This window comes from Salmo trutta, unplaced genomic scaffold (genome assembly GCF_901001165.1).
Source record: "Salmo trutta unplaced genomic scaffold, fSalTru1.1, whole genome shotgun sequence".
Taxonomy (NCBI): domain Eukaryota; kingdom Metazoa; phylum Chordata; class Actinopteri; order Salmoniformes; family Salmonidae; genus Salmo; species Salmo trutta.
In genome coordinates this window covers 13,042-155,634 of record NW_021822211.1, presented here as the reverse complement: position 1 = coordinate 155,634, position 142,593 = coordinate 13,042, and the positions used below count along the sequence as shown (strand labels likewise).

The 142,593-nt window shown below is 42.9% G+C and overlaps 9 protein-coding genes and 2 pseudogenes across 23 annotated transcripts in view; 5 read left to right on the top strand and 6 right to left on the bottom strand.

The window, feature by feature from the left end:
• The window catches only part of LOC115181027 (tyrosine-protein phosphatase non-receptor type 3), a 47,994-nt gene extending 27,090 nt beyond the window's left edge, over positions 1-20,904 (bottom strand). For 4 of the 7 annotated variants that reach the window (XR_003873236.1, XR_003873237.1, XM_029743150.1 and 1 more), the window contains exons 1-29: positions 20,210-20,903; positions 16,108-17,390; positions 15,845-15,970; positions 15,355-15,397; positions 15,086-15,167; positions 14,666-14,710; positions 14,505-14,557; positions 14,211-14,328; positions 14,019-14,106; positions 13,845-13,933; positions 13,691-13,754; positions 13,404-13,606; positions 13,186-13,311; positions 12,913-13,074; positions 12,721-12,802; positions 12,572-12,649; positions 12,432-12,488; positions 12,176-12,332; positions 11,916-12,091; positions 11,671-11,761; positions 11,404-11,465; positions 11,166-11,312; positions 10,536-10,664; positions 8,747-8,892; positions 8,476-8,611; positions 3,388-3,492; positions 2,240-2,282; positions 1,739-1,817; positions 1,204-1,248 (exon numbers count right to left, since the gene is read on the bottom strand). Coding sequence is in view for 5 of the 7 variants with exons in the window: in XM_029743150.1 (XP_029599010.1) it covers positions 1,204-1,248; positions 1,739-1,817; positions 2,240-2,282; positions 3,388-3,492; positions 8,476-8,611; positions 8,747-8,892; positions 10,536-10,664; positions 11,166-11,312; positions 11,404-11,465; positions 11,671-11,761; positions 11,916-12,091; positions 12,176-12,332; positions 12,432-12,488; positions 12,572-12,649; positions 12,721-12,802; positions 12,913-13,074; positions 13,186-13,311; positions 13,404-13,606; positions 13,691-13,754; positions 13,845-13,933; positions 14,019-14,106; positions 14,211-14,328; positions 14,505-14,557; positions 14,666-14,710; positions 15,086-15,167; positions 15,355-15,397; positions 15,845-15,970; positions 16,108-16,176 (2,801 nt within the window). In the remaining 2 variants the exon portion in view is untranslated. Of the gene's footprint in view, positions 1-1,203; positions 1,249-1,738; positions 1,818-2,239; positions 2,283-3,387; positions 3,493-8,475; positions 8,612-8,746; positions 8,893-10,535; positions 10,665-11,165; positions 11,313-11,403; positions 11,466-11,670; positions 11,762-11,915; positions 12,092-12,175; positions 12,333-12,431; positions 12,489-12,571; positions 12,650-12,720; positions 12,803-12,912; positions 13,075-13,185; positions 13,312-13,403; positions 13,607-13,690; positions 13,755-13,844; positions 13,934-14,018; positions 14,107-14,210; positions 14,329-14,504; positions 14,558-14,665; positions 14,711-15,085; positions 15,168-15,354; positions 15,398-15,844; positions 15,971-16,107; positions 17,391-20,209 lie in introns of all 7 variants that reach the window. The other 3 variants (XM_029743149.1, XM_029743152.1, XM_029743153.1) reach the window with 3 other exon arrangements.
• Positions 20,905-39,021: 18,117 nt separating this feature from the next.
• LOC115180989 (serine/threonine-protein kinase Sgk1-like) lies at positions 39,022-40,616 on the top strand (annotated as a pseudogene).
• Positions 40,617-42,633: 2,017 nt separating this feature from the next.
• LOC115180999 (transmembrane protein 244-like) lies at positions 42,634-44,406 on the bottom strand. Its single transcript, XM_029743109.1, has 5 exons — positions 44,302-44,406; positions 43,715-43,800; positions 43,370-43,449; positions 43,119-43,244; positions 42,634-42,749 (listed from the first exon to the last, which is right to left on the bottom strand). The coding sequence occupies exons 1-5, from the start codon at positions 44,332-44,334 to the stop codon at positions 42,634-42,636; spliced, it is 441 nt and encodes a 146-aa protein (XP_029598969.1). The 5' UTR covers positions 44,335-44,406.
• A 424-nt stretch (positions 44,407-44,830) lies between these two features.
• LOC115181008 (lethal(3)malignant brain tumor-like protein 4) lies at positions 44,831-56,354 on the top strand. Of its 5 annotated transcripts, none has more exons than XM_029743117.1 (21): positions 44,836-45,231; positions 48,965-49,100; positions 49,169-49,346; positions 49,597-49,789; positions 49,919-50,045; positions 50,145-50,196; positions 50,389-50,483; positions 50,589-50,693; positions 50,841-50,976; positions 51,217-51,308; positions 51,438-51,666; positions 51,766-51,851; positions 52,082-52,192; positions 52,279-52,396; positions 52,802-52,901; positions 53,040-53,237; positions 53,362-53,472; positions 55,089-55,153; positions 55,268-55,431; positions 55,669-55,731; positions 55,924-56,354. In XM_029743117.1, exons 1-21 carry the CDS (start codon positions 45,179-45,181, stop codon positions 56,050-56,052), a joined length of 2,541 nt encoding a protein of 846 aa, XP_029598977.1. In that variant the 5' UTR covers positions 44,836-45,178; the 3' UTR covers positions 56,053-56,354. The 5 variants fall into 5 exon arrangements, with proteins under 5 accessions (XP_029598980.1, XP_029598977.1, XP_029598976.1 ...); XM_029743116.1 differs by having other exon boundaries at positions 49,570-49,789; XM_029743118.1 differs by having other exon boundaries at positions 44,837-45,231; positions 48,970-49,100; positions 49,570-49,789.
• Positions 56,355-63,721: 7,367 nt separating this feature from the next.
• LOC115180990 (uncharacterized) lies at positions 63,722-66,287 on the top strand. The gene is made up of 2 exons (XM_029743095.1): positions 63,722-63,960; positions 65,425-66,287. Exon 2 carries the CDS (start codon positions 65,438-65,440, stop codon positions 66,224-66,226), a length of 789 nt encoding a protein of 262 aa, XP_029598955.1. The 5' UTR covers positions 63,722-63,960; positions 65,425-65,437; the 3' UTR covers positions 66,227-66,287.
• Positions 66,288-72,516: 6,229 nt separating this feature from the next.
• On the top strand, positions 72,517-78,271 carry bncr (bouncer). Its single transcript, XM_029743101.1, has 3 exons — positions 72,517-72,754; positions 77,399-77,539; positions 77,746-78,271. The coding sequence occupies exons 1-3, from the start codon at positions 72,700-72,702 to the stop codon at positions 77,958-77,960; spliced, it is 411 nt and encodes a 136-aa protein (XP_029598961.1). The 5' UTR covers positions 72,517-72,699; the 3' UTR covers positions 77,961-78,271.
• A 1,724-nt stretch (positions 78,272-79,995) lies between these two features.
• Positions 79,996-85,209, bottom strand: LOC115180992 (mutS protein homolog 5-like). Of its 4 annotated transcripts, XM_029743099.1 has the most exons (9): positions 85,105-85,209; positions 84,959-84,994; positions 84,800-84,882; positions 84,619-84,664; positions 84,310-84,448; positions 84,139-84,199; positions 83,883-84,036; positions 83,739-83,811; positions 80,006-80,071 (listed from the first exon to the last, which is right to left on the bottom strand). In XM_029743099.1, the coding sequence occupies exons 1-6, from the start codon at positions 85,182-85,184 to the stop codon at positions 84,158-84,160; spliced, it is 426 nt and encodes a 141-aa protein (XP_029598959.1). In that variant the 5' UTR covers positions 85,185-85,209; the 3' UTR covers positions 80,006-80,071; positions 83,739-83,811; positions 83,883-84,036; positions 84,139-84,157. The 4 variants fall into 4 exon arrangements, with proteins under 4 accessions (XP_029598958.1, XP_029598959.1, XP_029598960.1 ...); XM_029743098.1 differs by having other exon boundaries at positions 79,996-80,071; positions 83,739-84,036; XM_029743100.1 differs by lacking the exon at positions 83,883-84,036.
• Positions 85,210-93,727: 8,518 nt separating this feature from the next.
• Positions 93,728-95,418, bottom strand: LOC115181030 (mutS protein homolog 5-like). Of its 2 annotated transcripts, none has more exons than XR_003873240.1 (3): positions 94,360-94,382; positions 94,051-94,104; positions 93,728-93,929 (listed from the first exon to the last, which is right to left on the bottom strand). XR_003873240.1 is itself a non-coding variant. In XM_029743159.1 (3 exons), exons 1-3 carry the CDS (start codon positions 95,352-95,354, stop codon positions 93,739-93,741), a joined length of 291 nt encoding a protein of 96 aa, XP_029599019.1. In that variant the 5' UTR covers positions 95,355-95,418; the 3' UTR covers positions 93,728-93,738. The 2 variants fall into 2 exon arrangements, 1 of the variants encoding a protein (XP_029599019.1); XM_029743159.1 differs by lacking the exon at positions 94,360-94,382 and adding an exon at positions 95,309-95,418.
• Positions 95,419-108,713: 13,295 nt separating this feature from the next.
• On the bottom strand, positions 108,714-110,026 carry LOC115180998 (SPRY domain-containing SOCS box protein 2). The gene is made up of 2 exons (XM_029743108.1): positions 109,109-110,026; positions 108,714-108,844 (listed from the first exon to the last, which is right to left on the bottom strand). The coding sequence occupies exons 1-2, from the start codon at positions 109,812-109,814 to the stop codon at positions 108,714-108,716; spliced, it is 837 nt and encodes a 278-aa protein (XP_029598968.1). The 5' UTR covers positions 109,815-110,026.
• Positions 110,027-118,534: 8,508 nt separating this feature from the next.
• On the bottom strand, positions 118,535-118,933 carry LOC115181009 (DLA class II histocompatibility antigen, DR-1 beta chain-like; the record flags this gene model as incomplete). The annotated part of the gene is made up of 1 exon (XM_029743121.1): positions 118,535-118,933. A coding segment is annotated over one exon (348 nt), but the record flags the coding sequence as incomplete, so codon positions are not given.
• Positions 118,934-129,856: 10,923 nt separating this feature from the next.
• On the top strand, positions 129,857-130,541 carry LOC115181031 (rano class II histocompatibility antigen, A beta chain-like; annotated as a pseudogene).
• The last annotated feature ends 12,052 nt before the right edge of the window (positions 130,542-142,593 follow it).

The following is a 142,593-nucleotide window of genomic DNA, read 5'->3' as shown; positions in this document are numbered from 1 at the left end:
CTCGATTCATATTTTCCTCGATCCTGACTAGTCTCCCAGTCCCTGTCAGTGAAAAACACCCTCACAGCATGATTCTGCCACCACCATGCTTCACTGTAGGGATGGTGCCAGGTTTCCTCCAGACGTGACGCTTGGCATTCAGGCCAAGAATTCAATCTTGGTTTCATCAGACCAGAAAATCTTGTTTCTCATGGTTTGAGAGTTCTTTAGGTGCCTTTTGGCAAACTCCAAGCAGGCGGTCATGTGACTTTTACTGAGGAGTGGCTTCTGTCTGGCCCTTCTGCCATAAATGACTGATTGGTGGAGTGCTGCAGAGATGGTTGTCCTTCTGGAAGGTTCCCCCATCTCCACAGAGGAACTGGAGCTCAGTCAGAGTGACCATCAGGTTCTTGGTCACCTCCTTGACAAAGGCCCTTCTCCCCCGATTGCTCAGTTTGGCAGTGCAGCCATCTCTCTGAAAAGAGATGCTGGTTCTTGGTGGTTCCAAACTTCTTCCATTTAAGAATGATTGAGGCCACTGTGTTCTTGGGGACCTTCAATGCTGCAGAAATGTTTTGGTACCCTTCCCCAGATCTGTGTCTCGACACAATCCTGTCTCAGAGCTCTATGGACAATTCCTTCGACCTCATGGTTTGGTTTTTGCTCTGACAACTGTGGGACCTTATATAGACAGGTGTGTGCCTTTCCAAATCGTGTCCAATCAATTGAATTTACCACAGGATGATCAATGGACACAGGATGCACCGGAGCTCAATTTCAAGGTCTCATAGCAAAGGGTCTGAATACTTACGTAAATAAGGCATTTGTTTTTTATACATTTGCAAACATTTCTAAAAACCTGTTTTTGCTTTGTAATTAAGAGGAATTTTGTGTAGATTGATGAGGGGAAAAAAATTTGTAATTAATTTTAGAATAAGGCTGTAACGTAACAAAATGTGGAAAAATGGAAGGGGCCTCAATACTTTCCGAATGCACTGTGTGTGTGTGTGTGTGTGTGTGTGTGTGTGTGTGTGTGTTGGGGAGGAGAGGTCCTTTTCTTCAAATTAGCAGCCCACTGATGTTCTGATCCTGTACTTTATTATAGAGCTACACACAGGAGACATGACCCAGATGGAGAGAGAGAATGAGAGAGAGAGAATGAGAGAGAGAGAATGAGAGTGAGAGTGAGGTTTAGTGTGTATGTGTGTGTTAGGAGCTGCTTACTTGCCGGACAGAATGTCTTGTCGAAGCTGCAGCACAAACAGGTATCTGGAACACAGACAAAAGGAGTGAGAATAAAACCACTGATGTAGAATCAATCTTCCTCCCTTTCACACTGACTGACTGGCACACAGACTGTCTTCCTCCCTTTCACACTGACTGACTGGCACACAGACTGTCTTCCTCCCTTTCACACTGACTGACTGGCACACAGACTGTCTTCCTCCCTTTCACACTGACTGACTGGCACACAGACTGTCTTCCTCCCTTTCACACTGACTGACTGGCACACAGACTGTCTTTCTCCCTTTCACACTGACTGACTGGCACACAGACTGTCTTCCTCCCTCTGAAGAGGCCTCAGTCCATTTTGCCTTAATTAGTCTCTTCACCACTGGACCAAATTAATTAGCTACACTGACCCCTTACACCTCTACACTACACCGAGGAGGGGGTGAGATTGTGTGAATGAGACAGTATGTATTCATGAGTGCTAGAGTGTGAGTGTGAGCGCACAGGCAGCCAGTGGTGGTGTTACCTGGTGAACTCCTCATGTAGGTTATTGGGCTCTGAGGAGTAGAACTTCACCCTGAAGAACAGTCTGTATGGAGGACCATCTGAAAGACAGACAGACACATTCAATTAGGGGAAAGAAGATAGTCAGGCCAATCTATCATTCTACCACATTGTATATAAATATATATAAATAAATAAAAAACCCTGGCGACACCAGGCACTTAATTTAAAAATTGTCTGGAAACTCGGGTAAGAACCAGGCAGCCCTCTCTGTGAGAGGGGCGTTTCCTGACAAAGTAAACATTGGCGTCACCCTGCACCACTCACCATGTCAACAGCTGGTAATGAACCACCTGCCTTCCCACTTACACCCCCCCCCCCCACCCCACACACACTGTATACAGTGCACACATTAAGTAGAGGACACTACCAACAGTCTGGCAAAAGTAGCTGGCTTTCGCATGTTATTAACTATACACCACACACACTAAGAATATTAGATAGTGGGAGTGAATGGACTCACCTCTGATCTGTTTCTTTATGGGCTTGGACACATCCAGCCAGTGCTGCAAGAGACACAAAGAAGTAGACAACAGAATGTTGTACATATGAGGGGTTACAACCTTCCCAGCTCTGCAGATTTAGCTGTGAAGAGAGAATCATTAGATCATTTGTTTTGGTGCTGTCCATATGGAGCTCGTTTTGGTCGCAGGCACAAGAACTGCAACATTTACCTGCAGCTAACGCTTCAAATTGCACTGCTGGGTGATCTGAAAAGTCATAGTCAATCAATTAATAATATAATACTTTTGTCAAACTTGTTTGTAAATTAAAAATAATCTGTAGAAACCATGAGAATAGAAAGGTTCAGAACTTTTGTGAAACATCACAGCACAGTTGAAAAATAAATGGCAAATAGAAATTAAAACATGATTGTGTTCAGAGAATGTATTTATTTATTAACCCTTATTTTACCAGGTAAGTTGACTGAGAACACATTCTCATTAACAGCAAGTACCTGGGGAATAGTTACAGGGGAGAGGAGGGGGGATGAATGAGCCAATTGTAAGCTGGGGATGATTAGATGGTCATGATGGTATGAGGGCCAGATTGGGAATTTATCCAGGACACCGGGGTTAACACCCCAAATCTTACAATAAGTGCCATGGGATCTTTAGTGACCACAGAGAGTCAGGACACTCGTTTAGGACACCCTACACAGAGCAATGTCCCCAATCACTGCCCTGGGGCATTGGGATATATATATTTATTTTTAGACCAGAAGAAAGGGTGTCTCCTACTGGCCCTCCAACACCACTTCCAGCAGCATCTGGTCTCCCATCCAGGGACCAACCCTGCTTAGCTACAGAAGCAGGCCAGCAGTGGGATGCAGGGTGGTATGCTGCTGGCCTGATGGGAGGGGTTCAGAGATAGATGGGAGGGGTTCAGAGATAGATGGGAGGGGTTCAGAGATAGATGGGCAGATAGATGGGCAGAGAGACCGCGTCAGGTAGAGAGAGAGAATATGACTGATAGCTGTAGCGTCAGATCAATCATTTTAACACCACATTGTGATTGATTTAACTAGTGTCATTACATCATAGGGAAGCCCCTCAGCAATGGCAGGTTGTGGTGTGTGTGTGTTCAGAGGCTGTATGTATATCTACTCACTGAGACTTGTTCTGGGTCCATGAACTGCAGTCCAAAGTAGTCAGCCTCCACCAGGTCCAGATGATACCTGATCTGGTCAAACAGCTCCTGGCCCTTTGACCTTTTCTGTTAAACACACACTTGTATTATAGTCACAATAGGGAGCAGGAGAATAAACAGCCTAGACAATGCGGGTGGATACGGAGCAGAATGACAGAGTGTGGGTCATTACTAGGGACTGCATCTGGGGCATAATCAGAGGGAGAAGACCTGAGGGAGAAGCCATAATTCAGGCCTTTGTCTTTGAAACACCCACCATCCATAGGGCTCTTGAGCTGAACACCCACCAAGATGCAATGCCCTAAACCACTAAAAAGCTGCACCCCTCAAAGTGTGTTTTTAAAAGAGAGAGGATAACCTTGTACTTTGTTCCCTGATAACAAGTATGAACCTGCCAACCTGTGTGTGTGTGGTTATGGAGTGGGAGGTCACACAAAAAAATAAACTCTTGCCCTTCCTGTTCCTCTCCTCAGCTCCCGTCAAAGCACAACACAACACACACTCCCAAACCAGCCCCTACCCAAAGCACTTTCCCTAGAGACACATTCCCCCTAGATATTATCCCCAAAGCTCCTGTGTAGATCTGGATTAGACAGCAGGTGCAAGTAAAAATGGGACAAAGTCCACCAAGCCTATGAGAAGGCAGAAAAGGTGAAGTTAACACCATAGTGTTAGTGCCCATCAAATCAACTCATATCTAGATGAGTGTTTAGGGGTAGTGGCTAGCTGAAAGTGCCTAGGGGCATAGCACTGGGGTGTTTAGGGGTAGTGGCTAGGTGAAAGTGCCTAGGGGCATAGCACTGGGGTGTTGAGGGGTAGTGGCTAGGTGAAAGTGCCTAGGGGCATAGCACTGGGGTGTTTAGGGGTAGTGGCTAGGTGAAAGTGCCTAGGGGCATAGCACTGGGGTGTTGAGGGGTAGTGGCTAGGTGAAAGTGCCTAGGGGCATAGCACTGGGGTGTTGAGGGGTAGTGGCCAGGTGAAAGTGCCTAGGGGCATAGCACTGGGGTGTTTAGGGGTAGTGGCTAGGTGAAAGTGCCTAGGGGCATAGCACTGGGGTGTTGAGGGGTAGTGGCTAGGTGAAAGTGCCTAGGGGCATAGCACTGGGGTGTTGAGGGGTAGTGGCTAGGTGAAAGTGCCTAGGGGCATAGCACTGGGGTGTTGAGGGGTAGTGGCTAGGTGAAAGTGCCTAGGGGCATAACACTGGGGTGTTGAGGGGTAGTGGCTAGGTGAAAGTGCCTAGGGGCATAGCGCTGGGGTGTTGAGGGGTAGTGGCTAGGTGAAAGTGCCTAGGGGCATAGCACTGGGGTGTTGAGGGGTAGTGGCTAGGTGAAAGTGCCTAGGGGCATAGCACTGGGGTGTTTAGGGGTAGTGGCTAGGTGAAAGTGCCTAGGGGCATAGCACTGGGGTGTTTAGGGGTAGTGGCTAGGTGAAAGTGCCTAGGGGCATAGCACTGGGGTGTTGAGGGGTGTTGAGGTGCTACAGCACCCCTTGATAAATCACAAGAAAAACATTTTAAATACCTAATATTTGTTCACCAAAGTAGTGCCCTTGCCCTTTACTACTCCTGTATGAGCAGCCCCCTGACAAATAAAAGTCAGCACCCCCACCCCTAAACATCTTCCCCTAGGGGACAGGCCCTAGCAGGTCGATATTGGATGAAGACAAGAGTTCAATTGAATTCATTTCAACTCAATACACTTGTAGATGAATCCCTGAGGGAGGATTCAGCAGTCATGTTCAGGCTTGTTCCTGTTAGAGCTCTATATCGACTCTGGTTTCAGTCAGCTGACGTCTGGTGGCCGTTAGCACGAGCTAGTTCTAATTAACAAGAGAAAACTAAGGAAATAGTCCTTACATACACAAGCCTGTATTCTCTAAGGCAAAGTTATAGCCTTCTGTTTGGAATAGATTTAATGTGATATTACTGAATTTACTGTTTAGTTCTTTAGAGAGGATGCTTTCCACACACTGCAAGAACTCATCTCTGGAGTCAAACTTCATGAAGCATTTTAACTACACCATATCCTGGCTCCACGCACCTGCAGCTCACTAATTTAACTTCCAACAATTTACGTCCTCACACGCAGTGAATTGCTCTCATGTTCTGATGTTTTGTCTATTTGCCAGAGAATGTCTTGCCTGATACAAATCAAACGTAACTAGTCGCGTCTCTACAGTAACATTAAATCATAGGTTCTCTAATAGAGAATCTCCATCCATGACCATTGATTCCCTCAGCAGTCTGACTTCCTGTATGTATTCAAAAAGTGACGCATGAGACGGCTTCATGGACCATGATGACACGCGCACCAACCCGACCTTTAAGATAAAACTCTCTCAAGACAACATGACGCACACATGTCTACGTCTCCCCTGGACACATTTCTCTTGTCACAGCGCCACGAGATAAATCACATCACTCCCTCCCTCCCTCACAGAGACAAGAGAGAGAGATAGAAAACTGAGGACGGCGGGAAGGAGGCCGAGAAGGGAAGGGAGATGGGCAGAGAGGTGGAGGTTTCTGAGGTAGGCAGCTTCCTGCCAACAGTCAGAATGGGGAAGTAATGTGGTGAATTGGCTGATCACAACGCCATCTGTAGCCCTACCCCTCACTGCACAGCACACACACACACTGACAGGTGGTAAAACTCCATGGTGCTGAATGACCTAAGCCATACAACCATAGAAGAACAGTCACTTTATATTCTGCTGAGAGAGAATTATGTCTGAAAATAATATGGAGACACCACACACACTCACTGGTATATCCACGTTAACGTCCGACCCATCCAGCAGCAGCACACGGCAGGTGATTGCATCCTTGTCGGTCCCAGCCGCCGGGATGTGCACCGCCGCTCCCCCGGTCACCACGGCGGGCGCGTGGACGACCTGCTGTTGGTGCGCGAGGAGCGCGGGGTTCGCGGTTCCTCCTCTTCCTTTCCCGTCCCGTTCGTCCGCTGTCTGAAACCGTCTGCGCGAGCGGTGGCTGAACGTCCGGCGTAGGAAGCCCATCATCTTTCCAATTGTTAATTCTACCCACAGCGCGAGCACCGTGTTCGGTGTCCACGGGGAGGCTTACTACACGGAAACAATGTGTGTGGCGTTTGTCCCACTGCCACCACCCCGGGGCGAAGAGTCCCTCACCGCAGGCACGGAGACATCAGGCTGCCGCTGAATCCTGAAATTCGGCAGCCGTGGGGATCACCAGCCGCATAATTGAGCAGGACCCGACAATTCGGCATTAAAAAAAACAACCAGTTGAATTTCCCAATCATGTATTATGTTTCAATAGTGAACTCACTCACGGAAGCACACCCCCCTCTTCGTCTCCTCTCACCGTTTGTCCCCGCTCGCACACCTGCTGTTGTACGGATTGTGAAATCCTGGAGAAATGTCGAGCAGCTCCGCAGCAGGCGTCCCTATAGTCTCACATACCGAGGAATGAGGTTACAGTCTCCCGGCACGCGTTTACCCAAACCCGTGCTCGGTATTATTTAATCCTCTCACGAAGAACCGAAACTACTCCACCTCACAGGTAAGTCAACCAGAGGAACTGGACAAACAGCATGCTTTGCGCCTGCGTAAAAACAACGCAGAACAAACTTTTTTTTTAATATACTGGGGCCAGGCTGTGTCAGCGAAGCAGCGCTCCCTGCCGGCCAGAGGCGACACCACAAGAGGGACAATGTAATGTTGAGGACAAGCAAAAAATAATGCAATTTCAGAACAAACCGGTAGGATTATGGTTTAGCCGAGGGATTCAAGCAGAAACAAACACACACACACACCAGTGAAAGTGCAGAGTTCACCTCTCCTAAAACAAATATATTCCTTTTACTAACTCCTGATATCTGCCTGCTATGGTTGTTTATTAGTAATGGCTACTATGCCCCTCAAATCTTTCTATGATATCAGTAGACTGTACAACATGGTCTGGGACTTATGTTGGCACTGAACTGGAGCATGCAGACATCTAGGGCAGGTAACTGGAATGTGTTTAAATGGCATCTAACTGCACTGCAGCCTGTAGGACTCAACTCCTACAATGTTTTGATATGTACAGGCGACTCTACAGACCACAAATATACATAAAAATGGACCTGGAACTGATATTACATATTATCTTTCATCTGTAAAATTCACTCTGAGAATGTAAGATCCGATCAACTGACTTTTACTACATCAACAAACAGACAAAGAGCTCCAAGTAGATGTCAGTGTGTTTATTCAGTGTCAATAATTTAGGGAAGGTGGGAGCGGGGGTAGTGTGTGGTGGCTCTGGCAGTGTTAGTCTCCACTGTGAATCCACCGAAAGCCTCAACACTCTCCCAACAAGAGACAGACCAGTCAATCCTATAGCCGCCACTCAGGAGGAACTGAGATAGTCTTCAGTCACTCATACAGTAGCACTTTGGTCCCAGAGAATAAAAAATAAATAAAAAGACCTTTACATACATGGTCCTTCCCTGCTAGCGGTGCTCTATGGCTAACATAAGGATAGGACTAGCTGAGCACATTCGGCACTATGGCTTGTTATGTGCTGTAGCAACAGAAGGCTAGCCGTTGCCGAGCACTTAAGGCTAGTGGAGTGCTCTGGCTCTCTATGGCTACAGCCTAGTGGTCCTCTTCTCCTGTTAGCCTAGCGCTGGGGCTAGCTGTCCTCTTCTCCTGTTAGCCTAGCGCTGGGGCTAGCAGTCCTCTTCTCCTGTTAGCCTAGCAGTCCTCTTCTCCTGTTAGCCTAGCGCTGGGGCTAGCTGTCTCCCCACCTCCTGTTAGCCTAGCATTGTGGCTAGCTGTCCCCCCCATCCTCCTGTTAATGGTCCGTTAGCAGTGCTGAAGGTGGTGCTGCGGAATGCTCTCCTCTCTCTCTCTGTAGACACGCAGGATGGCCTCACACATAAACCGGAACTGACACTTGAACACAAACATAAAAACAGTCCAGTCACACAACAAACATACCAAAGGAAGTTGCAGACATAGTCATTAGGGTTTCAATGCTGATCTTGGGAGGAGAGTAGCTAATGGTTAGACGTATAGGCGCGTGTGTACCGTGGTTTGGATCATCATGGCCCTCTGGTCTCGGAGCATCCTGATAATGTCCAGAGGGAACACAGGTCGACCGCTCTCCAACAGCGACAACGCCGTCTCCATGGTAATGAGAACACCTGTACGCCCAATCCCTGCGCTGCAATTACATCAACAACATACATGAGGTGTTATAAATCTTGTAACCCTAGTGTGAGTGTGAGTGTGTGTGTGTGTGTGTGTGTGTGTGTGTGTGTGTGTGTGTGTGTGTGTGTGTGTGTGTGTGTGTGTGTACCTGCAGTGCACCATAAGTGGTGTGTCTCCTGTCCTCCTCTCTCTAACAGAGGTGATGAACAGCAAGAAGTCTGAGGGGTCATCAGGTACACCATGGTCTGGCCATGCTACATACTGCAGGTGGGTCACCGAACGCTCCTCTCCCAGCTGGAAACAAACACACACACACACACACATACGTGTTTAGGAAAAACAGACAGAAAACAGCTGAGAGAACACCCCCCCCCATCCGTCTCTCAAAGATATTTTCATTAATTAAATTAACTTGGATATGTGATGATTGTAATGGGAGAGATGGATGAGATATGAGAGAGAAACTGAGAAATGTGTAGGGTATGGTAACTCATTAGTTTCTGTGATGAGGGAGAGATGGAGGAGAGTAGAGGGAGAGATGGAGGAGAGATGGAGGAGAGTAGAGGGAGAGATGGAGGAGAGATGGAGGAGAGTAGAGGGAGAGTAGAGGGAGAGTAGAGGGAGAGTAGAGGGAGAGATGGAGGAGAGATGGAGGAGAGATGGAGGAGAGTAGAGGGAGAGATGGAGGAGAGATGGAGGAGAGTAGAGGGAGAGATGGAGGAGAGATGGAGGAGAGTAGAGGGAGAGATGGAGGAGAGATGGAGGAGAGTAGAGGGAGAGATGGAGGAGAGATGGAGGAGAGTAGAGGGAGAGATGGAGGAGAGATGGAGGAGAGGAGAGGGAGAGATGGAGGAGAGATGGAGGAGAGTAGAGGGAGAGATGGAGGAGAGATGGAGGAGAGTAGAGGGAGAGATGGAGGAGAGATGGAGGAGAGTAGAGGGAGAGATGGAGGAGAGATGGAGGAGAGTAGAGGGAGAGATGAGAGATGGAGGAGAGTAGAGGGAGAGATGAGAGATGGAGGAGAGTAGAGGGAGAGATGAGAGATGGAGGAGAGTAGAGGGAGAGATGAGAGATGGAGGAGAGTAGAGGGAGAGATGAGAGATGGAGGAGAGTAGAGGGAGAGATGAGAGATGGAGGAGAGTAGAGGGAGAGATGAGAGATGGAGGAGAGTAGAGGGAGAGATGAGAGATGGAGGAGAGTAGAGGGAGAGATGAGAGATGGAGGAGAGTAGAGGGAGAGATGAGAGATGGAGGAGAGTAGAGGGAGAGATGAGAGATGGAGGAGAGTAGAGGGAGAGATGAGAGATGAGAGAGTAGAGGGAGATGAGAGATGGAGGAGAGTAGAGGGAGAGATGAGAGATGGAGGAGAGTAGAGGGAGAGATGAGAGATGGAGGAGAGTAGAGGGAGAAATGAGAGATGGAGGAGAGTAGAGGGAGAAATGAGAGATGGAGGAGAGTAGAGGGAGAGATGAGAGATGGAGGAGAGTAGAGGGAGAGATGAGAGATGGAGGAGAGTAGAGGGAGAGATGAGAGATGGAGGAGAGTAGAGGGAGAGATGAGAGATGGAGGAGTGTGTTGTCCAGCCTGTGGTCCATGCAGGGATTAACTGACAGCCAGAGGAACAGATGGGTCTGCACAGCAGTGTAGTGTTGTGTGTGTGTGTCTCTTTGGCAGGCTATTATTGTAAAGGAGAACATGTTCTATATTAACCTCTGTGGTGTAAAGGTAAATAAACACAATGCCAATGGAAGCAGAAACACGTGGAGCTGGATGGGGATAGTTTGGTCAATGTTTCCTGTGGAGAACACACACACACACACACACACACACACACACACACACACACACACATATATGGCACACACACACACACACACATATGGCACACACATATGGCACACCTCCTGTTATGTGAGCCAGGTCATGTTTGTGTGTTACCTGTGCGTGTGTTAAGGTGAATTGGCGTGTGACGTAGGCCAGGTTGCATTCCTCAGAGTGGCAGCTGACCCTCAGGTACCCATAATCCCTCACTTCAGGAGGGTGTGGCCAGTACTGGTGGCACTTAGTCTGAAACACACACACGATTGATTTTGACATTCATTAATATTGATTTACTATAGAGGCTGTAATCTTTAAGCTCTGAGAAATGTTATTTTACTGAGCTGTGTTCCATATTTCTGAGTCAGTGCTTCACTCACTGTGTTCTCCCAAACATCTCAGGACATTCTCAGGGCCAGTACGTATATTACATCAGGAGATGAGTGGAAACTGACTGTCAGTCTGAATGTGTGTGTGTGTGTGTGTGTGTGTGTGTGTGTGTGTGTGTGTGTGTGTGTGTGTGTGTGTGTGTGTGTGTGTGAGAAAAACCAGGGCACTTGTGGAATATCAGCAAGACAATCAATTAGTGAGAGCTTCAGGTTACCAAGCAACAGGCAGGCAAAGACGCAGACAGCGACTCACAATGAGCCTGGGACCTTGGTAAACCTGTGTGTGCTATACCCATTCTCATTCAGTAAATGTATGTTTCACTCTTTGAAAGAGAGAGACAGAGAGGGTCCGTGTGCATACCCGTCCTCTCTCGGTGAGTGTGGTGAGCATGATGATGGTGTGTGTGTGTTGCTCCCACACACTCTGCCAGAAGTGAGTGCAGGTCTGAGGCAGCGGTCCTTGAGCTGCAATGTAGCGCAGACACACACCAGACCCTGGGGGCACCACCTGAGACACACACACACACACACACACACACACACACAGCATGACTATACACAAACCAACAAGGACAACACCAAACACAGTGTGTACTGACCGTGATGTGGCTTGCATTGATGTAGTCCTCTTGGTCCTGAAGTACCACTCTGGAGACGTCATCTGACAGAACAAAGAGTTAGAGATGGAGTCAGAACCAGGGCCCTCCAGACCCACCCAAACCACCGTACCAGCTCAACAAACAAAGCACCAGTGTCCTGTCCTCCAGCTCCACAGATTCAGGACATTAGGGAAGATGGGTACACTGGCATGTCCAGTCACTCCTACTAGGACACACAACTGTGTGTGAGATGGTGTGTGTACTCACAGGGCAGCACATCCTTGTATCTGTTCTTGTCTGTGTTCTCAGGGAGACGAGCGCAGGCTACTGACAGGCCAGGCTTCCTCATGTACAGGTTCTACAACACACACATCACCACCATCACTCACCATGCTCTTCTGTCTGGATTGTCATCAGCAGGTCTTATTGACAAGTTATTCCAAAAGTGCATCTGTTACATTTAACACAGAAGCAAGTCCCTTTCATAGTGTTGTTGTCTAACTAAAACACACCTCGAAGTGGAAGGTGAGAGTGCCTGTCTGGATTCCCCTCTCCAGTTGTTTCATGGACTCTTCAAGTGTCTGGCCTTGTTCTGATTGGCCAGGCAGAAGCAGTGGTTCACCGTGTGATTGGCCAGTCAGAGACAGGGCAGAGGGAAACTGCAGCAGGGGTGCCACACGCCCTGGACCTAAACACACACACACACAGTGTGTTACCTGCATCAGTGTCTGGCTAGCAGGCCCATTCTCTTGCTCTCTCTAGTGTGTGTTACCTTTGCGTCGTATAAGCAGAGCCAGCTCTCTGGAGTGGGACTCTCTGCTGGCTCTTATAAACATGACCACCTGGTCATGCGTGTGTTCAGAGATGTCGCGACCGTTGATCAGCACGACCTGGTCACCTTCCAACAACCTGGGCTCAACCCGCCCCGCCTACAATCAATTCAACAAGTCAAATCACATTGGATTCATCTAAAGTACTGTTTACAAATGCATTATCTACACAGATAAACCAGAAGACATGTCACTTACAGGGGAGTCAGGGTTGACCTGGGATATGGCCAGGGACATCTTCTGGTCCACGCCACCCTGAGAAGAGGAACAGTCAGGGATACAGGAATGGTACTGCATGTAAGAGAGTAGGTGTGTGATTAATTGAAGGGGAGACTCACTTTGACATTGAAACCAAACTTTCCGTCGTGATCAGGAGCGAGACGCACCAATAGCAGGTCGCCATCCCCCAGAGCACGCTGCAACACACACAGATTAGATACTTTATCACAAACACATGATCACACCCTTGTCTGTCTGGGTAACTGACCTTGTCCCGGTAGTGAGAGGTGGCCTTAATGTCTTCCTCTCCTGTGCCGATGTCATCAACCTGCGACCATCCGCCTCCTTGGCTGTGAGTGCCAGAAACACAGAGATAGATACGGTGTTCAGAACTGACTCCAACATGAGAATGTACTTTACACTGATACACACACACGGTATGAAATTGTGTGTGTCTGACCTGTGTGTAGGCGTGCCCTCCTGGCTGCCCCTGCTGCTGCTGAGGGAGACCCTGTAGGTGTAAAATACATCCTCCCCCTCCGACACGTCTCGCAGGTCATTGTTCAGCTCCACTGAGGAGGGGCGGGGTTTACGGGCGCCATGACGCACACGAGGACTCCGCCTAACAGAGAGATACAGAGACAAGGTACGATGAAGTTACCCCTAGTCACAGCTACCCCTTACATGGTATCTCCTGCTGCAGCAGTGTGTGAGGCTGTGGTGTGGGTAGTACCAGTTGGGTGTGAGCGGGGGGGATCGGGACGGTAGGCTCTTGGTCTCCAGATGTTCTGACGAGGTGGATCCCCTCAGAGCTGGGTTCCACTCCATCCCACCCACCACTTTTTTACACACTGGACCACTGCAGAGGAGATGAGTGTGTGTGTGCAGATGAGTAAAATAAAGACAGAAAGATAGTGTGTATGATGGGGGTGTGTGTGTGTGCGCGCTTGCCTGTCTGTTTTAGTGTTGCCCAAGGCCCAGTGTTGTGAGAGCAGCTTGTTGTGTATCTGGGTTGCCAGGTTGGTGTGGTGTTGGCTACGGGTTGCCAGGTTGGTGTGGAAGAAGCAGTGATGGTCCACACATGACCTCCACAGGTTCTTACAGGCCCTGGGGCACGGCAGGACCAGGCTCAACACACAGTCCTGCGTCTCCCCCTGGAACACACACAGGTTATGAAGACAACACTAAAGTCAGCCAATAGGAGAGCAGGATACAATTTTGAGCCAATCAGGACTCACATGTTTGCGTTTGAGCTGCATAAGGAAGCGTTTCCTCTTGAAGGATATCTTGATGATGTTCACCCTGCAAGAGACAATACACACTCAGGGTGTGTATTTGCGTGCGGTGTGTGTGTGTGTGTGTGTGTGTCTGATCAGAAGTCCAGGTGCTCACCAGGGGAAGAAACTGGAGCAAATCATGTTACAGAAGATAGCCACGCCCCCTGAGGCCAATCCCACCAATAGAGGGGAACTGTTGGAGTCCTGAGAGAAAGAAAGAGATGGAAACATGAGAGGGAGAAGAGGGAAGACGAGGGCGAGTCAGAGGGAGACATATGGAGGTACTTACCATGGCAGTGTGTAGCTCCACTCCATACAGCTCCAGAGTTCTTGCTGTGTTGAGAAAACACAGCTCTGCCTCACTCTGCTTCAGCCCCCTGAAACAGCACATGAGTAGGATAGGTTGGTATCAGCTCCACCATGTCCTCTAGTAGGCTAGGGGGGTGCTGTACACGTGCCTGGCCTGGGTGTGGGTGTGTACCTGTGCCCTGGGTACAAAGCCTCCACTCTAGACAGGAAGTCATCATCCTGCTCTGGGAGGAAGTGGCTTTTGGACAGGTAACCAGGGAGAAGGTCTGGGGAGTAGTCGCCTAGCTCAGCTACAACACAGAGAGAGAGAAAGGGGAGAAAGAGAGAGAAGGGGAGAGAGAGGGGGGGTGAGAGAGAGAAAGCAAGAGAAGGGGTAAAACAGAGAGAGAGGGGGGGGGGGTGAAACAGATGATGTTATACACCCAGACAGACAACACACTAAAAAGACCAAAGAAGAGTAACTTACACTGCACAGCATAGGAGGCCAGTACTACAGCTGCACTCAGAGGACACTTCAACCTGCAGGACACACACACACACTTTCTCAATGTAACGTCACATTGTTTACACCACTAGGTGGAGTAAGAGGGAATGCATGTGAAGGTGGGAGCTCGTAATGTGTCTGACCTGCCCTCTCTGATGTCACTTCTGATCTGGAGGAAGTACAGATGTCTGAAGACACACAGGACAGTAGAGGAGACTTATTATCTGAATCACACATGTACAGTACAAGCTAATGTCACACAGACACTCTACATAGTCTACAGGCACACACACACACACTCTCTCTCTCAACAGTCTACAGGTACACACACACACTCTACATAGTCTACAGGTACACACACACACACACACACACACACACACACACACACACACACACACACACACACAGGGGCTCTGAAACCAGGTCTCCCATAGGAGAACCCAACCTCTTGACCATTAGACCAAGAGGAAATTCCCTATTGGGCCAAAGGTTCCAGTGAGTTTGAAGTGGCAGGCAGGGCTACCTCATCCCGAGACCATGATCTCTCCTCATGTCCATACCTAGTCTGGTCATGCTGTAGAGAGTTGGGGTCTGAGATGAAGAATCGGACTCGGAGGGTCAGGTAGAATGGAGAGACAACTCCTGTAGGACAGAGACTCTGTTAGACACAGCCCAATGACCTCACCTCTGACCTTAACCCGACCGTCACCCCTGACCGTAATAAACCGTCACCCCTGACCTTAATATGACCCCCACAATCCCCTCACCCCTTCCACAGAATTCAATCTTACATTTATCAAAATGTAAGATCTCATTTAGTGTTTCTTACCTTTCAGCTGCTTCTTCAGTGGTTTGTTGGCCTCCAGCCACCTCTGCAAGACAAACTATGTTAATCAAAGTCATGATGCTACATTCACCATCTGTTGTGTGCATTTTAGAGTATTCACTAAGTGTGTGTAGCTACTCACAGGAGAGTGTGTTTGAGCTGTGTTAGTGTAGCTACTCACAGGAGAGTGTGTTTGAGCTGTGTTAGTGTAGCTACTCACAGGAGAGTGTGTTTGAGCTGTGTTAGTGTAGCTACTCACAGGAGAGTGTGTTTGAGCTGTGTTAGTGTAGCTACTCACAGGAGAGTGTGTTTGAGCTGTGTTAGTGTAGCTACTCACAGGAGAGTGTGTTTGAGCTGTGTTAGTGTAGCTACTCACAGGAGAGTGTGTTTGAGCTGTGTTAGTGTAGCTACTCACAGGAGAGTGTGTTTGAGCTGTGTTAGTGTAGCTACTCACAGGAGAGTGTGTTTGAGCTGTGTTAGTGTAGCTACTCACAGGAGAGTGTGTTTGAGTGACGATGGTGGTGTTGGAGTCTCGTAGCTGCAGACTGAAGAAGTGTCTCTCCAGCAGACCCAGCTGGTTACACACCTGCTCCAGCAAAACCTCACCTGCATCCTGCTTCTGAGAGACGCAAAACACACCTTATACCGGGAGTCAGTCAGTGTGTGTGTGATATTGCAGTACAGTGTGTTTTGGTAAAGCTTTTCTAGTGAGTGTGTTCTCCATGTCAAGGTTGTGTGTTGACTGTGTGTACTCACGTTGACTGTAAAGGTCTGGATAGTGTTGTCCAGTAGTTGAACCAAACACAGTAGATCAGGTTTGGGCATGTCTGTTACCGCGGGTTACTCAGCCTCTTACACACACACACACACACACACACACGTCTATCAGAGTCCAAAATGTACAGAATTCTAGAATATTGGACCATTGGCTTTCATACTTTTCTAATTCTCAATGCGGCTCGAGACAGTGGTCTCAGAGCTGCGTTGGTTGGGAATGTTCCGTTATGGCTGTGTGTTCCCTCCGTGGACAGTGGTCTCAGAGCTGCGTTGGTTGGGAATGTTCCGTTATGGCTGTGTGTTCCCTCCGTGGACAGTGGTCTCAGAGCTGCGTTGGTTGGGAATGTTCCGTTATGGCTGTGTGTTCCCTCCGTGGACAGTGGTCTCAGAGCTGCGTTGGTTGGGAATGTTCCGTTATGGCTGTGTGTTCCCTCCGTGGACAGTGGTCTCAGAGCCGCGTTGGTTAGGAATGTTCCGTTATGGCTGTGTGTCCCTCCGTGGACAGTGGTCTCAGAGCTGCGTTGGTTGGGAATGTTCCGTTATGGCTGTGTGTCCCTCCGTGGACAGTGGTCTCAGAGCCGTGTTGGTTAGGAATGTTCCGTTATGGCTGTGTGTTCCCTCCGTGGACAGTGGTCTCAGAGCCGCGTTGGTTAGGAATGTTCCGTTATGGCTGTGTGTTCCCTCCGTGGACAGTGGTCTCAGAGCTGCGTTGGTTAGGAATGTTCCGTTATGGCTGTGTGTCCCTCTGTGGACAGTGGTCTCAGAGCTGCGTTGGTTAGGAATGTTCCGTTATGGCTGTGTGTTCCCTCCGTGGACAGTGGTCTCAGAGCTGCGTTGGTTGGGAATGTTCCGTTATGGCTGTGTTCCCTCCGTGGACAGTGGTCTCAGAGCTGCGTTGGTTGGGAATGTTCCGTTATGGCTGTGTTCCCTCCGTGGACAGTGGTCTCAGAGCTGCGTTGTTTAGGAATGTTCCGTTATGGCTGTGTTCCCTCCGTGGACAGTGGTCTCAGAGCTGCGTTGGTTAGGAATGTTCCGTTATGGCTGTGTTCCCTCCGTGGACAGTGGTCTCAGAGCCGCGTTGGTTAGGAATGTTCCGTTATGGCTGTGTTCCCTCCGTGGACAGTGGTCTCAGAGCTGCGTAGCTATGTCACAATGGGACGCGGGACTGTCACGTCTCTCTGTGTCTTTGCACTCTGAATTACGCGTCACTCACTCATACACACACACACACACACACAACCCTCAGTCCATCTCTCCTCAACCTGGGGAGAGATAAAACACACATCTTAATGAAACACCTCCAGACTCTGGAAACTGGGATGATATCTGCTCATGTAGATTAGCCACTCCCTAAGGATGACATCATCTGCAGTGAACAGCCCCTTTTCTACTTCACACACTGAGTAATGCAGTGTGTCTGTGAAGCAGTATCATGCTATAATGAGTAATGCAGTGTGTCTGTGAAGCAGTATCATGCTACACTGAGTAATGCAGTGTGTCTGTGAAGCAGTATCATGCTATAATGAGTAATGCAGTGTGTCTGTGAAGCAGTATCATCCTACACTGAGTAATGCAGTGTGTCTGTGAAGCAGTATCATCCTACACTGAGTAATGCAGTGTGTCTGTGAAGCAGTATCATGCTACACTGAGTAATGCAGTGTGTCTGTGAAGCAGTATCATGCTATAATGAGTAATGCAGTGTGTCTGTGAAGCAGTATCATGCTACACTGAGTAATGCAGTGTGTCTGTGAAGCAGTATCATGCTATAATGAGTAATGCAGTGTGTCTGTGAAGCAGTATCATCCTACACTGAGTAATGCAGTGTGTCTGTGAAGCAGTATCATCCTACACTGAGTAATGCAGTGTGTCTGTGAAGCAGTATCATGCTACACTGAGTAATGCAGTGTGTCTGTGAAGCAGTATCATGCTATAATGAGTAATGCAGTGTGTCTGTGAAGCAGTATCATCCTACACTGAGTAATGCAGTGTGTCGTTGAAGCAGTATCATGCTACACTGAGTAATGCAGTGTGTCTGTGAAGCAGTATCATGCTACACTGAGTAATGCAGTGTGTCTGTGAAGCAGTATCATGCTACACTGAGTAATGCAGTGTGTCTGTGAAGCAGTATCATGCTACACTGAGTAATGCAGTGTCTGTGAAGCAGTATCATGCTACACTGAGTAATGCAGTGTGTCTGTGAAGCAGTATAATGCTACACTGAGTAATGCAGTGTGTCTGTGAAGCAGTATCATGCTACACTGAGTAATGCAGTGTGTCTGTGAAGCAGTATCATGCTACACTGAGTAATGCAGTGTGTCTGTGAAGCAGTATCATGCTACACTGAGTAATGCAGTGTGTCTGTGAAGCAGTATCATGCTACACTGAGTAATGCAGTGTGTCTGTGAAGCAGTATCATGCTATAATGAGTAATGCAGTGTGTCTGTGAAGCAGTATCATCCTACACTGAGTAATGCAGTGTGTCTGTGAAGCAGTATCATCCTACACTGAGTAATGCAGTGTGTCTGTGAAGCAGTATCATGCTACACTGAGTAATGCAGTGTGTCTGTGAAGCAGTATCATGCTACACTGAGTAATGCAGTGTCTGTGAAGCAGTATCATGCTACACTGAGTAATGCAGTGTGTCTGTGAAGCAGTATCATGCTACACTGAGTAATGCAGTGTGTCTGTGAAGCAGTATCATGCTACACTGAGTAATGCAGTGTGTCTGTGAAGCAGTATCATACTACACTGAGTAATGCAGTGTGTATGTGAAGCAGTATCATGCTACACTGAGTAATGCAGTGTGTCTGTGAAGCAGTATAATGCTACACTGAGTAATGCAGTGTGTCTGTGAAGCAGTATCATGCTACACTGAGTAATGCAGTGTGTCTGTGAAGCAGTATCATGCTACACTGAGTAATGCAGTGTGTCTGTGAAGCAGTATCATGCTACACTGAGTAATGCAGTGTCTGTGAAGCAGTATCATGCTACACTGAGTAATGCAGTGTGTCTGTGAAGCAGTATCATGCTACACTGAGTAATGCAGTGTCTGTGAAGCAGTATCATGCTACACTGAGTAATGCAGTGTGTCTGTGAAGCAGTATCATGCTACACTGAGTAATGCAGTGTGTCTGTGAAGCAGTATCATGCTACAATGACTAATGCAGTGTGTCTGTGAAGCAGTATCATGCTACACTGAGTAATGCAGTGTGTATGTTGGTAATACATTATTATCTGTCCAGAGTCTTAACATGTGCTTTTTTCCCTGTTCTCTCCTCCGCCCTTGGCAGACCGCTGAATGATAAGAATGTTAAATATTGTCAGAGACAAGCTAGTCCATCCACAGGCCTAGGAACTGATCTCAGATCTACATGCACACACACGAGCTGCAGTGTTGTTTACACACCAGTTCTACTGGGCATCAACCCACTAACCCATGCTTTTAATAACAGCCCTGTGTGTGTACTTGTTCATGTAGGCTAAGGGGAGTGGGCCAGGTCTTTTTGTAGGCCTCTCTCTCGCTCACACACGTTAATGTTTGGACTCACTCTGAATACATTACAGTGAGTAGAGCACTCTCTCACGGCTGATTTCCCATAATGATAATGACATTCACACCAGTTACAATTGAGCTGCCTAAACTATTTTAGGACAGAGTTGTTTGCCAAGTCTAGACTGTTGAGTGGGCAGTATTGGTATACAACATTGCCTATTTAAAGTGTGTCAGCTAGGCCTGAGATTTTCTCCTGGTTGCATTGGCGAACTTGTTCTCAGATGAGCAACGTTATCTCGGTTATCGATTAAACTAGTGTATCGCAATGATTAACACGGAGAATAAGATAACGTCCGATATACTACATGGTAGGTTATTTGAAACATACAGCCTCGACGTGGACTTTAAACTAAGTAGTCTCTATGAACGACCAACATAAACGTAGCCTAATGTTATAGGTTATTCTGCTGCTACGCTCAACATGCCATTCAGCAACTTTAACGTTACTTCACTTCGGATATCAAGTTGTTCCTGGAGGATTGTTATGAGAACACAGACAATCTAGCTTGAGAAGATCAGTTAAAATACCTCGGTAGTCCTGGATTTGGAAACTTTGTCATGTCCGTTGATACTATCGCTGTTAAAAACCTTGGAACTGGGCGCGTCGCGCGGGCAGGTGGAGGTAAACATCGGTAAATGTCCGGAAAGAGATATTCCGGCGGCCCCGCCTCTTCACAATGCGCGCTCCCGCCTTGGTGGATGCGTGTTCTGGTCCTCAACCACCCCCGCTGTAGGCTACAGCAGATCATATTCTTTCATCAGAGGAAGAAGATATCATGTAATCTGTTCACGCAGCCCCGCAGAACTGTAGAATGACACTGATTCACCAGAACAAGGGGTGGAATATACTTTGAAAAAAAGCTCAACTTCCAGAGATGTGAAAGTGAAACTCGGTCGAGGTTCTTGGCTGGTCCACAAAAGAGTGGAGTCCCTCAGGTTTTGTTCATTGGGACTACTTTGGGATCGCATCATTCTTTCCTTCCTTCCTTGAAGTAGCCTAGGTTACTTATTCATAGGAGAAAAGGAATGGTGCCTCAGCATAGCTTCCACATGTCCTGTCGTGAGGAGGCTCATCCATGGTCCAGTCAGGGGCTCGCTTCCTCTCCTAAAGCAGCGTCATCTCCTTGTCCCCTCTCCTTTATCTCAGTAGTCTAATGACTCCATCTCATTGTCTCATCTCCTCGTTCATCTGTACTCATCCATAAAGTCAGATATTTCCAGTTTTTCCATTCCAGTGCAGATGAAGGGAATGAAACCTGTCTAATTACATCCCCAATTAAAATGTGACTTTCTTATCCGATCGAGACAATCATATTACTATCAATGTACCGGTCTCTGTCCTAACAGAATATGTTGTAATCCTATGTCAAACAGCCTGAGATGCAGCCTGTAATTTAATCCCATAGAACCTCTCTGGGGTCCTGCTGCCATCTACAGGGAAGACGAGGTACTGCTGAAGCGGGTGTTTGTTATTTTCTTTCAATTCGTGTCGAATTAATTTGTAGACAACCAGGTGAGGGGAGATCCTAACTAATCAATGGCGTTAATTGATCAATCAAGTACAAGGGAGGAGCAACAATCCGCAGACACTCGGCCCAGCAAGGACAGGGGTGGGCAAACTTTTTAGTTCGAGGGCCGCACAGATTGTTGGGGGGACCGATTTGTTTGTCAAAATCAATTTGCAGGCCAGAAAAGGGGGTTATTTGAACATCTATACTGTAGGTCCATTATAATTTATATAAATATATACTGTAGGTTCATTATAATTTATATAAATCTATACTGTAGGTCCATTATAATTTATATAAATATATAGTGAAGGTCCATTATAATTTATATAAATAAATAGTGTAGGTCCATTATAATTTATATAAATATATAGTGTAGGTCAATTATAATTTATATAAATATATAGTGTAGGTCCATTATAATTTATATATACTGTAGGTCCATTATAATTTATATAAATATGGAGTGTAGGTCAATTACAATTTATATAAATATATAGTGTAGGTCCATTATAATTTATATAAATATATAGTGTAGGTCAATTATAATTTATATAAATATATAGTGTAGGTCCATTATAATTTATATAAATATATAGTGTAGGTCCATTATAATTTATATAAATATATACTGTAGGTCCATTATAATTTATATATAGTGTAGGTCCATTATAATTATATAAATATATAGGGTAGGTCCATTATAATTTATAGAAATCTATACTGTAGGTCCATTATAATTTATAGAAATATATAGTGTAGGCCAATTATAATATATATAAATATATAGTGTAGGTCCATTATAATTTATATAAATATATACTGTAGATCCATTATAATTTATATATAGTGTAGGTCCATTATAATTATATAAATATATAGTGTAGGTCCATTATAATTTACATAAATCTATACTGTAGGTCCATTATAATTTATAGAAATATATAGTGTAGGCCCATTATAATTTATATAAATATATAGTGTAGGTCCATTATAATTTATATAAATATATACTGTAGGTCCATTATAATTTATATAAATATATAGTGTAGGTCCATTATAATTTATATATAGTGTAGGTCCATTATAATTTATATAAATATATAGTGTAGGTCCATTATAATTTAAATATACTGTAGGTCCATTATAATTTATATAAATATATGGTGTAGGCCCATTATAATTTATATAAATATGTAGTGTAGGTCCATTATAATTTATAACGGCTGTCTTCATGAATGAACCAAGGCGCAGCAGGTATGTGAATACTCATGGTTATTTATTACCAAAAAAAGGAGTAGAGCATCCACTTGAAAAACCCAATGACGGTGACAACAGTAGCAGTTTTACAGGCTATACACGCAGTGTAAAAACAACCACCCACAACCCCAAAGAAAAACACACACACCTATATAGCACTGTAGGTCCATTATAATGTATATAAATATATAGTGTTGGTCCATTATAATGTATATAAATATATAGTGTAGGTCCATTATAATTTATATAAATCTATACTGTAGGTCCATTATAATTTATAGAAATATATAGTGTAGGCCCATTATAATTTATATAAATATATAGTGTAGGTCCATTATAATTTATATAAATATATAGTGTTGGTCCATTATAATTTATATAAATATATAGTGTAGGTCCATTATAATTTAAATATACTGTAGGTCCATTATAAATTATATAAATATATGGTGTAGGCCTATTATAATTTATATAAATATACAGTGTAGGTCCATTATAATTTATATAAATCTATACTGTAGGTCCATTATAATTTAGATAAATATATAGTATAGGCTCATTATACTTTATATAAATATATAGTGTAGGTCCATTATAATTTATGTAAATATATAGTGTAGGTCCATTATAATTTATATAAATAAATAGTGTAGGTCCATTATAATTTATATAAATATATAGTGTAGGTCTATTATAATTTATATAAATATATAGTGTAGGTCCATTATAATTTATATAAATATAAAGTGTAGGTCCATTATAATTTATATATAGTGTAGGTCCATTATAATTTATATAAATATATAATGTAGGTCAATTATAATTTATATAAATATATAGTGTAGGTCCATTATAATTTATATAAATATATAGTGTAGGTCCATTATAATTTATATAAATATATACTGTAGGTCCATTATAATTTATATATAGTGTAGGTCCATTATAATTATATAAATATATAGTGTAGGGCCATTATAATTTATATAAATATATAGTGTAGGTCCATTATAATTTATATAAATCTATAGTGTAGGTCCATATAATGTATATAAATATATAGTGTTGGTCCATTATAATTATAATTATATATAGTGTAGGTCCATTATAATTTATATAAATATATAGTGTAGGTCCATTATAATTTATATAAATATATAGTGTAGGTCCATTATAATTTATATAAATATATTGTGTAGGTCCATTATAATTTATATATAGTTTAGGTCCATTATAATTATATAAATATATAGTGTAGGTCCATTATAATTTATATAAATCTATACTGTAGGTCCATTATAATTTATATAAATATATAGTGTAGGCCCATTATAATTTATATAAATATATAGTGTAGGTCCATTATACTTTACATAAATCTATACTGTAGGTCCATTGTAATTTATATAAATATATAGTGTAGGCCCATTATAATTTATATAAATATATAGTGTAGATCCATTATAATTTATATAAATATATACTGTAGGTCCATTATAATTTATATAAATATATAGTGTAGGCTCATTATAATTTATATAAATATATAGTGTAGGTCCATTATAATTTATATATAGTGTAGGTCCATTATAATTTATATAAATATATAGTGTAGGTCCATTATAATTTATATATAGTGTAGGTCCATTATAATTTATATAAATATATAGTGTAGGTCCATTATAATTTAAATATACTGTAGGTCCATTATAATTTATATAAATATATGGTGTAGGCCCATTATAATTTATATAAATATGTAGTGTAGGTCCATTATAATTTATAACGGCTGTCTTCATGAATGAACCAAGGCGCAGCAGGTATGTGAATACTCATGGTTATTTATTACCAAAAAAAGGAGTAGAGCATCCACTTGAAAAACCCAATGACGGTGACAACAGTAGCAGTTTTACAGGCTATACACGCAGTGTAAAAACAACCACCCACAACCCCAAAGAAAAACACACACACCTATATAGCACTGTAGGTCCATTATAATGTATATAAATATATAGTGTTGGTCCATTATAATGTATATAAATATATAGTGTAGGTCCATTATAATTTATATAAATCTATACTGTAGGTCCATTATAATTTATAGAAATATATAGTGTAGGCCCATTATAATTTATATAAATATATAGTGTAGGTCCATTATAATTTATATAAATATATAGTGTTGGTCCATTATAATTTATATAAATATATAGTGTAGGTCCATTATAATTTAAATATACTGTAGGTCCATTATAAATTATATAAATATATGGTGTAGGCCTATTATAATTTATATAAATATACAGTGTAGGTCCATTATAATTTATATAAATCTATACTGTAGGTCCATTATAATTTAGATAAATATATAGTATAGGCTCATTATACTTTATATAAATATATAGTGTAGGTCCATTATAATTTATGTAAATATATAGTGTAGGTCCATTATAATTTATATAAATAAATAGTGTAGGTCCATTATAATTTATATAAATATATAGTGTAGGTCTATTATAATTTATATAAATATATAGTGTAGGTCCATTATAATTTATATAAATATAAAGTGTAGGTCCATTATAATTTATATATAGTGTAGGTCCATTATAATTTATATAAATATATAATGTAGGTCAATTATAATTTATATAAATATATAGTGTAGGTCCATTATAATTTATATAAATATATAGTGTAGGTCCATTATAATTTATATAAATATATACTGTAGGTCCATTATAATTTATATATAGTGTAGGTCCATTATAATTATATAAATATATAGTGTAGGGCCATTATAATTTATATAAATATATAGTGTAGGTCCATTATAATTTATATAAATCTATAGTGTAGGTCCATATAATGTATATAAATATATAGTGTTGGTCCATTATAATTATAATTATATATAGTGTAGGTCCATTATAATTTATATAAATATATAGTGTAGGTCCATTATAATTTATATAAATATATAGTGTAGGTCCATTATAATTTATATAAATATATTGTGTAGGTCCATTATAATTTATATATAGTTTAGGTCCATTATAATTATATAAATATATAGTGTAGGTCCATTATAATTTATATAAATCTATACTGTAGGTCCATTATAATTTATATAAATATATAGTGTAGGCCCATTATAATTTATATAAATATATAGTGTAGGTCCATTATACTTTACATAAATCTATACTGTAGGTCCATTGTAATTTATATAAATATATAGTGTAGGCCCATTATAATTTATATAAATATATAGTGTAGATCCATTATAATTTATATAAATATATACTGTAGGTCCATTATAATTTATATAAATATATAGTGTAGGCTCATTATAATTTATATAAATATATAGTGTAGGTCCATTATAATTTATATATAGTGTAGGTCCATTATGATTTATATAAATCTATACTGTAGGTCCATTATAATTTATATAAATATATAGTGTAGGTCCATTATAATTTAAATATACTGTAGGTCCATTATAATTTATATAAATATATGGTGTAGGCCCATTATAATTTATATAAATATATAGTGTAGGTCCATTATAATTTATATAAATCTATACTGTAGGTCCATTATAATTTAGATAAATATATAGTGTAGGCTCATTATAATTTATATAAATATATAGTGTAGGTCCATTATAATTTATGTAAATATATAGTGTAGGTCCATTATAATTTATATAAATAAATAGTGTAGGTCCATTATAATTTATATAAATATATAGTGTAGGTCCATTATAATTTATATAAATATATACTGTAGGTCCATTATAATTTATATAAATATATAGTGTAGGTCCATTATAATTTATATATAGTGTAGGTCCATTATAATTTATATAAATATATAGTGTAGGTCCATTATAATTTAAATATACTGTAGGTCCATTATAATTTATATAAATCTATACTGTAGGTCCATTATAATTTAGATAAATATATAGTATAGGCTCATTATACTTTATATAAATATATAGTGTAGGTCCATTATAATTTATGTAAATATATAGTGTAGGTCCATTATAATTTATATAAATAAATAGTGTAGGTCCATTATAATTTATATAAATATATAGTGTAGGTCTATTATAATTTATATAAATATATAGTGTAGGTCCATTATAATTTATATAAATATAAAGTGTAGGTCCATTATAATTTATATATAGTGTAGGTCCATTATAATTTATATAAATATATAATGTAGGTCAATTATAATTTATATAAATATATAGTGTAGGTCCATTATAATTTATATAAATATATAGTGTAGGTCCATTATAATTTATATAAATATATACTGTAGGTCCATTATAATTTATATATAGTGTAGGTCCATTATAATTATATAAATATATAGTGTAGGGCCATTATAATTTATATAAATATATAGTGTAGGTCCATTATAATTTATATAAATCTATAGTGTAGGTCCATATAATGTATATAAATATATAGTGTTGGTCCATTATAATTATAATTATATATAGTGTAGGTCCATTATAATTTATATAAATATATAGTGTAGGTCCATTATAATTTATATAAATATATAGTGTAGGTCCATTATAATTTATATAAATATATTGTGTAGGTCCATTATAATTTATATATAGTTTAGGTCCATTATAATTATATAAATATATAGTGTAGGTCCATTATAATTTATATAAATCTATACTGTAGGTCCATTATAATTTATATAAATATATAGTGTAGGCCCATTATAATTTATATAAATATATAGTGTAGGTCCATTATACTTTACATAAATCTATACTGTAGGTCCATTGTAATTTATATAAATATATAGTGTAGGCCCATTATAATTTATATAAATATATAGTGTAGATCCATTATAATTTATATAAATATATACTGTAGGTCCATTATAATTTATATAAATATATAGTGTAGGCTCATTATAATTTATATAAATATATAGTGTAGGTCCATTATAATTTATATATAGTGTAGGTCCATTATGATTTATATAAATCTATACTGTAGGTCCATTATAATTTATATAAATAAATAGTGTAGGTCCATTATAATTTAAATATACTGTAGGTCCATTATAATTTATATAAATATATGGTGTAGGCCCATTATAATTTATATAAATATATAGTGTAAGTCCATTATAATTTATATAAATCTATACTGTAGGTCCATTATAATTTAGATAAATATATAGTGTAGGCTCATTATAATTTATATAAATATATAGTGTAGGTCCATTATAATTTATGTAAATATATAGTGTAGGTCCATTATAATTTATATAAATAAATAGTGTAGGTCCATTATAATTTATATAAATATATAGTGTAGGTCCATTATAATTTATATAAATATATACTGTAGGTCCATTATAATTTATATAAATATATAGTGTAGGTCCATTATAATTTATATATAGTGTAGGTCCATTATAATTTATATAAATATATAGTGTAGGTCCATTATAATTTAAATATACTGTAGGTCCATTATAATTTATATAAATCTATACTGTAGGTCCATTATAATTTATATAAATATATAGAGTAGGCTTATTATAATTTATATAAATATATAGTGTAGGTCCATTATAATTTATATAAATATATAGTGTAGGTCCATTATAATTTATATATACTGTAGGTCCATTATAATTTATATAAATATAGATTGTAGGTCCATTATAATTTATATATTCTGTAGGTCCATTATAATTTATATAAATCTATTCTGTAGGTCCATTATAATTTATATAAATATATAGTGTAGGCCCATTATAATTTAGATAAATATATAGTGTAGGTCCATTATAATTTATATAAATCTATACTGTAGGTCCATTATAATTTATATAAATATATAGTGTAGGTCCATTATAATTTATATAAATATATAGTGTAGGTCCGTTATAATTTATATAAATATATAGTGTAATTCCATTATAATTTCAACATACTTTCTATCTTGTTTTAGACATTCAAGAGTGGCCTGGAGTGTTTTTTAAAATCCAAAATAATCACAATTTTTGTTGCCCACCCTGTACTTTGCCCAAGAGTAGGAAAGGGCTGGCTTCTTATCCCATACCATTCTTCAGAGAATGTGCACTTGCTCCCTCCCCCTCATGGACACTTGCTCACACCGCCCCATGGACACTTGCTCATCCCCCCATGGACACTTTCTCACTCCACCCAATGGACACTTGCTCACTCCCTCCCATGGACACTTGCTCACTGCCCCCATGGTCACTTGCTCACGCCACCCCATGGACACTTGCTCACACACCCCCCCCCCCATGGACACTTTCTCACTCCCCCACATGGACACTTGCTCACTCCCTCCCATGGACACTTGCTTTTACCCCCCATGGACACTTGCTCACTCCCTCCCATGGACACTTGCTCACTGCCCCCATGGTCACTTGCTCACGCCACCCCATGGACACTTGCTCACCCCCCCCCATTGACACTTGCTCACTCCCCCCCATGGACACTTGCTCACTCCCCCTCATGGACACTTGCTCACTCCCCCTCATGGACACTTGCTCACACCCCCCCATTGACACTTGCTCACTCCCCCCCATGGACACTTGCTCACTCCCCCTCATGGACACTTGCTCACTCCCCCTCATGGACACTTGCTCACTCCCCCCCATGGACACTTGCTCACAACCCCCTCATGGACACTTGCTCACATCCCCTCATGGACACTTGCTCACACTGCCCCATGGACACTTGCTCACTCCCCCCATGGACACTTGCTCACTCCCTCCCATGGACACTTGCTCACTCTCCCCATGGATACTTGCTCACACAACCCCATGGACACTTGCTCACTCCCTCCCATGGACACTTGCTCACTGCCCCCATGGTCACTTGCTCACGCCACCCCATGGACACTTGCTCACCCCCCCCCATTGACACTTGCTCACTCCCCCCCATGGACACTTGCTCACTCCCCCTCATGGACACTTGCTCACTCCCCCTCATGGACACTTGCTCACACCCCCCCATTGACACTTGCTCACTCCCCCCCATGGACACTTGCTCACTCCCCCCCATGGACACTTGCTCACTCCCCCTCATGGACACTTGCTCACTCCCCCCCATGGACACTTGCTCACAACCCCCTCATGGACACTTGCTCACATCCCCTCATGGACACTTGCTCACACTGCCCCATGGACACTTGCTCACTCCCCCCATGGACACTTGCTCACTCCCTCCCATGGACACTTGCTCACTCTCCCCATGGATACTTGCTCACACAACCCCATGGACACTTGCTCACTCCCCCCCATGGACACTTGCTCACCCCCCCATGGACACTTTCTCACTCCACCCAATGGACACTTGCTCACTTCCCCCATGGACACTTGCTCACTGCCCCCATGGTCACTTGCTCACGCCACCCCATGGACACTTGCTCACCCCCCCCCATTGACACTTGCTCACTCCCCCCCATGGACACTTGCTCACTCCCCCTCATGGACACTTGCTCACTCCCCCTCATGGACACTTGCTCACACCCCCCCATTGACACTTGCTCACTCCCCCCCATGGACACTTGCTCACTCCCCCTCATGGACACTTGCTCACTCCCCCTCATGGACACTTGCTCACTCCCCCCCATGGACACTTGCTCACAACCCCCTCATGGACACTTGCTCACATCCCCTCATGGACACTTGCTCACACTGCCCCATGGACACTTGCTCACTCCCCCCATGGACACTTGCTCACTCCCTCCCATGGACACTTGCTCACTCTCCCCATGGATACTTGCTCACACAACCCCATGGACACTTGCTCACTCCCCCCCATGGACACTTGCTCACCCCCCCATGGACACTTTCTCACTCCACCCAATGGACACTTGCTCACTTCCCCCATGGACACTTGCTCACACCCCCCCATGGACACTTGCTTATACCCCCCATGGACACTTGCTCAATCCCTCCCATGGACACTTGCTCACTGCCCCATGGACACTTTCTCACTCCACCCCATGGACACTTGCTCACCCCCCCATGGACACTTTCTCACTCCACCCAATGGACACTTGCTCACTTCCCCCATGGACACTTGCTCACAACCCCCCATGGACACTTGCTCACAAATCAAAATCAAATTCAAATCAAATTTATTTATATAGCCCTTCGTACATCAGCTGAAATCTCAAAGTGCTGTACAGAAACCCAGCCTAAAACCCCAAACAGCAAGCAATGCATGTGAAAGAAGCACGGTGGCTAGGAAAAACTCCCTAGGAAAACCTCCCTAGAAAGGCCAAAAACCTAGGAAGAAACCTAGAGAGGAACCAGGCTATGAGGGGTGGCCAGTCCTCTTCTGGCTGTGCCGGGTGGATATTATAACAGAACATGGTCAAGATGTTAAAATGTTCATAAATGACCAGCATGGTCAAATAATAATAATCATAGTAGTTGTCGAGGGTGCAACAAGCACGTCCGGTGAACAGGTCAGGGTTCCGTAGCCGCAGGCAGAACAGTTGGAACTGGAGCAGCAGCATGGCCAGGTGGACTGGGGACAGCAAGGAGTCATCATGCCAGCTAGTCCTGAGGCATGGTCCTAGGGCTCAGGTCCTCTGAGAGAAAGAAAGAGAGAAAGAGAGAATTAGAGAGAGCATATTTAAATTCACACAGGACACCGGATAAGACAAGAGAAATACTCCAGATGTAACAGACTGACCCTAGCCCCCCGACACATAAACTACTGCAGCATAAATACTGGAGGCTGAGACAGGAGGGATCAGAAGACACTGGATCAGAAGACACTCACACCCCCTTATGGACACTTGCTCACATCCCCTCATGGACACTTGCTCACTCCCCTCATGGACACTTGCTCACTCTGACCCATGGACACTTGCTCACGTCCCCTCATGGACACATGCTCACGACCCCATGGACACTTGCTCACACCCCTTCATGGACACTTGCTCACACCCCCCCATAGACACTTGCTCACTCCCCCTCATGGACACCTGCTCACTCCCCCCCATGGATACTTGCTCACTCCACATCATGGACACCTGCTCACTCCCCTCCTTGGACAGCATTGCATAGATGTAAGCATAAAGGGATTTTCTGAAATTCAGCGATTGAGAGCTACAGTGTATGCAGCAGGCTTGTGTTCCAGCCCAGTACTAACAACCCCGATTCTCTTCCACTAACCAATGGTTAGGTGTGTCCCTTTTGCCCAATCCAGAGAGTGGCCGTTGTGGTGTCGTCAAAAGAGAGTGCTTCTTCTCTGTGAGATGTTGGAGGGTTACGGACGTGTTACAATGTGTAGTGTCACCAGTTGCTGTGCCAGTAGGTTACCAAGGTCAGAGGTTATATAGAGTAAGATGTGGGATGGTGAGTTATAACCAGCAAAGACCGGTTCCTCTGACTCTTAATGGGGTGACCCCCCAACCATCTCTCTGTCAGGTGGGTGATAGGATGGGGTAACTTCCTCTGCCTCTCTCTCTTACTGCTGCAGTAACCAAGACACAACAGCACTGACTGTCCCCTGAACTCCACTGCCCCAAATATAGAGACTAGTGACAGAGAGAGAGAAAGAAAGAGAGAGGGGGGAGAGAGAAACAAAGGTAGAGAGACAGAGGGAAAGAGAGAGCGAAATAGAAAGAGAGAGAGAAAGAGAGTGGTAGAGAGATAGAGGGGGGGAGAGAATTAGAGAGAGATAGAGATAGAGAAAGAAAGAGAGTGGTCGAGAGAGAGAGAGAGAGAGAGAGAGAGAGAGAGATTAATATCTTTGAAATGTCTTTATTCTTTTGGAACTTTTGAGTGTAATGTTTACTGTTAATTTTTATTGTTTATTTCACTTTTGTTTATTATCTCCTTCACTTGCTTTGGCAATGTTAACACATTTTCTTTTGTTTTGGTCTCCCTCACCCCTCTCTCTGTCCCTCTCTTTCTGATGGTCTTCCTCTGTGTGATGGGCAGAGTGTGTTGTTGGTGTTGTCATCGTGGGAGCAATGCGTGTTCCCATTTGTCTGTCTCGTTAGGGCAACATGTATGTACTTTCTCATTAGGACAGTGTGAACCTATTGACTAGAGTCTAGACGGTGTCTGATTCAGAAAGCTCTCTGGCTACATATGAAGAGTTTATTTCCAAAATTCTATCTCCATACATTTTTCACGTTTTTCATATGTGTGTAAAATATTACTGTTCTCAGTTTTTTTTATTCATAGATTGTAGGTGTGTATTAAAATGTGTTCTTTTCGCAAAACGCTATACAGTATATCCATTGTTTAGCTGGAATGGAATGTTTGTATCCTGTATATTTGACTGTGATATGGGGTTGTCTCACCTAGTTATCTTAAGATGAATGAACTACCTGTAGTCGCTCTGTACAAGAGCATATGCTAAATTAGTAAAATGTCAAATGTAAATGTTTTACATACAGATCTCATATTACTGTATTGATTCAAAGCATATATATATATAAACAGTTGAAGTCAGAAGTTTACATACACTTAGGTTGGAGTCATTAAAACTCGTTTTTCAACCACTCCACAAATTTCTTGTTAACAAACTATAGTTTTGGCAAGTCGATTAGGACATCTAATTTGTGCATGACACAAGTAATTTTTCCAACAATTGTTTACAGACAGATTATTTCACTTATAATTCACTGTATCACAATTCCAGTCGGTCAGAAGTTTACATACACTAAGTTGACTGTGCCTTTAAACAGCTTGGAAAATTACAGATCAGATCAGTCAGAACTTCCTGACTGATGTCTTGAGATGCTGCTTCAATATATCCACATAATTTTCCTTGCTCATGATGCCATCTATGTCATCTATAGTGAAAAACACCAATATCTTTCATCAGTTCTTTAAACAATAAAAGCTAATTTGCCATCATTTATGAAAATTGATATATAGCCTTTTGGGAAAAAACTCATATTATGTAATGAATTACCTGATTTCTTTTATCATATTATGTAATATTGATACACTCTTTGGCACACACAGAATACAGACCTGTCAGCGTGTGTGTGTGTGTGTGTGTGTGTGTGTGCGCACGTGCGTGCGTGCAAGCGTGTGTTCTCTATATGGCCAATGAGAGGAAGGTTAAATGTCAGAGGTCATAGATCAGGTCAACGTTGAGTGTGGTAAATCTACAGTAGTCATTCCTCCTCAGACAGGTCTATATAGACTACAGTCTGTAGTGACTCTGAACAGAGTGGACCTGTATCTGGACCAAAGCAGATGACCTTTGACCTTGACCTTTGTAACTTCCTGGGGTAGTTTGGAAAACAGCATGGTCTGACTCTTACCCTACAGCCCCTGCTGTGACTCATTGTGTATTTGTCTCTCCTTGTCTCTTTTGTTCTATTTGTTCTGTCTTTCTGAATGGTCAGTGGAAACTATTGGTGAGTATTGATCTCCCCTCTGTGTGTTCTGTCAGCAGAGTTCATTTATCAGGATATAGGACCCTTTAGAGGAACCAGCGTATCTACCACACACACACACACACACACACACACATTCCCCAAAGCAGTAGCACAGTGTCTGTCCATGCAGAGTTCTTACAAAGTTTTAGAAGGTTTTCCATTGATAGGAGTGTTGATTCCACAGTACACCCGGGGCTCGCGGGAGCCCCTGTCAGGATTTCCTGAATGAGTGACTTGAGCCCAATGCCCACACAATAGTGTAGCCTACAGGGGTGCCTTGGACTCAATTAGGCCTACGTCAGAGAGGTCTTTTGATGGGAGAGCGTGTGGGATTGTTGTAAATAGCCTGCCTGCCGAGTGCGTGCTGTCAGTGGTGCTGAACTCTTCAGACCGCAGCCACCAGAGTTAAAGAACATCTCAGTTTGTTCGCTCCTTTTACTGGACATTATTATTTCATCCAGATGGGAGTTTTGCAGCCAAGGCGCAGAATGTCCTATGCCAAAATGAAAGGGCTTGTGTCATTTTTTACTGGTAAGTTTGACATTCTATGGAATTCTATTAATGTAGTTACAACTATGTGTTTTCATATTCTAGTGTTTGAATGCTCGGTGGCCTAACACCTTTTCTCGCCAACTGCTATAATGCGTTATTATGGGGTTATAAAGCATTGTCAATAACAGGTACACTACATGACCAAAAGTATGTGGACACCTGCTCCTCGAAGATCTCATTCCAAAATCATGGACATTAATATGGAGTTGGTCCTGCATTTGCTGCTATAATAGCCTCCACTCTTCTGGGAAGACTTTCTACTAGATGTTGGAAAATTTCTGCTGGGACTTGCTTCCATTCAGCCACAAGAGCATTAGTGAGGTCGGGCACTGATGTTGGGTAATTAGGCCTGGCTCGCAGTCAGCATTCTAATTCATCCCAAAGGTGTTCAATAGGGTTGAGGTCGGGGCTCTGTGCAGGCCAGTCAAGTTCTTCCACGCCGATCTCGACAAACCATTTCTGTATGGACCTCGCTTTGTGCATGGGGGCATTGTCATGCTGAAACAGGAATAGGGCTAAGGGGCCTAACCCGAACCATGAAAAACAGCCCCACACCATGATTCCTCCTCCACCAAACGTTGCAGTTGGCACTATGCATTGGAGCAGGTAGTGTTCTCCTGGCATCTGCCAAACCCAGATTTGTTCGTTGCACTGCCAGATGGTGAAGCATGATTCATCACTCCAGAGAATGTGTTTCCACGGCTCCAGAGTCCAATGGCGGCAAGCTTTACACCACTCCAGCCGATGCTTGGCATTGGGCATGGTGATCTTATGCTTGTGTGAGGCTGCTCGGCCATGGAAACTCATTTCATGAAGCTTCTAACAAACAGTTCTTGTGCTGACGTTGCTTCCAGAAGCAGTTTGGAAATCGGTAGTGAGTGTTGCAACCGAGAACAGATGATTTTTACGTGCTACGCGCTTCAGCACTTGGTGGTCCCGTTCTGTGAGCTTGAGTGGCCTACCACTTTGCGGCTGAGCCATTGTTGCTCCTAGACGTTTCCACTTCACAATAACAGCCCTTACATTTGATAGGGGCAGCTCTAGCAGGGCAGAAATTTGACGAACTGACTTGTTGGAAAGGTGGCATCCTATGACGGTGCCATGTTGAAAGTCACTGAGCTCTACAGTAAGGCCATTCTACTGCCAATGTCTGTCTATGGAGATTGCATGGCTGTGTGCTCAATTTTATATACCTGTCAGCTACGGGTGTGGCTGAAATAGCCGAATCCACTAATTTGAAGGAGTGTCAACACACTTTTGTATATATAGTGTATAACACATCGTTAATGTCATTGAATAGCATGAATGACGCCCTTGATGTCTTACATCATGTTACTAGAGATTTTTTGACCTTCATTTCCGTTCAATGTTTTTCATTCGATTTTCAGCTCCTTTATAGTGAGTTTAGTTATATCAACACTTTGAGCGCTAACCGATATTGATACTGACATAGTCTTATGTAAGAACCCTCTCCTGTGTTTCAGCTCTGCTTGAAGGGAAGAAAGGTGGCTTCAGCAACTTCCTGCACAAACTGGTGTCTGACCACCAAATCTTTCAGTAGTAAGTCACAACTTACTTCATATTGTAGTAATGATTGTACTCCATATTGATGATCTAAAATAACGTATTATGTTATAATTAACACAGAGACATACATAGGCCTAACACTGTTGTCATCACGTTGCCCTCTTTGGGTACAGTGAGCACAGTTGACCCCCTCCCTCTGCACCAGCCTTTTCTATGCACCATTCCCCGACCTCTATACTCCTTTGATTTTATTTTTACAGGGACAGTGCACATTAATCAACGTTTCAGTAAAAGTGCCGGTTTTAGCCAGCCGGCTAATTGTCAACCGCAGTCGCTGGGCAGGTTCTTAAAAACAATTACAATTTAGACAATCATTGAACAGTGAGCACACGCAGAGTAACATAGGACAAGCAAGACATAGCATACAAACAGAGCAACATAGGACAAGCAAGATGTAGCATACAGACAGAGCAACATAGAACAAAAAGCAACAAGACAAAATCCATAAAAACAACAAAGTGTTTCCACACCTCACAAGCTACAGACAACAGACAACATGGAAAGCGGCAATACACAGCTAGGGATTATGTTCACAAATCTGATTGACCTTCAGCCATGTCTTCATGCATTTTGTGAAAGTGTGATATGTGGTGCAGTTATGTGTGTCTGATGGCAGTGTATTCCAGACATGGGACGCTCTCACAGAGAAAGCGGATTTACTAAAGGTGCTTTTCCTTAAGGGAACTATACAGTCACCTCTCATGGCAGACCTTGTGGATCTGCTGCCATATGTTTGGGTTTTCTGTTTAACAAAAATACTGAGTGGAGGGGGAGCTAGGCCATTTAGGATCTTGAATACAAGACATGCGTCGGTGTATTGCACAAGATTTTCCCAACTCAGGAGCTCATGCTTTCTGAGGATGTAACAGTGATGATGGCTATTGGGCTTCCTATCGAGCACTTTGAGAGCCTGTTTGTAGACAGACTGAATAGGTTTTAATGTTGTATAGCAAGCTTGGGCCCAACTAGTCAAGCAGTATGTTAAGTGGGGGAGTATCATCGATTTGAAGTATAGTCTTGCTACCTCTGTGGTCAAACAATTTCGTATAAATCGGAAATTAGCTAGGTTGAATTTGGTTATTTGAATGACCTTTTTCACATGCTTTTTAAAAGAGAGGTTGGAATCAAGTATGATGCCAAGGTACTTAAAATCAGATACCACCTGGAGCTTCTCCCCTGACACATAGACATCTGGCTCAGTAGCATCTGTTGCCCTCTTTGTGAAGAACATGCAAACATTTTTTTTGACATTGAGATGCAAACACGAGTCACTGAGCCACTTTGTAACCTGGACCATTACAGTAGTGAGTTCTTGTGCAGCTTGTTGTTTGCTCTTTGCATGCACATATATCACTGTATCATCTGCATACATTTGAACTTCAGACCCAGTGCAGACAGAAGGCAGATCATTAATGTACAGGCTGAACAGGAGGGGCCCCAGTATTGACCCTTGGGGCACGCCCACATCATAGCTAAGAGTGGGCAACAGCTCATTGCTCACTCTGACACACTGAGTTCTGCCTTCAAGGTATGATTTCATCCATCTCAAGGCATCGGGGGAAAAGTTGAACTTGGACAATTTTGTGATGAGAATCTCATGGTTAACAGTATCGAAAGCCTTCCTTAGGTCCAGAAACACAGCCCCAACAACGCCCCCTTTGTCCATCTTGGACTTCACATTTTCCAGAAGAAAGCAGTTGGCCGTTTCTGTGGAGTGTTTCGCTCTGAAGCCAAACTGCATGGAGTGTAATGTGAAGGGGCTGTTGTTGAGGTGGGAAATCAGTTGTTCTGCTACACACTTTTCAACAACCTTCGACACTACAGGTAGTATACTAATGGGCCTGTAGTTACTCACGTCAGCAGGGTCGCCCGATTTAAAGATGGCCGTTATTATGGCTGACTTCCATACCCTTGGAAACACCCCCAGACCAATAGATGTGTTGGTGACCTTAGTAATGGGGCCAATGAGTGACTCTTTGTAGTTTTTAAGAAAGGTAGAGTCCAGCCCAAACACATCTTTGGATTTAGAGTTATTTAGTGAGCTAATCACCTTGTTCACCTTTGACTCAGAAACCTCCCTTATGATGAAGACAGGTTGAACGTCATTCACTAACACTGAGCCCAAGAAACCAGTGGAGGGGTTCTGTGTCAGTACCTTGACAGAGTCAATAAAGTAGGAATTGAAGGCTATTGCTATTTTAACTGCATCCTGTGTTAGATTGTTATTCACCATGATTTCTAGCCTTTTTACAGTGTTACTATGGTCTTTCCCTGTTAAATTTTTTAGATTCTCCCAGATCAATTTAGAATTTCCCTTTACCTCACCAATTATGTTAATAAAAAAGTTTGCCTTGGCCTGTCTGATTTCTTTCGTCACCTTATTTCTCAACACGGTAAACCTACATCTGTCATGCTCTAATTTGAATTTCAGGGCTGTTTTTAGAGCATAATCTCGTTCTTTCATCAATTTCCAAATTTCTCCATTTAGCCAAGGAAGAGTGCTCTTTTGGCCAGGTTTGGATTTGATTTTCTTTAGGAAACCATTTATTGTAGCCTGGATTGTGGATAGAAAAACCTCACTATCAGCTTCCACGTCTGTATAGGACAAGAGATCATTCCAGTGAATTCCATTAATTGCGTTTTCAAAATAGTTTAATTCACTCTTAGGTATTCCTGACACCAGGCTCTGTAAGAAGAGGTCGTAAATTCCTATGAGGAGATTCTCATAGGAATGGCCACTGTCACGTCCTGACCAGCAGAGGGAGTAATTGTATTATATTTGGTCAGGACGTGGCAGAGGGGTATTTGTTTCATATGGTTCGGGTTGTGTGTGTTATTTAAGGGGTGTTTGGTTTATGTAGTCTGGGGTTTGAGTTATTGTTCTAGTTTTGGTTTTCTATGGTTTTCTAGTCTGTCTATTTCTGTGTGATTTGTGTGGCTCCCGATCATGTTTATGAGTAGGCCGTGTGTGTTTGTTGTGTTGGTGATGTATTTATCTTGTTGCAGGTGGTGTTAGCGAGACACAGACAGAGTGGAAGTATGTACGCTGTCAAGGTTCTACAGAAACAGGAAGAAAGAGGTATCTATTATTCTATTCTATTTCCATTCCATTCAATTATATCCTTTATCTATCCCTCTCTCTCTCTCTGTCTCTCTCCTTCCAGCAGAGACATGTGATGGTAGAGAGGAGTGTGTTGCTGAAGGGACTACAGCATCCATTCCTGGTGGGGCTCCACTTCTCCTTCCAGACCTCTCACACTCTCTTCTTCGTACTGGACTACATCAATGGAAGAGACTTGTTCTACCATCTCCAGAGGGAGGGAACCTTCCCGGAGCCCAGAGCAACATTCTACTCTGCAGAGATGGCCTCAGCCCTGGGCTACCTCCACTCCCTCAACATAGTCTACAGGTGCACACACACACACACACACACACACACACACACACACACACACACACACACACACACACACACACACACACACACACTCACACACACACACACAATGAGAGAGAGCGCATTTTCCTCACAGTGATTTAACCCTCGGTACCCCCCCTTAGAGACCTGAAGCCAGAGAACATCCTATTGGACAGTGGAGATCATGTGGTTCTGACAGATTTCGGGCTGTGTAAAGAGGGCGTGTCTGTGGGTGGGACTATGCAAACGTTCTGTGGAACCCCTGAGTATCTGGCGCCAGAGGTGTTGTTAGGCCACGCCTACAGTGGAGCCGTGGACTGGTGGGGGCTGGGGAATGTACTTTATGAGATGCTTCATGGACTGGTGAGTGTGTTTCTCTTTCTCTTCTCTTTCAGCTACTTTTCAACTAGCATATTCCATCCACTGCACACTTATCTGGTTGCCTCTCCTCTTTCTTCTTTTCTCTCTCTCTCTCTCCCTCAGTCCCCGTTCTACAGTCGCAGTAAGGCCGAGATGTTTGAGAACATCCTTCACGCCCCCCTGCAGCTCCATAGAAGTGTGTTCCAGTCTGCCCGGTCTCTGCTGCACGGCCTGCTGGAGAAAGACTGTACCAAACGCCTTGGGGGGGAACATGACCTTGTAAGCACCCCCCCATTACCCCACCTGGCACAGAGTGCTGACACATACATGCAAGACCACATACACACACGCACCCATACACACATTGACGTGCTGTCTCACTTTGTTTGTAGGCTGAGCTGCAGAGCCACACCTTCTTCCTGTCCAGGGATGACCTGCTAGCCAGGAAAGTCCCTCCCCCATTCATTCCAAACCTGGTGAGTGTGTGTGTGTGTATGTGTTTTATAGGGGCTATGGGTCAGTTTGGATCTGTGACTCCCTGAATGTGTGTCTGATCACTTGTTCCCTCCCTCTCTCTTTCAGTCTGGTCCGTGTGATGTGCGGTGTTTTGACCCGGAGTTCACGCCTCTTCCAGTCCCCGCCTCCCTCGGTTTGAGTGACATGTTGGAAGACGTGGCCAATGGAGCCTTCCCAGGGTTCTCCTATATGCTTCCGGCTGAGGTTGGAGTCACAGAGCCCTGATATCATTCTGATATTATTTGTGTTTTGAATAAATTAAACTGCCTTTTCCTATCATGTATCAGATTGTTTATATCTCACAGAGAACGGAGGCTCAGGCCGGGTTAGAACCAGTGGTTAAATTGAACCGGAGCTACCTGGAGTCGGCCTCCTGCACCTTGGGTCAAAGGGAGAACCAGGCGGAGCCTAGCTTCAGCACATTACGGGTCAAAGAGAAAAGTAGGATAAAAAGTAAGATAAACCAACGTTAGGGTCAGGGTTGACTAAAAGGTGTCGGTCTGGCCTAGTGGTAGCCCCTCAGACTGGAACACATACACCCCTGGTGACGTGAGCACGAATCCCGTCTCAGCCCTTCCTCTCTGTCTCCCTCTCTATCTGTCTCCCCTCTACACTCCAACTATCAGTGGTACTATCACTGTCCATAAAACAATAGAATACAATAAACATATATTTAAAAAACAACATAAAATTAGGGCAGGGTTGAGGTGCTAGGGTTAGGGTAGGGGTTGAGGTGCTAGGGTTAGGGTTGTGATTGAGGTGCTAGGGTTAGGGTTGTGGTTGAGGTGCTAGGGTTAGGGTTGTGGATAGGGTTGTGTTTGAGGTGCTAGGGTTAGGGTTGAGGTGATAGGGTTGTGGTTGAGGTGCTAGGGTTAGGGTTGTGGTTGAGGTGCTAGGGTTAGGGTTGAGGTGATAGGGTTGTGGTTAGGGTTGTGTTTGAGGTGCTAGGGTTAGGGTTGAGGTGATAGGGTTAGGGTTGTGGTTAGAGTTGAGGTGCTAGGGTTAGGGTTGAGGTGATAGGGTTAGGGTTGTGGTTAGGGTTATGGGTGAGGTGCTAGGGTTGTGGTTACGGTTGTGGGTGAGGTGCTAGGGTTAGGGTTGTGGTGATAGGGTTGTGGTTAGGGTTGTGGGTGAGGTGCTAGGGTTAGGGTTGAGGTGATAGGGTTAGGGTTGTGGTTGAGGTGATAGGGTTAGGGTTGTGGGTGAGGTGCTAGGGTTAGAGTTGAGGTGATAGGGTTAGGGTTGTGGTTAGGGTTATGGGTGAGGTGCTAGGGTTGTGGTTACGGTTGTGGGTGAGGTGCTAGGGTTAGGGATGTGGGTGAGGTGCTAGGGTTAGGGTTGTGGTGATAGGGTTAGGGTTGTGGTTAGGGTTGTGGGTGAGGTGCTAGGGTTAGGGTTGTGGTTGAGGTGCTAGGGTTAGGGTTGAGGTGATAGGGTTAGGGTTGTGGGTGAGGTTCTAGGGTTAGGGTTGTGGTTGAGGTGCTAGGGTTAGGGTTGTGGTTAGGGTTGTGTTTGAGGTGCTAGGGTTAGGGTTGAGGTGATAGGGTTAGGGTTGTGGTTAGGGTTGTGGTTGAGGTGCTAGGGTTATGGTATGGGTTGTGGTTGAGGTAAGGGTTGTGGTTGAGGTGCTAGGGTTGAGGTTAGGGTAAGGGTTGTGGTTGAGGTGCTAGGGTTATGGTAAGGGTTGTGGTTGAGGTAAGGGTTGTGGTTGAGGTGCTAGGGTTGAGGTTAGGGTAAGGGTTGTGGTTGAGGTTAGGGTTGTGGGTAAGGGTTGTGGTTAAGGTTGTGGTTGAGGTTAGGGTAAGGGTTGTGGTTGAGGTTAGGGTAAGGGTTGTGGTTAAGGTTAGGGTAAGGGTTGTGGTTGAGGTTAGGGTAAGGGTTGTGGTTAAGGTTAGGGTAAGGGTTGTGGTTAGGGTTAGGCTTAAACCAGGATGTGATAAGAACACCTGTGTGTGTGTGTGTGTGTGTGTGTGTGTGTGTGTGTGTGTGTGTGTGTGTGTGTGTGTGTGTGTGTGTGTGTGTGTGTGTGTGTGTGTGTGTGTGTGTGTGTGCGTGTGTGTGTGTGTGTGTGCATAAGATTAACATTCATAGAGAACACAGATATTGCATACTACAGATATTACATACTACAGCTGTTGAAGGTGGGGTAACTCTGGTCACTCTGGTAGGTGAAGTAAGCTATCAGCTGACCGTTACAGATCATCAGAAACAACCCACTGCCTTCAAACAAAACATACAACCACACACACACAACCGTTAATAAAGAAGAGACATAATCAATTACTCATCTATAACTCCTCAGAAGTTTTTACACAATAAAACAGAACATGTGTGGGTGAGGTGAGGTGAGGGTGAGGTACAGGTCTTACCAAGGGCCAGCCACCACTGCCATACCAAGGGAAACTCCAACATCACTGAAACACACACATTACAAACACACATTACAAACACACATTAAAAACAGGTAATATACACCACAGAACTAAGGAAGGGGAGTGTACATCGTATTGCTTTAGAGATAGACCCATCCAATCCTTACACATGAGGAAGGGGAATTAAAGAAGAACATGGGATAGGGTCAATATGTGCCTTGTTTAGGGCCCAGCTGCTTCTCAACTCTAACCCCACTTCCCATCCTGTCATGATGTCATCAAAGCTGGCCCTGAGCACTCTGCTCTGCCAGCAAGGGATTATTCTGAGTTAAGCCAGTGTGTGTGTGTGTGTGTGTGTGAGTGAGTTCAGGCATGTGTATGCATTTCTGTGTGTATGTGTGTGCGTCTCACCCAGGCTGGTGAGCAGTACGCGCAGTAGTGTGACTGTGAGAGCGTAGTCCCAGACCCATCTCCTCACCACGGCTGCAAACAGCAGACCACTGCAGAAATAGGTCAACTCCATGGACAGCAGGTTCACTGGAACAACAATATAAGACCTTAACCATCTGTAGAGGACATGCGCACGTGCACACACACCCACACCCACACACACACACACACACACACACACACACACACACACACTACACATCTTTGCTCACCCAGGTATTTGGAGTTGGACTCCAATTTGGTTGGTTCAGTCTTAAAGTCAAAGGGAATAAGTCCATCAAAGTGATCCAACCTGAATGCAAACAGAAGAACAGCAGATAAAACAAACAAACAGGATATTCAAAAGGAGGAGCTAGGAACCAGGGTGGTTGAAACTGACTGTCATTCCAATCAATGAAAACAGACCAATAGTTGCTGTGGATTCCACGAATCCCTCCCCCTCTCTTCTGTCACCTGGCACCAGGTTTATAGAAGCCGCGTGAGGACGGCTCACCGTTCCAGCAAGGTCACTTACCCAATAACCACACGTGCACGCAGAGAGAGGAAAAGTGTCGCACCTGAACGCGCCGAAACACACACTCCCAATCATGTAGTAGAGAGAGTAGAATATGACGAGGCACAGCAGCAGGTGCACAAGCACTGTCTGGGGGAGAGAGATCGATAGAAAGAGAGAGTGAAAGAGAGAAAGAGATCGAGAGAGTCAGAGTCATTCATCCCAATAATAATATATCACACATCATAGACCTAGGCTATACTCAAATCAGCCGCCAAGACACTGTAGCAAAGCCGTGACAGCACTGTCAACTGAACCGTGGATCATTCAGCAGGTGTAAAAGCTCCCATGGCAGAACTCCAACAGACTCTGCAGGGGATGCGCACTGCGGGGGAGCAGCAAAGGACAGAAGACCTTCATTTGCACAGACTGAGTGATCATTATCTGTTGCATTTGCCATTCACGATAAATGAAATATCAGTCGCTGAATAGAAATGATAGGCTGATAGGTTATGTTTCATAGTCGCCAACAACGACACCTGATGATTTCGTATTTTATTATAACAGCGTCCATATCTGACCCACGGCTGCCCGGATGGCACATAATCAGATTTTTTCTGAGTGTAAAATCCGAGTAAACAGTCCTCTTACCCTCGTGTCGGCCACTTTACCCCTGAAGGCCATCTCATGGTTTGCATCTGTCGTTCTTCTGATGTTGAGAATAATGTATGTGACTGGGCAACTGAGATGTTACAGTGTAATCCGTCAGAAAACAGCATTATACTGCCATCTAGCGGTAGCGACTAAAAAAGCAGGCTTATTTATAGGCGACACTGCATTTGAAGGTCTGAATCTCATGCCAAATAGACTACAGTAGCCTCTTCCAGTCCAACGTTTCACTTGAAATAAGAACAGTAGGGATGTCTTATTAATTAACCCTTAAAATAGCAAAGTCAGTGAGCTTCTATTCCGGACGTCTGGTCTGATTGGGCATAGATAACAAACATGAAAAGGCATCACGTTTTACAATAAAAAAAAACATTAAGCGCTGATAGCCTATAGGCCTTGTTGTAATCAATACTACGGTCTAACTACTGTAGACCTATTTGGCGTCTGGACTTGACTGTTCTTACTTTTTTCGGAATTACTGGTTGGAAGTGTGGCCAAGTTCATAAAACAGCTAGAAGTTGGGTTTATGATTAGTCTACTGTCATCTTTCTTTTAACATATGGGGACAATATTGACTGGTGGTGACGTAAACAGTTATTGACGGCATCCAGCGACATGACCACAATGGAAATCGCGCGCCACGCCAAACAGACTCTGCACGCCCCTGCGCTCCGATTTGATGCTCTCTGAGATTCTGAAAATACACGAGGGAGAAAGACTAGTCCCAAGGCATGAATACAATATTTAATAAACTACATGTCCACTCTAAGCGTCCGTCTTGCTGTACCTATTGACCATCGATAGTTGTGTGCTCAAGTTTACCGAGATCCAAAGTTGTCAGGCAGCGTTCATTGAACGCATGCGCATTGCATCCACTATCCAGCTCAAAATAAGAGTTAAAACAGAAACGAGGTGAGTTCCATAATTTTCAAACAATATAATCGCCGTTATACATTAAATGTTGCAAATAACAACAGTAGTCGATAAAGCATTGTTCGTTTTATAATTTGCACCGGTTCTTATTATTTGTACTGTGATTTAAAACCGTAAAGATAAATCGGAGAGTCAAGTTTCTATTGAAGAAATTAAAAGCAAGCAATTCTATATTTTAGCATTGAAGAAATAAGGCAGTGTAGGGGCGGTTATTTACTTATTTATACCAACTAATGTGGAAGTCCGTTCCTAAGCAATTTCTAACGTTCAAAACCTGGAAACTTATTTATTACTGGTTGTCCTTACTTCGCTACACCAAGCCAAAATGCTAGTCCCAGTTCATAGCCGTCTAGCTACCTATTTCAATTGAACCATAGTGACGCTTTGCTAGCCAGAAGCAGTTAGCACGCTAGCTGGCAGCTAGCTGGCTGGCATTCCGAGACAAGGGGAAAGTAAAGAAAATGGCCATGATGAGGGAAAACACTAACATATGAAATTACAGGGTATATATTTGGTTTTATTTGACAGACACGGCCCTGCATTATGTGTTTCAATAAATAACTTGAGTCATTTACATAGTTTTAACGTGTTGGTGGCCTCTTCCTTTGCTCCGCCATTTTGTATAAGACGAATGCTAATCATGGGCGCACGTCCACTTTATTTATGGTCGAATAAATTCGAGGTTTATACTTGGGAACGTAAACTGACAGCTGTTGAACAGCACACTTCATTGTTTACTTCACATCCGTATATTTCAGTCAAACAAATATTCTTTCGTACCAAAATATAGTGTTGATGCAGCGTCGAGGCGAAAACGTTATATCGTGATCATGGTTTGATTAAAACACACGTAAATTTGACCTTTCTATGCAGAACACATTGTTTTCTTTAAAAACATTGATTATTCTACCATCTCTGTTGTCCGCGTCAATGCAAACAGACGATTTAATAAGATACTGTTAAAACAAGGAAAAGCTGCACTTGTTCTTTTAACTTGTATTTGACACGTCTCTCACGGTGTTTGTCAATACTTGTGTTCTAGGCCAATCCATACAGGAGTGCTTGTGCATTTATTTTGTAATATTTAGCTTTAAAAAGTAAAATATTTACTTGTTTTGCTTCATATAAGTGCATGCATGTATTCCACAACAGTCGCCCTCTAGCGGCGATGGGATGCGGTTCTTTAGTATCCGACAACGCGCTGGTTGACTTCTTGCAGGTACCTGTACTTTTTGTGCCAGGGATATTTTTAGAGTACCACTTTTTGGATAATGTAATTTGATTGATTGATTGTTTTTATTAGCTAATTTAAAAAAAAAATCATACACACACACTACATTCATTTTAAAAACTTAATAGGGATTGCTAAATAAAGTCAGTGACTTATTCCCATTGTGGTCCCTAAAGTACATGGTGGAAAAATATTACAAAGATACAGACATAGATATCTTATATAAAATGAAAACAACACATAGATAGATATTTGAGAAGGATCTGTCAAATGGATACAATTTCAGTTTTACTTTGAGAACCTACAGACAGACCTATTCTAGCCCATATCCTTGCATGAACAAACTCCCACACATCTTGTCTTAACATGACAGACAGGCAGATGTCAATAGGCATGTGGCAGTGTTTCCCCATCCACTGCTGAAGCGGGAGTGCTGTCTTAATTCAAATCAAATATTATTTGTCTCATGCATCCTAAACAACAGGTGTAGACTAACAGTGAAATGCTTAGTGATGGGCCCTTTCCAACAATACAGAGAGAGAAATAGAAAAAATAAGAACACAAGGAATAAATGCACAATGAGTAAGGATAACTTAGCTATATACACAGGGTACCAGTACTGAGTCCATGTGCAGGGGTACGAGGTAGTTTGGATGTGACACCTGTATGGTTATTGATTGATTGAGTGTGTTCAAGTAGTAAGGCTAACAAAACTTTGTGTTAACGAGTAAAGTCAGGCGAGGTGCATTTGGGCACAACCAAATGTCGGACACTGTAATGGTTAGGTTGTGTATCGCAATACCAGTATCGCAATATTTTTTACAATGCAAAAATTCTAACCCGAGGCAGACAAAACTCTTTGGTCCTTTAAAAACCTGCTGTATGTAAAATATTGTGGCTATAGCTTGGAAATAAATCAATGTGATTCTGGATGACAACATAATACCGTTTATTTCGACCTATAGGGCTTATTTCCAAAATACATTTCCTTGCCATGATCCTAACGAGAATCGCGATACTGGTATCTTCCCAGCCCAAGTAATGGTTTTCCAACAGAAAGGCTCAGATCAACATGGCAGTGTCAACATACCTGCTATTGTATAGAAACGTTTTTCTTTATAGATGTCGAAATAAACTTTTCTATACTTTTCTATATCACACACTCACAAACTGAAAACATAACATGTGTACAATTAATTGGTTAGAGAGAGGTCTCAAATATCACTTTCATTTGTATTCCCTATAGCTTTAGAATCGCAGCAAAGTTGGTTCCTGTTTGTCACGTCTTTGGTCACGTTCATGTGGGTCCACCAAAAACATCCTAATGATTGGTTGACAAATAATGCATGGTGCAGTTGGTGAGAAGCAACAGCAGCGACTTCATCAAAAACTGCATGACCTTTGATCACATGGTTTTTGTCAAGTTAAAGCAGTCAACATGTAGGCACAAGTCGGACAATTTTTATCCCCATGTTGCAACACACTTTGAAAGGCGGTGACCGTCGACTAGACAAAATGTATCTGCTCGAACACGCCCATTGACTGGCTGACTGGACAACAACCTCTCCCTCAACGTGATCAAGACAAAGGAGATGATTGTGGACTACAGGAAAAGAAGGACCGAGCACACCCCCACTCTCATCGACGGGCTGTAGTGGAGCAGGTTGAGTGCTTCAAGTTCCTTGGTGTCCACATCACCAACAAACAAACGTGGTCCAAGCACACCAAGACAGTCATGAAGAGGGCACGACACAACCTGAAAGATTTGGCATGGGTCCTCAAACCCTCAAAAGGTTCTACAGCAGCACCATCGAGAGCAACCTGACTGGTTGCATCACTGTCTGGTATGGCAACTGCTCGGCCTCCGACTGCAAGGCACTACAGAGGGTAGTGCGTATGGCCCAGTACGTCACTGGGGCCAAGCTTCCTGACATCCAGGACCTCTACACCAGGCAGTGTCAGAGGAAGGCCCTAAAAATTGTCAAAGACTCCAGCCACCCTAGTCATAGACTGTTCTCTCTGCTACCGCATGGCAAGCGGTACCGGAGCGCCAGGTCTAGGTCTAAGAGGCTTCTAAACAGCTTCAACCCCCAAGTCACAAGACTCCTCAACATCTAATCAAATGGCTACCCAGACTATTTGCATTGCCCCCCCACCTTTTACACTGCTGCTACTCTCTGTTATTATCTATGCATAGTCACTTTAATAACTTTACCTACATGTACATATTACCTCAATTACCTCGACTAACCCCTGTATATAGCCTCGCTGTTGTTATTTTACTGCTGCTCTTTAATTATTTGTTACTTTTATTTCTTATTTTTGTAGGTATATTATTTGTTTTTTAAACTGCATTGTTGTTAAGGGCTTGTAAGTAAGCATTTCACTGTAAGGTCTACACCTGTTGTATTCGGCGCATGTGACGAATACCATTTTATTTTGATTTGATTTGATTTTGACTGATGGATTGATTGATGTCAGTGCAGGAGGAGGAGAGCAGGGAGAGATGACTGACACCCCGCCCAGCGATGGCCCCTCCCAGGGGGCAGAGTTTGACATGATGGGCGCTCTGGACTGGCAGGACGGCATCGCCACACTGCCCGGCAGCGACATCAAGGTACGGTGTGTGTGTGTGTGTGTGTGTGGATACTACAGACAGGTGTGTGACTGACTGGTATCTCTCAGTTCCGTATGACAGAGTTTGGAACTTTGGAGATCGTGACAGAGCCAGAGGTCAAAGATGCAGGGCCAACCCCCCAGAACCCCGCCCAGTTGAAAAGCCCCACCCCTCCACCAGAGGCCCAATCAGAGAGCAGCGCAGCCTCTTCTGCAGTCAAGGAAGTCCAGCCACTTGCACCTAAGGGTAAAGTAAACATACGGTTATGAAGGAGTTATAACATAGTTTTGACTGTTTAAAATACAGGTGTGTAGTATTTAGACTCATAGCTCTGATATATGTCAGCACTGTGTATATTAGCATACTACATACTGGGTGCTCTGCAGATGGGGGCATAGAATCCATTACATTTTCCCCATTCAACGTTGAATTCTACAAAGCTTCAATATTACTCTGCTCTTTCCCCCAGCTCAAGACCCTGTGCTTCTGTCTCTAGAGGAGGGTCCCACTGTGGAGGAGCCCAGCGTCGAGGCGGGCCCCAGGGCGGAGGCGGCGGGCCCCAGGGCGGAGGCGGCGGGCCCCAGGGCTGCGATGGCTAGCTGTAGGTCGTGTGGGGGCTCCGGTCCACTGGAGAGTTTCCTCCAGGGCAAATATTGCAGCTCCATTTGTGTCCAGCCCTCCAGTGGCAGGTAAAGATGTTAGCTGTTCTTACTGTACTGTATTTTAGAAAGCATATTGATAGTAGTAACAGTTAAGACCCAAAACAGTCATCACATCAGCATAGTTCCTAGAATGACCTCTGTTCCATGTGTGTTTAGGTCATCTCCCAGAGAGCAGAGGGAAAGAGAGGGGTGGGAGGGGGGACTGGGGAAACGAGTGAGGAAGAAGAGGAAGATCTACATGGACTCTGGTGATGAAGAGGAAGATAACCAGGAGGAGGAAGAGGTGACGATATAAGATGTGGCCAACGCTGGTCCTGAAAAGCATTGATATGTTGTGTGTGTGGCAGCTCACCTGCCGATGAGTGACTGTCTCTCTCTACAGGACAAGGCCAAGGCTGTCAAAGGGAGGAGAGCTGCTAAGCTGGCCAAGCTAGGTATGTCCTGTTATTACACTGAGGGGAGGGAGAGGATGGATAGATGAGAGGCTGGAGGGATGGATTTTTTGGGAATGACGAGGGCTGGAAAGTTTGTCCAATCAGGTAGACCAGGGGTCATGAGTGCTGCAACCCTGCTGGTTTTCATGTCACTGATTGGTTGATGTGACTGTTTTGTTGTCCCACCCCCAGTGACAGCCCCACCCAATAAGAAGCGACCCTGGAGCTGGCCCTCCTACATGGAGGAGGAGAAGGCTATAGCTGCCCCCCTTAAACTGTTCAAGGAGGTGAGGCACGCACACTTTATCATACTCTCTCTGACACACACACACACACACACACACACAGCTGTACAGACATGTGAAAGAGTGTTATGTGTGTGTGCCTCGCAGCACCAGTCGTTCCCTCAGAGCAGGAATGCCTTCAAAGTGGGGATGAAGTTAGAAGGACTGGACCCCTGTCACCCCTCTCTGTTCTGTGTGCTCAGTGTTGCTGAGGTACGTGTCTAACAGGTCAGACCAATAAGATATAGGAGGAACGTCTGTTTTCTAACAACTAACCCTTTGCTTTCCCTCATTTCTTTGCGTTCCTTCCTCTGTCTCTCTCTTCCTCTCTGTCTCTCTCTGTCTGTCTCTCTGTCTCAGGTCCAGGGTTATAGGGTAAGGCTTCATTTCGACGGGTATCCAGAGTGCTATGACTTCTGGGTAAATGCTGACACCTGGGATGTGAAGCCGGCGGGCTGGTGTGAGAAGATGGGACACAAGCTGCTACTGCCTAAAGGTCCACATACAGACACTACACACACACACTACACACACACACAGATACAAACACACCCGACACGCATACAAACACACCCGATATGCATACACACCCCCCCCACACACATACACACCCCCCCCCCCACACACACCCCAGACACACATACACACACACCTGACACACATGCATATTCTACCGACTGTACAATGTTGTGTGTGTAGTTAGACAAAACTATAACCTTCAACCTTTTGTGTCTAGGTTGTAAGGATGGGGAGTTCAACTGGAACATGTATGTGAAGAACTGCAGAGGTCAGCTGGCCCCCAAACACCTCTTCAAGAGCCTCAACACGGTGAGCCTACCTGACAGCCTGTGTGGATCCATTAATAGTGTGTTTGTGTTGTGAATTAGTTGGTGACCTTAGGTCCATGTCCATTCAAGTAAGTTTGTATATGAACCATGTGGGTGCATGTGTGTGTAGTCGGTGACTCCGTCAGGGTTCCGTGCGGGTATGAAGCTGGAGGCGGTGGATAAGAAGAACCCATATCTGATCTGTGTAGCGTCCATCGCGGCTGCTGTTGACAACAGACTCCTCATACACTTTGACAACTGGGACGACACCTATGACTACTGGTGTGATGCCAGCAGTCCCTACATCCACCCTGTAGGTTACTGTGAGGAGGCTGAGCTGACCCTCACCACCCCTGCTGGTGAGACACACAAACATATTTATTTAACATATTTAACGCTTTATTTGGATACACCATCCAACATTGTATAAGGGTGTGTGTTGTGGTTTCTCCTCTCAGAGTATAAGCACCCGAGGAGTTTTTCCTGGGATAAATACATGGAGGAGACTGGGACACAGGCAGCCCCTGCACGTGCCTTCAAACTGGTAAGACACTCACATTCTCACACACACATACAGTTGACACTCAAAACATGTGACACATGCAAATTACATTGTTGGTGTTGATTGGGAGGCCTGGGGGAATTTCACATGGAGTTCCTCAGGGCTCTGTTCTGGGTCCACTGACTCTTTATTTATGTCACCTACACCGTTCCAAAACATGCATATTAATCCATCTGTATCACCTGATGTAAACTCTTGAATGTGTCCTGTAGCGTCCGTGCCATGGGTTCCAGGCTGGAATGAAGCTGGAAGCCGTCGATAAGAGGAACCCCATGCTCATCCGCGTAGCAACCATCGCCGAGGTGGAGGACCACCGACTGAGGGTACGCTGTGTGTGAGAGTGCAGTATGATTATTGTGGAGTAGTGTGTGTGTGTGTGTGTGTGTGTGTAACTCTCTGTCTTTCTCAGATCCATTTTGATGGCTGGAGTGAGGAGTATGACTACTGGGTGGATGCTGACTGCCCAGACCTGCACCCTGTGGGCTGGTGTCAGAAGACTAGTCATCCCCTACAACACCCCTCCAATGGTGAGACACACACACACACACTTCCAAAAAAATTCACATGATTATAACTTTGCTAAAACCCACAAATATTTCCCAATCAGTCCCAAAGTGTAAGATTGGCAAAAAGGTGCATGCAGAGAAAAGACATGTAGCTCAAATGATGCTGGTTCTTCACAGCTGCTGGAGCTGTTGGTTTGTGGGGACATAAACACTATATGGTGTGTCTGTGGTCAGGTCATTCTCTGGTGTAGTGTGTCTGCAAGTCTATGTGTTTCTGTCGCTTTGTTTATGTGTGTGGGGTCAACACTCTGGTGTTTTTGTCTCTGTTTATGTGTGTATGTGTGTAGTATTAACTCTGGTGTTTTTGTCTCTGTTTATGTGTGTTTGTGTGTCTCTGTGTGTAGTATTAACTCTGGTGTGTTTCAGGCTCCACTGATATGCTGGTCCTCCCAGGGCAGGGCTGTCCTACCCCAGGATGCAATGGGGTTGGTCACATCCGAGGACCCCGCTACGGAACCCACTACACGTCAGTAACAAACACACACACTAACTGTCAAAAAAGCTTTGTAATCAAAACACGTCATACAATGACTTGTGATCTGTGTGCTGTAATCTGTGAGCAAGGTGATGTGTGTTCCTGTTCTGAACTTGTGTGTGTGTGTAGGGGGGTGAGCTGTCCGTACTCGGAGATGAACCTGAACAGGGAGGGCCAGGTACCAGACCGTCTGAGTGGAGAACGACCTATTACCCTGAGTGGGCCTCATCACCGTGGGCGACGCCCAGACCCTCCTTCACACGCCCAGACAAACAGCCCCACCACACCAGAGCAGCCCGAGCCTGCAGACGACTCCCCTCAGACCAGGTATGTGTGGAACATGTAACAGAAGGGGTTCGGAAGAGCTTCCATGACTTTGTTTGTTATCTGACTGCAAATAAAGTCAGGAGTTGTGGAGTTGTTTCCATGGTAACAGTTGTTTCTATGGTAGTGTAACTAAGGGGCCGACGGTTGACGAGGGCGAACGATCCAGGTGCAGCAGTCAGAGTGAGCCACCAGGGGGCTCCACTGAGCCCATCAACGAAGGAGCCAAGGCCAAGAGGTAGCACACAGACTCCACTCTCTCCTACCAAACCCTAGAATGCATGATGGAGCAGAGTGTTTGTTGTTGGTTTACTAAGAGAGTACAGTGCCTTCACAAAGTATTCACACCCCTTGACTTATTCCACATTTTATTGTGTTACAGCCTGAATTCAAAATGGAATCAATAGATTTTTTTCTCACCCATCTGCACATCTAATGACAAAGTGAAAACATGATTTTAGAAATGTTAGCAAATTTTTGGGCAGTTAATACAGAAATGTCTCATTTACATAAGTATTCACACCCGAGTCAATACTTTGTAGAAGCACCTTTGGCAGCGACTATAGCTGTGAGTCTTTCTGGGTAAGTCTCTAAGAGCTTTCCACACCTTCTACACTTGCCCATTATTCTTTGCAAAATTCTGCAAGCTCTGTCAAATTGGTTGTTGATCATTGCTAGACAACTATTTTCAGGTCTTGCCATAGATTTTCAAGTAGATTTAAGTCAAATCTGTAGCTCGGCCTCAGGAAATTTCACTCTTCTTGGTAAGCAACTTCAGTGTAGATTTGGCTTTGTTGTTTTAGGTTATTGTCCTGCTGAAGGTGAATTCATCTCCCAGTGTCTGGTGGAAAGCAAACTGAACCAGGTTTTCCTCTGGGATTTTGCCTGTGCTTATCTCCATTAGGTTTAATTTTTAACCTGAAAAACTCCCCAGTCCTTAATGATTAAAAGCATACCCTTAACATGATGCAGCCACCACTATGCTTGAAATATGGAGAGTGGTACTCCGTAATGTGTTGTATTGGATTTGCCCCCAAACATAACATGTTGTATTCAGGACATAAAGTTAATTGCTTTGCCACATTTTTTGCAGTACTACTTTAGTGCCTTGTTGCAAACAGAATGCATGTTTTGGAATATTTTATATTCTGTAAAGGCTTCCTTCCTTTACTCTCAGTATTGTGGAGTAACTACAATGTTGTTGATCCATCCTTCTACCACAGCCATTAAACTCTGTAAGTGTTTTAAAGTCACCATTGGCCTCATGGTGAAATCCTTGAGCAGTTTCCTTCCTCTCCAGCAACTGAGTTAGAAAGGACTCCTGTATCTTTGTAGTGAGTGGGTGTATTGATACACCATCCAAAGTGTAATTAATAACTTCACCATGCTCAAAGGGATATTCAATGTCTGTTTTTTAAATTTTATTTTTACCCATCTACCCATAGGTGACCTTCTTTGCGAGGCATTGGAAAACCTCCCTGGATTTGTGGTTGAATCTGTGTTTGAAATTCACTGCTCGACTGAGGGACCTTACAGATAATTGTATTTGTGGGGTACAGAGATGTTAAACACTATTATTGCACTCAAGAGTGAGTCCATACAACTTATTATGTGACTTGTTAAGCACCTTTTTAATCCTGAACTTATTGACTCAAGACATTTCAGCTTTTCATTTTTAATTAGTAATAAAAAAAACATAATTCCATTTTGACATTATGGGGCCAGTGTGTCGGCCAGTGACAAAACACAGCTCTAATTCATTCATTTTAAATTCAGCCTGTAACACAACAAAATGTGGGAAGATTTGTGGGGTGTGAATACTTTCTGAAGGCGCTGTATGTTGTCTTTCAACAGGTCTGCCCCAGTCCCAAAGTATCTGAAGCTGCACGTCGTCAAGCAGGAGAGTGGCGATGGGAAAGGTAGAGGTTCTGCTCTCAGAAATAGAGAATGGATGTAACGCTGTGTGGATTATATATTGTCTGTGCATGTCTATTGAAGATATTTACAGCTAATTTCTCCTCCCTCTCCCCCAGACTCCCTGTCTCTCCAGCAGGCGCTCCATGAGTCAGTGTTCTCCCCGGGTGGCTCCTCCTCTCCCCCTCACAGGGTGGCTCTGTGCTGGGACAAACACTGCCAGCTGCTCCCTGAGGTCCTGGGCCTCACAGCTAAGAGAGTTGCAACCTGGACTGCCGACGAGGTCAGACGTGCACACATAAGCAATACAAACATGTACAGGTGCTGTACGCATACTGTGCAAACTCACATATTGTGCAAAGCACATACATTACACATACACCCAATACAATAGCTTTGTGTATCCTATTGCATTTTAATCACGTGTGTGTGTGTGTGTGTGTGTGTGTGTGTGTGTGTGTGTGTGTGTGTGTGTGTGTGTGTGTGTGTGTGTCTTAATGTTTGTTTCCCTGTGGGTCAGGTGGCCAGTTTTGTCAAAGGGCTCCCAGGCTGCAAAGAGCATGCTGCCACCTTCAGGACAGAGGTAAGAGCTACCATTTCAAACCCCAACTTTGTGAATCACGATAGTCAAACACACTCCTCTCATCTGCTGCTCCTGGTTGGTGTGTCCTATGACAATGCAACCAAGTCAAATTAAATTCTGCCATTGACATTCAAACACTCACACACACGTTCTGTGTTGGAGCTTATTTTGTGTCTCTGTGTATCGCTCCAGCAAATGGATGGAGAGGCCTTCCTGCTTCTCACCCAAGCAGACATAGTCAAGATCCTGTCAATCAAACTTGGCCCCGCCCTCAAGATATACAACGCCATACTCATGCTGAAGAACGCTGATGAGGAGTGAGACGCCCCCTCACGCTTCATTTCCTCCCACACCCGACCGTTGTATCTGAATAGTCTAGAGAAGTTTCATCTCCTTTCTTTTCCTCCTCACTTTATCCTCTTTGGTCTTCATCTGCACTGATCTGAGCCCGTAGGATAGGTCAGGGCAACGTAATGGATGGCCACCAGGAATCTGCTTTCAGCTATCCTGTTCTTCCACATCGGTGTAGAGAGGATACAGAGAGGATGTACCTGGTGTCAGTGTAGAGGAGTAGAGAGGATACAGAGAGGATGTACCTGGTGTCAGTGTAGAGGAGTAGAGAGGATACAGAGAGGATGTACCTGGTGTCAGTGTAGAGGAGTAGAGAGGATACAGAGAGGATGTACCTGGTGTCAGTGTAGAGGAGTAGAGAGGATACAGAGAGGATGTACCTGGTGTCAGTGTAGAGGAGTAGAGAGGATACAGAGAGGATGTACCTGGTGTCAGTGTAGAGGAGTAGAGAGGATACAGAGAGGATGTACCTGGTGTCAGTGTAGAGGAGTAGAGAGGATACAGAGAGGATGTACCTGGTGTCAGTGTAGAGGAGTAGAGAGGATACAGAGAGGATGTACCTGGTGTCAGTGTAGAGGAGTAGAGAGGATACAGAGAGGATGTACCTGGTGTCAGTGTAGAGGAGTAGAGAGGATACAGAGAGGATGTACCTGGTGTCAGTGTAGAGGAGTAGAGAGGATACAGAGAGGATGTACCTGGTGTCAGTGTAGAGGAGTAGAGAGGATACAGAGTGGATGTACCTGGTGTCAGTGTAGAGGAGTAGAGAGGATACAGAGAGGATGTACCTGGTGTCAGTGTAGAGGAGTAGAGAGGATACAGAGAGGATGTACCTGGTGTCAGTGTAGAGGAGTAGAGAGGATACAGAGAGGATGTACCTGGTGTCAGTGTAGAGGAGTAGAGAGGATACAGAGTGGATGTACCTGGTGTCAGTGTAGAGGAGTAGAGAGGATACAGAGAGGATGTACCTGGTGTCAGTGTAGAGGAGTAGAGAGGATACAGAGAGGATGTACCTGGTGTCAGTGTAGAGGAGTAGAGAGGATACAGAGAGGATGTACCTGGTGTCAGTGTAGAGGAGTAGAGAGGATACAGAGAGGATGTACCTGGTGTCAGTGTAGAGGAGTAGAGAGGATACAGAGAGGATGTACCTGGTGTCAGTGTAGAGGAGTAGAGAGGATACAGAGAGGATGTACCTGGTGTCAGTGTAGAGGAGTAGAGAGGATACAGAGAGGATGTACCTGGTGTCAGTGTAGAGGAGTAGAGAGGATACAGAGAGGATGTACCTGGTGTCAGTGTAGAGGAGTAGAGAGGATACAGAGAGGATGTACCTGGTGTCAGTGTAGAGGAGTAGAGAGGATACAGAGAGGATGTACCTGGTGTCAGTGTAGAGGAGTAGAGAGGATACAGAGTGGATGTACCTGGTGTCAGTGTAGAGGAGTAGAGAGGATACAGAGAGGATGTACCTGGTGTCAGTGTAGAGGAGTAGAGAGGATACAGAGAGGATGTACCTGGTGTCAGTGTAGAGGAGTAGAGAGGATACAGAGAGGATGTACCTGGTGTCAGTGTAGAGGAGTAGAGAGGATACAGAGAGGATGTACCTGGTGTCAGTGTAGAGGAGTAGAGAGGATACAGAGTGGATGTACCTGGTGTCAGTGTAGAGGAGTGGAGAGGATGTACCTGGTGTCAGTGTAGAGGAGTAGAGAGGATACAGAGTGGATGTACCTGGTGTCAGTGTAGAGGAGTAGAGAGGATACAGAGAGGATGTACCTGGTGTCAGTGTAGAGGAGTAGAGGATACAGAGAGGATGTACCTGGTGTCAGTGTAGAGGAGTAGAGAGGATACAGAGAGGATGTACCTGGTGTCAGTGTAGAGGAGTAGAGAGGATACAGAGAGGATGTACCTGGTGTCAGTGTAGAGGAGTAGAGAGGATACAGAGAGGATGTACCTGGTGTCAGTGTAGAGGAGTAGAGAGGATACAGAGAGGATGTACCTGGTGTCAGTGTAGAGGAGTAGAGAGGATACAGAGAGGATGTACCTGGTGTCAGTGTAGAGGAGTAGAGAGGATACAGAGAGGATGTACCTGGTGTCAGTGTAGAGGAGTAGAGAGGATACAGAGAGGATGTACCTGGTGTCAGTGTAGAGGAGTAGAGAGGATACAGAGAGGATGTACCTGGTGTCAGTGTAGAGGAGTAGAGAGGATACAGAGAGGATGTACCTGGTGTCAGTGTAGAGGAGTAGAGAGGATACAGAGAGGATGTACCTGGTGTCAGTGTAGAGGAGTAGAGAGGATACAGAGAGGATGTACCTGGTGTCAGTGTAGAGGAGTAGAGAGGATACAGAGAGGATGTACCTGGTGTCAGTGTAGAGGAGTAGAGAGGATACAGAGAGGATGTACCTGGTGTCAGTGTAGAGGAGTAGAGAGGATACAGAGAGGATGTACCTGGTGTCAGTGTAGAGGAGTAGAGAGGATACAGAGAGGATGTACCTGGTGTCAGTGTAGAGGAGTAGAGAGGATACAGAGAGGATGTACCTGGTGTCAGTGTAGAGGAGTAGAGAGGATACAGAGAGGATGTACCTGGTGTCAGTGTAGAGGAGTAGAGAGGATACAGAGAGGATGTACCTGGTGTCAGTGTAGAGGAGTAGAGAGGATACAGAGAGGATGTACCTGGTGTCAGTGTAGAGGAGTAGAGAGGATACAGAGAGGATGTACCTGGTGTCAGTGTAGAGGAGTAGAGAGGATACAGAGAGGATGTACCTGGTGTCAGTGTAGAGGAGTAGAGAGGATACAGAGAGGATGTACCTGGTGTCAGTGTAGAGGAGTAGAGAGGATACAGAGAGGATGTACCTGGTGTCAGTGTAGAGGAGTAGAGAGGATACAGAGAGGATGTACCTGGTGTCAGTGTAGAGGAGTAGAGAGGATACAGAGAGGATGTACCTGGTGTCAGTGTAGAGGAGTAGAGAGGATACAGAGTGGATGTACCTGGTGTCAGTGTAGAGGAGTGGAGAGGATGTACCTGGTGTCAGTGTAGAGGAGTAGAGAGGATACAGAGTGGATGTACCTGGTGTCAGTGTAGAGGAGTAGAGAGGATACAGAGAGGATGTACCTGGTGTCAGTGTAGAGGAGTAGAGAGGATACAGAGAGGATGTACCTGGTGTCAGTGTAGAGGAGTGGAGAGGATGTACCTGGTGTCAGTGTAGAGGAGTAGAGAGGATACAGAGAGGATGTACCTGGTGTCAGTGTAGAGGAGTAGAGAGGATACAGAGAGGATGTACCTGGTGTCAGTGTAGAGGAGTAGAGAGGATACAGAGAGGATGTACCTGGTGTCAGTGTAGAGGAGTAGAGAGGATACAGAGAGGATGTACCTGGTGTCAGTGTAGAGGAGTAGAGAGGATACAGAGAGGATGTACCTGGTGTCAGTGTAGAGGAGTAGAGAGGATACAGAGAGGATGTACCTGGTGTCAGTGTAGAGGAGTAGAGAGGATACAGAGAGGATGTACCTGGTGTCAGTGTAGAGGAGTAGAGAGGATACAGAGAGGATGTACCTGGTGTCAGTGTAGAGGAGTAGAGAGGATACAGAGTGGATGTACCTGGTGTCAGTGTAGAGGAGTAGAGAGGATACAGAGAGGATGTACCTGGTGTCAGTGTAGAGGAGTAGAGAGGATACAGAGAGGATGTACCTGGTGTCAGTGTAGAGGAGTAGAGAGGATACAGAGAGGATGTACCTGGTGTCAGTGTAGAGGAGTAGAGAGGATACAGAGAGGATGTACCTGGTGTCAGTGTAGAGGAGTAGAGAGGATACAGAGAGGATGTACCTGGTGTCAGTGTAGAGGAGTAGAGAGGATACAGAGAGGATGTACCTGGTGTCAGTGTAGAGGAGTAGAGAGGATACAGAGTGGATGTACCTGGTGTGAGTGTAGAGGAGTAGAGAGGATACAGAGAGGATGTACCTGTGGTGTCTGTTGGAAGATCTTAATTGCATACTCCTCGCGTCTTCTTCTCAAAACCCATTGGATGAGAAAGCCAGAGGAGAGAGGATGCGAGGGGTATGCAATTGAGATCTTACCTGTCAGACAGACATCACAGACAACCCAAGAAAGTGTTTTATACTATAACATAGCAACAACTATAATTTAAAGGGACAATCCGGAGTTGAAACAATAACAAAGCAGGATCCCCACCACTGTTTTGGCCAAAAGCTGAGGGATGGATGGGGCTGGAGAAATGTTACCGCTCTCAAATTCATAGACACAACTACCGTAATTTCCGGACTATTAAGCGCACCTGAATATAAGCCGCACCCACTGAAATAAAAAAAATATATATTATTTTGAACATAAATAAGCCGCACATGTCTATAAGCCGCAGGTGTCTACCGGTACATTGAAACAAATGAACTTTACACAGGCTTTAACGAAACACGGCTTGTAACAAAAATAAATAGGCTTTAACGAAACACGGCTTGTAACAAAAATAAATAGGCTTTAACAAAACACGGCTTGTAACAAAAATAAATAGGCTTTAACGAAACACGGCTTGTAACAAAAATAAATAGGCTTTAACAAAACACGGCTTGTAACAAAAATAAATAGGCTTTAACGAAGCACGGCTTGTAACAAAAATAAATAGGGTTTAACAAAACACGGCTTGTAACAAAAATAAATAGGCTTTAACGAAACACGGCTTGTAACAAAAATAAATAGGCTTTAACGAAACACGGCTTGTAACAAAAATAAATAGGCTTTAACGAAACACGGCTTGTAACAAAAATAAATAGGCTTTAACGAAGGACGGCTTGTAACAAAAATAAATAGGCTTTAACGAAACACGGCTTGTAACAAAAATAAATAGGCTTTAACGAAACACGGCTTGTAACAAAAATAAATAGGCTTTAACGAAACACGGCTTGTAACAAAAAATAATAATTAGCAGTAAGCTTTAGTTGTCTTTTTGCACTGAGTCAATTCCTCACGCTGCTGTTTCCAACGTCTTATCATCGACTCATTAAGACCAAGCTCCCGTGCAGCAGCTCTATTTCCTTTTCCAACAGCCAGATCAATCGCCTTCAACTTGAAAGCTGCATCATATGCATGTCTCCGTGTCTTTGCCATGATGAGGGTGACAAAATGACTACCGTAATCAGAATGATGGGAAGTTTGAGAGCGCTCGATTTAATCTACAGTAAACAAAAAAGTTGTTTGACCTTAACCCGTTCGGCAATTTCATTGGTCTAATGAAAGCTTCATGCCGCCAAAAAACTGAGCACGTCACAGAATGTTTTTTGGAAGAAAAAAATTTGAAAGCGGGAAAAACCCATATATTAGCCGCGTCATTGTTTAAGCCGCGACGTTCAAAGCCTGGGAAAAAAGTTGCGGCTTATAGTCCGGAATTTACGGTATGTATACAAGGACTGACCATCATCAAAATGATAGTTTGAACCTTGTTTTGAGGCTATACAGTGTTTTGTTTACATTTACTTTGTTTACCAACATTGAAGATGAACAAGCTTATATTTGGTGTTTTGGGGTTCTGATGGGGTACGACCATTGAACTAAGCTCATGAGGCATTTATAAGATATTCTTTGAGAATCAATGGGTATAAATCAAAAAATGTATGTAGCCACTGCAGATTACCCCATTAACTAAATGTTTTCTGAGTGAGTAAGAAATGAGCAGTGGGCATCTTTAAAGTATTGATATTGAATTCAATTTGAAGGTAGACAGTGAAATGACGTTGCCACGAGCAGCACCACAGATATTGAGAGGAGCGAGATGCAACACTTCGCTCACAGTCACACAGTATCTGCAGAACAGGAGGATGGTGGCTCTTTAATTGGGGGAAACGGGCTGATAGTAACGGCTGGAACGGAATCAGTGGAATGGTATTGGTTTCCGTGTGTTTGATAGCGTTCCATTCACTCCATTCCAGACATTACTATGAGCCGTCCTCCCCTCAGATGTGGATGGGTTCGCTTCACACTGTTCCCTGGCCTGGCTACCAGGAATCAAAACAGCGGAGAAGTTGAGCCTCGCGCTTTAACGCTCGTAGTTGTTGTGGGAATTGATCCACTATGCTGTTTACTTTCAGCATCTCCGTCAAATCGCTGCGTCGACCTTTAATATTATCATTTTTTTAAATGTGCTTTTATTTTAAATTGTTGAGGAAATGGTGCTCAGCCCTGAGCAAATGGAACCAGATTAGTCCATACATGTTTTTACTTGAATACTTGTTGATTTATTTTTGTTGTTGTGAAAGAAAATCACCATGTAGTTTACCTCACGCACGCGCCAGTCAGATGTTTTATTTAAAAGGGTGAATGTTATAGCATTGTAACTTTAAGGAAAGCTGGACTTCAGGACTAATTCAACTGAAGAAATATGTTTTTCTATGTACCTGCTTTAGAACTAATGGTAAAACGCTAATGAAATTGGAATGTAAAGAAAGAAAGAGAAAATTCATCAATTTGCTTTGAATGAATATTGTTTCCTGTTTCATTTGGTCTGATTGATCTTTGTGTACACAGTGTAAATAGTGTATTATAGCTCTGGGGTTGTGACACCCTGCATCCCTATAGGAAGTGGTTATTTGGAAGCTTATGCAAATCAATACCAATCTTTTCCAAGAAATTAAAAATGTAATTTTTTTTATTGAACTGAGGAATTAATCTTTTAAAGCTTTAGTGAAATTTTGTAAACTATTTTTTTGTCAATGTCCTCGGAAGTGTGTTGCAATGAGCTTAAATGTGTTTATCAACAATATAGTTTATATTCAAAACCAGGATTTCTGTATTTTAATTTAAGGGGCATTAATAAGTGCTGTTAACTTGTGAGATGGTGTGAGTCGTGAAGGTGCATGTTGGCTTGTGTTTGCTGGAGTGTGTGAGTGGAATGGAATAAATGAAATGCAGTCTTTGGGGTTGTATATTGTTTTAATGTGCATACTGCCTGAGGGCTTGGTTATCCACTCTTCTGATCTGTTAACGACACTGATCTGTGGTCATCATTACCTAGTGTCAGTGATGTGTCTGTATCATGTCTCAGATTCACAGGAACTGACACCACACCTAAAGCACACAACCAGGTGTGTCCGTGGACAGGACAGGTATGTCATAAGCCTTTGTCCATCCCGGCCCACACCAATCTATTTATCAATCCCTCTTCTCCTCCCTTCATCCCCCCAGTATACTGCTGTTCTAACTAATAATAACTAAAAGGATCCCTGTGGGACTGGCCCAAACCAGCCAGCGATTCCCACGACCCCTCACAACCAGACACAGCTTATCTTGCTAACACACACACACACACACACACACAGTCTTGTTTAACTATCCTTGTGGGGACCAAACAATTGATTCCCATTCAAAAATCTATTTTCCCTAACCTTAACCCCCTAGACCTAATCCCTAATTCTAACTGTAAACCCTAAAGTAGCATTTTTCCTTGTGGTGTCCAGCAAAATGACCCTAGTTGGGATATTAAAACCCCAAAAACCACACAGAGCGTAATGCTCTGGCTTACTGCTTCTGAAACATCAAACTATTCCAAAAATAAAAGTGTGCGCACAGTATTGGGTCAAGTCAAAAAGCAACTGAAACATTTAGGCCTATTTACTCATCGGGAATTTATGAGGACCAAGATCTCGCATGCGCCGTATTAGCCTACTCGCCGCTTAAAACCAAGGCTGGCCAGATGTTAATATGCAGCCTGGTTGAGGGGTGAAACTCCGGGAATACATTTTAAAGAGGGGGCTGAAGAGTCAACGTTGACCACATTAATGTAGGGACAAAATAAATAACGGGCATCATGTTGAGAAAATAGTTCCAGATATGTCAGCAGCAGGAGCGACGCGGAAATGTCCACAACGGAGCAACAGCCAAATCCAGGCAAGTAACCATTATCAGAACGTTCTCAAAAATCACAGCGCAGCACATGAAAAGCAAGTGTTACTTGTTCATTTTAGTTTGTATTTGGTCAATAGTGTTGACTTACTTTTTAAAAGATTATTCAGACATCCCCAATGTCAAAAAGGATTTAGTGTCAGATAACCATAAATTAAAAGATTACCGTTACATTGTATCGGGAATCGGACAACGCAACTCCGCTCTCTCGAGAAAAGTTGTCGAGGGTCTGCTACAATGTTGCACAAGTTCAACACTTCGGTTAACGTTTTTGACTGATGTTATTGCCATCATTTATATAATGTTATGTAAAATCTACAATTTCTGAACTTTTTGTCATCTTTACTAAATGTCTCGTTTTTTTGCATTCATGTTCCTTGTTTAAGTGACGGAATGATTGAATGTTATGTTCAAGGAAAGCCCCAAATCAGACGAAATGACTTTATGTGAAATCTAATAGAAGCTACATCTGGGACTTGGTCAATTGAGAGTTACCACTGGGACCATATATTATCAATTTAGTTAAGAATTGGACGCCATTGATATGTCTGTCTTGACAGTGCTTTATTGTATTATTTACATAGGCTATTGTGGAATATTTAGTTCGAGTTGAAATGTGACGGCTACAGTGAATGGGCTTGTGTATAAGATAACCTAGCGTGGAGTTTAGAAGGAGGCGCGAGAGACTCACATACTGCATCTCATTAACTCCTGGGGTTCTTATCACCTCCGTCATTTCCTGTTGTTTACAAAGTCAACTCTCAACAATCCCTCTCTCACTCCACCCCACCCTTTTCCCCCTGTCTTTTTTCTCTTCTAATTTAACCCCCTCCTGTCCTCGTCCTCTCTTCTGTCCTCATCCTCTCTCTCTCTCTCCTGTCCTCTCTCCTGTCCTCGTCCTCTCTTCTGTCCTCGTCCTCCCTCCTGTCCTTATCCTCTCTCCTGTCCTCGTCCTCCCTCCCTCTCTCTCCTGTCCTCGTCCTCTCTCCTGTCCTCGTCCTCTTTCTCTCTCTCCTGTCCTCTTTCTCTCTCTCCTGTCCTCTTTCTCTCTCTCCTGTCCTCGTCCTCTTTCTCTCTCTCCTGTCCTCGTCCTCTTTCTCTCTCTCCTGTCCTCTTTCTCTCTCTCCTGTCCTCATCCTCTCTCTCTCTCCTGTCCTCGTCCTCTCCTGTCCTCGTCCTCTCTTTTGTTCTCTTTCTCCTGTCCTCATCCTCCCTCTTTCTCCTGTCCTCGTCCTCCCTCCCTCTCGCTCCTGTCCTCGTCCTCACTCCCTCTCTCCTGTCCTCGTCTTCTCACTCTTTCCTGTCCTCATCCTTCCTCTTTCTCCTGTCCTCCTCTTCTCTCTCTGTCTATCCTGTCTTTGTCCTCGCTCTCTCTCCTGTCCTCATCCTCTCTCTCCTGTCCTCGTCCTCTCTCTCTGTCTCTCCTGTACTTGTCCTCTGTCTATCCAGTCTGTGGTAGAGGATGACAGCAGCGGGGTCCACTGGAGCGGTCAACGCCGTCTGCACCCAAGACTCCTCCCACTCACCTAAAACAACCTGCCCACAAACCACATGGCCCTGCCCACTCTGCTTCCCACAGCAACAGAAGGATGAGCTCGAAGTCAGACTCCGCCTCCGCTCCCCTCCTGGGGCGTGGCTACTAGCGGGCGTTGTCGTGGTGATGGTGGGAATGTTTGTGGCCGTGGCCGGGTACGCTAGCTCTACCCCTAACCCTGTGGGTGGGCGAGGCAGCTCCCACAGCGAGCGAATGAAACTGCTCGGCCCTGTCGTGATGGGCATCGGCCTGTTCATCTTCATCTGTGCTGGAACCCTGCTGTACGAGAACCGGGACCGCGAGAACCGAAAGCGTGAGAACCTTGAGAACCCTGAGGAGTTGGGGAAACGCAAACAGAAGAAAACAAGGGAACGGCGCCGGGAGAACCGTGATTATGAGGATGTGGAACAGGGGAACCAGAGAGAGCCCTCAGACAGACACTCCCCTCTCCCTGAGTGGTCAGAGTTGAACGTTCTCTCTGTGGGGGCACTGATCTCACTGCTGCCAGGGGAGGGACAGGGGCATGAAGAGAGCGTCAGAGAGGTGGGGGGTAAGGGGGGGTCAACCCTGCTGACCAGAGTCCTGCACCACCAGGACCCCCCCTCCTCCTGTCCCTCCCCAGCTCCCTCCACTGTGTACTCTGACTCCTGTAACTCCAGTGAGATCAACTATAACGTCCAGACAGGCTCCCCTATCCACTCTATTCACCAACTCTGAGATACTACTGTACTCACATCTGTACACGCTTTTCTAAATAAATGCACCACATATTTCTCCATCTCTCTCTGTGGTTTCTATAGGCTGTAGATGCAGTGGAGTGTGTTGGGCATCTCTCTCTACCCCTCTAGGACAGGCAGGGCCAGGGGGAGACAGGGCTAGGTGACGTCAGCTTGTTGTTGTGTAGTAAAGTCTGTCTCAGGGGTGTTTGACTGTATTTGGGCTTGGGGGAGGATTCCACTGCAGACAGTGACTGTGGTGCCATCCTGAATGATGCATGTACACACACTAAATACGGCCAGACATTCTGCTATGGAACAGGCTGCTTTGGAGAACTTTGATTCATGATGTCGTTTTAACTGTAACTCAAAGTTTTATCTAATATTAGTGACTCTGTTTGTCATGGCTGTTCTCCTTCAGGGTTTCTGTTTACACGCACCCAAACTTGGCTCAAGAGATGGACAGAAATCATAGCAATGAAAAGAAAGTGAATGCCTTCTCATAGTTGGCTGTTGGCTGTCCACATGCTTACTCTTTACTTGAGTTAGATGTTACTACCCACTGGCCAATAACTGGTAGAATCCACGTTGTTCCACTTCATTTCAACAAAACATTTGCAAAAAGTCATCAATGTAAGGGAATTGTGTCCTTTTCCCACCCAACTTTTAACCTAAATCCAATGCCATTGTGAATTTGTTTGGTTGATTTCACATTGAATTCACGTTAGCTGACAACTCAACCAAATGTGCCCAGTGGGTAGTCTGTTTGCAGTGCATATATGAAGTATATCTTTGCAGCATGTATGCAGCAAACCTTTGGTCTTTAAGGTACACGAAACCATTAGGATGTTAGACTGTGGCTTTAATTGAATAGAGCCCACAGACACAGATGCAGTAAAAGGGGGGAGGAGGAGGGAGAGATGAAGGGGGAGAGGGAGGGGGGATTTTAATTGTCCTGAGTGTTCTCCTCCAGCCTCCAATTACACTGTGGAACCGACCAAGGGTTTTTTATTGGTATTTCAGGACTGCAGAGTATTTCCTGTGTTGTTTAGACACATGCTGGGATAATGCCATTGAGATTAGTGAGGAACGCCAAGACTGCCTTGCCCTGCACGGCCAGACACATCTACACAACACAGGCACAACACACACAAACACACACAACCGCATGCATGCTTTCACACATGCTAAACCTCACACACCTCGTACTGCTTTTGAACCCATTTACCCCGGTTCACAACCAGTGACACTACCAGGGATTAACCAGTACTTAGTTTCTCGCTTCTGACTATGTTAATACTGGGAAGTGTGTGTTTTTGTGAGTTTAATGCAGCAGCTGAATTATGTGGTCAGTCAGTGTTTGATTGCTAGACTGTAATCCTGAACATCAGATTAAATTCACATGTAATCCCTGCCTGACCCTAACACTTACTCTCACAATGCTCCACCTATGGCCTCCCATAACACACACACACACACACACACACACACACACACACACACACACACACACACACACACACACACACAAACGGGTGCACAAGCACACACCCTCTCTGTCCCACATGGAGATAACCTGTGCATTGTATTTCTGCTCTTGCTGTTGCCTAGGTTTGTTTAACTGTCTGTCTGTCTCTGTGTTACGCAATCCCACAAACCGGACAGTTGTTTAAGTCTCCCTCTAATGTCAGTCATACATTTTATTAGAGTTTATGCAGGATCAGTACTGTAGCCCCCCCCTGGTGGGACTGGGAGCACTGTCTCTAAGCTGCTTAACTCCTCGCTGAGTCAGACGTGTGTTTTACCGAGGAGGGAGACCCTACTGGGGTTACAGGACCAAAGACAGAGGGCTGAATCATAACATCAATCCTAACATGCAAATCACAACTTTGTGCAAATATCCCATTGATCAGTAGATAGTCAGGATCTCAAGTTAGTGTTTCAACCTGGGACACCTGTGACCCACAGCAACAACACCTGTGACCCACAGCAACAACACCTGGGACACCTGTGACCCACAGCAACAACACCTGGGACACCTGTGACTCTCAGCAACAACACCTGGGACACCTGGGACCCACAGCAACAACACCTGGGACACCTGGGACCCACAGCAACGACACCTGGGACACCTGGGACTCACAGCAACGACACCTGGGACTCACAGCAACGACACCTGGGACACCTGTGACCCACAGCAACAACACCTGGGACACCTGTGACCCACAGCAACAACACCTGGGACAGCTGGGACCCACAGCAACAACACCTGGGACACTTGGGACCCACAGCAACAACACATGGGACACCTGGGACCCACAGCAACAACACCTTAACATAAAGTAGGATTTCAATAGCGCCCCCCTTCATGTGGTAGACCAGTCAAGTACAGATGTCCATTAGTCATCTAACCCTCATTGTTGATTTAGGACATCCCATTATTCCCTTTGAGGTGTTTAAACATGTTCATGAAATAATAAAGTGTAACAGGCTTTTTCCAGCGGCCGTGCGAGATACCCTAATCCTCTCCATCTGTTCTTTCCTTTGTAACTTTAAATCCATATTTTTTGCTTTTCGTAGTGTGTTTTTGTAATTACAGGGCTCATCTGTAAAATAAACCGTAGTCTCAGCATGACCCTGTCAAAATAAAGGTTCAATCAAATAAGTATTTAGATCCCATATAAGGAGTATTTCTAAGAATCCAACAGCTGTTTCTCAAAAAAACATTCTCTCTGATGATGCTAATGTGTTAGTTTAATATGGGGGGAAGTACAGATATTTTCATGAGCTAGTGAAATAGCCCAGACTAGTTACAGGCAGATCTTTATCTGAGCCGATTGGTTAACTAAATGTCTTAGCTTTACAATAACACAGTTGTGTAAAGTACTTAAGTAAAAATACTTTAAAGTACTAATGAAGTCGTTTTTGGGGTTATCTGTACTTTACTTTACTATTTACCAGTGTGACCTGACTATTAAAAAACAAGAAAATTATGCCGTCTGGTTTGCGTAATACACTGCTCAAAAAAATAAAGGGAACACTAAAATAACACATCCTAGATCTGAATGAATGAAATAATCTTATTAAATACTTTTTTATTTACATAGTTGAATGTGCTGACAACAAAATCACACAAAAATAATCAATGGAAATCCAGTTTATCAACCCATGGAGGTCTGGATTTGGAGTCACACTCAAAATTAAAGTGGAAAACCACACTACAGGCTGATCCAACTTTGATGTAATGTCCTTAAAACAAGTCAAAATGAGGCTCAATAGTGTGTGTGGCCTCCACGTGCCTGTATGACCTCCCTACAACGCCTGGGCATGCTCCTGATGAGGTGGCGGATGGTCTCTTGAGGGATCTCCTCCCAGACCTGGACTAAAGCATCCGCCAACTCCTGGACAGTCTGTGGTGCAACGTGGCGTTGGTGGATGGACCGAGACATGATGTCCCAGATGTGCTCAATTGGATTCAGGTCTGGGGAACGGGTGGGCCAGTCCATAGCATCAATGCCTTCCTCTTGCAGGAACTGCTGACACACTCCAGCCACATGAGGTCAAGCATTGTCTTGCATTAGGAGGAACCCAGGGCCAACCGCACCAGCATATGGTCTCACAAGGGGTCTGAGGATCTCATCTCGGTACCTAATGGCAGTCAGGCTACCTCTGGCGAGCACATGGAGGGCTGTGCGGCCCCCCAAAGAAATGCCACCCCACACCATGACTGACCCACCGCCAAACCGGTCTTGCTGGAGGATGTTGCAGGTAGCAAAACGTTCTCCACGGCGTCTCCAGACTCTGTCACGTCTGTCACGTGCTCAGTGTGAACCTGCTTTCATCTGTGAAGAGCACAGGGCGCCAGTGGCGAATTTGCCAATCTTGGTGTTCTCTGGCAAATGCCAAACGTCCTGCACGGTGTTGGGCTGTAAGCACAACCCCCACTTGTGGACGTCGGGCCCTCATACCACCCTCATGGAGTCTGTTTCTGACCGTTTGAGCAGACACATGCACATTTGTGGCCTGCTGGAGGTCATTTTGCAGGGCTCTGGCAGTGCTTCTCCTGCTCCTCCTTGCACAAAGGCGGAGGTAGCGGTCCTGCTGCTGGGTTGTTGCCCTCCTACGGCCTCCTCCACGTCTCCTGATGTACTGGCCTGTCTCCTGGTAGCGCCTCCATGCTCTGGACACTACGCTGACAGACACAGCAAACATTCTTGCCACAGCTCGCATTGATGTGCCATCCTGGATGAGCTGCACTACCTGAGCCACTTGTGTGGGTTGTAGACTCTGTCGTGTCTTTGGCTATGCCGGATTAAGTGATATGACATGCTAACCTATAAAATTCTTTCTCTGTAATTAATATCACCTGATTAAGCTAATCAGGTAAATGTAATTAACTAGAAAGTCGGGGCACCACGGAAGAACGTTTATAGAGCTGTTATCTTCCGAATAAACTCTTAAAATACTTAGTAATATTTTACATCGATAGCAGTCAATATTAACCCTTATCTTATTTTCAGTCTCATAAAGTTGTAAATTCTTGGTTATCTTCACGAACCCTGGCTAACAAGTTGAATCAGCAATACAAAATTGGGTTTAATTATTTATTTACTAAATACCTAACTAATCACACAGAATTACAAATACACAGAATACCAATGATGTCATACAGAAAACGTCCCGGTGGACGGAACCTGGTTACACAAAGGAAAGGGGGTTGGGCTTGAATGAAAGAGCGGGAAGATTTAGGAACAGAGAAACAGCAGCTATGCTATCGTAAATACATTATCTTATGCATTCTAAATTACCGCCCATTTGGAAAAGGAAAATGCAATAAATATTTACTCTGAGCTGCGCTTCGGTAGATTGGTCGTAGATGCTGGCCGGGTTGGCCAACAGATCTTCCTGTAGTGGAAGAATGTCAATGGTGGTAAATTGGATACGTGGTGGTATCTTCGTCTGGTTGTTAGACTGGATCCGTCGTCCGTCCTTAACGGCTAGGAAGTATCACTTCTGTAGTGAATAAGCTCAAAGTTCATACCAGTTCATACCATAGCTCACGCCGAGGTTGGCTTAGTTCTGTCCTTAATATGTGTGTCCTTCTAACGTAGAGGCTGCAGACCTCACGTACTGGAACTACCTGGTTATCTTTTCGTCAAAGGCTTATATAGTGGAGAGGGAGGGAGGAGGTGTTTCATCGTTTATAACCCCTGTCTCTTCACAGGGTTAGGCCACTGATCGAGCAGGGCACTTTCCTTATGAAAACCCCATTCTCTCATTTGGAAGCTAAATTACATTTAATCTCCTAACAAACAATTTCAATATCAAACATTTCAATTGCATAACAATTCCATGTGACTCTGATACAGGTACAGTTTATGTCGTCCTGTCATCAATCATAATCAATCATAATGTCCCAGATAACAATGAACTGACCTCCATACTCATTACGTTATCAAGCATATTTCCAACTGGTTTTATTACCAAAATATGGTTCCTTTCCCCATTTGTTTGATGTTCCCAGACTCTCTATATTTAACAGGACAGCAGTCCTTTAGTAGGGTCAGTAAGAGAGGGGAAGGGAGAAAGGTATTTATGGGGGGGGGTCATAAACCTTACCCACAGGCCAACGTCATGACAACTCCGTCTCATGCTACCACTAGAGTGAAAGCACCGCCAGCATTCAAAAGTGACCAAAACATCAGCCAGGAAGCATAGGAACTGAGAAGTGGTCTGTGGTCCCCACCTGCAGAACCACTCCTTTATTGGGGGTGTCTTGCTAATTGCCTATAATTTCCACCTGTTATCTATTCCATTTGCACAACAGCATGTGAAATTTATTGTCAATCAGTGTTGCTTCCTAAGTGGACAGTTTGATTTCACAGAAGTGTGATTGACTTGGAGTTACATTGTGTTGTTTAAGTGTTCCCTTTATTTTTTTGAGCAGTATATAAGGAATATTAAATGATTTATACTTTTACTTTTGATACTTAAGTATATTTGAGCAATTACATTTTACTTTTGATACTCAAGTAGTATTTTACTGGGTGACTTTTACTCACGTAATTTTGTATTAAGGTATCTTTACTTTTACTCAAGTATGACAATTGGGTACTTTTTCCACTACTGCAATAAAATGCTTCGGATCAGAGCCATCCGGAGCAGATATATATATATCTGCTCCGGATGGCTATATATATATATATATATATATATATATATATATATAGACAGCTTATAGAGAGCCTCTGTCTTTACCTCTCTGCTCCGGATGGCTTGCGCAGTGGTGCCTCTGACAACAACAGTGATTGGTCTGTGAGAATAGACAGGTATAATGCGTCTTAATCCAATTGTAGCTACAGGGGTGCCTGCTCCTACTGTCACAATGGAGCTCATTGACTTCCTCAGGGACACTCCTCGTTTTGTGGTCTCAACTGGCCCTTCTCTGGATAGTTTGAAGGATTTATTTCTGAAATGAGGGGATTGATGCTCTGTGTTTTTGCCCTGGCGATGTTAACAGCTTCTGCAGGTAAATCGAGATGAATTGGTCTTTCTCTCATCTGGGTCATAGTATTTAGGTAGGCTATACTTTAGGTATGGGATGTGAAGTTTTTCACACAGAAGCTGGGGGACATACAATTTGAATGTTATAATCATAGAATTATATTATATATCTTTCCTGATGTTGTTTAACACCAACTACAGACCCAGGTCATTGTAAATAAGAATTTGTTCTTAACTGACTTAAATACATAAAATAAAAAACTTCAAACTGCTACAGCACATTTAAGATATATATATATTTTTAAATGTGTGTTCATAAAGCATACATAACACGTCAATAGGAACATAAACATGACATTTTAGCTACACAGAGCCTCCATGAACATATTCACTACGAAAATAATTATATTATGATATTATACAAATGTGTCAGTATCAGTTTTATACAAATACTGGGATTGTTCTGATTGAACAGGATGGGCTTTTCATGTCTTTAACCACCTCCACCAGTCCTGCAGTCACTATCCTGAAGGTAGTTGTGCTTTTTTTCCTGAAAAAAGGTTGGGTTGGGTGACTCTATGTTTGGGATGATTACTGGAAGAGAAGATAATTACTGGAAGAGAGTTAAGTTGAGGTTGAATTGGGTGACTCTATGTTTGGGACAGAGGAGGCTGGTGGGATGAGCTATAGGAGGAATGGAATAAATGGTACAGAGTCAAACATGGTTTTCATATGTTTGATGTGTTTGATACCAATCCATTGATTCCATTCCAGACATCACAATGAGCCTGTCCTCCTATAGCTCCTCCCACCAGCCTTCTCTGGTTTGGGATGATTACTGGAATTAGTTTTAGGTAGCTATTGTAATCCATATAGTAATCATTAGGTCCACTGTAGTCCTGGTGTGTGCATGCAGGTCTTTGTTCCAACCCAGTGATATAGCAAACACTGGATGAAATACTTCCTAGTTCTAGTTGGTGAATTTGTGTAACCCCAACCCTCTAGCTAATTAGTGTTCACCTGAGCTGGCAGGGGCTAACAAGCTAACAGGATGAGAGGGGCTGATGACCAGAGATTAGGAACATCACTGAAACTCAGGGTTTGGATTAGCACTAGGAGCTTCTCCCACCAGAGGTGGATGGCCATGTTAGGTGGTAATGGAACAACAGTATAGCTGGACTAGCTATAAGCAGTAAGTCTAACCCTAATTTGTACATAGGGTTAGACTTACCACCTAAACCTAATTTCCACCTACTGTAGGTGCTCAAAGTGCTTTACAAACTTACCTCATCCACCATTAATGCTTTTCAGTAGAGGGATGCATTGTGGTATACTGCTGGCAGATGAACACAAGATACAGCTACCTAAGAAAATTACCTGACTAAACTACTTTAGTTTCCCCTCTTACTGTAACATCTTGGTGCACTATACACATTCTTCTGTAGTCTACTATAGACACAGTGTTCTGTGGTCTGCTATAGACACAGTGTTCTGTAGTCTACTATAGACACATTCTTCTGTAGTCTACTATAGACACAGTGTTCTGTGGTCTGCTATAGACACAGTGTTATGTGGTCTGCTATAGACACAGTGTTCTGTGGTCTGCTATTGACACAGTGTTCTGTGGTCTGCTATAGACACAGTGTTCTGTGGTCTGCTATAGACACAGTGTTCTGTGGTCTGCTATAGACACATTCTTCTGTAGTCTACTATAGACACATTCTTCTGTAGTCTACTATAGACACAGTGTTCTGTAGTCTGCTATAGACACAGTGTTCTGTGGTCTGCTATAGACACAGTGTTCTGTGGTCTGCTATAGACACAGTGTTCTGTGGTCTGCTATAGACACAGTGTTCTGTGGTCTGCTATAGACACATTCTTCTGTAGTCTACTATAGACACAGTGTTCTGTAGTCTGCTATAGACACAGTGTTCTGTGGTCTGCTATAGACACAGTGTTCTGTGGTCTGCTATAGACACAGTGTTATGTGGTCTGCTATAGACACATTCTTCTGTAGTCTACTATAGACACAGTGTTCTGTAGTCTGCTATAGACACAGTGTTCTGTAGTCTGCTATAGACACAGTGTTCTGTAGTCTGCTATAGACACAGTGTTCTGTGGTCTGCTATAGACACATTCTTCTGTAGTCTACTATAGACACATTCTTCTGTAGTCTACTATAGACACAGTGTTCTGTAGTCTGCTATAGACACAGTGTTCTGTGGTCTGCTATAGACACAGTGTTCTGTGGTCTGCTATAGACACAGTGTTCTGTGGTCTGCTATAGACACAGTGTTCTGTGGTCTGCTATAGACACATTCTTCTGTAGTCTGCTATAGACCCAGTGTTCTGTGGTCTGCTATAGACACAGTGTTCTGTGGTCTGCTATAGACACATTCTTCTGTAGTCTGCTATAGACCCAGTGTTCTGTGGTCTGCTATAGACACATTCTTCTGTAGTCTACTATAGACACAGTGTTCTGTAGTCTGCTATAGACACAGTGTTCTGTAGTCTGCTATAGACACAGTGTTCTGTGGTCTGCTATAGACACAGTGTTCTGTGGTCTGCTATAGACACAGTGTTCTGTGGTCTGCTATAGACACAGTGTTCTGTGGTCTGCTATAGACACAGTGTTCTGTGGTCTGCTATAGACACAGTGTTCTGTGGTCTGCTATAGACACAGTGTTCTGTGGTCTGCTATAGACACAGTCTTCTGTGGTCTGCTATAGACACAGTCTTCTGTGGTCTGCTATAGACACAGTCTTCTGTGGTCTGCTATAGACACAGTCTTCTGTAGTCTGCTATAGACACAGTGGTTACTGCCAAAGATGCCGTGAGCTACCTTGGATGTGAGTAAGATAGTGACCCATCAGGTGAGAGTATGGCCTTAAAATCTCTCACCAAGGTTAACCAAAAAGTAAAGTTTCTGGGTAGGAAATAATGTTTTCACGATAGGAAAAAATTGCAGACACTGGCAGGGCCCCTTGTGCAGTGTCATTTTGATTAGATAATTGATTATGTGTGTGCCTCAAGAATAAGCTTCAGAAAACTCAGAATAAGCAGTGGTGGAAAAAGTACCCAATTGTCATACTTGAGTAAAATTAAAGATACCTTAAAATAAAATGACTCAATTAAAAGTGAAAGTCACCCAGTAAAATACTACTTGATTAAAAGTATTTGGTTTTCAATATACTTAAGTATCAAAAGTACATGCAATTGCTAAAATATACTGAAGTATCAAAAGTAAACGTATAAATAATGTCAAATTCCTTATATTAAGCAAACAACACGGCACCCTTTTCTTATTTACAGATAGCCAGGGGCACACTCCAACACTCAGACATCATTTACAAATGAAACATGTGTTTAGTGAATCTACCAGATCAGAGGCAGTAGGGATGACTAGGGATGTTCTTTTGATACGTTTGTGAATTAGACCATTTTCCTGTCCTACTTTTGGGTGTCAGGGAAAATGTATGGAGTAAAAAGTACATAATTTTCTTTAGGAAAGTAGTGAAGTAAAAGTTGTCATAAATAGTAAAGTACAGATACCCTCCAAAACTACTTAAGTCGTACTTTCAAGTATTTTTACTGAAGTATGTTACACCACTGAGAATAAGATAGTCAAGATTGTTCTCAAGCTCCCATTCGGTACTCATGTTCAACCCTGTCTCTTTGATAAACTGAAAGGGCTCAAGAGTTGCTCAAGTGAAACCAGAGTCACCCAAGTTGGGGGTTACCCACAACATTTCACATAACTCTTTCCCAAATGTACAGTACCTATGTAATTATTTTATCACATTGGTGACACCCAGCAGTATTCCACCAGAGGGAGCTCTACCAACTTTATTCCCTGTGGATTCAAGAGCTTCATCGGGAAAACGTATTCCTCTATTATACTCGTCTTGCAGTACTGTGGAACAAATTACCACTGTAAATTAAATCTTTCATCAGAGAACAGCTTTAAAGCATCACATAAAAATAATGGTTGATTGATTAGGGCTTTTTTTCTTTTCAAGAAGTGACCTGTGTAAGGGTTTATTTAAATTGTTTATTTAACTAGGCGAGTCAGTTAAGAACAAATTCTTATTTAAAATGACGGCCTATCCTGCGAAAACCATAACCCGGACGACGCTGGGCCAATCGAGCACCATCCTATGGGACTCCCAATCACAGCCGGTTGTGATACAGCCTGGAATCAAACCAGGGTCTGTAGTGACGCCTTGAGCACTGAGATGCAGTGCCTTAGACCGCTGCGCCACTCGAGAGCCTTGGGTTCCTCTGTACTGTTGATTATGTTGTAAATATTTGTAATTGTTAATGTTTTTAAAACTGCATTGAGTGTAGTGTGTACAATCACTAGTGGTTCTGGGGGGGGGAAGAAAATTATATGACAACAATAACGTCTAATGTAACTGGCCCCTCTAACAGTACAACTGGCCCCCAGTTGAAATGGTCTCGGACCGCCACTGTGTACAATGCGATCTTGCCCACCTTTCATATTATTTGCCAAAGAGGATCACAATAGAAATAAACCTTTAATCTTTTTTTATGTATGTAATGTTGTCTCCATCAATTCTATCAATAAATCAATATAACACTCATGACTTGTAGCGATTATGTCCCTGTGTGAGAGTGTACTGTATATGATATTACCCTGTGGTCCCAGATGAGGATGATCAGGAGGAGCAATGGGAGGAGGGGCCTCTGCAGTGTTTCCGCTGTGACCTGGGCTTCTGGGATGCCTGCTACACCACCAAAACCAACTGCAACATCGGGGAGAAGTGCTACACTGGCCGAGGGAAGGCAGGTGGGTCACATGGATAGACATGGCCGGCGGGTGCTGTGTGTGAGTGTTTCTGTGTGTGTGAGTGTTTCTGTGTGTGTGTGGGGGCTGTGTGTGGGACATTACGGTGCTGGGTTTTGTGGATTTTTGGCAGAGAAATGTGAAGCAGAGCATATTAGTGTGTTGACAGTGTCTATGTGTGTTAACGGTGTGTGTGTGTGTTTCTGTAGGTGATGTGTTGGATGTTAAATTGCTGGGCTGTGTCAAGGCGAAGGAGTGTGAGCTGGTGACCAATGTGGAGATCTTCTCCAACACAACCATCTACGTGATGACCAGGCACTGCTGCGACACACACTTCTGCAACACCGGACACACACTACCCCTCAACACACTCCTCTCCCTGGCACTGACTACAATAACCATCATCCACCTCTCCTCTCCCTGACAGTGACTACAATAACCATGATCCTCACCTTCAACAGACTACAATAACCACCATGCATCATAAAGTCCCCAGCAGCACACATTTATTCAATTTTCTTAATTCTGTTAATATTCTGTGTTTATTTGTCAAGGAATATGGACAGTAATTAACATATGTGGATGTGCCAGACTGAGGCAAAAGTCTCATGTTCAACCCTTAGAAGCTGTCTCTGGGCTTGGGCAAAATTGGTTAGATGGTTTTATGGAATTCAATTTTGAATAAATGTAATTTTCCCATTCTGTTGTTGGCATAAACAAGAAAAGGAGACTGGATTTTATTTTCGATCATATTTATTGAACATTCTGAATTGTAACCGTGAATAACGTAATACAAATTTACATTGTCCTCAATCTTGGTTGGGATATTTTAAACACGTTAAAATTACTTTTATGTTCTCCTCCAAACTGAAATAATTCCATAGAGAATACTACAGTATCTCCTATTGACTTTAGTGTTATGGTAAATCCTAAAGTTGTATGCATCAATCTCTCAGACCCATAGGCACAGATCTAGGATCATCTTAACCTCTCTAAAACCATCAGCATCTTGGGGCAACTTCCTCTTACAGTCAGTGAAGCTGAGGTCATACTGGACAGTGTTTTAGTGTATCTCATTTAACATTTACATTTAAGTCATTTAGCAGATGCTCTTATCAAGAGCGACTTACAAATTGGATCCTATTGACAACAGTAGTACTGGTATACAGTAGTGTTGCTGTTAGATAGACAACAGTAGTACTGGTATACAGTAGTGTTGCTGTTAGATAGACAACAGTAGTACTGGTATACAGTAGAGTTGCTGTTAGATAGACAACAGTAGTACTAGTATACAGTAGTGTTGCTGTTAGATAGACAACAGTAGTACTAGTATACAGTAGTGTTGCTGTTAGATAGACAACAGTAGTACTGGTATACAGTAGTGTTGCTGTTAGATAGACAACAGTAGTACTGGTATACAGTAGTGTTGCTGTTAGATAGACAACAGTAGTACTGGTATACAGTAGTGTTGCTGTTAGATAGACAACAGTAGTACTGGTATACAGTATTGTTGCTGTTAGATAGACAACAGTAGTACTGGTATACAGTAGTGTTGCTGTTAGAGCAGGTCTCCTCCAGAGGGAAGCAGCTCCTCCTTCATGTAGCGCTGCAGATCCACACTCTGGTCCTCAAGGTTCACACACAGGAACTTCTTCACCACACAAACACACCTGACAGACACACACACACACAAAGAAAACACCTGTGTGTGATTGTGCGTATCTATTGCAAGCAGAATAACTTATTTAGATGTTCATCTGAGCCATCTGTGTTGCAGGTGAATGGTAACAGCTGAATAAGAGGAAAAAAGAAGAAACCCACACACTGATCTTGATAGTATCACTGCTCTTTAATAACTTTACGTATCGACTTCAAGGCCTTCCTCAGAGCTTTTGTGAGTGTTTATAATTAGCAACCTTATGTAGACATTGATCCACCCACATCCGTTCAATGCATCGAATGGGGTTGGAGTCGAGGGAAAATAAGCAAGTGTTACCAAATATAACATTGTGCATTTATTTCATAACTATTCTAATAACGTGTGTACATAAAACTCAAAAAACGTCTGTAAAACCATAATGAGGACATCGACCTATCAAGTCAGTTTTCATAAATCATTGGGTACAGTGCAAGAAAAAACATCAGAGTAAACTGAAGTGGAGGCATTAATTCATGTTCACATTTACATGCATTCTTTTATCTCAACTTATTTAAATGTAAATCTGTCTTTAGAGTCTCACCTGCACATTGACTCGGTACAGGTACTCCTCGTATTTAGCCTCGTTATTGTTGTTACTGTGCTACTATTTCCTTTTTATTGAGGAAATATTTGTCTTATTCTAACTCTGCACTGTAGGGAATGGGCTCGTCAGTAAGCATTACACTGTCTACACCTGTTGTATTCAGCCAATAACATTTGATTTGACTTTGTGTGTGTGTTCACTGTGAGTGTGTGACTTACTTGTTTGACTGCTTCTCTGTAGATGGTCAGTCAATGCGTTTAATGGTCTTTCCTGTTCTGTACAGTTCAGATACCTACACAAACACACACACACACACGCACATACATAACTTACACTCTTAGTTTGCATTTCTGTTGAAAAAAATGTGATGCCTTATTGTACTTGTGTGCACAGACACAGGAAGTAGTTTGGGAGTGTGGGGGCTGCGTTATATATTCATTTTTGCTAGAAATAGAATTGTACAAAAAAATATTTGTGGGTGGGTGCTGGAAAAATATTTTTCGGCCACATTACAGATGCTATATCAGTCCGCTAATACAGAACTATTAAAGATGGAGTGCACTACTTTTGTGGAGAAAAAAAAAAAAAAAAAAAAAATAGTTTGTAGTTTGTTTGTATCCTGTTTAGTGAATGATTACTGTGATTATTAATGGAGTTTAGGTCATGAAACTGTGTGTATGCTCATTTAGAAAGGTTGACCTAATCAGATAAGAAGAAATTGCCTAGGATCAAAGAGCAGGGTCAGGCCCAGGACAATGAAGATGGACGGGTTGTGATTCTGACATCTAGCAAAACAAAGAGAGGACCATGGACATTCCACAGGGGAAAGGAGGGAAACTCATTGGGGTTATAAAATGTATAGCTGGGGAGGTGACACCTACAAGAGGGTGGTGACCAAAAGGAGGGAAGAGTATAAGATGTTTTGTGAACTTTCTAAATGCATGCACTCAGCTGACTGTATCCTTGGTATTAAACACTTAACTTCTCTTGAGCTTTTGGTCTCAATTCCTTATTGCAAAGAGGTTGCAATAGCATTTTTCTTAGAAACAAATGGAAACAGGATGCACCTGAGCTCAATTTCGAGTCTCATAGCAAAAGCGTCTGAATACTTATGTAAATAAGGTATGTTTTTTAGTTGTAATAAATGTGCAGAAATGTTTAAAAAAAAGCTGTTTCGCTTTGTCATTATGGGGTATTGTGTGTATTTAAGGCTGTAATGTAACAAAACGTGGAAAAAGTCAAGGTCTGAATACTTTCCGAATGCACTCTCTATATATAAAAGAAAATCTTCATATTTTTCAGGGAGTGCTTCAGCACCCCTACTTCCCGCAGCTATGCTAGCCTCTCTGGGGTATGTGGGACGATTTCGTCCCACCTACGTAACAGCTACTGAAATTCCAGTGGCGCGATTTTTGAATCGTTAGAAATACTATTACTTCAATTTCTCAAACATATGACTATTTTACAGCTATTTAAAGACAAGAATCTCGTTAATCTAACCCCACTGTCCGATTTCAAAAAGGCTTTACAACGAAAGCAAAACATTAGATTATGTCAGCAGAGTGCCCAGCCAGAAAAAATCAGACATCCATTTTTCAAGCTAGCATATCATGTCACATAAACCCAAACCACAGCTAAATGCAGCACTAACCTTTGATGATCTTCATCAGATGACACACCTAGGACATTGTGTTATACAATACATGCATGTCTGTTCAATCAAGTTCATATTTATATCAAAAAACAGCTTTTTGCATTAGCATGTGACGTTCAGAAAAAGCATAACCCCCGCAAACTTCCGGGGAATTTACTAACAGTTTGCTAAATTACTCACGATAAACGTTCACAAAAAGCATAACAATTATTTTAAGAATTATAGATACATTACTCCTCTATGCACTCGATATGTCCGATTTTAAAATAGCTTTTCGGATGAAGCACATTTTGCAATAATCTAAGTACATAGCCCGGCATTACAGGGCTAGCTATTTAGATACCCACCCAGGTCAGCCTCCACCAAAATCACATTTCCTATAAGAAAAATGTTCTTACCTTGCTTGTTCTTCATCAGAATACACTGCCAGGACTTCTACTTCAATAACAAATGTTGGTTTGGTCCCAAATAATCCATCGTTATATCCAAACAGCGACGTTTTGTTCGTGAGTTCTAGACACTATCAGAATGCTTCTTCACGGTCCCGCGCATGGCGCATTGGCGTGTCAAAAATGTCTAAATATTCCATTACCGTACTTCGAAGCATGTCAACCGCTGTTTAAAACCAATTTTTATGCCAGTTATCTCGTAGATAAGTGATAATATTCCGACCGGGAGTATGCATTGAGCCTAAACAGCCGAATAAAATTTCTCCTCAGAAGCGACTCGTGCACGCGCCTCATTCAAAGGTCCTCGGAGCAGCCACTTACAAAAGGTGATAATGTGTTTCAGGGCCTGTGTTCACCTCTACATCCCCAGAGGAGCAGAGAAGAATAAGTATGAGGGTACGGCTAAAAGCTATAAGAATTGGTCGTCTGTGACGTCCAGAATAGAGAAAAAGGAGCAGGTTTCTGGGGGCGATAAAATAGCTTCAAGGTATAATGTACAGACAAAGGTATGGTGGGATGTGAGTACAGAGGAGGTAAACCTAGGCATTTAGTGATTATGAGAGAGATATTGTCTCTAGAAACATCATTGAAACCAGAAGATGTCATAGCATGTGTGGGTGGAGGAACTGAGAGGTTGGATAAGGTATAATGAGCAGGGCTAGAGGCTCTACAGTGAAATAAGCCAATAAACACTAACCAGAACAGCAATGGACAAGGCATATTGACATTAAGGAGAGGCATGCTTAGCCGAGTGATCAGAGGGTCCAGTGAGATTCAGACAGCTAGCCGGGCCATAGGTAGCAAGCTGGTGGAAGATGGGAGGGAGGTCTGTTTTTAGCCACCTCGTGCGTTTCCGTCTGTGGGTTAGTGGGGTTCCGTGTGGAAGGGGGGACCTGTCCAAGTTGGCAAAATAGTTAGTTATAGTGGCCCAAGAAAAGTGTCCGATAGACCTATTCAAATCGCAGCCGAAAAGACAGCTAACGATTAGCCGGCCGCAGATGGGCGATCAGGTTACGTCGCGACGGAGGGGCCAGTTGGACAACTCCCTCGGGCAGATAACGTCGGTGGTCCAGTCGTGAAGACCCGATGGGGCTCCGCATCGGCAGTAAAACGGGTCAGGATAGGTGAGTTGTAGCCCAGGAGACACTTCAGCTGGCTAGCTCAGGAATAGCCCACGAGTGGCTGACGGAACTCTTCAGCTGGCTAGCTGGTTAGCTCCGTAATAATGTGTGTTAATTCCGTGACCGACGTTGCCAATCGTCACTCAGGTAACAGCTAGTTAGCTGCAAGATCCAGGTGTAAATGTCCAGAGCCTGCGGTAGAAATCGGGGAAAGGATAGAGAATAGGTCCGATATGCTCTGGTCTGAGTCGCGCTGTACAAAAACTGGCGATAGCTTTTCGAGCTAATGGACAGCTGAGGACGGCTAACCGTGGCTAGCTGAACTTCAACGTTAGCCAGTGAAAATGGCTAATCTCTGGCTAGCTTCTGTTGTGGAATTCAGATGAGGTAAATAATACTTTTTTTTTTTTTTTTTAATTGGTGAGGCGGGTTGCAGGAGAGTGCTTTGAGGTTGAGTATTTGAATAAAAAAAAATGTAAAAAGATAAGTGAAAAAAAATATGTAAATATATATATACACGAGACACGACAGGACGTCTGAACTGCTACGCCATCTTGAAAAAAAAAAAAACATAACACTAATCTTCAACTAACATAACCCTAACCTTCAACAAACATAACCCTAACCTTCAACAAACATAACCCTAACCTTCAACAAACATAACCCTAACCTTCAACAAACATAACCCTAACATAACTCTAACCTTCAGCATTCCCTAATGTTATTAACACTCACTCTCGTCTATAGCAGGGTCCACATTGGGTTTGACAGTGAAACGGTTTTCTGCTAAACTGCCCTCGAAGTCCACCTATACAAGACACAAATCACAGAATAAAATGAGAATGAAACACATTGACATACAGAACATGGGAGCTGCACCTGACGTGTGTACTGTGTGTCCCACCACTCTGCTGATGAGCGAGGCGATGTAGTAAAGGTCGTCTGAGAATCCCTCACTGATCTCCTGGAAGAGTTGGATGGACTGAGGCAGGGAGCGCACTGTGTCCCTGATACACACTGCACTATACACTGTCTACAACACAGACACACACACACTATTCACACTGCACCGTAGATTGTCTAATACACATTCAGACACGCTATTCATATAGATAAATGGCCGTAGAACTCCTACCTTGTAGAGACCCTGCCAGTCAGACTTTGGTGTGAGACAGAGACATCGAACGCAGGAGAGTCTACAGCAGGAGAAATAATACTCTTTATTACAGAAAATTCATACTCATCACTGATGTTGCAGGCTGAGGCTGCATGGCGCTGAAGGGTAAAGTTCACAGGTCATGGTTACCGAGATGTTCCTGATGTTGCGTAGGGAGGACTGCAAAGTGTTTAGGGAGTCAGAGTTGCGTGGACAGGAGAAGAATCTCACAACTTCCTGTCTCATGTTCAACACCGCCAGATCACGAGTAGGCCTCAGAAACCACTGGCTGAGAGAAAGAGAGAGGATTTCACAATAACCAACATCTAGCAAAACAAGGAGGGATAGATTATGACTACGCACCACAAACAGGTACTGAGGTATTGATTATGTTTCTCAGATATAATCTGTGTGTGATTGGTTTCTGACACTTCAACCATGAGAACAGGTTTTCCTCACCGAAGCAGTTTGGAGCCAAACTTGCACCTGCAGTGATTCAGTGTCCCTGAAACAGAGACACCAACACCCATGACATCATCACTACTGGAAACACGACTGAGAGATCACCGCTTCTCATAACGCGAGTGTGAGAATGTACTGACATCACATCAGCGCATTGACTTCCCATAATGTGTGTTACCATAGAGACTGAGCCCTTCCTGCTCCCCAGACTGCAGCTTGTACACAGAGGGGTGCAGCTCCGACTTGAAGATCTGCAGCACGCTGGAACACACAACAAACATGGCAGAGAGTGTGTGTGTGTGTGTTTGTGTCTGTGTTCGTCTCCAGAGGGACTGACCTGTAAGTATCCTGGTCCACGTACACTACGTCTTTCCTGTAAGAGGAGTGAAATTCAGATGTGAAAAAAACATTCAACCACAATACCTATACACAACTGACCTATCTCTCTGTATGTGTGTGTTGTGTTGTGTGTGTGTGTCTTACAGTGTGTAGGTGTGGAACTGTAAGATGGGGACTCCCACACTGCTGTCCTCTAGCTCCACTCCCACTCTCCTCCTGTCCATACACTTCAGCAACGCACCTACTGACCGCAGCTAGGACACACACACAAATAAACACACACACACACGTGTAGTAGAGTGATGTTGTTCCCCTAGATTATGCACCAAGTTGCACACAAGGACAGTTCAAGTAGGCCAGGTCAAGAGGGGATGTTAATAAGTTAATAACAATAATAATAATTCAATGTGTTTTCTTTATTTAATTACAGCAGCATAGTTAATGTTATTTTTCGATGTACTAACATTTTTTGATATCTATATTGTAAATACACCTAATTGTAAAAGTTTGTATATTTTGGTTTGGTCCATCGCGGGTTATCCGTACTTACGTACCCTTTTATTGTTCTCTTTTGCCGGACCTTCCACTAGCAAGGTATGTTGTCCTTGGCGCCGTAATTTGTCAATATAAAACTGTGGTAAAGTTACATAAAGTGCTGTTACGCAACTATAGGTTTTGTTACAATGTGGACAATTATAAAGATTTATGTTAACAACTTTCACCAAGCTTGCTAATTAGGGTACCTATTGTAACTCGGGAGTATTTGGGACCATGTTTGAGTGAGTTGCTATGTGCTCACGCAGGTGCCCGAGAGCTGTGACTGCACCGAGGGCTAACATATTGTGTGTTGTCTCTTCGTGTGCAGGTATGTCTTTTATTTTGTCCGAATATGTTGTATATCATTTTAATTGTATTGTATAGTGTGCTGTTGGGCACTGAATGTATGTATGCAGTTCCCGCTCTTTTGCCGGACCTTCAACTAGCAAGGTGCCCGAGAGCTGTGACTGCACCGAGGGCTAATATATTGTGTGTTGTCTCTTCGTGTGCAGGTCGAATAAACATGATTCAACCATCAGAATTCCAGTTGTGGCAGTGTCCTAAATAAAAGTACACAACGCAGAACGAACCATGCTACAAACTGGTGCCGTGACCTGCCGACTGGTCAGCTCAAGCCGACCCCCGGGAGCTGTGCATGTGGCTGAGGCGCACGACATGCCCATGCGCATTTGTTGATGGTTTGCTGTAAGCTAATATATACTGTAAACAGTGAATGTGAGTGTAGCATATTCTTTAGATACAGGTATTCGTGCTTATTTGTATGTTTTTGATGAATTTGTTTATTGATTTTTTTTTTTGTATTTGAATGCAGTAAATTACATTGTATTTTAGTGCTCTGTTGAGCCATGGAAGACTCTCAAGTCCATACAATTAGTTATGCTGGAGATTTTAGTGTGGGTAGAGGGAGGGGTGTCCTTGCATTTACGCCAATTGTACAGTCAGCTCCTGGGAGTAGAGCGTTTGCTAGTCCTGAGTTTGCAAGCGCTGGGAGGGGTAGGCTGTTTGTTCCACCTGACCAGGGTATCCCACCTCTGTCTTTTGATGTACCATCATCCACAGTCCTCAGTGATAATGGGACGCCTCCGAGTCAGCTTAGTGGCATTATTAAGCAGATTGGTTCAGAGATAGGTGAATCTATCAGAGCGAGTTTACTGCAGTCTGGGGTTTCAAGTCTTTTTCCTGCCTGTCCCCCTCACCAACCCCAGCAGTTTCCCCTGCCTGAGCAGTGTGGGTCAACCTTTATTGATGCGTCCAAGCTGAATCTGGTTGTGAAGTCCGATGTTAGTCCTCCACCTTTCTTTAGGGGTGATGGCTCAGATAAGTACTCTGTCCTGGAGTGGGAGGAGTTAATGGGAGTCTACTTAGAGAAGAGGGGTTACACTGGGTCTGAGAATGTTGGGGAGGTGATGTCTAGGCTCATGGGGAGGGCACGGGATGTGACCAAAGTCTGGATGCGTAACAACCCTGTTGTCACAGATGTTAAGGCGGTGTTCAGTGTTCTCAAGCAACACTTTGGGGATACTGTCTGCTCAGGTATGCCATTAGCTGATTTCTATTCAATCAAACCATATGCTAATGAGGGTCCAATAGATTTCTGGATTAGGCTTAACAAAGCTGCAGAGGCAGCCAAACAGTACCTTGTGAGTGAGGGCAGGACCCTACCCAATGAGTGCTCAGAGTTGGCAGTCATGTTTGTACGCAACTGTCCTGATAAAGAGTCGGCCCAAGTGTTAAAGAGCAAACCCCTTCGTGACTGGACAGCCAGTGAGGTACAGGATCAGTTGGATGAACTGTTAAGGGAACGTAAAGCATGTAGAACACAACTTTCACAGCAGGTGGCTGCCGTCTTTGACTCCCCCCAGGAGGGAGTGGGTCCTGTGAACAGACCTAAGGTGTCATCCTTTTCTCAATGTGGCCGTGAACCAGACCAGGCACCATCTATATCTGAGGGTGAGACATAAGAGAAGGTTTTGACTTTGTTAGAGAAGGCTCTGGTCAGCAATACTCAGTCTGTGAACAGAGGGCCCCGTAAACAGTTCCACAAACGTCAGAGTGAGTGCGCCGTCTGTGGAAGCACTAATCACTGGACCAAAGCTCACTGTCAGATGCACCAGCTGTGCTTCAAGTGCTTCTCTCCGGGCCACATGAGCTTTGACTGTAGTGAGGCTGGGCAGCGACAGAGCCCTGGATGTGGACAGACTGGCAGGTCTCAGGAAAACTAGAATGCCTCCATTCTGAGGAGGGCAATGTGGGGCAGTCTTATTTTTCCTCCACTGATGATGATATCCAATCTGTTTATTCTTACTTTTGTGAGTCAGTACCCAAGAACAACAGAGTCATTTTTCAGAACACAATGAGAATTACTCAGAATTACAGTTTGTTTTACACCTCTGTGCTAGTACAGGATAAAGTTGAGCTGAAGGGGATGTTAGATAGTGGGTCCATGGCTACTACTCTGCGCGCAGATATTGTACCTCGGTTGAGGGAGGCAGGAGTGGTAGAGGGGAACTTTCTAGCTCCTTCAGATATCATCCTGGTGGGTTGTGGTGGGAAGCAAACTAGCCCAGTGGGCATGTGTGATTTAAAAATTCAGCTTTATGGCTTCAGCTATGTAGTCCCAGTGCTTATTGTAGATGGGCAGGTTGATGAACTCATTGTGGGCACTAATGTGTTGAAGTCTTTGATTAGACAGTTCAAATCAAATGACAGCTACTGGTGGGTGGTGGGTACACCAGGTTCCTCTAGCCAGTGCGATGACAGCCACTTCCTGCGTCTCCTGTCAAATCTGGAGAGATGGAGAGGAGACTCCATCCCAGATAAAGTAGGCACCATTAAGTTGAAGAGAGCAGTAACGCTCCAACCCATGAGTGAGCATCTGGTGTGGGGCCGCCTACCCCCAAAGACAAAACTCTCTGTGGGCAGTACTGTTGTTGTCGAGCCCAGCACGTCTCGTTGTGTGAATCGACACATACTAGTGGGGAGAGTAGTTACGCCCCTGTGGGGGGATGGATGGCTACCTGTGAAGATAGTGAATCCAACAACATCACCAGTTACCCTGAGACGAAATGCTAAAGTGTCGGATGTGTATCCTTGCATTGCATTAGAGGATTTTGATGATGTCAAGCAGCAAGCAGCTTACCAGAACGTGGCTAAAGTTCAATGTGACAGCTCACACGGCAGTCTGACAGCTAAGAGTTCAGTTGGTGGCAGTGTAGTTCATGGCAACAGTACACTGAGCAATCTTGGACTTCAAGGCCTGTCTGTTGAGGAGTGTCCAGTTTCACAGTTCTGGAAGGATAAACTTGTCAATTTAATTGGGAAGTATGACACAGTGTTCTCTAGACATAGCCTAGATTGTGGTGAGGCAAAGGGGTTCTGCCATCGCATACGGCTGACTGATGACCGCCCATTTCGATTACCTTATCGTAGGCTTTCTCCAGCTCATTACCAAAAACTCAGGGAAACACTGGATGATATGGAGGAAAAGGAAATCGTCAGAAAATCCAGCAGTGAGTATGCCTCACCATTGGTGCTGGTATGGAAAAAGAATGGGGACTTGCGCCTATGTACTGACTTTAGGTGGTTAAATGCCCGCACTGTAAAGGACGCTCATCCCCTGCCTAATCAGGCTGATGTACTGGCCGTGCTGGGAGGTAATGCCTTCTTCAGCACAATGGACTTGACGTCAGGGTATTATAACGTGCCACTGCATAAAGAGGATAAGAAATACACTGCCTTTTCCTCTCCTTTAGGTCTGCACGAGTACAATCGGTTGCCTCAGGGCCTCTGCAACAGCCCGGCTACGTTCATGACCAAAACTTTCTAAGTCTCCTTTGTTATTTGGATGATCTGATGGTTTTTGCTAAGACTGAGGAAGAGAGTCTGCAGAGACTTGAGATGGTTTTTCAGCGGTTGCAGGAGCACAATCTTAAACTGTCTCCGTCTAAGTGCAAGTTTTTGAGGAGGTCTGTTAAGGTTTTGGGTCACATCATTTCTCAGGAGGGTGTAGCCACTGACCCTGCTAAAGTTCAAACTATTTTGAACGTGACTGAGAGCGAGATGATGGAAGCTGATTGTGTCACTCCGTCTCCTAGCAAAATCCGTTATTTTCTTGGTATGGTAGTATACTATCAGCACTACTTTGAGAATTGTTCCATGGTTGCTAGGCCATTATTTCAGCTAACTACAGGTCGGAAGAAGCCTAGGAGAGGCAAGGGTGGGAGGAGGCCTGGTCCCTCTTGCAGGCTCACTGCTGCAGACTGGACTGCCGAATGTCAACTCGCTTTTGAAGCTTTGAAATGAGCACTAGTTGACCAGGCACTGCTGGCTCATCCAGATTTTTCTCAGCCATTTTTACTTTCTGTGGATGCATCTACTAGTGGTTTGGGAGCTGTACTATCCCAAGTGCAAGATGGGACGGCAATAGCCAGGCCATTAGCTTTTTCTAGTAAATCTCTTAATCATGCACAATCCAAGTATCCTGCTCACCGGCTGGAATTTCTAGCCATGAAATGGGCCATTCATGATAAATTCAGCCATTGGCTGCGAGGGCATATGTTTACTGTGTGGACCAACAACAATCCACTCAAATATATTCTTACAAAGCCGAGACTTGATGCATGCGAGCAGAGATGGGTTGCAAAGCTGGCACCCGTTGACTTTGATATCCAGTACATACCAGGTCCTAAGAATGTCGTTGCTGATGCTTTGAGCAGAGAGCCATTTGTCCGCTCCACAGTTCTGCACCGACTGACAAGAATTCCATATGATGTCCTGCTGGAGGAAGCCAGAGGTCTTCGAGTGGATAATGTTCAAGACATATTCCGCCTCTCCTGTGAACAGCCCGAGGCTGGCTGTGGAATGTCTATGGCTCCTGGGAGTGAGTTAAGTAGAGCTGGAGACGATGTCAGTGGTTTGGTTTCCTGTGAAGAGGTGTCTGCTGTCCTCCATGCTCACCGCCGATGGGATGATGGTGCCACGGTGAGGGCCATTTCACACGCGCAGCACCTTGAGAAGTTGATGTCCATGGGTCAGAGCCCTTTACCTGTCTTTACACACAAGGAGCTGTATGATAACCAGTCACTGGATCCTGTCATCAGCAGAGTCATGTTCTTTGTAGATAGAGGCCGGCGCCCATCTAGAGAGCGAGTCATTGAAGCTAATGAAACAGTTTATACTCTAAGACAGTGGGGATAACTCACCACGCGGTTAGGGATTCTCTATCGTGTCTCAAAACACCCAGTGAGTAAGAAGAAAATATTGCAGTATGTTGTACCTGTGTCTTTGAGAGGCCTTGTGTTGAAGGGAGTTCATGATGATGCTGGTCATCAGGGTCAGCAGCGCACATTGTGGCTTACGAGACAGCGGTTTTACTGGGACTCTATGGAAAAGGATGTCAAGGAATACGTGGCCCACTGTAAGAGATGCGTGTTGAGTAAAGCACCTGAGCCTGAAGCAAGAGCTCCACTTGTCTCCATTGTGACAACGGCACCTTTGGAACTTGTGTGTATTGATTTCTGGACTGCAGAAGATTCAAACAACAAGTCTATTGATGTGTTAGTAGTGACTGATCACTTTACTAAGCTGGCATGTGCGTATACGTGTCCAAACCAGTCTGCTAAGACTGTGGCTCGTGTTCTCTGGAATAATTTCTTCTGCGTTTATGGGTTCGCTGATTGTATCAATTCTGACAGGGGTGCTAACTTTGAAAGTTCCCTTATTGCAGAATTACTTCAGTTATCTGGTGTTGGAAAGTCCCACACCACACCTTATCATCCCATGGGGAACGGTCAAGCAGAACGTCTAAATCGCACGCTGGGTGGGATGATTAGAGCTCTGCCAGCTAGGTCCAAGTCTAAATGGCCTCAGATGTTGAACACATTGACATTCTCCTATAACTGCACTGTTCACGAGACTACTGGGTTTCCGCCGTTCTTCTTGATGTTTGGACGCACCCCTAGGTTGCCAGTAGATGTTATGTTTGAAAGTGTGCTGTTGGATGGGGACATGGTCGATGTGGATAAGTATGTCCAGTCTTTGGGTGAGGATCTGAGAGAAGCCATGACATTGGCTCAGCAGCATGCAAGTAAGCAACAAAAGAGACAAGCCGAGGTCTACAACAGACGGTCGAAGGGTCATTCGGTAGAGAAGGGAGACAGAGTTCTTCTTGCTAACAAGGGAGAGAGGGGCAAGAAGAAACTGGCTGATCGCTGGGACAGTGCGGTGTACATAGTTGTTATGAAGAACAGCTCACTGAACACATATCGTATACAGCACCCTACCACTGGACGCATGAAGACGGTGCATAGGAACCTGATTATGCCAGTCAACTTTCTGCCTTTGCCTTCTTGGGAGGAACCTGAGAGTCACGGATCTCTATCGAGTGGTGACGTGTTCTCTGAGATGTCTGCAGCGTCCAGCAAAATGGATGGGAGTGACGCAAGGACTGTCCACTGGGTAGCAAGCCTTCCTGAGTCTTCTGGGAGGATATTCCAAGAGGATGGTGAAGTCCCAGTTGATGGAAGTGAAGTGGAACGGCCATATGACGTCCCCTTGAGTGAGGTGTGCTCAGTAGAAGTGGACCAGAGAGAGATCCCCAAAGCCTACAAGAGTTCTGATGGCGAAACTCCATTCAGTGGGGATGGTGCTGTGACAGATGTTGTTAACTTGGTTGAAGATGCTTTGTCAGTGTGGTCTGTGGCAATCTACCAGGATTCTGATCAGTCGTCTGACACTACTAGTGTTGAGTCTGTAACTGAAAGTGTGCTGGCTCCAGATAGACCGAGTTGTAGTATTCCCCAACCTGAGGTTAGACCTCTGAGCACGGTTAGGGCTGTCCGTGACATTCCTGCTAGGTTTTTGGGTGAGGGTGTTCGGACTAGACTAGGTAGATTTATTAAGCCAGTGAATAGGCTAATCCAAACTATGTCTACACAGGAAATGAAACCGTTCTTGGTTTCTCAGTGACGGTAGGATATTGCCTACCTTTTCTTTTTTTGTGTGTATGTGGTAATCTAACTGGGTCTTGTTTGATTTGTGGGTTGGTCTAATATTTTTGACAATTCATGTAACTTTGTGTGTAGTTCATCAGCATAAAATGTATTTGGCATTTTTTGTATACGGTTGAATAAGGGATTAGCTACCTCTTATTTTTCCTAATCCTTCGCGGGATAGCTTTCCAGCTGATCGACCATTTGTGGGTCTAGACTTAAGGGACTACACTGGGTTACTCCGTCGCTCTGTGGGTGTGAATTTTTTCTTCTTCTTTCTTTGCTTTGTTACCTTCGAGGTAATGTGTTTTGTTTTGTGCCTATAATCTAGTGTAAAACAGTGGGGGTGAATGTAGTAGAGTGATGTTGTTCCCCTAGATTATGCACCAAGTTGCACACAAGGACAGTTCAAGTAGGCCAGGTCAAGAGGGGATGTTAATAAGTTAATAACAATAATAATAATTCAATGTGTTTTCTTTATTTAATTACAGCAGCATAGTTAATGTTATTTTTCGATGTACTAACATTTTTTGATATCTATATTGTAAATACACCTAATTGTAAAAGTTTGTATATTTTGGTTTGGTCCATCGCGGGTTATCCGTACTTACGTACCCTTTTATTGTTCTCTTTTGCCGGACCTTCCACTAGCAAGGTATGTTGTCCTTGGCGCCGTAATTTGTCAATATAAAACTGTGGTAAAGTTACATAAAGTGCTGTTACGCAACTATAGGTTTTGTTACAATGTGGACAATTATAAAGATTTATGTTAACAACTTTCACCAAGCTTGCTAATTAGGGTACCTATTGTAACTCGGGAGTATTTGGGACCATGTTTGAGTGAGTTGCTATGTGCTCACGCAGGTGCCCGAGAGCTGTGACTGCACCGAGGGCTAACATATTGTGTGTTGTCTCTTCGTGTGCAGGTATGTCTTTTATTTTGTCCGAATATGTTGTATATCATTTTAATTGTATTGTATAGTGTGCTGTTGGGCACTGAATGTATGTATGCAGTTCCCGCTCTTTTGCCGGACCTTCAACTAGCAAGGTGCCCGAGAGCTGTGACTGCACCGAGGGCTAATATATTGTGTGTTGTCTCTTCGTGTGCAGGTCGAATAAACATGATTCAACCATCAGAATTCCAGTTGTGGCAGTGTCCTAAATAAAAGTACACAACGCAGAATGAACCATGCTACACACGCACACAACATTTTCAATTTAATATCAAATGTCAGTGTGAGGTTATTTTCCTGGAACAAGGGGGAGGAGAACTCACCATGAGGGGGGAGGAGAACTCACCATGAGGGGGGGAGTCGAAGGAGATGCAGGAGGAGAGGTAGGAGATTCTCTCTCTCTCTGAGACGGCGGGAGGAAGGAACGGAAAATGGGCAGACAACAGCCTCTGCTTACTGACCTCCAGACCTGTGGTAAGAGAGGGAGAGAGAGAGAATCTGTAACTGAAAACTTGACTATTGATGTTCAAAAGTTACACTGAGAACAATACCTAGTGTATTACCACCACAGGCAAGGCAGCTGTTCTTACCAAAGTCCACATAGGGATAGGTCACCACCTCAGGCCTGTAGTCTGGGTTGGCTCCTTGAAGCAGGGAGGAGAGAGGGAGTCAGAAAGAGAGGGGGATAGAAGAGAGAAAAAGAAGAGAGTGAGAGATAGAAGAGAGCTTGAGAGAGAGCGATAGAAGGGCAAGCAGATAAAGTGAGAAAGGGGGAGAAAGTGCAAATGTATAAAGATTTTTTAGCATTAACCTTTACCCTCCACCTTAACCATCACCCCTCCCCGGCCAGCCTAAAGGTTTCCCTTCCCCAGTCCTCCCTGTGCGGTACTCCTCCTCACCCAGTCCCTGCACGAACTGGACCCTGCACGAACTGGACCATGCAGCGTTCTTGCTTAGCACTGGTAATGATTTGTACTTTTTTTTTACATTTACGTCATTTAGCAGACGCTCTTATCCAGAGTGACTTACAAATTGGTGCATTCACCTTATGATATCCAGTGGAACAACCACTTTACAATAGTACATATTTTTTGGGGGGGAGGGGTTAGACGGATTACTTTATCCTATCCCAGGTATTCCTTAAAGAGTTGGGGTTTCAGGTGTCTCCGGAAGGTGGTGATTGACTCCGCTGTCCTGGCGTCGTGAGGCAGCTTGTTCCACCATTGGGGTGCCAGAGCAGCGAACAGTTTTGACTGGGCTGAGCGGGAACTGTGCTTCCACAGAGGTAGGGAGGCGAGCAGGCCAGAGGTGGATGAACGCAGTGCCCTTCTTTGGGTGTAGGGACTGATCAGAGCCTGAAGGTATGGAGGTGCCGTTCCCCTCACAGCTCCGTAGGCAAGCACCATGGTCTTGTAGCAGATGCAAGCTTCAACTGGAAGGCAGTGGAGTGTGCGGAGGAGCGGGGTGACGTGAGAGAACTTGGGAAGGTTGAACACCAGACGGGCTGCGGCATTCTGGATGAGTTGTAGGAGTCATGATCACATGAGGGCTCACCTCCTGGACCACTGAGAGAGGGAGGGGGAAGATGGGACGGGGGGACAGAGGCAGGGGACCGGGGACGGGGGAAGGAGAGGAGAAGAAGAGGAGAACAGGGGGAGGGAGAGGGGGAGAGGACGGGGGATGGAGAGGAGAAGGAGACGGGAGAAGGGGACCAGTGGGAGGGAGGGGGAGAGGACAGGGGGGAAACGGAGAAATGTGTTTGGGTCAGTTAGTAGTTTAGGTGTGTGTACTGACTACCTCTGGTTAGTGTGTGTAAGTGTATGTGTGTTTAACTTTAACTTTATGTACCTCTGGCCAACAGTTGGAGCTCGTGGTTGTCTGAGGTGTCAGGCATGTAGTGCAGAGTGAAGTCTCTGCTGTTGTGACAGGTTAAAGGAAATACTCATAGCCTGTTATACATTAAAAAGTATTAGTAAGTTCATAGTATGTGAGGATCTTAAAACATCTAAGGTTAAAAAAGATCATGCATTCTGTATTAGTTGATAGAGATGGATAACATTCATATAATTGTGTTAAGTTAAAATCCATCAAGTGTACAAAGGGTAAGAATTGTAAAAGGAATGTGTAAACGTTATATTGATTACTTTATTTTGTGGTGCCTAATTGAAGGGGAAAAGTGTTAATCTGTGATCTACTAAATTCTCTTTAATCTATGAGCCTGAGATCGATTGCTCTGGTCTCCACCCAAGTTCGCGGGGAAATCGCGGTCTTTTCCTTATTGCAGTAAAAGTTCTCAGTGAGGAAACAATACCGTATCACTCTCGTGATTATTTCTCCCCTTTTTCAGGTACGTTATTGATGATTAAACAGAGTCATTTAAATGTAATAACTCGCTAACATGTCAAGAGTGTTTAAGGTGTGTCTTAGTAACATCTTGAGGAAGTTAGAGTTAAGTTTGCAGAGTAATATGAGCCCTGCTCGGTTGCAGCAAAGGCTAGCTTCGTACTGAGAGTAGCTGCCATTTTATGTTGATCGTGAATGAACATGTGCGTTGTTAATAAGATATTTTGCGGTGTTATTTGTATAATGGTTTTTCAAACACTTTATTGACTGTTGATAAATTGAGTTATGGTTTACTGAGTTAAAGCTTTGTGCTTGACAGTTATATTGAAATTAGTGTATGTTTCAGTGAATTACAGAGTATACTGTTGTGACTTGAATAAGCCTTGTACCCTACAACACTAGCTCTTTCCTGTAGATCTGTTGTTTTGTAAAATGTGTTACTTTTGTAAAATGTGTTACTTTGGTAAAATGATTGCAGTAAAAGTTCTCAGTGAGGAAACAATACCGTATCACTTTCGTGATTATTTCTCCCTTTTTCAGGGGCGTAACACTGTCATAGAAACACAACCCCAACTGCACATGCTGGGTCAAACACGCTCAGCAACACCTGATTACACACACACATTATCTTACTCTGCCATGGCCCATTGTTTGTAGTTGGTTTAGCACACATGACATGTGTGTGTGTGTTCACTGTTGCTCTCACCTCATGTGATTCTTCCTCCTCCTCCTCTTCTCCATTCATATCGGGGAGCCCAGACAGGCCTCTTCCTCTGACATCACCAGGCACCGCCATATACTCTCTAGGCTACACAAAGACACGCAGACAACTTTGGCCTGAAATTTGTCACGTCAATCATGATATCATAATTTGGCTACTGTTAGTTTGCTACTGTTAGCCCTTTCAGTTTACAGACATATAGAATGTGCGCCTCAGTTATGGCATGTCTGTTAGTTAGCAACTTACCCGTGGTCTATCTCAACTGACTTTAACGTTTACTCGGCTTTTTGCTGCTGTGTGTGTAGTTGATTTTAAGCGCGTCTCTCACTGTGATCTGGCACCTGGCGCGAGGCATGTCACCAAGCGCGCTAAATTCATCCCCACGTGCGCTGGGGTGGCTGCAGCAGAATTAAAGCCAAAGATGATAGATAAATGAAGACGTCCCACTCGTTTACCAGCTAGTTAAGCCCCCAGTCTTTTTCTTTATTTTGTTAAATATATTTTTCTCTGTATTTTGAATTGTATTTTTAAGTAATCACCATATGTCTAATAAATCAATGTGTGTGTTTATTTCATGAAAATAATGTCATTATATGTTTAATATCTTATTTCCCTGAGCCTCCTTTTGCCATTGAAATGCTCAGTCTGTTCTTGTTAGCCCCTGTTGATATACATGTAAATATATTTGGCAGATAGGATATTACAGCACATCCACCCTTACCCCTTCAAATTAGTAGGATATATACGCATCAGAATAATCAGATCAGATTGTGATGTCGTGATCTGGGGCAAAAACATCATCCCACCTGAACATGCTGACACAAAAAGGACATTATCATAATGTTATTTCGACCTCATAGTGTAAATTCCATTTTTGACGGCACTGCCCCTTTAAGGGGTGCTTCTCCCATATACACCAATGCTAGCAGCTGGGTTTGGTCTACTTATACAGTTCATTGACAGTATAAGAACCAGAAAACATTTGCAAGTGGCAGTGGTGTAGTGAAGGGCACACACAGGTATACTCTGTATACTGACTTATTTTTCAGTGGGCATTGCATAAACTCACTTCTTAATCCCCACTGATACCTATCAAAGCAGTGTAGTGGAGGTATCCACCTTATCAATTAATAGGGCTGATGGAACAGATTGGACTGTTTACCTTAAAATGTTGCTAAAATATTATTTCTTCACATTTTAGGCGCAACAATGTACACATGACTGTGTGAAAATTACAAAATGCAATTTGGGGAAAACACCTTTCTAAAATGTGCACTGCACATGTGAGCTGTTTCATGGACAGAGATGGGAATATCTGTTAGAAAGTGGTAGGATTTAAAGATGCAATAACTGTCATGGGTTGCTAATATGATTAGGATAATTCCTTTGGCTGCTAGACAATGAAAGAAAGTTGAAAGAAAACCAATAGAACATGAGAACGCATGCCTACCTGTCAGAATGATATCATGATTATTTGCATCAATCCAGTGGACATTTATTTTGCAAACTCCATCTCATGTGCTACAGAAACACTGCTAACCAAACAACACTGATAGGTGCCTGCACAGTTGAATTAAAGGGTAACTACACTCAAATAAAAATGTATTTGATTTTTCCCAGACCTCAAAAGTGGTCTCCAGATGTGGTTTATTAAGCATTGTTATGAACTTAGAACATACGTTTTTCTGTTTAAAAAAAGGTGATTTTGAGAACAAAAGCCTGAAAGAATTGGGGAAAATCTGAAACCTGTGAATTTATGATTCAGTTGATCTGTTTCAATAATAGGTACTACTATTAGCCTACTGTACAGTACAGCTTGGGTTGGCCTGACAGTGAAAGAATATGTGATTGATCATTTTAGGTCATTCAGAGTGAATGTCACTGTTTCTCCTAGTATTTTTCACACAGGGCATCTTTCCTTCGCGGGGCGGGCCATTTGAAACATTTTTAGCAAAATTATAGTATTCCCACTTCTCCATGCACCACTACACCACTGGGGAGTGGGATGTCTTTCTTCCTATTTCATCTCTGCTAAAGCATGGGTTCAGAACTGAATTAAAGCTGTGAGTATACATGTGTGATGACAACCATCCTGTGTGTGTGTGTGTGTGTGTGTGTGTGTGTGTGTGTGTGTGTGCGAGAACATGTGGTAGGGAAGACTTTAACAATAACAATGAGCCCCAGGACAGGAGTTATGGTAATATCAGATATTTAATTTCAAAAATTGCATTTTAAAACAAACAGCAATAGATTTAACATACATTTTAAAAAAAATGAAATTGCTAACATTCATTGGTCAAAACATTGTCAAAACTCTTCACACAGTCAGCGAAACAGAAGTGTATGTAGACCAAATTGTGAATAATTTTTCATTGCTTTCACACAAAATGCATTCAATGACCACATTATCTGAAATCCATTAACTCTTTTCTCATTCATACTCCACCATCTGCAAAACTACAGTGGCAAGAAAAAGTATGTGAACCCTTTGGAATTACCTGGATTTCTGCATAAATTGGTCATCAAATTTGATCTGATCTTCATCGAAGTCACAACAATAAGCAAACATAGTGTGCTTAATCTGATAACATACAAATTATTTTATTTTTCTTGTCTATATTGAATACATCATTTAAACATTCACAGTGTAGGGTTGGAAAAAGTATGTGAACCCCTAGGCTAATGACTTCTCCAAAAGCTAATTGTAGTCAGGAGTCAACTAACCTGGAGTCCAATCAATGAGACGAGATTGGAGATGTTGGTTAGAGCTGCCTTGCCCTATAAAAAACACTCACAAAATTTGAGTTTGCTATTCACAAGAAGCATTGCCTGATGTGAACCATGCCAAGAGATCTCAGAAGACCTAAGATTAAGAATTGTTGACTTGAATAATGCTGGAAAGGGTTAAAAAAGAATCTCTAAAAGCCTTGATGTTCATGGAGAAAGTTCAGCACTGTTGCTACTCTCCCTAGGAGTGGACATCCTGCAAAGATAACTGCAAGAGCACAGCACATAATGCTTAATGAGGTTAAGAAGAACCCTAAAATGTCAGCTAAAGACATACAGAAATCTCTGGAACATGCTAACATCTGTTGACGAGTCTCCGATACATAAAACACTAAACAAGAATGGTGTTCATGGGAGGACACCACGGAAGAAGCCACTGCTGTCCAAAAAAACAATTTCTGCACGTCTGAAGTTTGCAAACTGGATGTTACACAGCGCTACTGGCAAAATATTCTGTGGACAGATGAAACTACAGTTGAGTTGTTTGGAAGGAACACAACACTATATGTGGAGAAAAAAAGGCACAGCACACTGATAAGGTTTAAGGTAATGACTAAAAGCATTCCACCCTGTTACTGTATAATGGAGTGAAATGTATTTGAATCATAAGACTAGAATTCTCTCATGTGTGTGAGTAGGACAAGTTAAGACTTTACTATTTAGCAATATAGGCGAGACAGTGTGTGCATAGGAAAAAAGGAACCTGTGACAGACAACTTGTAACCACTGTGAAACTGATAACAGGAAAGAGGTCTCCCCACCCAGGGAGGGGAGAAACCGTTAGGCTTGCAGTAGATTATGTAACATGTTGCAGGATAAGATAAGCAATGTATGTCTTGGAGAAGACTTGTAAATAAGCATTGACAGTGTTAAAGAAGAGGAGGGGCATTTATAAGGGGTATGACATATGGTATGACCAAATCTAAGGTATAAAAGGCTATGTGTTTGTATGATTGGGAGAGCCCTCGTGAATAAACATTCTGACTATTGTAAGCTGGGACTCCGACAAGATAGAACTGCCAAAGGGGGCAGCGTTGCAATGGTTTCATTCAACCAGAATCTTACAAACTCTGGGTTTCAGACTGAGTAGTTCAATTGAAGTTCATTTTAAGAATATTTGAGAACAGAATTCTCGTATCACACACCAACATCAAAACCTCAACTGTAAAGTATTGTGGAGGGAGCATCATGGTTTGGGGTTGCTTTGCTGCCTCAGGTCCTGGACAGCTTGCTATCATCAACAGAAAAATGAATTCTCAAGTTTATCAAGACATTTTGCAGGAGAATGTTAGGCTATCTGTCCACCAATTGAAGATCAACAGAAGTTGGGTGATGCAACAGGACAACGACCCAAAACACAGAAGTAAATCAACAACAGAAAATACGCCTTCTGGAGTGGCCCAGTCAGAGTCCTGAACTTTTTATTATGTAATGGTCTACCATATCAAAGGCTTTTGCCAAGTCAATAAAAATAGCAGCACAATATTGCTTAGAATCAATGATGTCACCATTGAGGACCTTTAAGGTTGCAGTGACACATCCATAACCTTTTATTTCACCTATATTTAACCAGGTAGGCCAGTTGAGAACATGTTCTCACTTACAACTGCGACCTGGCCAAGATAAAGCAAAGCAGTGCGACACAAACAACAACACAGAGTTACACATGGAATAAACAAACGTACAGTCAATAACACAATAGAAAGAATCTGTCAGAGGGAGAAGAGGGAGAACACTATAACACAGCAAACATGAACAACAACAGTCTAAACATAGCTGAGGGCAATTGAGCAAAATGTCCACTAGATGACAGCAAATGGACCTATCACGAACCTGGATTTCTCACCCTTCCTGTAGGTTTGTGACAGGTCCATTTGCTGTCATATAGTGGACATTTTGCTCAATTGCCCTCAGCTATGTTTAGACTGTTGTTGTTCATGTTTGCTGTGTTATAGTGTTCTCCCTCTTCAAATTAGGGCTAATTGGAAAAGCTGTTTAATAGAGGACATTGTATTAGTTCTTTGTACTTCCTGACGAAGGCCATGCAGCCGAAACGCATCGGATCTTTAAAACTTTGTTTCTATTGAACATGCCATACAAATAAAGGCATTTTAATTCATTATATGAAGAGTGCCTTGGTCCTCCTTTCTTTTTGATGACCAATTCACCCCTTTTACCAAAGAGCACCTTCTGTCTACCAAAATGTACTATTGTGTACCTTTAGTAGTGCTTCCCTTCCTCCTCTTTCTGCTCTACTCAGAAAATTGGATGCAGTCTATCACAGTGCCATCCGTTTTGTCACCAAAGCCCCATATACTACCCACCACTGCGACCTGTATGCTCTCGTTGGATGGCCCTCGCTTCATATTCGTTGCCAAACCCACTGGCTCCAGGTCATCTATAAGTCTTTGCTAGGTAAAGCACCACCACCATAGCAGCACCCACTCGTAGCACGCGCTCTAGCAGGTATATCTTTCTTTTTGCTGAGTAGAGTGTTGGAGGCTATTTTGTAAATGACATTGCCGAAGTCAAGGATCGGTAGGATAGTAAGTTTTACAAGGGTATGTTTGGCAGCATGAGTGAAGGATGCTTTGTTGCGAAATAGAAAGCTGATTCTAGATTTAATTTTGGATTGGAGATGCTTAATATGAGTCTGGAAGAAGAGTTTACAGTCTAACCAGACACCTAGGTATTTGTAGTTGTCCACATATTCTAAGTCAGAACCGTCCAGAGTAGTGATGCTGGACAGGCGGGCAGGTGCGGGCAGCAATCGGTTGAAGAGCATGCATTTAGTTTTACTTGCATTTAAGAGTTGGAGGCCATGGAAGGAGAGTTGTATGGCATTGAAGCTTATCTGGAGGTCAGTTAACACAGTGTCCAAAGAAGGGCCAGAAGTTTACAAAATGGTGGCGTCTGCGTAGAGGTGGATCAGAGAATCACCAGTAGCAAGAGTGACATCATTGATGTATACAGAGAAAAGAGTCGGCCCGAGAATTGAACCCTGTGGCACCCCCATAGAGACTGCCAGAGGTCCGGACAACATGCCCTCCGATTTGACCCACTGAACTCTGTCTTAGAAGTAATTGGTGAACCAGGCGAGGCAGTCATTTGAGAAACTAAGGCTTTTGAGTCTGCCGATTAGAATGTGGTGATTGACAGAGTCGAAAGCCTTGGCCAGGTTGATGAATATGGCTGCACAGTATTGTCTTTTATCGATGGCGGTTATGATATTGTTTAGGACCTTGAGCGTGTCTGAGGTCCACCCAAAACCAGCTCAGAAACTAGATTGCATAGTGGAGAAGGTACGGTGGGATTCGAAATGGTCGGTGATCTGTTTGTTAACTTGGCTTTCGAAGACCTTAGAAAGGCAGGGTAGGATAGATATAGGTCTGTAACAGTTTGGGTCTAGAGTGTCTCCCCCTTTGAAGAGGGGGATGACCGTGGCAGCTTTCCAATCTTTGAGGATCTCAGACGATACGAAAGAGAGGTTGAACAGGCTAGTAATAGAGGTTGCAACAATTGCGGCGGATAATTTTAGAAAGCGAGGGTCTAGCCCAGCTGATTTGTAGGGGTCCAGATTTTGCAACTCTTTCAGAACATCAGCTATCTGGATCTGGCTAAAGGAGAAATGGGGAGGCTTGGGGGGGGGTGGGGTGCAGGGCTGTTGACCGGGGTAGGGGTAGCCAGGTGGAAAGCATGGCCAGCCATAGAAAAATGCTTATTGAAATTGTCAATGATCGTGGATTTATCGGTGGGATTTGGGGTAGTACCTGGTAGGTTCATTGATAATTTGTGTGAGATTGAGGGCATCTAGCTTAGATTGTAGGATGGCCGGGGTGTTAAAACCTGTTGGGGCTAAGGGGCAGTATTTTCACAGCCGGATGAAAAACGTACCCAATTTAAACAGGTTACTACTCTGGCCCAGAAAATAGAATATGCATATTATTAGTAGATTTGGATAGAAAACACTCTGAAGTTTCTAAAACAGAACTCATATGGCAGGCAAAAAACCTGAGAAAAATTGAATCAGGAAGTGGGATATTAGAAATGTAGTTTTTGCTTTAAATCCCTTGAAAAAGTACAGTGACATAGGATTTACGTTGCACCTCCTAACTCTTCCATTGGCTGTCAACAATCTTTAGGAACCTGTTTCAACCGTCACCTGTTGCCGGGCAGATAATTATGGCTCAGTCAATCACTGGCCAGTCTGAGGAGAGGTGTCTTATGATGCGTGTGCACATGACTTCGTCGTTTTTTAATTTTTCTTCTGGGATGAATACCTATGGTCCAGTTGTAAAATTATCGCAATTTTACGTTAAAAAATACCCTAAAGGATTGATTGTAAACATCATTTGATGTGTTTCTACAAACGGTAATGGAACTTTGAACATTTCGTCTATGGATTTGCGTCCACGCCACATGGCATTGTAAAGTGTTCTGGATGGGTCAACAAAATGGACGTATTTGGACATAAATGATGGACTTTGCAGAACAAATTAACATTTCTTGTGAAAGTGGGTGCCCATCCGAGTGCATTCCGCCGAAGATCAGCAAAGGTAAGTAAATATTTCTAACATATTGTTAGAGATTTGTCGACGCCGTGGTTGTAGGCTAACTGTATAGCTTAGCATTGAAGGCTAAGTTCTGTAGTCAGAATATTGAACAATGTGCTTTTTCCGTAACGTTATTTTGAAATCTGACAAAGTGGTTGCATAAAGGAGTAGATTATCTCGAATTGTTTAAATAATTGTTATACATTTTATCAACGTTTATGAGTTCTTCTGTAAATTAAATGTGCCTATTCACCGGGGGTTATGGGGAGAAAACATTTTTTGAACGTCACGCGCCAATGTAAAAATGTTTTTTTTAGATATAAATATAAACTTGATCGAACAAAAAATGCATGTATTGTCTAACATGATGTCCTAGGAGTGTCATCTGATGAAGATTGTCAAAGGTTAGTGCTTCATTTTGGCTGTATATCTGGTTTTGTGATGGCTATTGTTAGGGTTTGACCAACTATTTGTTTGCATAACCTATATAATATAACAAAGAAGCTATGCTATAATATTAAGTTTATACTCTATATGATAAGAGCATACTGCTGTGTGAGAGGAAGGGGCTCATGGGATGTTGAGTCATATGGAAAGAATGCAGATGCTGTAAATCAGGGATATGGAAGAGCTTGTTAAATGATAACGGCGGGATATGGGTGAAATGTATATGCGGAGGGGTGTCGGGGTTTTAGAGAACTGTGCATTGTACCGTCACAAGATAAATCAACTGCCAAAGATAATAACTACGCCCGGCAACAGGAGGCGTCTCGAGGTTGGGACCAACCTGCACACCAACGATAGGATGAGTAAGTTTAAACCATGCTCATCCTCCCTCTGACAGGCCAGCAGTGAGCGGGAACTATCTCTGTCATAGTATTTAATGAAAAGCAAAGGATATGTAACTCAGTTCTCTGTCTGCCCTGCGAGGTGTTACAGTGAGCCCGTATATACGAACATTGCATTTATCACTATTTACTTAGCTTAATAAACAGCTGTGAAACAATACTAGAGACCAGAGATTCTCTTTGTTCTGACACCAGAATTGAATTGACGCGACCTAACACTGTCGTGCTTGGAAAATGGCTTTTTTATTTTTTTTGCTGAGGTGCTATGCTAAAATAATCTAATGTTTTGCTTTCACCGTAAAGCCTTTTTGAAATCGGACAATGTGATTGGATTAACGAGTAGAGTATCTTTAAAATGTCGTATAATACTTGAATTTCAATTTTTAGATAATTTTGTTTTGAATATCGCGCCGTGCTATCTCACTGGTTGTTGTCCAACCAATCCCGTTAACGGGATTGTATCCTCAAGAGGTTTTAAGCATGTCCCAGTTTAGGTCACCTAACATTATGAGCTCTGAAGATAGATGGGGGCCAATATTCACATATGGTGTCCAGGGAACAGCTGGGGGCTGAAGGTGGTCTATAACAAGCAGCAACAGTGAGAGACTTGTTTCTGGAAAGGTGGATTTTTAGAAGTAGAAGCTCAAATTGTTTGGGCACAGACCTGTATAGTATACCAGAACTCTGCAGGCCATCTCTGCAGTAGATTGCAACTCTGCCCCCTTTGGCAGTTCTATCTTGTCGGAAAATGTTATAGTTAGGGATGGACATTTCTGGATTTTTGGTGGCCTTCCTAAGCCAGGATAAAGACACGGCTAGGACATCCGGTTTGGCAGAGTGTGCTAAAGCAGTGAATAAAACAAACTTAGGGAGGAGGATTCTAATGTTAACATGCATGAAACCAAGGCTTTTACGGTTACAGAAGTCAACAAATGAGAGCGCCTGGGGAATGGGAGTGGAGCTAGGCACTGCAGTGCCTGGATTAACCTCTACATCACCAGAGGAACAGAGGAGGAGTAGGATAAGGGTACAGCTAAAGGCTATAAGAACTGGTCGTCTAATGCGTTCGGAACAGAGAGTTAAAGGAGCAAGTTTCTGGGCACGGAAGAATAGATTCAAGGCATAATGTACAGACAAGGGTATGGTAGGATGTGAATACAGTGGAGGTAAACCTAGGCATTGACTGACGATGAGAGAGGTTTTGTCTCTAGAGACACCATTTAAACCAGGTGAGGTCCCCGCATGTGTGGGAGATGGAACAAAAGGGCTAGCTAAGGCATATTGAGCAGGGCTGGAGGCTCTACAGTGAAACAAGACAATAATCACTAATCAAAACAGCAATGGACAAGGCATATTGACATTAGGGAGAGGCATGCGTAGCCGAGTGATCATAGGGACCAGTGAGTAGCTAGGCGAGCTGGAGACTCGGCGATTCAGACAGCTAGCGGGCCGGGGTTAGCAGGCTAGCAAAAGGGCCTTAGGGGGACATCGCAACGGAAGAGTCTGTTGTAGCCCCCTCGGACGGTTATGTCGGCAGACCAGTCGTGATGGATCGGCAGGGCTCTGTGTAGGCAGTAAAAGGGTCCAGGCCAATTGGCAAAATAGGTATTGTAGCCCAAGAAATTGGCTGATGTACCTCTTCAGCTAACAGTCTGATATGTTCTAGACAGCTAGCGGGCCGCGGCTAGCAGATGGGCCTTCAGGGGACGTCGCAACGGAGGAGCATGTTGAAACCCCCTCGGGCAGATTACATCAGTAGACCAGTCGTGATGAATCGGCGGGGCTCTTGTGTCGGCAGTAAAAAGGGTCCAGGCCAATTGACAAAAATAGGCATTGTAGCCCAAGGAGTGGCTGATGGGCCTCTTCAGCTAGCCGGGAGATGGGCCTAGCACGAAGCTAGTTTCAGACTAACTGGTGCCTGCTTTGGGACAGAGACGTTAGCCAGGAGTAGCCACTCAGATAGCAGCTAGCTAGCTGCGATGATCCAGGTGAAAAGGTTCAGAGCTTACGGTAGGAATCCGGAGATGTGGAGAAAAAGCAGTCTCGTATGCTCTGGGTTGAATCGCGCTATGCAGACTGGCAGGAGTTGACCGGGCTAAGGTTAGCTGATGACCGCTAGCAGTGGCTAACTGACTACTAGCTAGTAGCTAGTTAGCTGGCTAGCTTCTGTTGGGGGTTCCGGTTCTTAAGTATAGAAAATAGCAGATCCATACCACATTGGGTGAGGCGGGTTGCAGGAGAGTATGTTGAAATAGAGGTTAAAAATATAAAAAATATATACAAAGGACAAGAAAAATATATACACGGGACATGACAAGACAAAGATGTCTGAACTGCTACGCCATCTTGGATATGACTGAGATGCTGTGGCATGACCTCAAGATAGCAGTTTACACCAGACATCCTAAGAATATTGCTGAACTGAAACAGTTTTGTAAAGACGAATGCTCCAAAATTCCTCCTGACCATTGTGCAGGTCTGATCCGCAACTACAGAAAACATTTGACGTTGAGGTTATTTCTGCCAAAGGAGGGTCAAACAGTTATTAAATCCAAGGGTTCACATACTTTTCCCACCCTACACTGTGAATGTTTACATGGTGTGTTCAATAAATACACGAAAACATACAAGTGTTTGTGTGTTATTAGTTTAAGCAGACCGTGTTTGTCTATTGTTGTGACCTAGATGAAGATCAGATCAAATTTTATGACCAATTTATGCAGACATCCAGGTATTTCCAAAGGGTTCACATACTTTTGCTTCCCACTAACACACTGTTTCCAAAACTGTTAAAAACACATTCAAAACAGAATGTTGGCAAATGTTGTGCATTTCTGCAGTAACCAAATAGAAACATATAGAACATCTCAGCAGAATATGTAATCATTCCAAACACAGCTGATTTCAATTTCAGCTGAAAGCCTACCCAAGTGTCCTGTTTTTAGTCTCTTACCAAACAGACAAAAGAGGATGGCTTCGGAATGATTTAGTTTGGAAACATGGATCAAGGAAGACAGGTTGGTAGGGAAAGAAGAGTGGCAGGGAGAGGGAGAATGCGTGGAGGATGAGATAAGGGCCACAATTATTGACCATGTTGTAAACCATGGTCTCTCTTTGAGAGAGGCCGGTTTAAGGGTGCAACCAAATCTGCAACGTTCAACAGTTGCATCAATAGTACGAATTTTCAGGCAAAACAACAGGTGAGATGTGCATCCTTCAATGATAATTTAACTACATATTACAGTACAATACAGTATGTTCACATTTTGAAATATATTGATTGTTTTGTGTTTTTCAGTGGGATCCAAAGGTTGCCTCCCACAGGAGGGAGAGGTAGAATATTATCAGCTGAACAGGAAATTGCCATGGTAATTGGCAACAATGCAATAAAACTGCGGGAAATTCAGGACAGAGTGCTGGCAGACAATATCACGTTTGTGAATGTGAATACAGTCAGCACAACGACAATTGCCAGAGTCCTAGAGAAACATAAAATAAGGATGAAGCAGTTGTACACTGTACCCTTTGAGAGAAACAGTGAACGTGTGAAATAACTCTGGTATCAATATGTCCATGTAAGATGTCTGTTCAATAACTAAACAGGGTATATACACAGCTATGCATAATGTAAAGTACTGTAAAACTGTGGATTTACTGTATTTTAGAGAGTAATGGAGATGGAAGCCAGGCAAACTGCACATACATTCATCTTTGTGGATGAAGCTGGATTCAACCTGGCAAAAACACGACGCAAGGGGAAGAAATGTGATTGGACAGAGAGCAACCATGGATGTCCCAGGCCAGAGAGGAGCTAACATCACAATGTGTGCAGCACTGTCCAATGATGGTTTGCTGTTACATAAACCACTCATTGGCCCCAACAATACAGAGAGGCTCATTTCTTTTCTGGATGACCTGCATAATTCAATTAAAAACTGTTTAGCAGTATATGGACATTGGGTCAGTGAGAACTTTCCTATTTACTCTATAGTTTGTGTGTGTCACATGCTGGGCAGGATGTAGCGTTGAAGAGGAGGAGGCAGAGGCAGTCTGTCTGTCTGAGTCTCTCTCTCTTTCCCCATGGACACATGGATGGACAGGCGACAGAGAGCCATCAGTGCAGGAGGCTCACCTGAGAGAAATAAAGGGAAGGAAAGAGAGAGAGAAATGTAATAAACATACATGCAAACATAAGTACTTGGTGTGGGCAGGTTTGGGTTTAAGGGCATCATGAATAGTTCTGAACTGTTTTAGTTGGGTTATTTCCACTGTGTTCAGTTTGATAGCTGTAATACTGTGCTAAATGTTGCCTGTCTGTGTTGATGCTATAAAAGCCAAGCAACAAGCCAAGGGACAATAAAGTTAAATTGTATTATAATAATGAAGTTATACTCACGGGTAGCTCCGTTGAGGTAGCGTAGTCGTATGAAGGCTCCACCCCTTACGCTGCTGATGGCCGGGAAAAGCTCCACCCCTTGGGGGAGGTCCTTAAAGGCCATGCCCAGGAAGCAGTCATCTACTACATATCCCAGGGTTCCTGTGTCTGCATCCAGAACCAGCAGCACGCGCTCCGGGACAGGGTGAGGGGGGGACACAGATTGCTCTTGCGCCTGCACCCCTTTCTCCCCGGGGTATCTCCCCAGGGCTTGCCCTGCATGCCACAGCTGATTGTTTGTGAGTTCCCATCCCCAGGACTGTGAGTCTCCGCCCATCAGTGCAGTGTAACCAGAGGTTTGTAGCGGGCAGTGCTCCGTGGATACACCAATCACAGCATGACTTCCTCTGTGGGTGGGGCACCAGAGCACCTCCCAGACGTGCATTCCTCCCCTTTCCCCCTTCTCCCCCCGAGCCCCGTCGCTGATCTGCTGAGTGGGGGCTCGTGTCACTTCCTCCCCGCACTGGGACAGCAGGAAGTGAGGTGAACAGTGTGTGGGGCTCCAGCGGCACCGGGGGTCTCCAGGGTCAACGGGAGAGGAGTTTAGGAGGAGTGAAAGGCGGGAGGAGGTAGGGATGGACAGCGGGAGGAAGGAGGAAGAGGAGGGAGCATCCTTCTTCATCTTGGCTGGGATGCCACCCAGCCAGCCAGACAGTGACAGACCCATTATAGCCTACACACACACACACACACACACAATATTCACTACTCAGACACTGGCTGAGCTAGGGTTTTTCAAGGCTGTGGAGAAAACAGAAATCATGTTAGACTGAGTTATTCTCAATTGAGCAATCCACATTTCACAGTGATGTCATTCATCACAAGTTAATGATCCTATCCTTGGGCCTCCCGAGTGGCACAGCGGTCTAAGGCAATGCATCGCAATGCTTGAAGTGTTCCTACAGACCCAGGTTTGATCCCAGGCTGTGTCACAGCCGGCCGTAATGGGAGACCCATGAGGCGGCGCACAATTGGCCCAGTGTTGTCCGGGTTAGGGGAGGTTTTGGCCGGCTGGGGTTTCCTTGTCCCATCACGCTCTAGCGACTCCTTGTGGCAGGTTGGGTGCTTGCAAGCTGACTTCAGTCGCCAACTGTACGCTGTTTCTTCCAGGTTAAGCGAGCAGTGTGTCAAGAAGCAGTGCTTGGCAGGGTCATGTTTCGGAGGACGCATGGCTCTCGCCTTCGCCTCTCCCGAGTCCGTACGGGAGTTGCAGCGATGGGACAAGACTGTAACTATCAATTGGTTATCACGAAATTGGGGAGAAAAGGGAGTAAAAAAATGATATAATAAAACGTTATCTTATCCTTACACACAGTATCATGGCGTTCCTATGATAAGAACATAAAGGACTAATTTATAACCTGAACTAGTACTGAGGTAGCCTATAAATACTTTTCTGTCTTGACATGGGTCATGACAGCAAGATTTTGAATCAAGACTGGCCAAAGTCCTAAAGTATTATCCACACAATTTAAAGGTACTAGACTACATGTAACAATTCAACAATGAACCATCTCTTTTTGTCAAATTTACTGGGGCCAGCAAATCTCTTGTTAAATTGACTGGTCATTTGTTGCATTGACAACAAGAGATTTGCTGGCCCCAATCAATTTGACAACAAGAAAAGGTCTGTCTTTTGTTGACCAATAGAAAGGCTGCACCATTTAAATGCAATTTTGTGTGGTCCCAATTACTTTTTTGGGGGGTGAAATATTGTGAAACACTATCATTCCAGTATTACTGTAGATATATTTTGTGAAATTGCAATGCAAAGAATTACATATAGCTCCTTTAATAAATAAATAAAAAAATCAGTCATACAAAATTGACATTTGATCAGGTTAATCATTGTTTGGAGGAATTGTCGTTGGATAAATAAATGTAGGCTAACTTGTTTAGGTAAATAGATAGTAGCTTACCACACGTTCTCTCTCTCTTGCCCTTCCTAGTAATGGACATGGTCAGTCATGACCATGTTTTTATAACCCCCCCCCCCCCCCACTGCCGGACGCTTGCGGGACAGTAACGTAACCATGCTGTCCAGTGCGTCTAACGACCTCCGCGGAGAGAACAGCACGTTCCGAAATCTCGGATCCACGTCACACAGATCGCCAGTGCAAGGGCACGAGATTCTGTGACCTAAGTAGTGAAGTGATGATGGACATGCGAGAGATTATGAGACAAACAAACAACGGATAGTATGTCATAATAGTGGGTAAACATAACCTGCATTCTACTATTTTGTCTGCTACAGTTTAATGCATGCATCTTGCATGATTGCGTATTAAAACGTCAACAGCCTTTCTCACATCGACTGTATATTAGCCTGTAGGCCTATTCCTTCCCTACTGGCTGGCTCCCTCCCTCCCTCACCCCCTCTCCTCTTTCTCCATCGTCCCCCCCATTCCCTGTCTTCGCATCTTTCTCTATCGCGTCCTGTAGTGGATGAACACATACACAAAACAGACGAAGAGGATGAGGCTCGGGCTTTTAATTGAGAAAAAGAGAAAAAGAAAATAGAACCAGAATAGGCTCATAGAGAGAGAGAGAGCATGCACAGAAAGAATGTCAGCTTCTGTGCGTCCTCTGTAGATAGTCGCTGGTTATTTTCTGAGTTTATTTTCTTGTCTGTAGTTCAATAGGTAGGCTAAACGTTTACAATAGCAGTTATAGCCTACCGCTTGCTACAGCTCACACACTTCCATCATGATCTCAACAGTAGGCTATGTTTTTTAACATTGTTTTTATTTATAAAGGACATGTTATCACTCAGGCAAACAGTGGTAGTCGGTGCAGTTTAAACTGGGGAGGACAATTTTTTTCTTCATGAGCATGAACTTTTTTCTATTATAGCATATTGGATGACTGTCGTTCATATTCCATTCACCCAGTTCAATGTAACATTTATAGGTTTAGGCTCCTACATGATACTCTAATTTTCCCTATACCCATCATGAGGTTGTTCCAAACTAGCCTATGAATTAAAGTTTACAATGCAGGTGCACACAGGTCGACATGGACAGACAGTGACACATTCAATACCGCCTTGCACACTCAAGCCTACATCTAGCAGATCTAGGGTGTAATAATTAGTCCAACAGTTGCAAACAAGGGTTTCTATTGGACAAATTCAGGAATGTTTCGCCCTGTTTCGTTCTGTTTGCTTCTGTTTAAGAAACATTTTTAAACAGAATCGGTGGAATGAATACACCCATGATCACCCATAAACACAGTTCACTTTCATAGCAGCCATGTTGTATTCCTTCTCGCATCTATGCACTCTCCCCTTCATTTGTGGACTTCTTTGCACAATACATCAGGTGTATGTGACCAGGCGAATAAACCTTTCCAAGCCAAACCATATCATAACCGCTACATACAACTTATATAGTTGTCACCATATTAGCTAAAGTATCATCATAGTCAGTTATAGTCTACCGTTATAGCCTACCGTCAACAAAAATGTGGGATGCATGCCAGCAAGCCACTACACAACACAACACTAAACAGTACATTAATTGCGCTATAACAGTGACAAACGGTGCCCACAAACTGTTAGGGCCTACATAAAGCTGTCCCAACAGAAGAGTCCCAACAGCTCTTCTATAAATGACTATTTTTAAGTCAAGTAAAGATGATGAATTCACTTCCATACTTTATATTTGACAAGCCTTTTCAAAACATTTTTAATTTGTAATTCAATCACACACATGTAGGTATGTACAGAGCACAACTATTGTTACTTTTTTCCCCTTCTGTATTTTTTTATCTCATTGCTTTGATTAAAGGGTTTTTGTTAACAAGGTTGTCGACTAGACTAAACCGAACTTCCAGGCCTCTGAACTAACATTTCTTCATTTTACGTTTGAGTGGTAAACATACAAGGAGACGCTGAAGCAGTGATAATAATACGTTGACATATTGTTTTATTCTTCTCACGAGCAAAGAGAGGTCAGAAACATTTTCCCCAAGGTTGTTAGTATTTTGGGTCAGTGAGAACTATAGTTTGTGTGTGTGTGGGTGTGTGTGTGTCACATGCTGGGCAGGATGTAGCATTGAAGAGGAGGAGGTAGAGGCAGTCTGTCTGTCTGAGTCTCTCTCTCTTTCCCCATGGACACATGGATGGACAGACCACAGACTCACCAGACTCTCTCAATGTTAACAAAGGGATTTTCAATAGTCACATCAGTAGAGTAGAGAGAGGAAAAAGGAAAAAGGTATTTATGTGGGTCATAAACCCTCAGGCCAACGTCATGACAGTACGCTTAGTCAAGTATAAACAAATGTCTAGAATTTATTATCAAATCAAATTTAATTTGTCACATGCGCTGAATACAACAGGTGTAGACTTTACAGTGAAATGCTAACTTACAAGCCCTTAACCAACAATGCAGTTCAAGAAGAGGTAAGAAGATATTTACTAAATAATGTAAAGTAAAAGATAAAATCCAAAAGTAACAGAAGACAATTACATAACAATAACAAGGCTATATACATGGGGAACCGGTACCTAGTCAATGTGCTGGGGTACAGGTTAGTCAAGGTAATTTGTGAAGTGACTATGCATATTTGTAAAGTGATACTTTTATAAGGGACAAAATTCAGAGTCAAAATTCTACAGCACAATGGCATAGCAGAGTCATGTCTTAACCCTTGTGTTGTCTTAAAACCTCTCTTGGGTAGGGGGCAGTATTTTCACGGCCGGATGAAAAACATACCCAAATTAAACGGCCTACTACTCGGGCCCAGGAACTAGAATATGCATATTATTAGTAGATTTGGATAGAAAACACTCTGAAGTTTTAAAAACTGTTTGAATGATGTCTGTGAGTATAACAGAACTCATATGGCAGGCAAAAACCTGAGAAAAATCCAACCAGGAAGTGGGAAATCTGGTGCTTGTAGTCTTTTCAAGTCATTGCCTATCTAACACACAGTGACTTAGGGTTCATTTTGCACTTCCTAAGGCTTCCACTAGATGTCAACAGTCTTTGGAACCTAGTTTCAGGCTTTTGCAGTGAACAGAGAGCGAACAAGAAGGCCGGGAAGTTGGTGACTCAGAAAATGACATGAGTTTTGTGGCGTGCGTTCACGTGATGAGATATCTGTGTTCCAAAATGTTTTTCAAGACATTGGAATCGTCCGGTTGGAATATTATTGAAATTTTATGTTAAAAAGGCCCTAAAGATTGATGCTATACAACGTTTGACATGTTTCAACGAACGTAAATATAACTTTTTTTGGACTTTTCGTCATGAAATTTTGGGCGTGCTTCCTAGATTTGGAGTAGCTTACTGAACGCACAAACAACAAGGAGGTATTTGGACATAAATTATGGACTTTATCGAACAAAACAACATTTATTGTGGACCTGGGATACCTGGAAGTGCCTTCTGATAAATATCATCAAAGGTAAGTGAATATTTATAATGATATTTATGATTTTAGATGGCTCCAAAATGGCAGGTATCTGTATTGCCTGGTGTATGTTTCTGAGCGCTGTACTCACGGGGAAAGCACACTTTGCTTTTTTGAAATCTGTCACAGCGGTTGCATAAAGGAGGTGGTTATCTATAATTCTTTGAATAACAGTTTAATATTTTATCAACGTTTATGATGAGTATTTTTGTAAATTGTTGTGCTGATTCACCGCCAGTATTGGAGGCAAAATATTTTCTGAACATCACGCGCCAATGTAAAATGCTGTTTTTGGATATAAATATGAACTTTATCGAACAAAACATACATGTATTGTCTAACATTGAGTCCTAGGAGTGTCATCTGATGAAGATCGTCAAAGGTTAGTGCTTCATTTTAGCTGAATTGCTGGTATTTGTGACCCCTCGCCTGCTTGGAAAATGGCTGTGTGGTTTTTCTTGTGTTGTACCTGTCCTAACATAATCTAACTTTATGCTTTCGCCGTAAAGCCTTTTTGAAATCGGACAATGTGGTTACATTAAGGAGAAGTGTACCTTTAAAATGGTGTAAAATAGTCGTATGTTTGAGAACTTTGAATTATGACATTTTGTTGTTTTGAATTTGGCGCTCTGATTTTTCACTGGCTGTTGAATAGTGTGAACCGTGGGTGGGACGCTAGCGTACCACCTGCCCAAGAATTAAGGGTCAGAAATGACCCGCCACTATGTTTAACAGCAGAGAAAATGTAATGACTTTTCCTAGAGTGACCCCAAACTTAGAAAAAGTGAAACATCGCCTTTGTTCAAATTTACATGAAAGCTGTACACCACCAGGCTACAAAGATTGTCTTAGGGTCATTTTTGACCCGGCAGTTATAAAATAATTTACACACCACAAAAACCACAAAAACACACACACACGCGCACACACACACACACACACACACACACACACACACACACACACACACACACACACACACACACACACACACACACACACACACACACACACACACACACACACACACACACACACACACACACATAAAATGAGAAATTGAGATTATGTGTGCTACTGATTGCTCTCAGACAAAACAAAAACTTTCTTGTGCATGTGCAGCATCTCCCCTCCACGACCCCACACATGACTCAAGTTCACAGACAAAATAAAATACAATTTCAGAATAAATAAACAAAATTTCAGACAAAATAAAAATGTATTGAAAGCGTTGTTTACTAATGGGGAATGCAGTCAGAGGCTATAAAGGTGCTGCAGATGACAGTCCCCCCAGTTCTCTCTTGGCTGAAGCCATGAGTGCATGTTTCAGTGCCGAACAGGTCGTAGATCAGATTTTTTCAGATGTCCAGGAGGAACAAGAGAAAAATGATTTAGAAGAGGAGGAGGTATCTGAAGAAGAATACAACCCAGAGCACGATGCATCATCTTCAGATGAAGAAGAAATCCCCCAAGTTGAAAGAGAGACATTTTTGTCAAAGAACAGCAAAATAACATGGTCCTTGTCACCATATGACAACCAGGGCAGGATGGCAGCCCAAAATGTCATAAGGATGACCTCAGGGCCCACAATACATGAAGTTGCCCATGCCCAGGACATCGCATCAGCATTCTACATGTTCATTACACCAGCCATCGAAAAAATCATCCTGGAGATTACAAATTTGGAGGGTTTCTGTAAATATGGAGACAACTGGAAAAGGATGGATGAGATTGACCTGCATGCCTACATAGGGCTGCTAATCTTAGCGGGTGTGTATAAGTCCCGAGGCGAGGCTACATGTAGTCTCTGGAATGCAGAGAGTGGAAGGGTGATTTTCTGTGCCACGATGCCACTGAAAGTCTTTCACACTTTCTCAAGAATGCTACGATTTGATAACCGTGAGTCAAGACCTGCAAGACATGTGAGAGACAAACTGGCGGCCATAAGAGAGGTCTGGGAGAAGTGGGTGGAGCATCTGCCATACTGTACCTCTACAACCCTGGGCTTGAAGTAACAGTGGATGAGCAATTGATTCCATTCAGAGGTGCATTTTTATTTTCATCTCTGTAATGTAAGTGATTTTCACTGTTAATTTTATTATGTATTGCTGTAATATCATTGATTTATGTGATTGTTTTCTGTGACACTGATACTAATTACTGATAGTAATCTCTTTTGTCAACAGATCGCTGTCCTTTCCGGCAGTATATGCCCAGCAAGCCAGCAAAGTATGGCATCAAGATATGGGTGGCCTGTGATGCACAATCCAGCTACGCTTGGAAGATGCAAGTCTTCACAGGGAAGCTGACCAGTGGAGGCCCAGAGAAGAACCAGGAGATGCGGGTTGTGCTTGATGTGACAGATGGACTGAGAGGGCACAATGTCACATGTGACAATTTCTTCACCTCTTATGAACTCAGCCAGAAGCTCCTGAAGAGGAAGATCACCATGATTGGCACAGTTAGAAAGAACAAGCCTAAGCTCCCCCCTGCACTCCTCGCAACAAGGGGGAGAGAGGCCTTCTCATCAAAGTTTGCCTTCACCCCCACCACCACTCTAGTTTCTTACCTCCCAAACAGGAACAAGAATGTGGTCCTCCTGAGCACACTGCACAAAACGGCTGAGATCAGTGATCGGGAGGACAGGAAGCCAGACATCATCTTGTACTACAACCACAACAAAGGAGGCATAGACAACCTGGACAAGGTGATTGGAACTTACAGCTGCAGGAGGATGACTGCCCACTGGCCCCTGGTCATCTTCCATAACATCATTGATGTGTCCTCATACAATGCCTTCGTGATATGGAACAAGATAAACCCCACCTGGATGCCTGATAAGAGGAACAAGAGCAGCGTGTTCCTGGAGCAGCTGGGAAAGGCACTTGTTACCCTACACATTCAAAAAAGACAGCAGCCTCTGCAGCGCTTGTGAAAGCTGTTCAGGGGGCTGAATCTTGTCCGGATCCACCTGAGGCTGCAGCTGGGGCAGGCAAGAGGAGGAGATGCCAATTCTGCCACCAAAGAAGGACTGTAAAACAAATAATATGTGCTGCACATGTGAGAAATACATCTGCAAAGTCCATGCACACACACTTGCATACTGTCCCTCATGTGCTAATTAGAGTTGATTGATTTATGTTCTTCATGTTTTTGTTTTGTATGTATTATCTTATTTTATTCTTATTTATTGTTGTTGTTTATACACCTTGTGGGTGGGGGCAATGGTTAAAAAATGGGAGAAGACTAGTATTTTGTAGTTGAATTCCTAATTGTACAGTATATAAGAATATATCACTGTTGCCAAAAAAGTTCAAGACTGTTATTGTTTCCCTTCAATAAAATGCATTCAAAATGACTTTCTATCTCTTGCTAGTGCTATCTCTTGCAAAAATGAATGTGTACACCTATGCAGTACCTTTAGCAATAATAATAATAATTTCTACTTTAGTAAAAAAAACAATTATGGCAGGTGTGTTGTAATAAAAACTATTAAATTCAGTCTTTCTGCATTGTGAAGAGGGAAAACCTAGATATTCACAAAGTTTGTGATGATGACAGGTTATTTCTTCATGCAAAATAGATTTGGGATTTAAAATTCAATTAAGCTGCTTTATTTTAGGGGTTTAGTGAAGGTGGTTCATTTTTTACTCTTAGGACAAAGGGAGCATACAGAATGTTAAGACTACACAATGGTTAAGTGTAAATACAATAATGACGCAATAATTCATGCTTTCTGGGAATGATTTAAAGGCAAAAAGTTATGGGCGGAGCCAGAAATTTGGCTGTCAGAAGTATCACAATGTAGACTTACTTTAAATCCAGCTGTCTGCATATTTCAAGACATGTCATACGGGGGTGTAGTGAGATACCCAATGGGCTGGAAGATTCTCTTCTCTTCAATCATCTTGAAAAAACGTATATACATTTTTTTTATTATTTAAATATTTAAATAGCATGGGTGACTGAGAAAAACAAATTGGTACAATTTTAGGCCAAGTGACAAACAATATTGCAACATCATGCACCTTTCCCCACCCACAGTCTCTTACCCCATTTGTACAGTTTGGGCTCAGTGAGGCTGAAGTGCTCCACCATACAGGTGATTCTCTCTCCAGTTGTGGGAGTGTACTCGAGGTGCGAGTAGATCTGGTAGGTCCAGTCCCCATTGGCCAGTTCCTCAGTGGAGGTCACATCTGCGGTCACTTCCTGTCCGTTCTTCAGCCACGTCACTCTGATGGGTTTGGGGTAGAAGTCGTAGGCACTGCACACGAGCATAGCCGGGTGTCTGGTACTGAACAGCTCCACTGACCTCAGGCTGATGTAGGGCTCAACTGGAAAGGAGGGCAATGAATCAGTGATGCAATAAGGAGGAATTCAGTTGATAAATCTAAACATCAAAACCATAACCAAAAAAACAAAGGAATTAAGAATTGTAAATTATAGTCAGATTTTGAATGGTGGTGGGCAGTACGCTAATCCAATGATAATTTAAGCCTTTCCATAACCCTAACCCAACCTCTTAACCTAACCCTTGTCCCTATACCTAACATAAATAGTAACCTCAACTAATTTCTACCCCTATGTGCCTAACCTTACGTTTTTGGTCTGCTAGCTGAATATACACTTCCTAATTTATATTACTTAAAAAAAAACATTTATTAAAAGTATGTAGATTTGATCTTATAACCACCAAAAATAAGATAGAATTATCACCGGGTACTTTATATCCTGCCTGTTTGGCCCTGTCTGGGGGTCCGGGGGTATCATCGGATGGGGCCACAGTGTCTTCTGATCCCTCATGTCTCAGTCTCCAGTATTTATGCTGCAGTAGTTTATGTGTCGGGGGGCTAGGGTCAGTCTGTTACATCTGGTGTATTCTCTTGTCTTATCCGGTGTCCTGTGTGAATTTAAATATGCTCTCTCTAATTCTCTCTTTCTCTCTTTCTTTCTTTCTCTCGGAGGACCTGAGCCCTAGGACCATGCCTCAGGACTACCTGGCATGATGACTCCTTGCTGTCCCCAGTCCACCTGGCCATGCTGCTGCTCCAGTTTCAACTGTTCTGCCTGCGGCTACGGAACCCTGACCTGTTCACCAGACGTGCTTGTTGCACCCTCGACAACTACTATGATTATTATTATTTGACCATGCTGGTCATTTATGAACATTTTAACATCTTGACCATGTTCTGTTATAATATCCACCCGGCACAGCCAGAAGAGGACTGGCCACCCCTCATAGCCTGGTTCCTCTCTAGGTTTCTTCCTAGGTTTTTGGCCTTTCTAGGGAGTTTTTCCTAGGGAGTTTTTCCTAGCCACCGTGCTTCTTTCACATGCATTGCTTGCTGTTTGGGGTTTTAGGCTGGGTTTCTGTACAGCACTTTGAGATTTCAGCTGATGTACGAAGGGCTATATAAATACATTTGATTTGATTTGATATGTTATAAAGTGTATAATAAATAGTCAAATGAGGGATTTCTTCTACAAGTCAATCTCCTTTTCTAGATTCTATCAGTGATTTGTAATTACCTGTATAATTATGTATGTAGCCATAGACTGAATCAGAATTGGCCACACACAAAATATCCATACCAGCTCTTGGTGAGTAATGGTAATAAGGATTTCCGTTAAACAGTCTTGCAACATCCAGTCCATGCGGTGTGTATCCTGTCCAGTTACCTGTGGTGCTGTTGTACCATGCCATCATCATATTGTTGAAATGAAACTCTAAAATATACTCAATATCATGTCCTTCTCTGAACTCACACCTAGCATTAATGTGTGTGAAATCTACATCTGATGAATACACTTTGAAAAGAGAGTAAAGAAGAGTCATTAAAAACCTAATTATATTCAGATTTTTCTCTTTTATGGTGAGACATACTGTATTTTTCTTCTCTTGTAATATCATAATCTGAGTTCTGATTATACAGGATTGATATTGCCTTAAATATTACATGTACTGTACTCCTGCTTGTGTTAGCACTCCAATGACAAGAAAACTTGGATTTACACACACTACCTGTAATAAATAATAAGGGACAGTTCAAAAATCAACCCCCCCATGACCCTCCCATTGTACTGTAAAATAAATGATATGCAACAAATTTCCACCAACAGGTTTCTGTGCTGAATCACCACACAACCAATAAGCAAAGCATAACCGCATACCGATTATCGACTTCAACATCATCATTTGCGTTTTCAACACCACGATCAAATAGACTATATGTCGTTCTCGACAAACAGAAAATACATCCCTTCTTGTACCCAGTATCGAAGGCTTGGCTTAACAATCTCCGAATGTCCTTAAACTTTTTTGTGTTTTGTTACAGATGTCTATTTCCATTCATAAAAATGTGTCCAGTGCACAGTTTGGATTATGTTAGAGTGGACGAATGTGCACATGTACCCTACAGAAGACTTTTGAACTAGTCTAATCAGATTAAAACATTGTGACTGGTTGTGTTCATGTCACGCATAAAAGGTAATACTTTTTAAAAGTTAAATGATAAATATTTAGGCTATATTGAAGCGTTAGGCTCTAGGTGAGTGAGGAATAGCCGCTCGGATTGGAGAGGAGGCAGAGCGCATTAAGCTTTCTTGAATAACTGGACCTGCTGGAAACATATGTGGCCACATTAGTAAAGGAGGACATGGGAGAATGATGATCCACAACAGACAGCGCATCTCAGTATCAGAAGTAAAAATACAACCAGACGGGCCTGCTACTGTGCCTGTCTAGACCTTATAAACTGTCAGAGTAGACCCACAACTGATCCAAATGGAATGAAACATTCAAATCACAGGGCTTTTGCGCTGTTATTCAAATTAAATTTTTAACTGTAGTATACAGCCTAGAGTAGAATTTTGTTCTCACTTGAAAACAATAATGCAATTATTCATTGCATTGTGGTGTTGTAGGCTACCATAGTCTAGTTAGGATAATTGTATTGTGCCTAAACAAGATCATGCAAGATGATGAAATGTGGCTAGAATGGAAGAAATTATATAGTTAAACCTTCAAAACAGTTGAATGTAAACCAGGGAAAAATACACTACCCTCCCTGTGCCCGATTTTTTAAAAACACAACCCTCCCCAAAGCAAAATATAAAAGTCAACACCTCGCCCCCCGAGTAATTTTCGAACTGTCCCTTAGCAAAAAAGTATATCTTAAATTAGAATGTCTGTACTCACCCACTTCAGACAGAGAGAAGAGGAGCACCATGTGGATTGAGGAGAAATTCAACACAGACATGTTTACGTCTCAGAGTAAAAACAGTCCTATCATGAGCTAGTAATGAGGAAACTGAATCGGGAAACTGATCACCGTTCCAGAAACAAGTCTCTCTCTGTTGCCGCTTGCTATAGACCACCTTCTGCCCCCAGCTGTGCCCTGGACACCATATGTGAATTGATTGCCCCCCATCTATCATCAGTGCTCGTACTGTTAGATGACCTAAACTGGGACATGCTTAACACCCCGGCCGTCCTACAATCTAAGCTAGATGCCCTCAATCTCACAAAAAATTATCAATGAACCTACCCGGTACAACCCCAAATCCGTAAACACGGGCACCCCCATAGATATCATCCTAACCAACCTGCCCTCCAAATACACCTCTGCTGTCTTCAACCAGGATCTCAGAGATCACTGGCTCAGTGCCTGCGTCCGTAATGGGTCTGCGGTCAAACAACCACCCCTCATCACTGTCAAATGCTCCCTAAAACACTTCAGCGAGCAGGCCTTTCTAATCGACCTGGCCCTGGTATCCTGGAAGGATATTGACCTCATTCCGTCAGTAGAGGATGCCTGGTAATTCTTTAAAAGTGCTTTCCTCATCATCTTAAGTGTTCAAAAAATGTTGAACCAGGAACAGATATAGTCCTTGGTTCACTCCAGACCTGACTGCCATTGACCAGCACAAATACATCCTGTGGCATTCTGCATTAGCATCGAATAACCCCCGCGATGTGCAACTTTTCAGGGAAGTTAGGAACCAATATACACAGGCAGTTAGGAAAGCAAAGGTTAGCTTTTTCAAACAGAAATTTGCATCCTGTAGCACAAACTCCAAAAAGTTCTCAGACACTGTAAAGTCCATGGAGAATAAGAGCACCTCCTTCCAGCTGCCCACTGCACTGAGGCTAGGAAACACTGACACCATCGATAAATCCACGATCATTGACAATTTCAATAAGCATTTTTCTACGGCTGGCCATGCTTTCCACCTGGCTACCCCTACCCCGGTCAACAGCCCTGCACACCCCACAGCAACTTGCCCAAGCCTCCCCCATTATTCCTTCACCAAAATCCAGATAACCGATGTTCTGAAAGAGCTGCAAAATTTGTACCCCTACAAATCAGCCGGGTTAGACAATCTGGACCCTCTCTTTCTAAAATTATCCACCGCAATTGTTGCAACCCCTATTACTAGCCTGTTCAACCTCTCTTTCGTATCGTCTGAGATCCCCAAAGATTGGAAAGCTGCCACGGTCATCCCCCTCTTCAAAGGGGGAGACACTCTAGACCCAAACTGTTACAGACCTATATCTATCCTACCCTGCCTTTCTAAGGTCTTCGAAAGCCAAATTAACAAACAGATCACCGACCATTTCGAATCCCACCGTACCTTCTCCGCTATGCAATCTGGTTTCCGAGCTGGTCATGGGTGCACCTCAGCCAAGCTCAAAGTCCTGAACGATATCATAACCGCCATCGATAAAATACAATATCGTGCAGCTGTATTAAATGACCTGGCCAAGGCTTTCGACTCTGTCAATCACCACATTCTTATCGGCAGACTCAATAGCCTTGGTTTCTCAAATGACTGCCTCGCCTGGTTCACCAACTATTTCTCAGACAGAGTTCAGTGGGTCAAATCGGAGGGCCTGTTGTCCGGACCTCTGGCAGTCTCTATGGGGGTGCCACAGGGTTCAATTCTCGGGCCGACTCTTTTCTCTGTATACATCAATGATGTCGCTCTTGCTGCTGGTGATTCTCTGATCCACCTCTACGCAGACAACACCATTCTGTATACTTCTGGCCCTTCTTTGGACACTGTGTTAACTAACCTCCAGATGAGCTTCAATGCCATACAACTCTCCTTCCGTGGCCTCCAACTGCTCTTAAATGCAAGTAAAACTAAATGCATGCTCTTCAACCGATCGCTGCCCGCACCTGCCCGCCTGTCCAGCATCCCTACTCTGGACGGTTCTGACTTCGAATATGTGGACAACTACAAATACCTAGGTGTCTGGTTAGATTGTAAACTCTCCTTCCAGACTCACATTAAGCATCTCCAATCCAAAATTAAATCTAGAATCGGCTTCCTATTTCGCAACAAAGCATCCTTCACTCATGCTGCTAAACATACCCTCGTAAAACTGTCTATCCTACCGATCCTTGACTTCGGCGATGTCATTTACAAAATAGCCTCCAACACTCTACTCAGCAAATTGGATGAAGTCTATCACAGTGCCATCCATTTTGTCACCCAAGCCCCATATACTACCCACCACTGTGACCTGTATGCTCTTGTTGGCTGGCCCTCGCTTCATATTTGTCGCAAACACACTGGCTCCAGGTTATTTATAAGTCTTTGCTAGGTAAAGCCCCGCCTTATCTCAGCTCACTGGTCACCATAGCAGCACCCACCCGTAGCATGCGCTCCAGCAGGTATATTTCACTGGTCACCCCCAAAGTCAATTCCTCCTTTGGCCGTCTTCCCTTCCAGTTCTCTGCTGTCAATGACTGTAACAAATTGCAAAAATCACTGAAGCTGGAGACTCATATCTCCCTTTCTAACTTTAACACCAGCTGTCAGAGCAGCTCACAGATCACTGCACCTGTAAATAGCCCATCTGTAAATAGCCCATCCAACTACCTCATGCCCATACTGTTATTTATTTATTTTGTTCCTTTGCACCACAGTATCTCTACTTGCACATTAATCTTCTGCCCATCTATCACTCCAGTGTTTAATTGCTAAATTGTAATTATTTCACCACTATGGCCTATTTATTTCCTTACCTCCCTTATCTTACCTCATTTGCACACACTGTATATATAATTTTCTTTTGTGTTATTGACTGTATGTTTATTCCATGTGTAACTCTGTGTTGTTATTTGTGTCGCACTGCTTTGCTTTATCTTGGCCAGGTTGCAGATGTAAACGAGAACTTGTTCTCAACTGGCCTACCTGGTTAAATAAATGTGAAATATTATTATAATTTTTTTTTTAAACACAAAGACATTGGTAGCAAGTTTAAATCTCCAACCACTCCTGTGCAAGTGATGAACAGCGTGATATGTTTTCGTATGTATCTTATATTTTGCAATAGTTTACTTTGAGTGTGTGGCTACAACATATTGACTTTTGTGACTAATAGACTGGTTGGGCATCTTTTATAAATGTTGTAACATTTTTACCCCCTAACACTCTTACTATTACTATTCAAATCCTTTGTAACACCTATAAATTACAATGTACTTATGCAAACATTGTAATGCTTTGTACATACGTGTTTATTCGTTATCTGGGATAAATCCCAATGGTCGACCAGTCAGTGAGGTTGAAGCATCTGTTCTGTGTCTAGTTAACCCAGACAGTAAACTATGTTTTGGGGTAAGTGCTAGCAAAAGCATTGGGTGAAAATATGTTTTGTATCTTTTAATGAGTAGGTAATTAAAACCTACTTTTCAACTTTTGTGATGTTTTTTTTTGTTGCTAAAAATGGATGCAGCTGAAAGCCAAAGCCACACAAAGTTAGTGATTTTAGTGCAAACTAGCACATTTGTAACAAGCATCCATTGTTACAACTCTGTAATTGCAAATGTTTTCCATGTCAGTACAGTGAAACAATGAGTTATTACAACATATTACAATAGTTTTTACATTGTACTCGTGTAAATTCCTTGTTATAATAATGACACTACAGTGTTATCCAAACTTTATTTCAAGTGCATTCAGATTTTAATGCACTTTACAATATACAATTGTATTATTTTGTTTTGACCTGAACACCAAGCAACCTCATCATGAGGATAAAGTTTGGGCTTGACAGTTGCTGGATCTGGGTTTAAGCCCCACTCTTGGCTACCCCACTGAATTCACTGCAATATCAAACAACCAACCACAAAGACCAATTCAGATGAATAAAATGTTGTGCTGGGTTCTGATCTAGTGGTAGTGCTGACGACCCTAGACTACACATTGACCCTGAACTACACAACCCCATTACCCACATTACCTATTACCCACATTACTCCAGTTATTCACAAAACAAAACAGATAAGGGTGTTCTCCACCCACAGCTCCCCCTCATCCCTGGGGTAGATGGTGCTCTCAGGGGTATCTGGGGGGCAAATAGAAACCAGAAAATAGAAAAAGACCACTAGTGACATGAACCAAACCCATTCATGATCTGGTCTGATATTCAGTAGATCACTGTCTGTCCGCTGGACTAAAAGCCTTGTGGTGGAAAATGTTATATGCTCTCATCTGTGTTCCATCTCAAGGTTCACATGTTCTGTTTTATTGTCTGACAATGATAATTGTTGTTTTCTGTTATTAAGTTGCGAGGTGCTTGTGGTTGGGTCACAGGGTGCAGGTCAAGCAGACCTCTCTCCTCCACCTTGAGACTCAGCCTGAATAGATAATATGTATCTGTGTCTGCTTAGTCATGCTTAGGAAACTTGTTTGTATAGCCGTATATAAGACATCTGCTGGGACAGCCCCAGCGGAGCTCATGATCGACGTGTACATGGTGCATTGAGTTGGTTGGAACCTCTCCAGTTAACTGTTAATAAACAATGATTAATTTAAGTTTGACTTCGAGTGTCCCTGTGTTGAATTTCCAAGACAGGCTCATCACCCACTCTGGAGGGCATTGCTTTTACAGATGTCAGGCAACTCCATCCACAGACTAAGACACTCTTCCAGGTAAGAGGTACACAGTAAAATACAACCTCATTTATCCATTGTTTTTTACTGGTTCCTAGTCAATGGGTGAGAGTATGTAAGCTCTTTTCTTTTCAGCAGTCATACAATTATCCCTTTTGCATGAAGAACTATCTGATAACTAGGTGAACCTCACGGAGTTAACTGGGTCGTACCCTCATTCAGACTTGACAGCATGTACATGCACCTGAGTCCTAAAAATGCCACCATTCAGACAGGAAACCCAGGAGCCTCTCAGATGCATAGATGACTACATACACATTTCTAGAATGTTTGTTGAATCCCTCCTTGGTGTGTTTTTTATTTGATAGATATAGTCAAATGCTTACCATAGATATACAGTAACTTTGTCTGAACAGGAGCATTCCAGTCCAGTCCAGCTCAAGGGCATTTCTCTCTCACACACCCTGCAGGCCAATACTGGAACTACACCTACAATAGGAGCAATGAGTAGAGGAGATCGAGCTAGATGATGTACATCACAGTCATGCCCTCGTGCTCTTGGGGGATGTCTATGCCTGCACTGTGGAGTTCTGGGGTGAGAGATGCAAAGGAACAGGTTTTATTCATCATGGGCAGATTGGATGTTATATTTAGAGGATCTGATGTCCTTTATTTTATAAATGAATGATACATGTCTAGTTGTATTTGAGCATGAGTGAAACACAACATGGATGAAATGTGTCCTCCTTCTATTCCCCAGAGCCTGAGCTGAGTGGGTCCGGTGCTGGTCCTGCTGTATTCTCTGGAATAGGCCTGACACTGGGGCTGCTAGGGGTGGCCATCAGAACATTCCTCCTCGTCAAAGGAAACCAGTGCAACTGAGTCATATATTGTTATGTTAAGTAACAGTTCTGTACAGTTTATCTCAGTGTTTGTTCTCTCTTTTATGATCCACTACATCTAAAAGTCAAGTAAAGAGGATGAATTCACATCCATACTTTGACATACCTTTTCCAAACCTCTTTAATTTGTCATTCAATCACCCACAGACAGTCAGGCACATGTATGTACACAGTTTTATTATTGCAATTTCTTTCTTCTGTTTGTTTTTTGTGTCAAATCTTTGTTTCTACCATGTGAGACCCAAGCATAGATCCAAATGAGCCTTATTGTATTACCCTTCAGAAATAATAGGCCTTTGAATATCAAGTTTGTAGAAAATGTTTCTGGAAACGTTGCGTAAATGTAACATTGGGCTTCAACGGTAGAATGAATGTGTGGTAGAAAAACTGTGAAATTCTATTAAAATCACATCAAAATGGATAAAAAGCATTGATGGAAACTATTGTCTAATAGTATATAAATCTGAAATTAAGTCCTATTTAGTCTGAAATAGCTCATTGATCAACTCCACCAATCCACATTTTAGTGTTTCACTATCAAAAACACATATTGAAAGGATCAAGTATTTTGTGGATTTTCTATGTATGGAGAACATCTAACTCAGTTTAGTAGTATTTGGTTGTCCTTTTTGGCTTCATTTGGAGAGATAACCTCCTATTTTACTTCTTTACCGTAAAATGAATGGCCGTCAATGGTAGTATTCTGACCTCATAAACCACACTTTAAATACATATATATATATATATATATATTTGTTCATTTGATGTGTGGAGGGGACTTCAAAATTACTCTTGAAGTATGTGGTTGTCCATATTTGCAGAATTTTGAAGAATAACTATCTTTCTAACTTTATTTTTAATATATGAAAGTGGCCCTACATCTCATTTTGGCAACCCTTTAAGCCCAATGTTGCGTTTTTGCAAAACTTCCAAAACTACCTCTAGCTCTGGCTCAGAACGTTTGTTTCTCAATGTATTTTTTTCTACATAATCACTACATTTGAGAGAAGACAGGAAAAAGTATTCAAGTCATGTACTTGCATGGATAGCCTACAACATATACTTGTGTAGGGGACCAGTGAGGTGTCAGACGAGAGGACAGTTTCTAATGTTTCAGAGGCTACTGATGTCACAATAATCATAGTGACACAACAAATACTACTAAGAGATGCATCTGGGTCTAAGTAGATGCATTAGGTGGTGTTTGACATAATCTTTAAGTTTCAAACCGGTACATGATGCAATTTAGGAAGCTTACTTTTACAATATTGGGTCTCATAGGGTTAGTGTTTTTGTTAACAAAGTAAATAAACCTCATGCCTCATGTTCCTCCGTTCTAAAGACGTGCAATACTTTTGCCCATTGCTGTTGAATATGAGTTTATAATCTGTCAAGTGTCAAATTCTGTTTATAACCTGGCTCTTATTGAATAGACTGCAAACTTCTCTGATTTCTATTTTATTTAGGAAGGTTTTAAGAAACAATTTCCGCTTCTTTTTGAGACTGTACGTACATATCTGATGAGTTTATTGAACATCAGATCGTGGCCATCAATAATTGTACTTTGGGTTATCTGTCATCCACATCTGGCCCCGAGGAGACAAGGCCTACCCCAATCTATCTAAATAAAATTCCATATTGCATTCTGTCTTTTTTGTTGTCCATTCAGTTAAGCATGGACTCGATTGAACTTCAACTACAGATGTAGGATCTTAATTTGATCTTAATCTTTTCTTGCTGAGAATTGCAATTTTGTAGTATATTTGCATTTTAGAAAGACTTCTAATGTTTGTAATTTCCACTTATACATTTCAGACTTGATTTGCCCTAATGAAAAATCTATCAACCCCTACAAACATATCCATGAATTATAATCCACATAATAATTCAGATTTCCTGTTGTTGCTGGATTATTTTCCTGCTGTAGCAAACTGGCTCAAATTAAGATCCTACATCTGCATGGTTCCTCTCTGGAATTTATTGGTGTCACTGACTATGGGTCCATGAAGAACAGAGTAGGAAGGGGAAAGTGTTGTTAATATATTTGTTTTTTTTTGTCCTCTCTTGATCTTGGTTTCTTTTCAGTCGTCATTGAAACTGGTGAATAAAACAGTCAGTGATATGAAATGTTTTTATTACAATGATGAAATAAATCAGTGGAGGCTGCTGAGGGGAGGATGGCTCATAATAATGGCTGGAACGGAGCCAATGGAAAGGCATAAAACACATGGAAACCGTGTGTAATGTATTTGATATCGTTCCACTGATTCCGCTCCAGCCATTACCACGAGCCTGTCCTCCCCAATTAAGGTGCCACCAACCTCCTGTGGAAAGAATCTGTTTATATCAAAATAAGGTTATTTCCTAAATAGGTTAGTTGCTATTGCTAATGAGGTTGTTGATTTAATTTAAATTTCTGTCTCTTCAGATGGCTATTTCTTGCATTTGACTGAGCAGTGTCATTTTAGCTGGAGGGATCTCAATGATGCTGAGTACACTCTTAGCTATTTCTTCAACAAAGAAAAGTATCTGCAATACAAGAGCACGCTAAATAGATCCACTGGACACACGGCATCTGGGGGTGAAGAAGGCTGAGCGCTTAACATTCCCCAAGTGCTGGCAACGAATCATGAGCATGTTTATCCCTACTGCAAACACTTTGGAGTCATCTTATAATTTTTTTTTTTTACCCCAAACCCACCAGTGACCTGGCTGAAGAACGGACAGGACGTGACCTCAGATGTGACCTCCACAGAGGAAATGGGGACTGGCTCTACCAGATCCACACCTACTTTGAGTACACACCCACAACTGGAAAGAGAATCACCTGTATGGTGGAGCACTTCAGCCTTACTGAGGCCAAGCTGCTTATCAGTGTGTGAGTAGGGTCAGAGTATTTATTATACAATGTGTGTCTTTGTGTAATAGCAGACCACTCCCTGCCTGAGTCTGAGACGAATAAGATAAGAATTGGGGCCAGTGGTCTCCTTGACTGATCTACTACAGGCGAAAATCTACTGGCGAGGAGACACAGGCTATTCTTCATACATCTTTGTCAAATTAATCTGAGTTAAAGACACTAAGGAAATTACATTCAAGCCCACATTCACCATATAACTTTGTGTTGAACTTTTTCTGCAGGGAGGGTTTTGGTGCCAGCAAGTTAGTGTATGGCCCCCTCTAGTGGTTCAGGATAATGGAGGATTGGAGTACAGAACTCAGCTAGTGGTAACCAATGATATTATATACATGATGATGTTATATACATGATGATGTTATATAACATAATTGTTTGTATACATCATTGGTGGTAACTTTCTAATGCATACGATCAGATCTGAATGTATTTTATCCAACCATATGGATATCTTCTCAGTGAAGGAGAGCGGACAAACTTCAGCCAAAGCTCCTCATGGGTCTTCTATGGGCCTCACTTAGTTGAACACACTGGTCGTGGTCCTCTGCAGCTCAGATGGTAGAGCATGGTGCTTGTAATGCTAGGGTAGTGGGTTTGAGTCCAAAGACTACCCATATGTAAAATGTGTCCATGCATGATTGTAAGTAGTGTTGGATGAAAGTGTCTGCTAAATGGCATACATTCTTTGTAAATCCAGACTAGCTCTTTATTCTAAGGTACAAAACTACCAGGTATTCACTAAGAAATTACAAGTGATTACACACTAATAACATATGAATTACTCAGTTGTTTCTTTGGGATTACTGAAAACATGCACCACCAAGCAGCATTTGGCACCAGGTAGTTATATAGCACCAGAAAGTACACACTGGTACCACATAATGTCCTATTAAATACCAGGTAAACACCAGTAGAAAAAAAACATAATTAATTGCTACCACACCAGTGTACAGGGTAACTGCCCCCCCACTTTTTAAAATGCAGAACACGGTATACAGTGCATTCGGAAAGTATTCAGACCCCTTGACTTTTTCCACATTTTGGTACGTTACAGCCTTATTCTAAAATGGATTAAATAAAGAAAAAATCTCATCACTCTACACATAATACACCATAATGACAAAGCAAAATCAGGTTTTTAGAAACTGTAGCTAATTTATTAAAAATAAAAAACAGAAATATCTTATTTACATAAGTATTCAGACCTATTGCTATGAGACTCGAAATTTAGCTTAGGTGCATCCTGTTTCTACAACTTGATTTGGAAAGGCACACACCTGTCTACATAAGGTCCCACAGTTGACAGTGCATGTCAGAGCAAAAACCAAGCCATGATGTCGAAGGAATTGTCTTTAGAGCTCCGAGACATTGTGTCCGATTGTGTCAAGGCACAGATCTGGCGAAGGGTACCAAAATATTTCTGCAGCATTGAACACAGTGGACTCCATCATTCTAAAATGGAAGAAGTTTAGAACCACCAAGACTCTTCCTTGAGCTGGCCACCCAGCCTTACTGAGCAATTGGGCGAGAAGGGCCTTGGTTAGGGAGGTGACCAAGAACCCGATGATCACGCTGACAGAGCTCCAGAGTTTCTCTGTGGAGATGGGAGAACCTTCCAGAAGGACAACCATCTCTGCAGCACTCCACCTATAAGGCCTTTATGGTAGAGTGGCCAGATGGAAGCCACTCCTCAGTAAAAGGCACATGACAGCTCATTTGGAGTTTGCCAAAAGGCACCTAAAGGACTCTCAGACCATGAGAAACAAGATTATCTGGTCTGATGAAACCAATATTTAACTTATTGGCCTGAATGCCAAGCATCGCGTCTGGAGGAAACCTGGCACCATTCCTACGGTGAAGCATGATGGTGGCAGCATCACCTGTGGGGATGTTTTTCAGCGGCAGGGACTGAGAGACTAGTCACGATCGAGGGAAAGATTAACGAAACAAAGCACAGAGTGATCCTTGATGAAAACCTGTTCCAGAGGACCTCAGACTGAGGTGAAGCTTCACTTTCGAACAGGACAACAACCCTAAGCACACAGCCAAGACAACGCTGGAGTGGATTCAGGACAAGTCTCTGAATGTTCTTGAGTGGCCCAGCCAGAGCCCGGACTTGAACCCGATCGAACATCTCTGGAGAGACCTGAAAGTAGCTGTGCAGCGATGCTCCCCATCCAACCTGACAGAGCTTGAGAAGATCTGCAAAGAAGAATGGGAGAAACTCCCCAAATACAGGTGTGCCAAGCTTGTAGCATCATACCCAAGAAGATTTGAGGCTGTTATAGCTGCCAAAGGTGATTCAACAAAGTACTGAGTAAATGGTCTGAATAGTTATGTAAATGTGATATTTCAGTTTTTATTTGTAATACATTTGCAAACACTTCTAAAATCCTGTTTTTGCTTTGTCATTATGGGGTATTGTGTGTAGATTGATAAGGGGAAAACATTTTTTTAATCAATTTTGGAATAAGGCTGTAACAAAATGTGGAAAAAGTCAAGGGGTCTGAATACTTTCCGAATGCACTGTATGGTACAGCTACAGCCTATTCTGAGTACCCAGATTGAGGAAAATACATGATTTCAGACGAAGCTAAATAGGCTATCTATTTTCACGAAAATAGTGTAGCATTCACAACAATAAACTGTCTTCATCATGCTTCCCTAAACTGAGAACATTGTTTTGGCTTCTGTGTATATCTACAGCAGGGTTCCCAAACTAGCGGCCTGCGGGCCAAATATTATTTGGCCCCCTAAATCCACCCAAATTAATTATGAATATTTTTTCATTTAAAATAATCATAATAATAAAAATAATCTCGGACCCGAGTTGCAAAAACTCCCAAATGCAATGTTCCAAGAAGGAAGTTACCCTACCTAAATTATGCAAAGTTACATTTGAACTTAATTCATGAGGAGAGAGAATGCAGGATACAGTCAATTAATAAAGCAGACATGGGATCATTTGGTGGTGCTATGCAAGCAGAGCACAGCAAAGGATGGGGAAAACCTACACCAGTCGAGTCATTCATTTCAACAATAATCACTTCAACAATAACCTTTGACTTTACAAACAACAAAAGGCCTTAATTCGAGTCTATTTCTTCAGAGCCTAGGCCTATAAAAAAATAACTTAACTGGCTGAGGTGGGGTATGAGGTTTAACAGTATCTTTCACAATAAAAAAATAGAAGTGGGATTTTTTTTATTAGGCCTACTTACAATTGCAACTGGACGAAAAATGTTGCATCCTACACAAAACCGTAATTTAAAGAAAAAAAGGCGATGTCTGTATCTGAATGTCTGTATCGGGATAGCCTGCTCCTGTAATGACAGAACAAACAAAAAATATTGTCAGCTTGAGACCTAATTATCCTTGGATAAGCACTCACAATAATGTTAGTATTTACTGAATACAGTCATATAGGCCACTAAGTTACTTACTCAATCGGAAAAGTTGCATTTCCCCTCCGACACGATCTTGTGGATGTAGCATGAGATTATGTGATTTTGATGCGCAGGCAGTCCTCGATTGATTTATGTGAAATCCAGTTCCAATCGTGAATCTATATTGCGTTCATAGAGGGAAACGAGAACTCGCAGCTGTAAATTGATCCAAACATTGCCAGCACACAAAATGCAAGTTTCTTTATTGTGCTGTATTCCTCTGTGCATGCCACCCAAAACGCACATAATGACTCAACTCCTGAGCACATCATTGATGTGGCTCGATGTCTGGAATTCAATCAGCTCAGTTTGAATTGCGGCCTCGTCCAGCGAGGGTATCGTTTTCTTAGCAAGGGAGGAGAATTCTCCACCAGGGCGGACTGTGAGGATCACGTAAAACGCAATGATATCATTGGGCATGCTGTAGTCTTCAAATCTGGTGGAGAAGTTGTCCCTCAGCTGCTTGATGAAATCTTGCGTCACATCTAGCCTCGTCCCTCTGCCTGTCGTTTCTTCAGTGTGCTGAAGTGCAGCAGCCTTCCACATTACACGTCCAAATCGAACAACACAAGCTTCCTAGTAAAGGCCTCAAGTTTTTACACCATGCACATGACTGTTTTTCCTCTTATTTGTAACTGCAGATTTAACCCGTTTAAGTGACTGAATATGTCAGCCAAAAAAGCTGTGTGTCTAGCTTGCAGTTAATGCTTCAATGTTTCTGCGTCGGGCCTCTGGGGCGGTGTAACGGCTGTCTTCGTCGTCAGATGAAACAGAGAAGTCATCGTCGGAAAAGGTGGACCAATACGCAGCGGAGTGAGTGTTCATATTCAATATTTAATTAATAGAAACACTTTAAACAAAACACGAATATGAACGACAGCCTACAGTTCTGCTAGGTACAAAACCAAACAGAAACACAATTACCCACAAAACCCAAAGGAAAAACATGCTCCTTAGGTGTGACTCCCAATCAACAACAACGAACTACAGCTGTGCCTGATTGGGAGCCACACACGGCCCAAAACAAAGAAATACAAAAAACCTAGAAAAAGATCATAGAACGCCCACCCAATGTAACACCGTGGCCTAACCAAAATAAAGAACAAAAAACCCCTCTCTATGGCCAGGGCGTTACAGGCGGGAAGGCCACTTTGAAAGTTCCATGCTTGGATTCATAATAACGTCTGAGATTGAATTCTTTGCCAACAGCGACATTTTCATTGCAAATAAATTAGTCACGCTGGCTTGGCAGTGAGAAAATAATATGGTAAAATGAATGCATATCTCTCTGTATATTCTTCCCTGAAACTTTCCATTATCCACCTTTCTTTTGAAACTTTTTAAGAGCGACATTTTCTCTTGCTATCAAGCTAATTTTTCTGAACGAATGTTGACTTAAAAAAGATTAGTGTAGCCTACAGTAGCCTATGTAGACCGGTTTTCCCCCACCAATCAACTCACAGAGAAATAGACAAAATTAATGATTTAATAGAGACATGGTGATTTTATGAGCGTAATCAGATCGAAATGATTATGTTATTGCCACTGAATGTATTATGTACTAATCAGATGTGTTAAAATTGTTGTTCAATTTGTAGTGTAGGGCAATTAATTGTGCTAATATTATATAATACCTATGTTCTGGCCCACCGACTATTAGCTCAGAAATGTCCCGAGGCCAAACCTAGTTGATGAACTCTGATCTACAGCCTTGTCTGAGTACCCAGAGCTAGAAAAATGCATGCTTTCAGACACACAATCCGTGGATAATTAAATTTAAAAAACAAGAAAATTGTGATGTCTGGTTTGCTTAATATAAGGAATTTTTTATTATTCATAATTTAACTTTAACTTTTGATACTTAATTATATTTTAGCAACTACATTTAATTTTTATACTTAAGTATATTTAAAACCAAATACTTTTACTCAAGTAGTATTTTACTGGGTGACTTTCACTTTTACTTGAGTCATTTTCTATTAAGGGAGCTTTACTTGAGAATGTAGTACTTTTTATACCACTGCAATCAGGGAAAGTTTCTGCGCTGGGTGGTGTCTCCCTGTTGCAACTTGCAATAAACCCGGATTGATTGATTGACTTTACCTACCACTGCTCTCCCTTTTGTTCACCTGTAAATTCTTATAACACCCCCCTAGCCTACTTGGGCCCCTTGATAATCAACCAGTGGCCATTTTAATAAAATACCTTCTCTGATGTCAAAGCCAGACAGTACAACAGCCGGGATTGAATCAAAGGCGCATTGTTGACCAGTGCACTGTACTTACTTTTGAGAATTTAGGAGAAAATCCATCTGCTAGATAATAACTAAACTACACAGCCCAGTCTCTCAATTCAGCTTATGGCAATCCTTCATCACAACGCTCTTTGCATTATCTTTAATGTAACCCTCTGGCTCCAGGTCATCTACAAGACCCTGCTAGGTAAAGTCCCCCCTTATCTCAGCTCGCTGGTCACCATAGCAGCACCCACCTGTAGCACACGCTCCAGCAGGTATATCTCACTGGTCACCCCCAAAGCCAATTCCTCCTTTGGCCGCCTCTCCTTCCAGTTCTCTGCTGCCAATGACTGGAACGAACTACAAAAGTCTCTGAAACTGGAAACACTTATCTCCCTCACTAGCTTTAAGCACCAGCTGTCAGAGCAGCTCACAGATTACTGCACCTGTACATAGCCCATCTATAATTTAGCCCAAACAACTACCTCTTCCCCTACTGTATTTATTTATTTATTTATTTATTTTGCTCCTTTGCACCCCATTATTTCTATTTCTACTTTGCACTTTCTTCCACTGCAAATCTACCATTCCAGTGTTTTACTTGCTATATTGTATGTACTTCGCCACCATGGCCTTTTTTTGCCTCCCTTATCTCACCTCATTTGCTCACATTGTATATAGACTTATTTTTCTACTGTATTATTGACTGTATGTTTGTTTTACTCCATGTGTAACTCTGTGTTGTTGTATGTTTCAAACTGCTTTGCTTTATCTTGGCCAGGTTGCAATTGTAAATGAGAACTTGTTCTCAACTTGCCTACCTGGTTAAATAAAGGTGAAATACATTTTTTGTATTTAATATCAACAGACACATGACCTCGGCTAATCTTTAGTTTCAGACCGTTTTAAGTGATACCCATGGCGGGATGTGCAAACAAGGAATGTTATCCTCAAAATGTAAATGTAGGAAGTCAGTTTGTTTGGCAGGGTGATGTGTATCTTACAGTAGTGCAGTAGGTCATAATTAATTGAGGGTGATACTGTTAGTTTGTTGTCATATTTTGACACGTTGTCTTTTCTGAAGTACAGAGGCATATATATGGTGACTCCTACTCTGCCAAAAGACAATGAACCAATGGCTTAACGCTGTCACGGTTATCGTCGGTGAAGGAGGACCAAAACGCAGCAGGTATGTGTATGCTCATCTTAAATGATTATTTATTTTCAAAAAAATGAATACAAAAATAACAAAAACACAAGAACTAACGAACGCCCAACAAACAGTCTGGCAAAGCCTAAGGCTCAACACAGAACAATCACCCACAAATACCAAACACAAACACACCCTACTATATGGGACTCTCAATCAAAGGCAGATAGACAACATCTGCCTTCAACTGAGAGTCCCAACCCCAATTAATCAACCATAGACATACACTCACTAGACTCCACATAGAAATACCTAAACATAAACCAAAACCCGGAATTACTAAATCAAACACCCTTTTAACTTCTTGGGGCTATGTGGGACGCTAGCGTGCCACCCGTGGCGCATCTTATCAACAGCAGGTGCATTTCAAGAGCGGCAAATTTGAAACCAAATAAATGTCAAAATTCAAATTTCTCAAACATACAACTATCTTACACCCTTTGAAAGATAAACATCTCCTTAATCTAACCACGTTGTCCGATTTCAAAAAGGTTTTACGGCGAAAGCATAAAGTTAGGTTATGTTAGGAGAGTACATTGACAATAGCTGTGTGTAATGTATTGTCAATTCAAAGACAGGCGTCACCAAAACCATAAAATCAGCTAAAATTATGCACTAACCTTTTACAATCTCCATCAGATGACACTCCTAGGACATTATGTTAGACAATGCATGCATTTTTAGTTCTATCAAGTTCATATTTATATCCAAAAACAGCGTTTTACTATGGCGTTGATGTTCAGGAAATCGTTTCCCTCCAATAACCAGCAGTCAAGTCATCACAACAAAATAATTAATTAATATTAGAAAACATTGGTAAAATATTATATTGTCATTCAAAGAATTATAAATTTACATCTCTTGAACGCAATCGACTTGCCAGATTTAAAAATAACCTTACTGGGAAATCACACTTTGCAATAATCTGAGCACTGCGCCCAGAAAAATACGCTTTGCGATACAGACTAACCGCCATGTTGGAGAGATCTAAAATCGAAAATACTATGTAAATAATCCATTACCTTTTGATTCTCTTCATCAGATGTCATTTCCAGGAATCCCAGGTCCATAACGAATGTAGTTTTGTTCAAAAAAGCTCATCATTTATGTCCAAAAAGCTCCGTGTTGTTAGCACATGATCTAAGCCAGCCGGACTTAACTTCACTTCACAAACGGAAAAAATATATTTACGTTCGTTCAAACATGTCAAACGTTGTATCGCATAAATCATTAGTGCCTTTTTTAACCAGAACATGAATAAAATTCAAGGCGGACGATTGGGTTCTCTTTTAAAACGTATTGGAACGAGAGTACCCAACATGAACTCGCGCGCCAGGTGTCTAATGGGCCATCACCGTTCCAAGGCTCTTGTTCGGTCAGATCTCACAGTATAAGACTCAAAACACTTTGTAAAGGCTGGTGACATCTAGTGGAAGCAATAGGAAGTGCCAAAACATTCCTCAGCCCCTTTGTTTTTCAATGGCATAGGCTTAAAGTAAATTCAACACATCAGGTATCCACTTCCTGTCAGAATCTGTCTCAGGGTTTTGCCTGCCAAATGAGTTCTGTTATACTCACAGACACCATTCAAACAGTTTTAGAAACTTTAGGGTGTTTTCTATCCATATATAATAAGTATATGCATATTATAGATTAAATCGGGTACATTTTTTTATCCAGCCGTGAAAATACTGCCCCCTATACCATAACAGGTTAATGGACAACAATACTTAGGCTTCTACTTCTAGCTTATACGTACTATACACATATTACGGACACAGTATATTTTACATTAGTCATATATTTGTATTTATTTTACGTACCACCCTTCAGCTACCCTCAACCACTCCCACCAATCTCTGAAAACCATCCCATTTTATAATGGTACACTTATCATAGTTCAGTTGTATTCCAGAGAGGTTAGAGAAATTATCTAGATTGTCTATGGGATCAAAACGGTGGATTTAAAAGAAAGCATGAGTCCTCAGCGTACAATGACACCTTTGTTTTTAAGACTCAGATTTCTATCCCCTTGATATTATTGTTGGATCTGATTTTAATAGCTATCATTTTGATGGCCATAATAAATAGATATGTCGATAGTGGACAACCTTGTTTCACTCCTCTTGACAGTAATACCCTCTTCTGACAACATCCGGTGAAATTGGAAAGCGCCAAATTCAAATGACAATGTCATAATATTAAACATTCATGAACATACAAGTGTCTTATATCATTTAAAAGCTTAACTTCCTGTTAATCCAACTGCGTTGTCAGATTTCAAAAAGGCGTTATGGCAAAAGCATACCATGTGATTATCTGACGACAGCTCCCCACATCAAAAATATTTTTTCAACCAGCACAGGCTTCACAAAATCACAAATAGTGATTAAATAAATCACTTACCTTTGAAGATCTTCCTCTGTTTGCAAAACCCAAGGGTCCCAGCTACGCAATGAATGTTTGTTTTGTTCGATAAAGTCCTTCTTTATATCCAAAAAAGTCAGTTGAGTTGGCGCCATTGATTTCAGTAATCCACTCCTTCAACATGCATACAAAGCAATCCAAAAGCTACCGATAAACTTTGTCCAAACAAGTCAAACAATTTTTCTATTCAATCCTCAGGTACCTTAATATGTAAATAAACTATAATATTTCAGACGGAAAGAACGGTGTTCAATAGGAAAGGAAAATAACGAAGAGCGCGCCCTCATTCACGTGCGCACAAAAGCCTAATTTTCCTGTTGAGCTCCCTTGGAAGAAACGACTATTACTTGTTTGTTTTTCAAGAAACAAGCCTGAAACCCTGTATAAAGACTGTTGACATCTAGTGGAATCCATAGGTACTACAATATGGGAATAATTTTTATATGTAGGCCCATAGACTTGCATTGGAAAGGCCTGTTACCGCCCCCCAAAAATATATTTCTGGATGGATTTTCCTCAGGTTTTGCCTGCCATATCAATTCTGTTATACTCACAGACATTATTTTAACAGTTTAGAAACTTCAAAGTGTTTTCTATCAAATTCTACCAATTATATGCATTTCCTAGCTTCTGGGCCTGAGTAACAGGCAGTTTGCTTTGGGCACGTCAGTCAGGCAGAAATTCAGGATACTGCCCCCTAGCCCTAAGAAGTTTTAATACTTTCTCAGAAGTAGCCATTATTTACCATACTGAACAAAATATATATGCAACACGCAACAACTGAAAAGATTTTACTGAGTTACAGTTAATATAAGGAAAGATTCAAGTTAATGTTGTTATTCTTTCAACATGCATCACTGGTTTACATGACCTCTGCTACTCCTGTCTCTAGTTTCAGCCCTTTTTTAATCATGATGGGCGGCCCAGGACAGAATCGGCAAACGTGGAATGGTATCGTCAGTTTGTTTGGCAATGTCTCTTACAGTAGTAATACAGGGAGAATTATTTTTGCAGGGCGATATTGTCAGTTTGTTGTCACAGTCGCCAGAGAGGTCAGACTGCGCTGAACTGCCGGAGTGGCCAGACTGCGCTGAACTGCCGGAGTGGCCAGACTGCGCTGAACTGCCGGAGTGGCCAGACTGCCCTGAACTGCCAGAGTGGCCAGACTGGCCAGACTGCCCTGAACTGCCAGAGTGGCCAGACTGCCCTGAACTGCCAGAGTGGCCAGACTGCCCTGAACTGCCGGAGTGGCCAGACTGCCCTGAACTGCCGGAGTGGCCAGACTGCCCTGAACTGCCGGAGTGGCCAGACTGCCCTGAACTGCCGGAGTGGCCAGACTGCCCTGATCTGCCGGAGTGGCCAGACTGCCCTGATCTGCCGGAGTGGCCAGACTGCCCTGATCTGCCGGAGTGGCCAGACTGTCCTGAACTGCCGGAGTGGCCAGACTGCCCTGAACTGCCGGAGTGGCCAGACTGCCCAGACTGTCCCGAGTTGCCAGACTGCCCAGACTGTCCCGAGCTGCCAGACTGCCCAGACTGTCCCGAGCTGCCAGACTGCCCAGACAGCCTGGAACGGCCTGAGCCGGAGCCACCTCCAGAAATAGATGGGTTGGGGAGGGGGGGTGTAGCACAGTGCCGTCGTTGACGGCAGCCACCCTCCCTTCCCTCCCTTTAGTAAAGGGGAATTTTTCTTTTGGTGTTGCTTGGGGTTATTTTTTGTTAAGGTGCTTCCGGGGTAGCACCTTTAAGGGGGGGGTACTGTCACGTCCTGGCCAGTATAAGGTTAATTGTTTTGTAGTTTGGTCAGGACGTGGCAGAGGGTATTTGTTTTATGTGGTTCAGGGTGGTGTGTTTTGTTAACCTGTTGGGGCTAGGGGGCAGTATTTTCACGGCTGGATAAAAAAATGTACCCGATTTAATCTGGTTACTAATCCTACCCAGTAACTAGAATATGCATATACTTATTATATATGAATAGAAAAGACCCTAAAGTTTCTAAAACTGTTTGAATGGTGTCTGTGAGTATAACAGAACTCATTTGGCAGGCAAAACCCTGAGACAGATTCTGACAGGAAGTGGATACCTGATGTGTTGAATTGACTTTAAGCCTATGCCATTGAAAAACAAAGGGGCTGATGAATGTTTTGGCACTTCCTATTGCTTCCACAAGATGTCACCAGCCTTTACAAAGTGTTTTGAGTCTTCTACTCTGAGATCTGACCGAACAAGAGCCATAGAACGGTGATGGCCGATTAGACACCTGGCGTGCTAGTTCATGTTGGGTACTCTCGTTCCAATACGTTTTAAAAGAGAACCCAATCGTCCGCCTTGAATTTTATTCATGTTCTGGTTAAAAAAGGCACTAATGATTTATGCGATACAACGTTTGACATGTTTGAACGAACGTAAATATATTTTTTCCGTTCGTGAAGTGAAGTCCGGCTGGCTTAGATCATGTGCTAACAACACAGAGCTTTTTGGACATAAATGATGAGCTTTTTTGAACAAAACTACATTCGTTATGGACCTGGGATTCCTGGAAATGACATCTGATGAAGGGAATCAAAAGGTAATGGATTATTTACATAGTATTTTCGATTTTAGATCTCTCCAACATGGCGGTTAGTCTGTATCGCAAAGCGTATTTTTCTGGGCGCAGTGCTCAGATTATTGCAAAGTGTGATTTCCCAGTAAGGTTATTTTTAAATCTGGCAAGTCGATTGCGTTCAAGAGATGTAAATCTATAATTCTTTGAATGACAATATAATATTTTACCAATGTTTTCTAATATTAATTAATTATTTTGATGTGATGACTTGACTGCCGGTTATTGGAGGGAAACGATTTCCTGAACATCAACGCCATAGTAAAACGCTGTTTTTGGATATAAATATGAACTTGATAGAACTAAAAATGCATGCATTGTCTAACATAATGTCCTAGGAGTGTCATTTGATGGAGATTGTAAAAGGTTAGTGCATAAT

Bases quoted from the DNA above. Each gene is read 5' to 3' on its own strand.
- LOC115180999 (XM_029743109.1), bottom strand. From the start codon at position 44,334: ATGGCCTTCAGGGGTAAAGTGGCCGACACGAGG. The intron at 43,450-43,714 runs GTGCGACACTTT...GTTTGCATTCAG, and splicing joins GTGTGTTTCGGCGCGTTCAG to GTTGGATCACTTTGATGGAC. The intron at 42,750-43,118 runs GTGAGACGCACA...TGTGTGTTTCAG, and splicing joins CGTACTGCTCACCAGCCTGG to TGATGTTGGAGTTTCCCTTG.
- LOC115181008 (XM_029743116.1), top strand. From the start codon at position 45,179: ATGCGCATTGCATCCACTATCCAGCTCAAAATAAGAGTTAAAACAGAA. The intron at 53,238-53,361 runs GTATGTGTGGAA...TTTCTATGGTAG, and splicing joins GACGACTCCCCTCAGACCAG to TGTAACTAAGGGGCCGACGG. The intron at 55,154-55,267 runs GTAGAGGTTCTG...CCTCTCCCCCAG, and splicing joins GGAGAGTGGCGATGGGAAAG to ACTCCCTGTCTCTCCAGCAG.
- LOC115181030 (XM_029743159.1), bottom strand. From the start codon at position 95,354: ATGCCTGACACCTCAGACAACCACGAGCTCCAACTGTTGGCCAGAG. The intron at 94,105-95,308 runs GTACATAAAGTT...CCCTGCTTCAAG, and splicing joins GCTCCAACTGTTGGCCAGAG to GAGCCAACCCAGACTACAGG. The intron at 93,930-94,050 runs GTAAGAACAGCT...CTCTTACCACAG, and splicing joins CTATCCCTATGTGGACTTTG to GTCTGGAGGTCAGTAAGCAG.
- LOC115180990 (XM_029743095.1), top strand. From the start codon at position 65,438: ATGACAGCAGCGGGGTCCACTGGAGCGGTCAACGCCGTCTGCACCCAA.
- LOC115180998 (XM_029743108.1), bottom strand. From the start codon at position 109,814: ATGGGTCTGTCACTGTCTGGCTGGCTGGGTGGCATCCCAGCCAAGATG. The intron at 108,845-109,108 runs GTGAGTATAACT...TATTTCTCTCAG, and splicing joins CTACCTCAACGGAGCTACCC to GTGAGCCTCCTGCACTGATG.
- LOC115180992 (XM_029743097.1), bottom strand. From the start codon at position 85,184: ATGGACAGGAGGAGAGTGGGAGTGGAGCTAGAGGACAGCAGTGTGGGA. The intron at 84,995-85,104 runs GTAAGACACACA...CTCCTCTTACAG, and splicing joins CAGTTCCACACCTACACACT to GAAAGACGTAGTGTACGTGG. The intron at 84,449-84,618 runs GTGAGGAAAACC...TCTTTCTCTCAG, and splicing joins TTTGGCTCCAAACTGCTTCG to CCAGTGGTTTCTGAGGCCTA.
- bncr (XM_029743101.1), top strand. From the start codon at position 72,700: ATGAGGGGATTGATGCTCTGTGTTTTTGCCCTGGCGATGTTAACAGCT. The intron at 72,755-77,398 runs GTAAATCGAGAT...CTGTGGTCCCAG, and splicing joins GATGTTAACAGCTTCTGCAG to ATGAGGATGATCAGGAGGAG. The intron at 77,540-77,745 runs GTGGGTCACATG...GTGTTTCTGTAG, and splicing joins CACTGGCCGAGGGAAGGCAG to GTGATGTGTTGGATGTTAAA.